We start from the raw sequence: 121086 nt of genomic DNA on the forward strand, positions 1-121086 counted from the left end.
ACAACACTGTCGCGGTATATCAGTCTGGGCTGGCTCCACTTGGATTTCATTTCCCGGGGCACATTTTCTCTTTGACGCAATTGGTCAGAGCTACTGTCAGTCAAAGGTCTCAAGCATTGAACGTCACTGTACCAAAGCCCGCCCATATTGCATACCGTGTCCCGATTGGTCCGACCTGTTCTCGGTTGTAGGAAAGAGGCGTGCTACTGAGCCTCGCCAGACCGTAATCCGCTGGTAGGCAACTTTTTTTTGCCAACGGCTGATTCGGTCTGGTTTATTAACCAGGCTAGTGCCGTATCGCTCTACTACTGCAGCGACTTACATTCCCCCACCCCCCCGAACGCGCGCGCACACACACACACACACACACACACACACACACACACACACACACACACACACACACACACACACACACACACACACACACACACACACACACACACACACACACACACACACACAGTTGTACAGTACCAGAACGGTTGACTCATGGGTACACTGTAGTATGGTTTGGGCTGTAAATCAAAGTAAGTATAACAACCGTCACAGTGACATTCACTCTTGACTTTACAAATGAACTGGAACAGCACCAATAATACACAATACAGTCAAAAATGTATTCTAATCGCCTGCATAAAACAAAAGGTTGTGTAGCCATTTACTAATTATGAAAAAAGTCGAGACGTACAGTAGCCTATTTGGAATTGAATTGTTATATGTTCAAATGGTTTATTGGCGCTTTAACAAAACTACCATACCAAATATATTGAAGGCTACAACTGTAATAAAATACCAATAATGGAAGTCAATAATGAAAGTAGCTATTCTTAATAATAAACTCAATGTGTTAAGTGATATACTGTAGTGTACTGTAGTAGTGACTGAGACAACAGGAAGAAAAGCAAAGCCAAGTGACAGCTGTGTAAGCCAGTGAAGCCCACATTGACCAATGTGAGCCCCACCCCAAAATGAGTTTGACAAGCATGGTTTAAAAAAATTTAAACAATGTTTTGGCTGAGATTATAACAGATTTAAATACTTTGAATGAGGATAGACACATTCATAATTTTGTGCGTAATTTTCAATTTTAATATGTAACTGTTCCTGAAATAATTCACAATCTTTCTGATACTCGATGATGGATTTTTTTACATAATTGAATTAATTAATCCTTACTTACAAAGGTTGAAGTTGTTTACCTAATCTGAGGAACCTTCAGTTTCTCCAGGATCACGTGTGTGTGTGTGTGTGTGTGTGTGTGTGTGTGTGTGTGTGTGTGTGTGTGTGTGTGTGTGTGTGTGTGTGTGTGTGTGTGTGTGTGTGTGTGTGTGTGTGTGTGTGTGTGTGTGTGTGTGTGTGTGTACGCGTGTGAGTGGGTGTGCTTACAAAATGTGTGTGTGTGTGTGTATGTGTGTGCACGCAAAATGCAAAGCCAAAAATGCAAAGCCCCATTTTCAGCAGTTATTTATTTTGTGTCCTAATGATAAACTGCTGATTCAATTCTAATTGGTTATTTCATTGATAAACCATTACCTGAAATCTGAATTACACCCGAATTATTCTGTTCAACAAATAAATGAATTGTCTTTCCTTGGGTTGAAACTAAGTGAGTGTCATTCTTGCTGCACTATTTAACTTCCCTTTTCTACACCCACATTTTAACCCGGTTTCCTGAGCAATTGTGCTGACATTTTTACCATTGAGCTAATAGAGCCAGGCTGCTTGCTCAGGGGATACGTTGAATCTTATGGAGGCATAAAGCTGCCAAAATTCAATTGAAATGGCAAATACAAAAAGTCAATTGAAATAAGAGAAATGCTTTTTCTTTTTCACGTCATTAATGCATTTCTTGGGACAAAAATAAATCTAAAATGCAATAGCATTATTTACATTTAATCTACAGATGTGCTCATTCTATGACACAATTCAAATTATAAATAAAATATCATTTGAATTTAAAAATTGCCAGCAAATTAGTGGGCAATAATTAAAATTAAAATGCAATTTAGACAATTAAAATGAAATAAGATAAATGCTTTTTAACCTTCAGATAATTAACACATTTAAGTGAAAATATAATGCAATAGCATTTACATTTCATCTCCAGGTGTGCTCCAGGGGTGGCGGTGGCTCAGAGGTAGAGTGGCTGGATGGCAACCGCAAGGTTGCCAGTTCGAACCCGGGCTCCCCCAGAGTTAGTGTCGAAGTGTCCTTGAGCAAGACACTGAACCCCTAATTGCTCCTGATGTGCTGGTTGGTGCCTTGCATGGTTTCCGCTGCCATCGGTGTATGAATATGTGTGTGAATGGGTGAATGTAATGCACATCTATGTAAAGCGCCTTGGATAAAGGCCCTATATAAATGCACCATTTACCATTTTTGCTCATTCTATGACAGAATGAAAAAGCAAAAGCAAATAACATTGCATTTTAATTTTCAAATTAAATTAATTAAAAGGGGGGAGGGGCCGCCTCGCGACGCGAGAGAGAAAAGGAGATAGAGAAGAGAGGCAGTCGGCAGAGAGAGAGAGGGGGGCGGGTGGGGAGAGAGAGAGAGAGAGAGAGAGAGAGAGAGGGGGGCGGGTGGGGAGAGAGAGAGAGAGAGAGAGAGAGAGAGGAACAAAAAGATCCACTGTTATCCTACACTAGGAGTGCTGTCATGATTTAATGTTTTTCTTTTCTTTGGGCAAGGCATCATTTCTACAACAGAATAAACATGGGAAGAATTTATATTTTTGTTTAATGTTAAAACATAGCATTCAAAAACTCAACTAGTACAACTGTTAAAGGATTTGTATTTGCACATTTCTCGGTATTGACATTACAAATGGACTGGATGTTATGGCCCAATTTATAATCTGCAAGAGGCACTAATTGCAACTTTTGCACTAATTTGGTTAAATGCTATTATTCCAAAGGTGGATTATCATTCACCATCATACTAGCTACAGTATCATGTTCTCTTGCAGTTTAAGCAAACTATTATAGACAGGTAAAGGTTTGAGAACCACTGGCCTAATGCATTTAAAATAGGGGTGTTTTCCAACCCCCCACACAGAAAGGAAATATATGAACATGCCAATATATTACCGGTATATATGTGCATATAAGTGGATTTATAGGAAATATACTGTGATTCCTGTCCTGCAGCCTTGTTCTGTTGAGAGAATCTTAATACAACTATTTAGTCTATTTAAAAGTAGGAAAGATAGCATAAACCTTTTAGTTGTCAATGTGTGACCACCTTCCTATTTTCCTAGTTTGAGAACCTCTGGCCTACACAAAGTCTTGTTTACATGGTTAAATACTGAGTTTATGGTATTTGCCCAGTGCCACGGACCCCCTTGTGGCTGAACTGTCAAATTGAAAACTATTTAGTGATTTGTCATTTGTTTCCAATGGTTGGGATTATAATTTATAAAACTACAGAAATGAGTGGGGATGAATGTATGTATGTGAATATATATCGATATATAACATATTGAGTAATGCATATATTGGGGGTGTAATGGTTGGGATTAGAATTTAAGCCAGGAAAATGGATTGTAATATAAATAAATAGTGGGTAATAAATATTGTGTGTGTGTCCACCACGGTGACTGTGCCAACCAACTAATGCCCCCCATGCCAACCACAAGGGAGGTGAAGCCATTAGTCTAAATATAAAAAATCGTTAAAACAGGCCAAATCAACGTTAAAAAGGCCACATTTTTGCAGTTTATACCGATGTCTATGTCGCAGCATCGGCCATCTCCCTGGAATGCTATTAGGCTTTTTTTTATGATCTTAGGGTCATCCAAATAACATATTAAAAATCACACCGTGTGAACTGAGTGGTGCAACCCTCTCTCTCTCTGTGTGTCTCTCATTAGCAGGCAACAGTGCAGCACTATCTCTCTCTCTCTCTGTTTCTGGCACAACAGCACCACTTTTGGTACTCATTGGTACTGGTGCTCATAGTCACATAGGTAGGTGAACGGACACATGAACACATAGGTAGGTTAACACGGACATTGCTGTTCCTTGGAGTGGTTGCACCACTCAAAAATGGTGAATTATATAAATTTTGGATCACAGTAAATTCAGGGTTTGAAAGTTGGGTATCATTAACATCCTACATAAGGCGAAAATGTCTAACTTTAATTATGCTTTAAGTTGCATGTAATGTGTCAAACTAGGGGTTATTCATGATTCAGAATCCATTGCAAGCATTAGTTTTCTCCTTGGGCTAAAACGGCCATAGCCATCATCACAAATGTGATGAGGTCAGCACATTTGGGCATATTGGGCACATTAAGGATAAGTGGCTGTGGCCGTTTTTAGCCCAAGGAGTGTTTTTTGTGCAAAACTAATGCTTGTAATGGATTCAGAATCATGAATAACCCCTAGTTTGACACGTTAAATGCTACTTAAAGCTGTTAAAGGACCACTTCACCACTTTTCAACCTATCTTCATATAATAGGTCCTCACTAATAATCATGATAAAATGGCACGATTTTTTTCTACTCAAGTCTGTGTCTCATAGGAGGGCTGTGGGCAGTTTAGAAACCGTCCTCCAGTGATATCATCATTAGGCAGATTTTTTATTTTATTTTTTGAGTGGTGTAAACCACTCCTACAACTGGCTTTTGTGTGCAGAAAAAAATGAGCATGGTTGCTATGTTCAAAATAATTTCTGACGTAATTAAATCACACCCGGGTGAACTGGATGACTGTAGCAACCATGCTCATTTTTTCTGCACAAAAAAAGCCAGTTGCTTGGCGTATATCTAGTGCTCCACCCCACACTGAAGCACCACCCATGGACACTTGGACATGGTTGGGAGTTAGTGGGTGGTCGCTGTTGTCCTGTCCGCCACATGCGGCCTGCTCTCCCAACACACCTACCTGCACCAGGCCCAGTTGAAAAGGACAAGGAAGTTGAGAGTGAGGAGGAGGAGGATGATGCACAGAAGAGGAGGGTGGAGTCATCTGAATCTGATGATTCAGAAACCAGTGACACAAATGCTCTGACACATGTGTTTTGTGTCTGTAAAAAATTCAAACCCCAAATAAATTACTTTCCTATTCAAAAGTTGTACGTCACTTTCAGATGATACGTGGCGTGCCGCCAAGCATAAGCGTTCCACTGGCGCAACAGAAACAGCAACCGGTAATCACAACATGGCACTCGGTGCCGCGCTATGAGCTTGTAGATCTGCTATTTTTCAATAGCTAAAGTATAACATAATTCTTAAAACACCAAAAGGGGTTCCCGCCCGTCACTACACCATTGGTTCTCAAAGTTGGGGTCTCAGCTAGTCCTTAGAAGGGTAGAAACTAAAATCAGCCAGAGAATGTATCATTCATATACTGTACAGTACTATGCTGCGTGAATAAACATACAATTTGATAGCATACAGTAGATCACCCAGGTTTTATGGTTTTTCAATCCCCACACGTGTATGTATAAGTGTTGTAACACTTAAAATGCAGAATATGAAATTGTAACGGTAATATCGTATATCGTATCGATATCGCAATATTTGGCATAAATACAGAGATATGAAATGTTCTGTCTATACTCTATGGCTCTGTTGTAATCCAAACGTACATGCGTGTGGGTATAGGGATAGGGTGGCCTGGCTGGGTGTATGTCTTGACTACCGCGGCCTGAATGATTCAGCCCTGCAGCCCTGGTGTGAGATATGATCTGGACAACAGATGTCAATATGAAGTTGAGGATAACATTGACCACTTCTGTGTCTTAGTCATACTTCTCTCTCCTTTCTTTCGTAATCTTTTTTGTCATCAGACGGACAGCTTGGTCATATACTTCTCTCTTTGTTGACGTTTTGTTAACTCATCCTCCTGCCGTTAACCCAGTGGTGGAAAGTAACTAAGTACATTTACTCAAATACTGTACTTAAGTACAATTTTGAGGTATTTGTACTTTACTTGACTGTATTCCAATTTCCAATACATTTACATCTACTCCACTACATCTCAGAGCCAACATTTGTTCTTTTACTCCACTACAATTATTTGAAAACTTTAGTTACTAGTTAATTTGGAGATTTACATTTTGATTAGAAAAACATACATTACTGTAACCACTTCAACCCTATATACATTTCGACCATTTGAAAATAGCTGATCTACAAGCTCACAATGCGTCGCGATGCGATGCATTGTGTGCGACCTCTCTTTTCTATTCAAATATGAATATAAACTGGAAAGGTTGCAATTTTGAAAAAGTGCAAAGTGTGGTTGCCGCAGTCGCTTACATAGGCCCCTCCCACTAATATTGCCAGCCAATTACAATGTCGCGTCACCCCTGTGATCATGTGTAAGTAATTCGAGGGGATTTATGCCCCCAAAAATCATGTTTTTTGTGACAAACGGTTACAATTTTCGCATTTGTGGCGCCCCCTATCGATGAAAATGGAATTGCTTTTGGCTTTTGGTTGATTAAACCACCCACGACATTTGATTCAAATTTGGAGTTGATTGGACGTTTGGTTCGTGATTTGTGGCATTCTTTGTAAAATAGGCCCCTCCCACTAACTTCGGAAGCCGATTACGGCCGAACGATACGCACTATCAAAATTCCGCCTGTGGTGTTTTCATCGGAACAGTCCAGAGATCATGTGTACCAATTCTTGTGAGATTTGGGCAAAATATGTAGGAGGAGAAGCAAAAAGTGTGTTTTGGAGAAAATTCAAAATGGCGGAAAATCTATCATGACGCAAATGGGTGTGGCCTATATGGTGAGATGCGTCATGACCCAAGAAAGCCAGGGACAAAATAATTTTGATTTTACGACCTACGGTTCAAGAGTTATAAGCCAAAACGTAAAGTGGGCTGTTATAGCGCCACCATGAGGCCGACCGATAACATTATAAGTTGATTAATTTTAGTAATTATTATGAACCTACCCTCCAAGTTTTGTAACTATAGTGATTACAGTCTCTGAGGAAAAAATACTTGAATGTGAGAAAATGCAATCGCATTTTCCCATTCATGTCAATGGGGAAAAAAACATTTATCTTAAACAAATACAAGCACATCCTTCCCGATGAAGCCGGTCAATTTGAGATATGGCTCAAGTGCGTACAGTCAAAACTGTGGGAGGAGTAGCGAATCAAAAAAAAGACTAATCCAGTGGAATAATATGCATGAATAAAGTGTTCCAATTACAATATCCCCTTTGGGCAACCACACTAATTAAGGAATGGCAGCTAGGCCAAATATTATTCATGCATTTTGGCTATGTGCAACAATGCACAATAAAAAAATGCATGCTTTCATTTTTGTAGCTCTACAACAGAGCCATGACAGCAATGGCACAATATATATATAGGAAGTAGCAGGGGGTGCACGGCCAAAAATAAGTTTGGGAACCGTTGCGGTACAGTAAGCGGTTCCCAAACTGCAAAATTAATGACATTGAGTAAATACAAGTTTGAATTTACTGGCATTAATTATACCAGTAAGACGCCTGGCGAGAAGTCGTACGCTACAGTACAGTACAGTACAGTACACTAACTTTAATGACACCACATCGAAAATTACACATTTCCAAATGCTTTTGTGTAAAACGACCTTTATTTGGAAATGTTTTCTTCACATCTTGCCACACTAATTGAAACCCCTGCACCTGTTTGCCTTTGTCTGCCTTCTCCTGCCAAACCACACCGTTTGCACCCATGTCACCATGCACAACACCTACAGCATGCCTGTCCAGACAGAACACACTACCTTGCATCCATGCAACTGTCACATTTACAGTACAATACCCATTTCTATGAAAACCACATTCTTGCACAACACCACCTGCCTGTTTGCTGCGACGTCAAAATCGTCACCACTTTACAGAACGCATCTACACCAGAGCCATAGAGTAAGACAGAGTTATGACAACTCCGTTCACTTTATAGGACCAGTCCAATGGCGGCTCTTCTACATACACTTCTACTGGCAAATACTGACAAAGGCCTGAACCGGAAGTTGGCGGAATGCATTGCAGTCTATGGCCTTTACAGTCACACACGCATGAACATGAATCACGCGACTTCCAACCTCACAATGTCCTAACTCTGTCTTACTCTATGGCTCTGCTCCACACAAGCTCATACCAGCGCATCCAACCTATGCCCCTCCCCCTTCTGGTGGCTGACTGAGCCAGACACTCCACCACTTAGTAACGCAGCGCACATCGACAAACACCACGTAGTGTTGACTACACTAATAAGGACCCATGCCGGCCACTTAACACGCCGCCAATAATTACTCCCTACAACAAACATGACACGAAGAAAACGACCATCACTTTCTAGCAGCCGTGATGCCAAGCTGATATCTGCCCAAATTGTGCTGAGCGCCAGTCGCCTGTCACCAGTCGCCTGTCGCCAGTGTGTGAGGGCCGCACAGCGACCTGAACGTCTAGTCCACATAATTGTGGGTGTCCTTGTTATCAACTGTATGCTAATCATTTTTATTACATGGCATTGGCTTGGTTGAATGCTTGATTCCGATTGGTCAATCGCTGAATTCAGCGGTGAGTTATGTGTTGATGACAGACCTCTGCCTAATCAAGCTCTACCTACACACCCTCCGCCAACCTAGTCCCCATATATGGGGGACATGGGGAGAGCAACAGACTTGAACTCATGCTTCCTTCATGCCTGAGTGTCCAAGTTGCTCCTTTACACCTGACAGGGGGGAGTTTCCCTGGTTGGTTCCAACCAGTTCCTTTCCCCTCCATCAGGCGCCCCGGCTGGCCAGGGGGAGGCTTATGTTAACTATTAACAAATATACTTAAAACTCATGTTGGTAAATGAGGAATAGTTGTAACGTATACCAATTACCTTTTACGGATCGGAAATGGGTGGTACAGAAATTACTTTTGGAAATAATATCACATTTTTGTACCTCAACCTTGTTCCATCCATAGCTTTTCTGGATGCTATATTTTACAAAATAAATACCGCAGATGAAACAGGGAACCTTTTTTTGAATTCAATATATCAATAAAGAAGTGCAAAAGCCCTTGTAGGCTACATAATATGTAATTATGTCTCAGGCATTTCTGATGAGCATTACTTAGCTACACAGAACAGAACACAATGAACAGTAGCATTGTCGCGTGTCCCAGTGTGTTTTTCCCCTTCAGCTCCTCTCCCACCCTGTTTACCTAGAGTGGAATCGCATGCGAGTGCCAGCTGTGCCTGTTTGGCTAGCAAGCTCCAGAGACTTAAAGGACAACTTTAGTTTTTTTCATGTTTTAGGTTGTTATTAGAGAAAGTAAAAGGTGAGTGTATTTTTTTTTAAATTAATTTGCTACTTTCTTTCGTTTTAGGGATTTTAGCTGTTTTTGACAGGGGGGGGGGGGGGGGGGGGGGGGGGGCATTCAAGCATAGGGGTAAATATGTATTTCTTTACTAAATGTTATAGCGATGTATTATTTTATTATTTACTATAGTCCTACTAGACCAAGAAATTACATCTGGCCACAAAAGATGTAGGCGCGTGCGAGTGCACGTGCGTGCAATCACTGGTCACTGAGCATCATGAATGTACTGAAAGACCCACCCACCTCAGACATCAGCAACATTATGATGTCACTGAGCATCAGGAAGGTACTGAAAGACCCGCCCACCTCAGACATCAGTAAGATTATGATGTCACTGAGCATCAGGAAGGTACTGAAAGACCCGCCCACCTCAGACATCAGTAAGATTATGATGTCACTGAGCATCAGGAAGGTACTGAAAGACCCGCCCACCTCAGACATCAGCAACATTATGATGTCACTGATCATCATGAAGGTACTGAAAGACCCGCCCACCTCAGACATCAGTAAGATTATGATGTCACTGAGCATCATGAAGGTACTGAAAGACCCGCCCACCTCAGACAACAGCAACATTATGACACTTTATTGTCTGGGTGAAAAAAAAGTTTTTAGTGTTTTAGGGGTAAAGAAAAAAGAAAAAACATTCCCCAAAAAAGCAAATTTCTTCATGAAAAAAATGAAAAAATAAATAAATTAGAAAACAAATATTTAAGAAGTAGTGAAATTAGCCGATCTACAAGCTCACAACACGGCGCGAAGCACCACGGTGTGAGCTTGCAGATTGATGAAGTATAAGCCGTTAATTTACGAAAACACACGAAAACGAAGGAAATAAAGTTTGAATATTGAGATAAGAGGTTCATGCCAGACAGCAAAAAACTAAATCCTAACAGTTTTTAGAAAAAGCTATGTTGCTAAATCTGAAGCTAAAGTCTAAAATGACACTGATGCTGTCCAGGTCTGAATGGGTTAATGCATGTGATGTCCCATTATGAACAGCAAGGATTGGTCATCCTGCTACAGTCCTGTTGAACTGTAAAATGGACATTCTGCTTACATTTGAATCACGCTCAGATTATCATTTCCTTTTGTATTGGTACTTTTTTCTTTAGTCCGGTTCTTTTATAAGTCAACATTCTGAACTGTAAAATCACAACCGTAATCCCTAACTGTACTCTAAGGACAAACATGTTTGTTTGGAAGGCATTTTCAGCCTCTTTCTGTACACCTGTAATATGTTAAATAAAATCTCCAGCATGCATTTGTGTAGGAAAGTATTTTTATTTCCCACGAGGACAACAGATAATAAATGAATTCGGGCACCCCTTACCCCTTATCCCTACATTTATTTGCCATTTTTTTACTATCACTATTGTTTTAACTAGCCGATCTACATCGACACGTTGTTAGCTTGTTGATCGGCTATTTGTACTATTTGAAAATGTTTGAAAATAGTAACAAATTGTAAATAAGTTTAGGGATAAGGGTGGCGCAAGATATAGGGCCATGTGTGTAAAATGTAGAAGGCTCCAGCAGTAAAAGACTATTCTCTGTTGAAGAGCCAGCCTGATGCAAACAGTTGAACTACATACATACTAGATTCATCTTCTTGTGTATTACTGCCACCCTGTGTTCAAAGGGCATATCACTTTTTTAAATCTTTATTTATGGTTTATTTCACATTATCATGAGAACATCATTTGGCCGTGCTGTCCTCAATCTCAATCTAACTAACCTTGCATCTGCAGGATAGAGGGTTCAGGTTTTGGATTGAGTAAATTGTATAATCTTTGAGATGGTGCCTTTTCTGTGACGGTTCAGAGTGAAACATTCTTCAAACTTTGACTTAGGCGGAAGATGTGGGAACGAAGGGAGTTGTATTGCGAGGCTACAAATTTGGTGAAATTAGAGTTGGGTATTGTAATTATCTGTGAGTGTAGAAAAGGCAGCAAAAGTATTATCCACAAAGAGGTCACCCAGAAAGTTCAGACCATTTCTCCTCCAGAGCTGGAATGCAAAGTCGGACTGTGAAGCAGGGAAGAGATAGTTGGAGACTAATGGAAAGAGATCGCTTATTGGATTGAGGTTCACATGTTTCTTAAATTGAAACCAAACTTTAGCATAAGCTAAAATAGCAGGACCCAACCCACCAAAAGAAAAGACAAAACCTGCGTCTTATAAAAGGAAATAATAATTTATTTAAAAATGTATATTTTTAATTTTCCTGAAAAATGAACTTTTTGGAGTTGGGTGGTTTCTTCCCAACAGCAATGATATTTAACAGCTTCTAAGAGCTTATCGTCCCTGTCGGATGGATGTCTAACTGCTAAGAGCTTATCGTCCCTGTCGGATGGATGTCTAAGAGCTTATCGTCCCTGTCGGATGGATGTCTAACTGCTAAGAGCTTATCGTCCCTGTCGGATGGATGTCTAAGAGCTTATCGTCCCTGTCGGATGGATGTCCTTCTAAGAGCTTATCGTCCCTGTCGGATGGATGTCTAAATGCTAAGAGCTTATCGTCCCTGTCGGATGGATGTCTAAATGCTAAGAGCTTATCGTCCCTGTCGGATGGATGTCTAAATGCTAAGAGCTTATCGTCCCTGTCGGATGGATGTCTAACTGCTAAGAGCTTATCGTCCCTGTCGGATGCATGTCTAACTGCTAAGAGCTTATCGTCCCTGTCGGATGGATGTCCGAAACTGTTCTTTTTCAACGATTCAAATTCCAAAGTAGCAAAAGTAGCAGATCTACAAGCTCGAAACGCATCGCTTTGCACCACATTTCGAGCTTAATTGTAGATGTGCTACTTTTTATGCTTTTGTGTCACTCTGTAGTACAATATGATCAAGTAGGGCGTTAATTCACGGAAAGAAAAAAAGGTTTAAATATGGAGACAAGAGGTTTCTGCCCGACAGAAACGATAACCCAGAGTCAGGCTGTAAAACTTTGAGTCACTAGTGTTCCGGATAGCGTACTGGTGCATGCATGTAAACATAGCCTAGTGACTGACTAGCCACATTTAGCTTCACGGCGAGGGAGAATGTGTAGTATGGAGCTGTGTAGTATTGTCAATGTATGTGTGATCTGTCTATGTATTGTGCATTTATTGTGTTGTGATTTCTTTGTATCCTGAATTCCTGATGGTTGCTTGGTACAAAATGAACGTCCGCAAGCCGGGCAAAGCATCCATCCATCCATCCATCCATCCATCCATCCATCATTGTAACGAGGAAGTAGCTCTGAACATACTACTAGCAATCAGTTCATTCATTGTGCATTAGTATGACTTCTCTCAAAGGCTACAATTAATATATCAAGTTTAACCACATTACACAACTCGTCCAGTCTGTTTAAAACAATGGGGACATTACATTTGTACAGTTTCAACCAGAAGATCAATCAATTCATTATGTTAGGCCCTACTTTTAACATCATGGGACATATGCCTGACTTTACAGTAAGCTTCTAACATCATGATGGGTCATTATAATATTTTTGTAGAAAAAATGCTGCTATTTGTCCCAAGGTGACTGCAAAAGATTGCTGCTTTTTGTTTCAAAAAGGTTTTTATAGCCTGTATAAAATATACAATGTATATATTATATACATTTTACAGGGTATAAAAGCTTTGTTAAACGACACAATGTGACATTTACACAATGCTGTACCCACTCCAACATACCCCATTTTCAACTGTTTTTTATTATATTTTGACACTTGCTTTGGCCATGTAAACGTATGCTTTCTCATGCCAATAATTTAATTGGGCAAAAATAATAATACACGATTTGTATGCTATGAAGCATCTTTCATGACAGCAGCCTAGATTGCATTAAATTGAAAAAGACCAACCACATGATCCTGCAACACTATCTATGTCTTTAGAGAACACTCTGACAACATCCCCTTCCTCAACGCTCCACTAGGAAGCAAAGAACAGTCATCAATGGCAGCAAACATTATGAAATTAATCACTATTCACTGCCCACTTCACTCTCAGAAGGGAGTATCACAACTCTTCAATGTGGTTAGTGAGACCAAACACTTTAGAAACTCATCTCTCGGCCTGGGCCGGCCTAGCGGTCCAGGTCCAGCCTGACAGCGTGTCGCGGGTTCGAGTCCCGATCCTGACGACCTGCTGTGTGTGTCCCCCTCCATCTCTCTCCCAGTTTCCTGTCAACCTACTGTCATATATAGGCAAAAAAAATATATATATATATCTTTAAAAAATTCTCAAGTTGAAAACTATAGAAATGATCCCTGAAAGTATAGTAACATGATTTGTCCCCACAAGTACAGGACTTGTGAACAAGCAGACCCCATCTCTGTTCTGTGCATAACATGTGTAATGTGATGCCTCTTGAACTGTGGCTGGTAGCCTATTCCATCATGCTCTCTGTAAGAGGAGCTGTGTAGTATTGTCAATGCATTGTGTGATCTGTCTATGTATTGTGTTCTGATTTATTTGTATCCTGAAATCTGTCTGTCTGTCTGTCTGTCTGTCTGTCTGTCTGTCTGTCTGTCTGTCTGTCTGTCTGTCTGTCTGTCTGTCTGTCTGTGTTTTGCTGCTACAGCTAGGGGGTGCCAAAGGCTTAAGATTTGAGGTCAGAATCCAAGCAGCTCAAAGAAGTAAATGTTGATATTGAATGGCTCATGTGCCTTTTGAAACGAGATGAGCTGACCAGTGTGAAATCACCAATCCCTGTCTAGCTGCTCCAGATCAGATTTAGAGTCTCCTTTTCTGTGTTAGGTCAGCCAACTCTTATGACCTAATAATAATAACAACAACAACAACAACAACAACAACAACAACATCAATAACAATAACAATAATATAAATGTACTTAGTCTAAGTGTCACGAACCGTCCCACTTGAATACAATTAAACAAATATAATGTTTTTACTACAAAATAATACAAGTCTTAATTATTGATGTATTGACATATTTGTAATGAAATCATGTCAACTGGAGAGGAGGCATATATGAAAAAGCAATACAATCTAACTAATTCAGATGCGTCTCCGCTCGTCTAAACCGCTGGTAATATTGAGAGGCAATGAACAGCATCACAGCAAGGAAAGGACAAGACTCACAAGAGCAGGGACGTGCAGAGTGTTAGAGGGGCAGGGGCTAAAATCCCGTAAGGGGGCACTTTTGGACAACAATAGCGAAAATATTTCCGCTATTGAGAGCTATTGAGAGCTTGTAGATCAGTTATTTTCAGGGCACAACCCAGCTAGTGGAGATGCGGTGTAACGACATGGATTTCAAAAGCAATTCTCCTGAATGCTGCCTTCCGGCATGGCATGGAAAGGAGTGCCATTTGCATTACTTTCACCATAGTAAATGCTGCATTCCTGGCCTGGAAAGGGCACTTGTTTTACAGACGGGTAAAAGGGCAGGGGCTGGAGCCCCCTTTGATGTCTATGTGTGCAGTGCACCTCCCTGCACAAGACTAATATGACCCACAAGCTGAATGGTGTCAATGACAAGCAATCTTCAAAACACAAGGCATCATAATAAGGCGCATAATACACAATATTGGTGAATGTACACAAGAGCCTATAGACTTCAGAGAGCCACTACAAAATGTTCACAACAAGACAGAGTATAAGACGATGCTTTATCACCTCTAGAAAGTGGAAGTGTGACAGCAGCTGCAAGCGCAAATATCTGAGAAGAAGAAACTTAAGACGCTTGTGTGAAATGTATGGCCACTGGGCTTCAACTATCGTTAGGAATAGTGGAGCTGTGCGCCAATGGCTTAGAATAAAGACAAGGAAATAGGGACGTCAACAATTTGAATTTAATTTAATATAATATAATTCTGGTGTGTCAGGCTCAAAATAGAGTTTAGAGAAGTTCCAAAAAACAAACAAGATATGGAATGAATGATGTACTGGCCATATATGGAGCGTGTCTTGAGTGTACAGGGTTTGATGAGGTCAGATCAACATATGGAATGTCAGAACAGGAAGGGTGGGTAGGGAAGGATCAACATATGGTACTGTACTGTATGTCAGAACAGGTCAGCTCCATATATGGAGATCTAAGGGTTTGAGGTTTGAGGTCAGATGTAGAGTTGCTGGCCGGCTCCATATATGCAGATCTAGGTGAAGTCTTCTCCATGTATGGTTATCCAGGGTTAGATGAGGTTGTGATCTTCAGAGATGGCCATATATGGTGGCATGATGTGTCACGAGGCGTGACCATATATGGAGGTGTGATGTCACGAGGCGTGACCATATATGGTGGCATGACGTGTCACGAGGCGTGACCATGTATGGAGGTGTGATGTCACGAGGCGTGACCATGTATGGAGGTGTGATGTAAGGAGGCGTGACCATATATGGAGGCGTGACTAACACACAGAGATGCAGGTTTTCACAGTAAATGTGACCTACGGTCGGGCCGTCCTAGTGTAGTGGTTAGCGTTAGAGCATATCTCTGCTGTCGGGAGGAAACCTCATAACTCCAAAATGTTCATTTCTCAGGAAATGAAAAATATACATTTTTCAGGAAATTAAGAAAACCTTATATTTTTTAAAACAAAGCAATACAGCGTCATCAAGGTTGGTGTTGTAACTTTATATATTGTCAATTACTTCCATGAGAGGTGGTGGAGTTAGTTGCTTTAGCAGACATTTTGAGGGTCCAATGGAGTTAAGATGTTTTGTCCAATGCGTTTTTACTACTTTCCATTGGTTCAATATTTTCGAAACAACACACAGACGTAAAGGGTGTTCAATACCACTGATTTATGGAGAAAAAAAATCTAAAACCTCAAAAAATGGAGTTAGACAGCAGAGATATATGCCTTTCATGCGGAAGGTTATGCATAAACACTGCCCTGTGGTGGACAGCAACGGGTTCCTAACGGCAAAACAAATGACTTCAGATCCACTGTTGATTTCCTCGACTAAAACTTAAGACGAAAAATGTTCGTCGACTAGCTTTTTTCCACTGATGAAAACTAATGAAAACTAAGCTATGATGACTAAAACTAAGACTAAATATACTGACAATTTCGTGAACAAATAAAAACTAGACTAAAATGTGATATAACGGTTGCAACAATCTGAGGGTCCAGGGTTCAGGTCCCTGTTCAGGCTCCAATTCTATAACGGTTGCAACAACAACAATTAAGGAACCAATTATAGCAAAATGAGGGAGGTGGTGGGTCAGTTCAGAATAAGAAATCAGTAAATAAGTTTAACTGTAATTTATTAAATCAAAACAAAATAAAGTTTAATAACAAAATGTTCACTTAATCAAATCAAAATAAAATAAAACTGCCTCAAAGGGTATGGGTGTAAAGTCCAAGTGTCCTGGCACTGTCCAAAACTAAACTTAAATGTCCAAAAAAGAAAATCAAAATGGAACCCAGTCAATGCTGTGTGTAGTGGTAAGTCTCCTCTTACCACCCTGTACACTGTTCCGCAAAGTCCGTCCTTAATCGAATATCCAATATCCAGGGAACTAATCCAAAATGGAAAGAAGGTCTCTAAATCCAATGGTAGAATTCAATATTCAGGAAAGTACTCCAGAAAGGAAATATGGCAAGACTTGGGAAATATTCCTCTTGCTTCTCCAGTAGCCTGTCTGTCTCTCTGTTCACCTCCACTCTGGACTGAGTCAATCTCTCCAGGTGGCCCAAACATTACAAACTAATATAATTTAAAAAAAATTGTGCTGACTAATTACACATGATATAAGAGTACAAAATGTTGCAGTTGATGTTACATTGCTGAACCGATTATGCTAAATAGCACCTTGAAGAGATGTAAACACCGGTGATAAAATGGCCATCCGGTGATAAAATGGCCACCAACGTAATCCAAAAAGTCAACCAAAGAACATCTTTTACAGGATCTCCTCACTGGTCAACAAAAACACCTTGAAGACCTAAACAGGAGCTCTCGTACAAGGTTTCTTTGACTATGCATGCACCTCCTGGTACCACAGCACCTCAAAGGCCCTTAAAACTAGGCTCCAGACTTCCCAAAACAAACTGGTCAGGCTCCTACTTGGCCTCACCCCCCGAACCCACCTCACCCCTGCCCACTTTGACAGGCTGGAATGGCTTAGAGTCGACGAGTACAGCATCTTGCAATGGGTCTGGTCCACAAGATTCGATACACCAAGATACCCATATACTGTACCTGTCTAGATACTTCCTTAAAGTCCACACCCACAACACCAGAGGGAGTGCAACGAACCATGTACAACCCAGATTCGGCACAAACGAGGGACTAAATTATTTTCGCTCCTATGCCACCAAAATGTGGAACGCCCTACCAACAGTCATTAAGACATGCGAATCCCTTGACTCTTTCAAAACCGCTCTGAAAGGGCACCTACGGACGGCTGCAATTCATTATAATGCAACATAACATCAGTAAACAGATTCAGATACAGATCTGTTCATCTTATGAATGAAATAGTAGCTATGTGGCAAAACAGATATTGTTAATGTTAGTCAAACATAGCTAGCCTGTTTGTTAGCTCTGCCTTGGTGTTTACATCTCTTCAAGGTGCTATTTAGCATAATCGTTTCAGCAATGTAACATCAATGCAACTGCAACATTTGGTACTCTTATATCATGTGTAATTAGTCAGCACAATGGATTCATGTTGAAATTAATATGGTGTGTGAAATGTGTGTAAAAGAGTGGACACACTTCATAAAAATGAGTTGACATGCACACATTCTTTTAGGGTTACAGGTTATAGCCAGGGTTAATTCTTTATGTGCGAATTATGTCATACTGTGCAGATTGTAGATTGGCCATTTTTGTTTTTTGCACATTTCTGAATGTACATGTAACAACTGTCCTACCTATTCACATGCAAGGCAAAGTGTCACTCACAAAGCAACCAGGAAAAGCATTGGTGGTAGACTATAGCCAGCTTCTGCTGTATATACAGAGTGCAACTCTCTGCAATGCTAACCTTGCTGTGTCACTTTTGTCCTGATGCATGAAACATCAAATTACATCAAATGTCAAATTCACAATTTCAATAAACTAGAGTGTAAAGACGCTGTGTTGTGATTACAACTGTGATATCGTACAATGTTTATTTTAGGACGGACAACCTACGTGTGTGTGTGTGTGTGTGTGTGTGTGTGTGTGTGTGTGTGTGTGTGTGTGTGTGTGTGTGTGTGTGTGTGTGTGTGTGTGTGTGTGTGTGTGTGTGTGTGTGTGTGTGTGTGTGTGTGTGTGTGTGTGTGTGTGTTCAATAAGTCATGTTGCTTACTTATGCTGCATTTCATACATACAGCACTATCTAGCCTAAACATGTCAGATACTTTAAATTGATTAATTTAGCTATCTTTATATCAAATCTAATGGTAGTGGTGGTGATGATAAAATAGTAAGCATGCTGTAGCTCTAGGTACTCAGAATGAATAACTTTGATAGCTGTGGCCCTTCCTGGCACTTAATAAAACAATAGATGTTGTGTCCTTCTGTACACTTAGGGGTAGACCTTATCTGGATTAATGAGAAGTGATTTACACTGCTAACTATTCATTGTTATTTAGCAATAACAAAATAGCTAACCAGCACCCATTCAATGCCACTGATAAACATTATGGGTTAAAAAGTAATGTTTTCATTCTTGGCTAACCCATGCACATTGGCAGTAGAGCCAAATAACCAGGATGTATACAGCACTGTATACAGTTAATTGATTTAGCGATTATTATTATTATGTTATATTTATTATTATAAACAAGCTCATCTCCTGCACTGACAGGAAACAGTGAATAGCATCATGACAGTATGACAAGTCAAATTATAAAGCATATTCAACTTAAACCTATACCATACAGAACTGTGGGCTAATAACATCACTTGCTTGAATGAGTATAATAATTAATAACTTGTTGAACGAACAATATTAGTGACAAATGCAGTTAATGCACATTGTGTTTTGAAAGCTGCATGGGGTTTCCCCACACTGGCTGTGTCCATATAAGGGCATCTATGTCACTATGACACTCCCTGAATGGGAGACCTTCAAGAACATAGGGCCGCTGGTTCCAATACCGTCTGTCACACGTCCAAAACATCAAAGGTGACCAAATCTGGCACACATCAAACATAAATGACTACAGTAAAGCACCATTTTTCTTCTCTCTCTCTCTCTGTTCCTCTTTTTTCTCTCTTTCTCCTCTTTTTCTCCTCTCTCCTTCTCCCCCTCCTTCTTGCATGAATGGCCAGGATACAATATTTCTAGATCATGTGCAGCAATAACTTATGGGGTAGCCTACTGCTGAATAATGATAATGATGTACGGTGCATGTTCACATCGTCATCATGCATACTTTACATTACTTTATATTACTTTTTGAGGGGCGCCAGCCCCTCCTATATACAGGTTTAATGTTTGTCTTCAGTTAAATGTTTGTTTTGTTTACGTCATAATGTGCCTCATTACGTCATATTGTCTCTTTATTGTTAATGGCGTTTAATGTTTGTTTTATATCACCATTAGTTAGACTTTAATATATTAGCGCCCCTCACTTCACACGGGTGTGATTTATTTTGTAGCCTAGGCTATAACAGTGGTTCCCAAACATGTTCATGTCAAGGACCCCCAAATGGACACTCATTAGCCCACGGACCCCCATTTGAAAATATATGCCAGGGATCCGGACCCCCATAAGAGAAGATGTTCACGGCTCTAGCAGTGATTCTCAACTCGTTTAATTTCAAGGACCCCTTCAAGTTTGACATGCATTAGTCTATACGGACCCCATTTAATGGCATTTCTACCTCTGGGACCCCCAATTTATATTGTAAAATCCATGTTAATGTAACTCAGAGTGTACAAATGCATTTGTACATTTGTACACTCAGAGTTACAGACCCTACTGTCATCTATCAAAGACAAAAATACCCAAAAACATCTTTAAAAAAAAAAGAAACTCATCTCTCAAGTTGAAAACCATAGAAATGATCCCTGAAAGTATAGTCTTGCTGTGAAGGGGGGTGGAAACGACTAGTGATTCATGTGAATGTCACTTTCAATAATGGTTGGTCACTATACTGTCAGTCAGAAATCCTGAAAAAGCATTTGAACATGATTTGTCCCCACAAGTACAGGACTTGTGAACAAGCAGACCCCATCTCTGTTCTGTGCATAACATGTGTAATGTGATGCCTCTTGAACTGTGACTGGTAGCCTATTCCATCATGCTCTCTGTAAGAGGAGCTGTGTAGTATTGTCAATGCATTGTGTGATCTGTCTATGTATTGTGTATTTATTGTGTTCCTATTTCTTTGTAACCTGAATTCCTGATGGCTTCTTAGTACAAAATTAACGTCTGCAAGCCAGGGCAAAGCATCCATCTATCTATCCATCTATCTTTCTATCTAGTACTGTATGTGTTTTGCTGCTACAGCTAGAGGGTGCCAAAGGCTTAGGATTTGAGGCCAGATTCCAAGCAGCTCAAAGGGGTGCAGTACTTAGTTCAGAGTTCAGACTAGTCATTCATGGTCCGACAAACGACAACCTACCTCAAACCCTAAACTAACCATAACCGCAAGCACAGGAGCACCGCATGTCTGACATGGACTAATGTCCACGGAATTACGTGCGGATCCCGCTCAAAGAAGTAAATGTGCCTTTTGAAACGAGATGAGCTGACCAGTGTGAAATCACCAATCCCTGTCTAGCTGCTCCAGATCAGATTTAGAGTCTCCTTTTCTGTGTTAGGTCAGCTAACTCTTATGACCTAATAATAATAATATAAATGTACTTTAAGTGTCACGAACCGTCCCACTTGAATACAATTAAACAAATATAATGTTTTTACTACAAAATAATGCAAGTCTTAATTATTGATGTATTGACATATTTGTAATGAAATCATGTCAACTGGAGAGGATATGACACAGACTAATGCTCAGTCGGAATTACGTGCGGACCCCGCTCAAAGAAGTAAATGTTGATATTGAATGGGTCATGTGCCTTTTGAAACGAGATGAGCTGACCAGTGTGAAATCACCAATCCCTGTCTAGCTGCTCCAGATCAGATTTAGAGTCTGAGCAGAGTGCAGAGTGTTAGAGGGACAGGGGCTAAAATCCCGTAAGAGGGCACTTTTGGACAATAGCGAAAATGTTTTCGCTATCGAGAGCTATTGAGAGCTTGTAGATCAGCTATTTTTGGGGCGCAACCCAGCACTCTTTAGCTAGTGGAGATGCGGTGTAACGACATGGATTTCAAAAGCGATTCTCCCGAATGCTGCCTTCCGGCATGGCATGGAAAGGAGTGCCACATAGTAAATGCTGCATTCGTGGTCTGGAAAGGGTGATTGTTTTACAGACGGGTAAAAGGGCAGGGTCTGAAGCAAGGCATCACAATACTTCCAAGTATGCATAATACACAATATTGGTGAATGTACACAAGAGCCTATAGACTTCAGAGAGCCACTACAAAATGTTCACAACAAGTGCGGTCAACAAGTGTGACCGCAGCTGCAAGCCCAAATATCTGAGAAGAAGAAACTTAAGACGCTTGTGTGAAATGTATGGCCACTGGGCTTCAACTATCGTTAGGAATAGTGGAGCTGTGCGCCAATATGGCTTAGAATAAAGACAAGGAAATAGGGACGTCAACAATCTGAATTTAATTTAATATAATTCTGGTGTGTCAGGCAGACAGTCTGGTTCAAAATAGAGTTTAGAGAAGTTCCAAAAAACAAACAAAAAACCCCACATAGAATGGTTATTGGAAACATGCAGTGAAATATTTATAGCAAAAATAACTTTTCATTGAAAAGGTTACACAGTATGATACAGTACTGTCTGGAAGGAAGAAAGAAAGAAATCTCTTCCATTGAGTAACATGAATAAAATCAATTATCTGCAGCAGACAGCAGTTCGGATTGGACACTTCAACGCAACATATTTTTCACGACTACATTGTATCATAATTAAAAAATACAACATTACATATCAATTGATATGTGATGAGAATATTTGCATAGTAAATACACTCAATTACACTGTTTAATATATACACAGTAAGACGCCCTGAAGGCGAGAAGCGACCTCGCCCTAAAAAAGGCGCTTTGGCATGAGGGGGGGGGGGGGGGGGGGGTCGGATCAAGATATGGAATGAATTATGTACTGGCCATATATGGAGCGTGTCTTGAGTGTACAGGGTTTGATGAGGTCAGATCAACATATGGAATGTCAGAACAGGTCAGCTCCATATATGGAGATCGATGGGTTTGAGGTTTGAGGTCAGATGTAGAGTTGCTGGCCAGCTCCATATGCAGATCTAGGTGAAGTCTTCTCCATGTATGGTTATCCAGGGTTAGATGAGGTTGTGATCTTCAGAGATGGCCATATATGGTGGCATGACATGTCACGAGGCGTGACCATGTATGGAGGTGTGATGTCACGAGGCGTGACCATGTATGGAGGTGTGATGTCACGAGGCGTGACCATGTATGGAGGTGTGATGTCACGAGGCGTGACCATGTATGGAGGTGTGATGTCACGAGGCGTGACCATGTATGGAGGTGTGATGTCACGAGGCGTGACCATGTATGGAGGTGTGATGTAAGGAGGCGTGACCATATATGGAGGCGTGACTAACACACAGAGATGCAGGTTTTCACAGTAAATGTGACCTACGGTCGGGCCGTCCTAGTGTAGTGGTTAGCGTTAGAGCATATCTCTGCTGTCGGGAGGAAACCTCATAACTCCAAAATGTTTATTTTTCAGGAAATGAAAAATATACATTTTTCAGGAAATTAAGAAAACCTTATATTTGAGTGGTGTAAACTTTGTTAGTTTACGTGTCTGTCTGTCTGTCTGTCTGTCTGTTCGTACCAAAAAATGAGCATGGTCGCTACGGTCACCCAGTTCACCCGGGTGTGATTTCATTACGTCAGACATTACGTCAGATCAGAGCTGATCAGGCTATATAATACCTTACACCACTCAGTTCACACGGGTGTGATTTTTTTTTAAACAAAGCAATAAAGCGTCATCAAAGTTGGTGTTGTAACTTTATATATTGTCAATTACTTCCATGAGAGGTGGTGGAGTTAGTTGCTTTAGCAGACATTTTGAGGGTCCAATGCGTTTTTTACTACTTTCCATTGGTTCAATATTTTCGAAACAACACACAGACGTAAAGGGTGTTCAATAGCACTGATTTATGGAGAAAAAAATCAAAAACCTCAAAGATGGAGTTCTGGGGTTTCCTTCAGACAGCAGAGATATATGCCTTTAATGCGGGAGGTTATGCATAAACACTGCCCTGTGGTGGACAGCAACGGGTTCCTAACGCCAAATCAAATGACTTCAGATCCACTGTTGATTTCCTCGACTAAAACTTAAGACGAAAAATGTTCGTCGACTACCTTTTTTCCACTGATGAAAACTAAATGAAAACGAAGCTATGACTAAAACTAAGACTAAATGTACTGACAATTTCGTCGACAAATAAAAACTAGACTAAAATGTGAGGAAGGGACTAGTGGACAAGAGATCCAGTATAAGTCATTTTACACTAGGTTGCATGCTGAAAATAGCAGATCTACAAGCTCACAACGCACCGCGCTGCACGCGACGCGTTGTGAGCTTGTAGATCGGCTATTTTCAGAAAGTGTAAAAATGACGGCATCAAGGCCCGCCAAAATACATTTTAGTTGACTAAATCAACTGTAGATTTAGCCGACTAAAATCTTTTGATATTTAGTCGACTAAAACGAGACTAACACTAAAACATTCCGGGTGACTAAAACTAAAATCAAAAACAACACTGGTCTCCTATGGAGGGGCGTCTGAAGCCTGTCCTGGTCGGGGTATCAGGGTGTAAAAACAAATCCATCCACTGTCTGATAAACTAAAGGACTTTGATGAATCACTATCATCCATTTGTCTGTGTTGAACTGATGGTCTTGCTTCTGATCAGGATCATCTGATCATGCTGGAAGTGTGAATTCAATTAAGGTTGAGTTATAATATTAATAATAATGCATCCTCCTGGGTGACAGCAGACTGCTGGGCGAGAGCTGGCGCTTTGGCATGGTGGGGGTCAGATCAACATATGGAGTGAATTCTGTACTGGCCACATATGGAGCATGTCTTGAGTGTACAGGGTTTGATGAGGTCAGATCACTCTCAGAGTTACAGACCTGTTATGGTCATTCAGGGCTGTGTGTGCTGTGTGTGTGTGCGTGTGTGCATGCGTGTGTGCATGAGTGCATCCAGGTCACATGGTGTTACTGTTCCTCCTAGATCTGGCACAGAGACACTGAGGAACCCGGCCAGCACCAGAACCCAACACAGAGTGGTTCAGTGGAAGTGGTCTGGAAGGTGTGAAGGTGTGTCAGTGTGTTAGAGGACACTTTGTAGAAGGACAGAGTGCCAGCAGAGCAGTCCACGTACACTGCTACTCTGTTGGAGCGACGGAGACCGAGGACAGAGTCAGAGGGACGGACAGAGAGTTTAGTCTCCACCCCATTGTGAACAACGTAACTGTTGTCATTATCATTACATCTCAGACTCCAGGACACGTTGTTGTATCCTAACGTACAGTCAGCACCGTCTCCTCTCCTCTTGATTTCTCTGGTTGTCCCTGATATATCAACCCATCCACTCCACTCTACCTCAGAGTAACACCGTCCAGTCAGAGTCTCTCTACACAGAACCTGTTGCCAGGAGGTAAATCTGTCTGGGTGATCTGGATAGTGCTGATCCTCTCCCACATTTGTCACCTTCCTGTAGTTCTCAGACAGAGAGAGTTCTCCGTGTGCTGTGTTTGGATCCAGTGTGAGTTCACACACATCTGATGAGAGAACAACACACAACACAACACCACTTTAGAATCACATACAACTTCATAATAATATACAACATTGAACTTATTAACCACTATGAGCACTGCTTCAAATAGTATTGAAAATGGCAGATCTACAAGCTCACAATGCATTGCGGTGCGTTGTGAGCTTGTAGATCTGCCATTTTCTGTATGATGTTCAGCTGCTGTATAATTACCTTGAATATATCTGGTTAATAATAACAACAACAACAACAACAACAACAACAATAAGATCTACAAGTTCACAGCACATGGTGATGGATGTACACTCACTATGTACGCACATACAATCATGCATGCACACACACACACACACACACACACACACACACACACACACACACACACACACACACACACACACACACACACACACACACACACACACACAAACACTCATCAATAATAATGAAGGCACTCGATCTACAAGCTCAGATCGCAACACATTGGGGTTCAAATTGTTCAGAAACCACTATTTAAAAAATATCAGATCTATGCAGTGTGAGCTTGTAGATCTGCTATTTTCAGTAAAATGTTCACCTATAATGACGTGTCCAGAATGGAAATATATTAATAATAAATATATTGCATATAATAAATAAGATCTACAAGTTCACAACACATCACCATGCAGCACGCACGCACACACGCAGGCAGGCAGGCAGGCAGGCTGGCAGGCAGGCAGGGACGCGCGCGCGTGTGTGTAATAGGGCATTAACGACTTGAGATTTTTCCAAGTCGACTTGTCAGACAGTAAAGTCGAAGTTGAGTCGATTTATCGTTTTGTATGACGGGGGGGGGGGGGGGGGGGGGGGGGGGTTTAACAGGGGCTGGTGGAGGTGCACGCGCTCAAATACGGAGCATGTCAAACAAAGCACTGCGCACAGCCGCACACACACAGTGGCCTCTCCAATATGGCACAGTGTATGTATCATCTATATGGCAAAGCGCTGATTATCAAAACATAAAACTATAATAGTAAATACTAAACAGTGTGTGCGTCGCGCGTCCCCCGTGGGCCGCGTAGAGGCTCACGGCCCGGTCGCGAACAGTTTGTTGGGCCGCCGGCCACGGGGAAGAGAAAAGGAATAAAAAAGCCTCAAATTGGGCAGGCACTTTAGACCATGCGGCCGCTGACTCGGAGGGGGAAGTGAGGGCTGCCCCAGCCTGTGAGCTCGCAGATCTACGCTTCATGCAACGAATGTACCCGTACGTTTGTTCTATTAAAGGGTAGATCGCTACCGTTTAGGGGCTCAGCAGCCCCCCAAACGGTGGCGGATCTACCCTTTATAGAACGAACGTACCGATATGCTGTGAGCTTAGCCTGTTGCTAACGTGACCCCCCTTCTATCTCTCTCTCTCTCTCTCTCTCTCCTCTCTCTCTCTCTCTCTCTCTCTCTCTCTCTAACGCGACTCTCTCTCTCTCTCTCCCCCGTTGAAGTTGCAATAGTTGGATCATTCAACACAGACCAGAAAAGAGAACACAACATGAGAGGGGGCATCATTGGCACACAGTGCCAGCAGCAGCGCGCAGCACAGCGCAGCGGCCCGAGAACACAATACAAAATATAACATTAACACTAGTGGCAGTCAGCCCGACCTTCAGAACACAATATAGAAGACATAGGTCTATATATTATCATCACAGCAGCCAGCAGCAGTTTGGCACATCATCAGAATACAATCTACATTACCTTCCACGTGAACCTTCTCCTCCTCCAACTCGATAACGTTCTCATGTTAGTTTGTTACTTATTTTCTGAGCCATGTAAATAAACAACAACCCGCACTGACCGGAGACGGAGAGGTTCATATATGTGCCCCACGCGTAAAGCTAAACCAGAAACAGGACAGTCATTGCGTCAGCACGGATGTAGCCTCGGAAAGCCAGACTTTTATTTCCAGCAAGGAGGTGAGGGGGATATCGTTTGGGGATAAAGTTTCCGCGCTTCTATCTGTTACTTCTCTGACACAGCGCAGTTCAAACTTCAAATTCAGCCAGTCAATAGTGGGACACCGCGCACTGAGAGCCACAGATGCAGTTGGTTTTTAATGAAGGGCGCGTTCTGAATGCAATGCAAACTAATAGGCGAGTGCGCTCCGGTCGAGTCCGGTGCATATGCAAAGGGAAATAATGACTTCTGTCCGTGACAATAATCAATGCTACAGTTTGAATTCTGTACACACGCACACATAGCAAACAATATGATATGGGGAAACTTTTTTTTTATATAGGAACATTGCGGTTGCCATCTGGCCACTCTACCCCCACACACACACACACACACACACACAGGGGCAGCAGTGGCTCAGGGGTAGAGTGGCCAGATGGCAACCACAATGTTCCTATAGTTCGAACCCGGGCTCCCCCAGAGTTAGTGTCAAAGTGTCCTTGAGCAAGACTCTGAACCCTAATTGCTCCAGATGTGCAGGTTGGTGCCTTGCATGGTTTCCTAATCCTCAACCATTGGTGTGTGTGTGTGTGTGTGTGTGTGTGTGTGTGTGTGTGTGTGTGTGTGTGTGTGTGTGTGTGTGTGTGTGTGTGTGTGTGTGTGTGTGTGTGTGTGTGTGAATGGGTGAATGTAATGCACAATCCATGTAAAGGTGTGTGGATGTGTGTGTGAATGGGTGAATGTAATGCACAATCTATGTAAAGGTGTGTGAATGTGTGTGTGAATGGGTGAATGTAATGCACAATCCATGTAAAGGTGTGTGGATGTGTGTGTGAATGGGTGAATGTAATGCACAATCTATGTAAAGGTGTGTGAATGGGTGAATGTAATGCACAATATATGTAAAGGTGTGTGAATGTCTGTGTGAATGGGTGAATGTAATGTAATGCACAATCCATGTAAAGGTGTGTGGATGTGTGTGTGAATGGGTGAATGTAATGCACAATCCATGTAAAGGTGTGTGGATGTAATGCACAATCTATGTAAAGGTGTGTGAATGTGTGTGTGAATGGGTGAATGTAATGCACAATCCATGTAAAGGTGTGTGGATGTGTGTGTGAATGGGTGAATGTAATGCACAATCTATGTAAAGGTGTGTGGATGTGTGTGAATGTAATGCACAGTCTAACTATAAATGTGCCGTGTGTATGTATGTGTGTGTGTGTGTGTGTGTGTGTGTGTGTGTGTGTTTGTGCGCGTGTGTGCGTGTGTGCGTGTGTGCGTGTGTGCGTGTGTGCGGTTGTAATGCACGTAACTCGAGAACCGTTTGACCCACCGACTTCAAATTCAACACACACACACACACACACACACACACACACACACACACACACACACACACACACACACACACACACACACACACACACACACACACACACACACACACACACACACACACACACACACACACACACACACACACACACAGGGGCAGCAGTGGCTCAGGGGTAGAGTGGCCGGATGGCAACCGCAATGTTCCTAGTTCGAACCCGGGCTCCCCCAGAGTTAGTGTCAAAGTGTCCTTGAGCAAGACTCTGAACCCTAATTGCTCCAGATGTGCAGGTTGGTGCCTTGCATGGTTTCCTAATCCTCAACTATTGGTGTATGAATGTGTGTGTGAATGGGTGAATGTAATGCACAATCTATGTAAAGGTGTGTGAATGGGTGAATGTAATGCACAATCTATGTAAAGGTGTGTGAATGGGTGAATGTAATGCACAATCCATGTAAAGGTGTGTGAATGGGTGAATGTAATGCACAATCTATGTAAAGGTGTGTGAATGGGTGAATGTAATGCACAATCTATGTAAAGGTGTGTGAATGTGTGTGTGAATGGGTGAATGTAATGCACAATCTATGTAAAGGTATGTGAATGGGTGAATGTAATGCACAATCTATGTAAAGGTGTGTGAATGTAAAATGGTAAATGGTGCATTTACATAGCGCACTCTTCGGGCACAGGCAGACAGACAGAGGCAGACAGACAGATACAGAAATCTCCATATACAGTATGGGCACAAAAGGGACACAGCCAGATAGTTAAAACGGGTGCTATGACAAGTTGACAGCGGGTATTATTAGTAGAGATGTCCCGATACTATATCGGAAAAGTATCGGATCGGCCCTAATTTGGTCATATCGGGTCATATCGGTATCGGCAAATATGCTAGTGTCACCACAGATCCAACACAGGGGTAAGGGTTGACACTATGGCAGGTAAATAAAATGTTGGGGCATGTGGAGTTTGCTTTGGAGTTGCCCAAACTGCAAGTGCAAGTGTTGTGTTTAAACAAACACGAGATACAATAGCTAGATAGCTATAAACACTCAGTTTAAACACTATTCCCAGACGGTGGACTTCAAAACTAAATATTTCAACAAACAGACACGCACTCACGCATGCACGCGCGCGCACATGCACACACCTATTAAATGTGTGACCTATAATAACATGAGGACGCACGCACGCACGCACGCACGCACACACAGAGATACATCTATAAAAACATTTAATAATAGTGAATTTGTAATAGTTTGTCTCTATATTTCTGGGGACTTCTCTGCCTTTATTCGATAGTACAACTGACAGAGACAGGAAACAGGGGGTGAGTTGGGGAGTGACATGCAGTGAAGCCGTCACCAGGATTAGGAATTGAACCCCAGACCGGTCAGGAATCAGAGCCCATGTGGTACGTGTCTTTACCACTCGGCTATCAGTGCCCCGACAGGAAGCTATTGATGGACATTGTCAAAATAAAAGCCTCAGATAGTCTGTGTTTTAACCCATTCAGGACGGGAACCCCTTTTGGTGTTTTATGCATTATGTTATACTTTTTGAAATTATATATCGTGAAAATGTGGTGCAAATCTTTGAATATATATTCTTTCAGAACATTTTTAACTCATATCTTTGCTTCTGGGGGATCCCTGGAACAACATATTTCCAGCTGGGGGTTGGGGGCCAAATACATATATTTCTGGGGGTCCTTGACATGAAGATGTTTGAGAACGACTGACAGAAACATGGGTTTTTCAGAAAACTGTCAGGATTTAGAAGACATTTGTAGAATCATCCTCAGGTCTAAACGGGTTCATGTGGAACTAAGAATGAGGCTGTTTGTTTTAAATCAATAGATGTACCATAATTGAAATTAGTAATTCACTCAGTATTTGATTGCTTATATTATGTTTAGATCTCTTTAAGAGTATTGTACCTCCTAAGGTAAACAAACCAGTGGTTGTACTGATAAACTGTATTTAAAAAAGTCCAAAGACGGTGAAAGTAGCCGATATACAAGCTCTCAACGCGTCATGATGCAACACGTTGCGAGCTTGTAAATTGGCTTTGTGGCTATTTGTCGTAGGTCTTAGGGGTGGCTGTAGCGGAGGCTTTCACCTAGAGCTCCATATATGAGGACGACGGCGTCATCCAGCACTGACATCAGGCTAATGTAGAAACCATCATATATTGGGATACACGTTTGGCATCGTCATCATGACACGCACCCAGTAAGAACCTTATATAAGTAGAATCAGTATAAGTATACATAAGTTTAGGGGAAGTTTAGAAGTTTAGGGGAGCTAGCAGCATTTGCTACGAGAGACTCCGTCACCTTCCGTACGAGACAGGACATCTGGCCTTACATCCCAGATATCCTCAGCGATATCTGGCCTTACAACCCAGATATCCTCACTTATTTCTGGCCTTACAACCCAGATATCCTCAGCGATATCTGGCCTTACAACCCAGATATCCTCTGCGATATCTGGCCTTACAACCAAGATATCCTCACTGATATCTGGCCTTACATCCCAGATATCCTTAGCGATATCTGGCCTTACAACCCAGATATCCTCGGCGATATCTGGCCTTACAACCAAGATATCCTCAGCGATATCTGGCCTTACAACCAAGATATTCTCAGCAATATCTGGCCTTACAACCAAGATATTCTCAGCGATATCTGGCCTTACAACCAAGATATTGTTGTGTTAAAAGTTTCAGCAACCCCGATACGTTCTAATCGGACACCACTGCGGCAGGGCCTAGCCCAGACAACCAGCACTAGTTTGAGCTAATTTTATATGGTCCTCTTAAGTGGTTGAGACTCTTAAATAAATGTCTCACTAATAGTTAATGTTCCTTTAACTATTTAAGCCCACATCAACAGTTGTTTGATTAGAAAGAGGCTGTCTTTAACTAAATCACTTCTGTTTGGTGTGCTCTTACAGGCCAGGGAGTTTACATTCAGAGAGGAAGTGCTGAAAGCTTTGAGACGCACAGTAGGTACTTAGTGTATATTTCTAGAATCCTATGTGGACACCATAGGTAGGCAGAGTTCACCCAAATCTACATTGTGTTTAGTAATAAACCCCAGGAAATATAATGCATGTTTTGGTTAATATAAACACATTACAGTCATGTTAAGTGAAAGTGACATGCTGTATATGAGCTGTTCATACATAGCAGGATGTTGTGCTTCTTTGATTTAATGAATAGAACAGAATAAACACTTACACTTCCTCACACCTGGTCTCAGCCTGCACTCTCCACTGTGGTCACTGTGGGTGAAGGAGAGACAAAGATAAGATAATAGAAACAATAATGATAGATAATTATGCATTTATTAAACATTAAATGCTACTATACAGCACCCTTTTGGTGTTTTAAGCATTATGTTATACATTAGCTGTTGAAAAATAGCAGACAACGAGTGCCGCGCTACGAGCTTGTAGATCTGCTATTTTTGAAAATTGTGAAAATGTGGTGCAAATTTGGAATATATATTGTTTCAGAATGAAAGTTAAAATCTTTGCTTCCGGGGGGGTCCCCTGGAACAACATATTTTCAGATGGGGGTCGGCGGCCAAATACATAACATTTTTGGGGTCCTTGACATGAAATAGTTTGAGAACCAGTGACATAGAAACAGGGTTTTCTGAATACTATGAAAACTAGAATCTAGTGTCAGGTCTAAATGGGTTAAACAACAACTAGGCACATTTACACTGACTGGCATCAAGTCTGTCCATACCTGAGAGTCTTCAGTTGTCCAGCAGAGGGCAGCGTCTCTTGGTCTCCTGGGTGATTGTAGCTCAAGTCCAACACTTTTAGGTGGGAGTTGGATCTCAGAGCTGAGACCAGATAAGAACAACCTTCCTTTGAGACCATGCAGCCTGACAACCTGCACACACGCACACACGCGCACACGCACGCACACACACACACACACACACACACACACACACACACACACACACACACACACACACACACACACACACACACACACACACACACACACACACACACACACACACACACACACATGAATGGTTTGTAGACGAGACTGGATCATAAAGGCCAAGGCCAATTCTCAAGGATGAACTTCCCTCATCTCTCCTCAAGCTCAAATGTGAACGCTTCTGACGGAGGCTAAGTCATTGATTTTTTTTTTTTTATTTTCGTTTTTTCATGTCATATGAAAGCAGGGAATCATAGCTTCAAATTGACAGTTTGACCCACCATTTTGGGAGATATGGCTTAAGTAATGTCTTGCAGAAAACAGCGAAAACAGGCTTGAAAGGTTCACTTCTGTGGTCTCTAACATTACACCTAGCTACATGTTTAAGCATTTATTTCATTTTTACATGTCGATTTCAGCTCTGACATTTATTTGAGACATGCTCTAGTCTAGTATGTGAAGAGTTTGCCTGTGCTATTAACTCATTTTGGATACAAATAAATAAATAAATAAATACATTTCTCATCTCCTAACCCTAACCCTAACCCTAACCCATTGACTGTCTCTGTATCAAAAATAGTCACACATAACCATTCAGGTCCCCAGATTATGATTGTATACCTTAAAATTAGCAATGATTTGTGCTACAATATTACTAGTTTCATATTTATTATAGTAGGTTATTGGGCTCTGTTGGGCCCTCAGGTGACAGAGGGGTACAGTAACTGTTCATATTTATTATAGTAGGTTATTGGGCTCTTTTGGGCCCTCCGGTGACAGAGGGGTACAGTAACTGTTCATATTTATTATAGTAGGTTATTGGGCTCTGTTGGGCCCTCAGGTGACAGAGGGGTACAGTAACTGTTCATATTTATTATAGTAGGTTATTGGGCTCTGTTGGGCCCTCAGGTGACAGAGGGGTACAGTAACTGTTCATATTTATTATAGTAGGTTATTGGGCTCTGTTGGGCCCTCAGGTGACAGAGGGGTACAGTAACTGTTCATATTTATTAAAGTAGGTTATTGGGCTCTGTTGGGCCCTTAGGTGACAGAGGGGTACATTAACTGTTCACCATCACAGAGTCTGGGGTTTGAATCCATTGTGGTTCATACAGCTTACTCAGCATCTACACAAACACAGCTGTGCATGCTTGGGGGAGGGAAGCGGACATTGTCACTGTGCTAGTCACTGGCAGGTAAGGTGACAGCAGTCGTACAAATACAGAAATGTCTGTGGAGGATTAAGTAGCACGAATGCATGACTTGTGAGGGGGAACGCACGCACGCATGCACGCATGCACGCACGTATGTGTGTATGTATGTATGTATGTATGTATGTATGTATGTATAAGCAAGTACCAGGCTCGGTTCTACTTGTTAATCGTTCTACTGCTAAGAAGTAATCATCTTCGCGAAGTATATAAATGAATCAGGGCAAACTCCATGTGTGGTTACACCAGGATAATTGTCAGGCATACAAACCTGAGGGTCTCCAGTTTACAGTGTGGACTCCTCAGTCCAAGACACAGATTTTGTATGCCCAAATCCTGCAGATCGTTGTTGCTCATGTCCAATTCTATTAGACTGCAGTTGGAGCTGAGAATTGATGCCAACTCCACACAGCATCGCTCTGAGAGGTTACAGCCACTCAGCCTGAAGAAAGAGAAGTGATAAAAATCAATGAGACCAGATAAGAACAACCTTCCTTTGAGAGCATGCAGCCTGACAACCTGCACGCACGTGCACGCACACACACACACGCACGCCACAAGTGGCGTGCTACAAGCTTGTAGGTCTGCTATTTTGAAAAATTGAAGAACGACTGACATAGAAACAGCTTTTTCAGAAAACTGTCAGGATGTAGAAGACATTTTTAGAATCTGATCTCAGGTCAAAATGGGTTAAGTAATGTCTTGCAGAAAACAGCGAAAACAGGCTTGAAAGTAACTGTTCATATTTATTATAGTAGGTTATTGGGCTCTGTTGGGCCCTCAGGTGACAGAGGGGTAAAGTAACTGTTCATATTTATTATAGTAGGTTATTGGGCTCTGTTGGGCCCTCAGGTGACAGAGGGGTACAGTAACTGTTCATATTTATTATAGTAGGTTATTGGGCTCTGTTGGGCCCTCAGGTGACAGAGGGGTACAGTAACTGTTCATATTTATTATAGTAGTTTATTGGGCTCTTTTGGGCCCTCAGGTGACAGAGGGGTACAGTAACTGTTTTTATTATAGTAGGTTATTGGGCTCTGTTGGGCCCTCAGGTGACAGAGGGGTACATTAACTGTTCACCATCACAGAGTCTGGGGTTTGAATCCATTGTTGTTCATCCAGCTTACTCAGCATCTACACAAACGCATGCATGTTCTACTTGTTAATCGTTCTACTGCAGTAATCATATTCGTATATAAATGAATCAGGGCAAACTCCATGTGTGGTTACGCCAGGATAATTGTCAGGCATACAAACCTGAGGGTCTCCAGTTTACAGTGTGGACTCCTCAGTCCAAAACATAGATGTGTTATGTCCAAAACCTGCAGATCGTTGTTGCTCATGTCCAATTCTATTAGACTGCAGTTGGAGCTGAGCATTGATGCTAACTCCACACAGCATCGCTCTGAGAGGTTACAGCCACTCAGCCTGAAGAAAGAGCAGTGGTAAAAATCTGTTTGTATTCTCTTTTTTCTTTTCCTGTAAAATCAATATCACATAATATATTAAGGAAGTATAAACAGCATTGAAATGGTGGTTATTTCCTATAGAACTGTGACATATTTTAAGTGTATTCAGTCTTCAGTTAACCTACAGAGCTCTGTTGGAGGCTTTGACCACTGGCAGCAGCCTCAGAAGAGCCTCTTCTGAGGAACCGTATTTCTTCAGGTCAAACACGTCCAGCTCCTTTCCTGATGACAGCAACATGAAGGCCAGAGCTGACCACTGAGCAGGAGAGACAGTGGACAGACTCCCTGAGGTCAGGTACTGTTGGATCTCCTCCTCTAGAGAATGATCACCCAACTCATTCAGACAGTGGAACAGATTGATTGTTCTCTCTGGAGAGAGATTCTCCCTGATTTTCTCCTTGATGTACTGGACAGTTTTCTGATTGGCCTGTGACCTATTTCCTGTATGTTCCAGCAGTCTTTGTAAGAGAGTCTGATTGGTCTCCGATGAGAGGCCCAGCAGGAAACGGAGGAACAAGTCCAGGTGTCCATTTGGACTCTTTAAGGCCTTGTCTACAGCACTCTGGTAGAGGTTGTTTAACTGTGGTCTAAACAGCTTTGGCCACTTGGAGGTTGACAGTACATTGACGCCAGTGTTGGTGAATGTGTGAAAGACGTAAAGAGCAGCCAGAAACTCCTGGACGCTCAGATGGACAAAGCTGAACACCTTGTCCTTGTGCAACCCACCACGCACCTCTTTAAACGTCTGTGTGAACATGCCTGAGCACACTGCTGCATCATTGATATCAATGCCACACTCTTTCAGGTCTGCTTCATTGAAGATCAGGTTGCTTTTCTCCAGATGTTTATAAGCCAGTTTTCCCATTGACAGAATGGCGTGCGTGTTCTTAGCTGGACTCCAGTCATACTTGGTCTCTTTCTGTTTGGACTGAACCAGCATGAAGTGGATGTACATCTCGGGCAGGGTCTTTGGCAGCATTCCTGTCCCTTTTATTAAAATGTCCTTCAGAACTCCAGCAATGATCCAACAGAAGATTGGGATGTGACACATGATGTGGAGGATTCGTGATGTCTTGATGTGTGAGATGATTTTATTTGCCATGTTCTCATCACTAATTCTCTTCTTGAAGTACTCCTCCTTCTGGTCGTCAGTGAACCCTCTCAACTCCGTCACCCTGTCAACATACTTAGCAGGGATCTGATCGGCGGCTGCAGGTCGTGTGGTTATCCAGATGCGAGCTTTGGGAAGCAGGTTTCCCTTGATGAGATTTGTCAGCAGCATGTCCACTGACATTTTCTTTTCTACGTCAGTGCAGATCTCCCTTTTCTCGAATAGATGGCGTAGAGGAGTACAAAACTCATCCAGCCCATCGAGGATGAACATAACGTTAGACCCTTTTCCGCTGCAAATATCTGCCTTGTTGATTTCACCAAAAAAATCACGAAGAAGTTCCATCAAGCTGTATTTCATCTCCTTCTGCTTGACATTCAGCTCTCGGAAAGTGAATGGGAACAGGAAGAGGATATCCTGGTTGGCTATGTCATCTGCCCAGTCCTGAGCATACTTCTGAGTTAAGGCTGTTTTACCAGAGCCAGCCACTCCCTTCATCAGCACTGTTTTGATTTCAGCTTCCCCAGGTAAAGGTTTAGTGATGTCTAGAGACTTGATTGGTGTTTCTGGTCTGGATGTTTTTCTGGACACAGTTTCAATCTGGCTGACCTCATGTTCCTTGTTGACCTCTCCACTAGCTACCACTGTGACATTGACCTCTGTGAAGTCCTGGTTCAGAGGTGTTTCTTCTGGGTTTTCCTCAGGTCGTTTCCACTCAATCAGATACTGTCCCTCCTTCTTCAGAAAATACTTGAGTAGTTGGGGAGTAAGGATTTCTAAATAACCAAAGAACAGAGGACACCAGTAAGTGCATGCTATGATAAATGTGGTCCTCAAATGAGTGGACTTGGTAATTATATTCATGGCTCTGCTGCTGTAGATGCTGAATTATTAGTGTGGTTGCCCTAAAGGGCAACCAGACTATTGTAATTGGAACACTTTATTCACCTGGAGTAACCTTTATTTTGAAATGCTACTCCTCCCACAGTTTTGACTGTACGCACTGGACCCATATGTCAAATTGACCGGCTTCATCGGGAAGGATGTGCTTGTATTTTTTTAAGAGAAATGTGTCATAGTTTAATTGATATGAATTTATTAGTGAATAGAATTTCCCCATTGACATGAATGGGAAAATGCGATTTTTCGCATTTTGTCACATTCAAGTATTTTTTCCTCAGAGACTGTAAGCACTATAGTTACAAAACTTGGAGGGTAGGTTCATAATAATTACTAAAATTAATCAACTTATAATGTTATCGGTCGGCCTCATGGTGGCGCTATAACAGCCCACTTTACATTTTGGCTTATAACTCTTGAACCGTAGGTTGTAAAATCCAAATTATTTTTTCCCTGATTTCCTTGAGTCATGACGCATCTCCTCATATAGGCCACGCCCATTTGCGTCATGATAGATTTTCCGCCATTTAGAATTTTCTCCAAAACACACTTTTTGCTCCTCCTCCTACAGATTTTGTCCAAATCTCACAAAAATTGGTACACATGATCTCTGGACCCATCCGATTAAAACACCAACTAGCAGAATTTTGGTAGTGCATATCGTTCGGCCGTAATCGTCGTCCGAAGTTAGTAGGAGGGGCCTATATCACAAAAAATGCCATAAATCACGAACGAAATGTCCAATCCATCCCCAATTTGAATCACATGTCGCGGGTGGTTCAATCAACCAAGTACCAAAAGCAATTCTATTTTCATCCATAGGGGGCGCCGCAAATGCGAGAAATGTAACCGTTTGTCGCAAAAACATGATTTTTGGGGGGATAAATCCCCTCCGAATTACTTACGCATGATCGCAGGGGTGACGCGACATTGCAATTGGCTGGCAATATCAGTGGGAGGGGCATATGTAAGCCACTGCGGCAACCACAATTTGCAATTTTTTTTAATTGCGACCTTTCTAGTATTAATTTATAAACTTAAAATCTCTATCCTCTCTTCACCTACCTGTTGGTGTGGTTTTAAACCCCTCCACTAGATCAATCCTGTGTATCTTTGTCAGAACATTCAGCATGATCTGAGTTTCTCTACCAGGGTAGCTCTGCACGATCAGGTCCACTGTGTCTGTCCTCTTGGCGTTCTCCAGAACACTCTTTGTGAGCGGCTTGAGACCTTCAACATTTTCAGGCTCTTGTAGATGCCACTTGAACCTGTCAAACTCATCCTGAAGCAGATGATCCAGAGTATCCAACATGCGCTGCTTAAGTGTCCCCATGGTGGATTCTGTTACAAACACACAATGTTAACATGTCAGCTTCATTAGTGTGGTTGCCCAAAGGGCAACCAGACTATTGTAATTGTAACACTTTATTATTATTAGTGTGGTTGCCCTAAAAGGGCAAAAAGGGCAAAGGCCCTAAAAGGGCAACCAGACTCATGTAATTGGAACACTTTATTCCACTGGAGTAACCTTTTGTTTGACGCACTACTCCTCCCACAGTTTTGACTGTACGCACTTGAGCCATATCTCAAATTTACCGGCTTCATCGGGAAGGATGTGCTTGTATTTTTTTAAGAGAAATGTTGTATAGTTTAATTGATATTAATTTATTAGTGAATAAAATTTCCCCATTGACATGAATGGGAAAATGCGATTTTTCGCATTCTCACATTCAAGTATTTTTTCCTCAGAGACTATAAGCACTATAGTTACAAAACTTGGAGGGTAGGTTCATAATAATTACTAAAATTAATCAACTTATAATGTTATCGGTCGGCCTCATGGTGGCGCTATAACAGCCCACTTTACGTTTTGGCTTATAACTCTTGAACCGTAGGTCGTAAAATCAAAATATTATTTTCCCTGACTTCCTTGGGCCATGACGCATCTCCCCATTTGCGTCATGATAGATTTTCCGCCATTTTGAATTTTCTCCAAAACACACTTTTGGCTCCTCCTCCTACAGATTTTGTCCAAATCTCACAAAAATCGGCACACATGCTCTCCGGACCCATCCGATTAAAACACCAACTGCAGTATTTTGGTAGTGCGTATCGTTCGGCCGTAATCGTCGTCCAAAGTTAGTAGGAGAGGCCTATATCACAAAAAATGCCATAAATCACGAACGGAATGTCCAATCCATCCCAAATTTGAATCAGCAATTCCATTTTCATCTATAGGGGGCGCCGCAAATGCGAAAACTTTAACCATTTCTCGCAAAAACATGATTTTTTGGGGATAAATACCCTCCGAATTACTTGCGCATGATCGCAGGGGTGAAGCGACATTGTAATTGGCTGGCAATATCAGTAGGAGGGGCATATGTAAGCCACTGCGGCAACCACACTTTGCAATTTTTTAAAATTGCGACCTTTCTAGTGAATATTGCTGCTGAATCTTCCATGTGACGTCTTATTAATTATTATTTAAACTAGGCATAGAGCTGTCAATGTTTCTTGTAGAATTGATAAAAACAAAATGAGATGGAATTGTATTTCTGTTCTGACACTTTGTTTATTATAGGGGCATAAAACCCTATAGCCTATGTTAGTTTTCCACACCAGGTTAAGAACTACAGGGTAAAAACATGGCAGGCTACAGAAGTATACAGTGATGTAAGCAACACAGCTGCAGCTAATTAAATAAATAGTGCGTGTGTGTTAGATTTTAATTTGTGTGCCAATAATATCTATTGAAATTGCACATTGGCATGCCCTTGGCTATGGACACACCTATGAAAATCTAAGGAAGTATGTGATGTCTTTCTTGCCTATCATTCTGTTACAGGATGTGATACAACTGACTTCAGTTGGAATTGTGCCAGTCTTTTTGCAACAGCTTGAGAACATTATCCTCTTCATGCAGAGAGTCATGTAACCCAGGAAAAGTGGGGAAGACGTGCATGTGGAAACGTGAATAAGAATGTATGAGCAACAGATGGTACATACATCTGGAGAGAATGTCTTCAGCAAGATATTGATTACTCAATGGCTGACAGACCATGGTCTTGTCATAGTTTGCTTCTCCTGTTCACATTTTCCAACAAGCCTGGGCAGAAAAGCTCCCATAGGAAGTCAAAGTGTGGAGAGGAAGCTAATGATGAGAGCTCGGAAAGTCAAGAAAGAAGGACACAAAAGAATGTGGCCATGCCCGGGTGGGGCTTAAACACTCGGCTGATTGCTAATCAGAGCATGGCCACCACAGGTGATGTGTCTTTAGGCTCCATTCATTCTTAACTCTGGGGGAGCCCGGGTTGGAACTGGGAACCTTGTGGTTCCCATCCAGTCAATCTACCCCTGAACCACTGCCGCCCCGTATGGTCAGACTAAGACTGAAGAAGTCAAATAATGTATTAATTATGGCCTTAACAGGGATCTCACAGTTATACAAGGTATACCTCGTGTTTCTGAGTTCAGCAGGGAGACAGCAACAGGAAAGAAGCTGTCCTGAGCCTACTGGTACGGGAGCCATCCGGGCTGGGGTAATGCAAGGGGATCCTAGCCCCCTTTCTCTTCATCATAGTCCTGCACTATGCACTCAAGAAGGCCATCAGTGGACAAGAGCAGGATCTTGGCTTCACTCTAACACCAAGGAGGTCGAGATGACACCCCAAAGTAGTCCTGACAGATCTGGACTATGCAGACAACATCAGCCTGCTCTCTGACAACGTGCAGCAAACACAGGAACTCCTGACCAGAGTGGAGTCCGAGTGTGCCAACGTGGGCCTCAGGTTAAATGCCAAGAAAACTGAGGTTATCACCTATAAGATCTCACTGGATCATCAACCTCTGACAACAGGAGAAACTGTACTGAAGGAGGTCATGGACTTCAAGTACCTGGGCGTTGAGTTGACCAACCGAGCAGGATCTAAAAGTGAGGAAGTCACTTGCATGGAGGGCCCTGAATGGCATGACCAGTGTATGGAACTCCAATGTCCCCCGACAAATCAAACTCTTCTTCTATGCAAGGGTGGAATCTGTTCTCCTATATGGCAGCGAATGCTGGACCCTGAAGCCAACCCTGCAGAAGTCTCTAGACGGGTGCTACACCAGAATGCTGCGTGCAGTACTTAATTAACATCAGCAAGAGCGTGTTACCAACAATACCCTGTATGAGGGAATAATAGGGTGAGCCAGAAAGTAGCAGCCAGGAGAATGAGACTAGCAGGACACTGCCAAAGACATCAAGAGCTGCCAGCCAGCAAAGTAGTGCTGTGGGAACCAACACATGGGCATCGATCAAGGACGTCCAACATTAACATATGTGGATGTACTCAAGAAAGACGCAGGAGCGCAAAGCACCAACGAGCTGGCCAGATGTATGGAGAACCAGGATGACTGGAAGCGACGATGGAGGGCTCGTCTGAGGACGACCTAGAGAGAGTTGTGTGTGAAACACGAACGCAAGGACAACACAAGAGACGGTCGCGGCCACACAGCCAACTCAAGGTATGGCCACTGAGCCGACTTGGGGACCCAATGCAAGGACAACACAAGAGACGGTCACGGCCACACAGCCAACTCAAGGTACGGCCACGGAGCCGACTTGGGGACCCAACACAAGAGACGGTCACGGCCACACAGCCAACTCAAGGTACGGCCACGGAGCCGACTTGGGGACACAACGCAGCTCCTCCAAGGAAAACAAACAAATTAACGGAGCTGAACGTGAATCCCCCCCACCGCCCACCCCTTTTTTTCCCTCACTGTATATGTTTCTTTTCCCTTTTTACCTCCTTTATGATGAATTCCTGTTCTGTCTATATAGAAGTGTCTATTTGTACGTCTATTTGTACGTCTCTAAATGTTTTTGATGATTTGAACATGGTGGACCCTATTGGAAACAAGTGTAATGCTTAATTGGGTCGTCCACTCACAGTTAACAGCCTTTGTATTGAGTTTGTGCTTGAAATGTACTGTAATTCTGCAAACTGTTAATAAATTCTTCAATCAATCAATCAATCAAATAAAAGTGTATCATCCATCCTCTCCATCATTAAGTCACAGTTAAAGCTGTGACTTTCATACTGCTCTCTAGGGTGTTTCATAACTCACCACTGTTAGCTGAGTCTTCTGATGGAAGTACAGCTCCTGCATAAGAAGAGGAGTAATGAAGTGAGCTCAGTGAGTTGACATAACATTCATGTAATTGGATTATTGTCATTATCTATGGGGCAAATACATTCATGTATTGCCAGTGGAACTATCACATGTTCCTGGTAAAAAATAATATTGAATGTGTCAACCTTTTCCCCAGTAAATATATTTCCAAAGATGCTATAATTAACCCATATGAACAAATCACAATATTAAGGTTCATAGGCCAACATAATATTTATGTTGAATGGCACAGAAATGTAGAAAATGCTTACTGAAATTAACCCATTCACTACCACTGGCGTAAATGTACGTCACATCCAATCCAGCGGTTAAGCGCCAATGACCTAAAGCTATGTTGCCTGGTCTGGTCTTTATAGTGGTTTATGATAGATCACACTCATGTGCTATATACTGTAGATTAGCTCTGGGTTATTAGGCTATAGACTCTATAGCACTCTATAGTATAGAGTAAACAGAAAATGAACCGGAAACGAGATGGCCACGCCCGTAAACATCAAGTTGTTTACCTTTTTTCAAATGACTTTATCTCGGATTCCTTTCTCCATCATGTTAAAGCTGTGACTTTCATACTGCTCTCTAGTGTTGTCAGTTAAATCAAATGTTTCATAACTCACCACTGTTAGCTGAGTCTTCTGATGGAAGTACAGCTCCTGCATAAGAAGAGGAGTTGACATAACAGTATGACATTCATGTAATGGATTCTTGTCATAATCTATGAGACAAAGACGTTTTTTAAGGTAGACCACACCAATGCAACTCATACGGCATGTTAAGGGGGCATTTAGGTTTTTGTCACCATAGTAATTTAGTAAATGCTGCATCCATGGTTTGGAGAGGGCACTTTTCACCAACGGCCAAAAGGGCAGGGGCTGAAGCCCCCTTTCATGTCTATGTGTGCAGTGTGCACGTGTGTGATGGCGTATGTATGGGCTTGCAATCAGATGCAGCATTCTGTCGTGACTGTGTGGCCGTACCGTACCATTCGACTGTCAAATACCTAGCCAGACTGTACCAAGTTGTCAAGAAAGAGAGAGGGGTGTGACGTAGAGGTGGGCAAAAAAGATATATCGCAATATATCGCCACAATATTAAAATCAAATCGCAAAGTTATTTATTTATTTATTTAATATTTAATAAAGACTAACCGTTATCTGGCTGCAAAGTAGTTTATTGAACTATATATTTGCTTAGAATTGTTTTCAAATGTTCCAGTATAATAGTCTGTAGGGCTGTAGTCCAATGTAGTCCAGTTCTATAGTATAATAGTCTGTAGGGCTGTAGTCCATTGTAGTCCAGTTCTATAGTATAATAGTCTGTAGGGCTGTAGTCCAATGTAGTCCAGTTCTATAGTATAATAGTCTGTAGGGCTGTAGTCCAATGTAGTCCAGTTCTATAGTATAATAGTCTGTAGGGCTGTAGTCCATTGTAGTCCAGTTCTATAGTATAATAGTCTGTAGGGCTGTAGTCCATTGTAGTCCAGTTCTATAGTATAATAGTCTGTAGGGCTGTAGTCCATTGTAGTCCAGTTCTATAGTATAATAGTCTGTAGGGCTGTAGTCCATTGTAGTCCAGGAAGAACTGACATTCTGTACTGTGATGTGTGTGACAAAACACACTCCAACATCATGTGTATTATGTCCTCGACTTCATTAAAATAGGATCTGGGTGAATAATCTGTAAAGTTGCCTGTAAAGTTTCTTTGAATGTTTTCCTTTCTTGACAATGCATTGCATTACATTATTCTCATTATGAACATCCATGTATATGTATGATTTCATTAAAGATGGAGTGCCACAATTTTTTTTCCCACCCCAAAACATGATCATCAGGTATTATTATAATATAAGGAGGAAGAACTTTTCCCAAAAAGTGTACAGTATTTGTACACTAGTTCATTAAGTATGCCTGGTTTGCCTGGTGGGTGGTGATGGGTGGTGATCCACCTGAACTGAAGCCGCACCCACAGCTGTAGTTGTATGATAAAGGGGGAGGGGTTAGGGGAGGAGCTGATAGTGTGATGTCACTATATTACTGTTTATTTAATTGGCCCATTTGACTGTCAAGGGTTCAGCCTCCAAGAAGAAACCCTAAATACAAAGTTAATACACCATTGCACATAAAAACGACTCCAGGGTGTCTAATGAAGTAGGGGAGAGCCGCCATGGTTGTAACACTTTGCACATTTCACTCTTTTACTCAGAGATCCGTTTATCTACATATGTAATATGTTTAGGCAACGGACCTACACATGTCTGCTAACATAAACCACTTCAAGTTTTTCAATTGATAAAACAGGTCGGGAGTTATTAAACCGAACGTAGACACTGTTCCAGTGTTACATTTGCAGATTAATTGTAACGGCATGCGCGATAAATGTAACAACGCTAAAAAACATCATTAAACATATCGTTTTCAGCTTAAAGCAATTATATTTCATTGAAGCAACTCCTTAACATTGTTTTCATACCATGGATGTGATAAGAAAATGTATCAAACATAAGGGAATTATTAAATAGTACCGTGTGTACCAGTTTGGGCGTTTGAGTCAGTTCAATGGGAAAATACATTGATTACACAACAAAGTTTGATTGATTGAGTTGTACAATGTTATACAACCCTAAACTAATTTAGAATACACTCTGTAATGAAAGACAGCTGACTGAACATAATATTGTGGCCAATATGTCAAATATGTAAATATTACATATAATGGTATGGCGTGTGTTACAATTGACCCACTTTTGCAAGTTGTTCTTTGGCGTTGCTTACAGACCAGAATGAACGTGCATTCCGTATAAACACGATGCAAACTAATGAAGAACATAAGCATGAAGACATCCATGTGGATTTGTATTCACCAACATCAAAGAAAAAAATTGTAGCCCACATATACTCCAGGTGTAACATTTTATGCATTTGGCGGCTCTCCCCTACTGTCACCTCATAGACACATGAAAAACTGGAAAAATACAACAATTGTGGCACTCCATCTTTAAGACATATTGATGCAATATTGTTGAATATGATAATGCATAACCAATTGCTCCTTGTTGATAGCAGGTGGTCCTGATAGTAGCTGAGGAAAGCCATTCTGGCCCAAACGTGTCCACTCTATGGGACTGCTACTATGAATAATATTGAGGTTGTAAAAAATAATAATAATTTAGTTGTACATGTGTTCTTACCAAGGCTCACCAGCAGGTGGGGCACATGTTGTTCAAGGGCACTGTAAAACGCTGCTCTGATACGAGGTCCACCTTTATCTATCCCGCCTGTGTACAGTTCCCTCATTTGGTCCATGGTTGTCTTCTCAGCTTTAATCGTGGCATAGTGCTCAGGATGGACCATTTTTCCTAGACTGTCTACTATAGGCATGACCATGGAAACCTTTTGAATAAACGCTGCCCTGTGCTGGATCACAAAATGGGCTGTGACCCAAGCTATCTGCATTTCTACATCCTCACATGCATAGTGTAACAACTGGTGTATTTGGTATATCTTTATGTATAAAGCTCACCTTTTTCTGCATCCTTTTTGTCTGAAGTCAAGCTGACAACAGCATCCTGTTGTACAAAGTCATGTTATTTCAATCATATCATCCCTGAAGCACTATTAAACAATATCATGTCTTGTATGGTATTCACTACATTAGTGGTTTTACACCTACAACCAACCACCTGCATTTTTGGTGCTATATTTTATATACCTGTAGACTAGTAATATCCCATTTGTTGTTTTTGATTGATTGATTGATTGATTGATTGATTGATTGATTGAAATATGTATTAACAGTTTGCAGAATTACAGTACATTTCAAGCACAACACAATACTGTTAACTCTGAGCGGACGACACCATAAAGCACTACACTTAGGGTATTAGGGCCCAACATTTTCAAAATGGTAAAAAGGGGAAAAAAGGGGGAAAAAACATATACAGTGAGGGGAAACGGGGGTGGGTGGAGGAATCAGATTTTACGGGGTCCAGTTTCTAATTGCAGCCACCCATAGGTGCCTTTTGAGAGCGGTTTTGATGGAGTCAAGGGATTTGCATGTCTTAATGACTGTTGGTAGGGCGTTCCACATGTTGGTGGCATAGGAGCGAAATGAGTCCCTTGTTTGTGCAGAATCTGGGTTGCACATGGTTTGTTGAACTCCCTCTGGTGATGTGGGTGTCGACTATGTTGGCATTAAAGAAGTATTTAGACAGGTGTATCTTGGTGGTGTATCGAAGCTTGTGGACCAGACCCATTGCAATATGCTGTACTATGCTTTTCTATTTTGAATGCAGAAACATTTATGAATATCCAATATAATATCCAAACCTGTATGTGTAAAACACAGACAGTAAAGCTACAGTCATGATGTGTGTGGTCATCTGAAAGCTGTCTGAGGAAAAACATTGAAGATTTTTACCTGCTCTGAGGAAACTGCAGTTTCTCCAGGATTAACTTCATCCACTCTGGACTCCATCTCTTCACACTGCTGTGGAAAGAGGTGTCCATGTCATTACTGAGGAAACTGTGTGTGTGTGTGTGTGTGTGTGTGTGTGTGTGTGTGTGTGTGTGTGTGTGTGTGTGTGTGTGTGTGTGTGTGTGTGTGTGTGTGTGTGTGTGTGTTTGCGTGCGTGCGTGCGTGCGTGCGTGCGTGCGTGCGTGCGTGCGTGCGTGCGTGTGAGCTAGGGCTGGGATTTGTTCGATGTTAACGCTTCCCTTAACGGTTCCTAATATATTTTTCCCCCTATTTCTCTGACATACATTATGCTTATATTATAACTAATAACCTAACCAAGTACATAATAAACACAAATTCAGTTATTGTAATTGCACTTTACAAATTATGAGGTGGCACTATTATTTAAACTTCACCACCACCACCACCAGCAGCTAGCCACCACAACAATATAATTGTTGCAATTTGTACTGTATATTGCAATTTGTACTGTATATTAAATATACAGTACAGATTGCAATAATGATATTGTCATGGTGACAAATGTTGTGTCTTTAATGTTCAGATTAATTAATTCAGATTGTCGGAATCGGGTCTGAAACGGACCCGGTTCCGAATCCCAACCCTGGTGTGAGCGTGCGTGTGAGTGTGCGTGAAAGAGAGACCGACCAATACAGAACAAGCTTATCACTCTCTCCCCATCCATCCAATCCCAGCTAGAGAGGGTGAGATCTGCTGAGCCTTTAGAACGATACCTAACAACTGACCAGGTAGCTGACCAATCAGTGCAAGACAAAATGCCAACAATCACATTATTTTGTCATTTCGAACCCTTAAACTGATGCCGAATATAGCAGATCTACAAGCTTGTAAATCGACTATTTTTGGTGCTCCACTAAGATATATCAGGCATAGGTCTTACTAGATTTAGAGGCCCCAACCTCTATACTATATCTAAATGGGACTGCATTTATATAGCACCTTCCTCCGAAGCACTTTACAATGTACTTCTCATTCACACATCAATGGTGGAGGAAACCATGCAAGGCACCAACCACTAAAGGCACAAGGAATTTGCACACTCACGCACAAACACACACACACAGACAGACTGTGCGGGCACAAATAATTGTCTCTCACGCACGCACGCACACACGCACACACGCACACACACGCACACACACACACACACACACACACACACACACACACTCACACACACACACACACACACACACACACACACACACACACACACACACACACACACACACACACACACACACACACACACACACACACACACACACACCTTTGTACAGTACCAGAACGGTTGACTCATGGGTACACTGTAGTATGGTTTTCACCGGCACAAAAAAACGAGAACATATAACACCAGTTTTAGCTGAACTTCACTGGCTCCCTGTCATTTTTAGAATAGATTTTAAGACTATTTTATTTACTTATAAATCCCTGCACGGCCTAGCCCCCTCTTATTTAACGGAACTTCTCGTCCCTTACACCCCACAAAGGGCACTGAGGTCAACAGACAAGCTGCTCCTGGAAGCTCACAAAACGAACCTCATGGAGTAGGGGCGACCGTGCCTTTGCCTCTGCTGCTCCTAGGCTCTGGAATAGTCTGCCCTTCAATATAAAAAATGCAAACTCTGTTGAGTCTTTTAAATCACTTCTTAAAACACATTTTTATTATTTGGCTTTTAATCGCACCTAATGTTTGTTTTGTTTTATTGCACTTTCGTTATTGTGGCATTAATTACTGATGTTTTTGTTTTTGTTGTTGTGGTATAAATTGTTGATGTTTTTGTCTCACCCTGTACAGCACTTTGGTCAATTTCGATTGTTTTAAATGTGCTTTATAAATAAAGTTTGATTTGATTTGATGGTTTGGGCTGTAGATCAAAGTGAGTATAACAACCGTCACAGTGACATTCACTCTTGACTTTACAAATGAACTGGAACAGCACCAATAATACACAATACAGTCAAAAATGTATTCTAATCGCCTGCATAAAACAAAAGGTTGTGTAGCCATTTACTAATTATGAAAAAAGTCGAGACGTACAGTAGCCTATTTGGAATTGAATTGTTATATGTTCAAATGGTTTATTGGCGCTTTAACAAAACTACCATACCAAATATATTGTAGGCTACAACTGTAATAAAATACCAATAATGGAAGTCAATAATGAAAGTAGCTATTCCTAATAATAAACTCAATGTGTTAAGTGATATACTGTAGTGTACTGTAGTAGTGACTGAGACAACAGGAAGAAAAGCAAAGCCAAGTGACAGCTGTGTAAGCCAGTGAAGCCCACATTGACCAATGTGAGCCCCACCCCAAAATGAGTTTGACAAGCATGGTTTAAAATTAAAACAATGTTTTTGCTGAGATTATAACAGATTTAAATACTTTGAATGAGGATAGACACATTCATCATTTTGTGCGTAATTTTCAATTTTAATATGTAACTGTTCCTCAAATAATTCACAATCTTTCTGATACTCGATGCTGGAATTTTTTACATAATTGAATTAATCCTTACTTATTTCAAACTTCTATTGTTATCTGAACAGGCGTCATATGAGTTTTCAGTTTAGTTTCATGTTACTGTAGGCTATATGTGTAAAACACATGATGTGTGTCATCATCTGAAAGCTGTCTGAGGACAAAGGTTGAAGATGTTTACCTAATCTGAGGAACCTTCAGTTTCTCCAGGATCACGTGTGTATGTGTGTGTGTGTGTGTGTGTGTGTGTGTGTGTGTGCGCGCGTGTGTGTGCTTACAAAATGTGTGTGTGTGTGTGTGTGTGTGTGTGTGTGTGCTTACAAAATGTGTGTGTGTGTGTGTGTGCGCGTGCGTGCGTGCGTGCGTGCGTGCGTGCGTGCGTGCGTGCGTGCGTGCATGCGTGCGGTTAAAATTGGTTATTTCATTGATAAACCATTACCTGAAATCTGAATTACACCCGAATTATTCTGTTCAACAAATAAATGAATTGTCTTTCCTTGGGTTGAAACTAAGTGAGTGTCATTCTTGCTGCACTATTTAACTTCCCTTTTCTACACCCACATTTTAACCCGGTTTCCTGAGCAATTGTGCTGACATTTTTACCATTGAGCTAATAGAGCCAGGCTGCTTGCTCAGGGGATACGTTGAATCTTATGGAGGCATAAAGCTGCCAAAATTCAATTGAAATGGCAAATACAAAAAGTCAATTGAAATAAGAGAAATGCTTTTTCATTTTCACGTCATTAATGCATTTCTTGGGACAAAAATAAATCTAAAATGCAATAGCATTATTTACATTTAATCTACAGATGTGCTCATTCTATGACACAATAGAGAGTATGCGCATGCTTAAAGTGAATGGCACATCGAGTGGCAAATCGAGTGGCAAAGCAACATGCAAAGTGAGTTTAACATTGTTTAATGTTGTTTAATGCAATCTGATATGACGTTTCTGTGTGGATGTCTGGGCTGTCAAGGCCAGAAAGTAGTTTTTTTGCCAGCAAATTAGTGGGCAATAATTAAAATGAAAATGCAATTTAGACAATTCAAATGAAATAAGAGAAATGCTTTTTAACCTTCAGATAATGAACACATTTAAGTGAAAATATAATGCAATAGCATTTACATTTCATCTCCAGGTGTGCTCCAGGGGTGGCGGTGGCTCAGGGGTAGAGTGGCTGGATGGCAACCTTGCGGTTGCCAGTTCGAACCCGAGCTCCCCCAGAGTTAGTGTCGAAGTGTCCTTGAGCAAGACACTGAACCCCTAATTGCTCCTGATGTGCTGGTTGGTGCCTTGCATGGTTTCCGCTGACATCGGTGTATGAATATGTGTGTGAATGGGTGAATGTAATGCACAATCTATGTAAAGCGCCTTGGATAAAGGCCCTATATAAATGCACCATTTACCATTTTTGCTCATTCTATGACAGAATGAAAAAGCAAAAGCTAATAACATTGCATTTTAATTTTCAAATTGGCGTGTGTACTATTTGAAAATGCAAATGCAATGCGATTTACTTTTGCTTTTTCATTTGGTCATAGAGTGAGCACACTTGGAGATGAAGCAAAAGCAACTAAATCACATTGCAATTTCCTTTTCAAATCGTACACACGCCAATTTGAAAATGAAAATGCAATGTGATTTGCTTTTGCTTCATCTCCATCTTCATTCTATGACCGAATGAAAAAGCAAAAGCAAATCACATTGCATTTTCATTTTCAAGTCGTACACACGCCAATTTGAAAATGCAAATTCAATGTAAATTGCTTTGGCTTTTTCATTCTGTCATAGAATGAGCACACCTAGAGATGAAATGTTATTGAAATTTAAGTGAAATTATATTTTCACTTAAATGCGTTCAATATCTGAAGGTTAAAAAGCCTTTCTCTTTCTCTTTCTAAATTGCATTTTCATTGTAATATTGCCCACTAATTCGCTGGGCATTTTTTGAAAATTGAAAATCAAATGATCTTTTAATTGTGTCATAGAATGAGCACATCTAAATGTAAATGCTATTGTATTTTAGATTTATTTTTGTCTCATGAAATGCATTAATGACCTGAAAATGAAAAAGCATTTATCTTATTTCAAATTTACTTTTTGTATTTGCCATTTCATTTGAATTGTGGCAGCTCTTGACCATCAGGTCACAATGTGTGTCAGAGGTGAGACATGACCTTTGACAAAGAATCTGAATGTCTCAAAAGAAGAGCAGGGAGACACAATATACAACCACCTTTGAATTAACACTCTACCAAGAGATAGGGAAAAAAATACATTTTATTTAGCACAAAAAGCTCAATACCGACAGCCTAGTCTAGATAGTGCATTCATGAATGTATATGTATGGCCAATACAAAAAACTATATACCAAAATTTCCAAACCACACCCCTGGCTGCCGGACTATAATTGTCCCTTCGGACGGGTACAGACATGCGGGATGCAATGCATGTCGGGAGCAACGTGTGATTTGTGCATGTCAGACTTTTGGGTGTGTCGGATAAGCGTGTGCACCCCCTTCGGGCTTGGTCCCTTAAAAAAAAGTGGCAAGACGCTGAACCCCTAATTGCATTGCCTTGCATGTTTTTGTCTGCCATCGGTGTATGAATGTGTGTGTGTGAAATTAATGCGTGAATGTAATGCACAATCATTGTAAAGCACCTTGGATAAAGGTGCTATAAATGCTTTTACTAATCAGGGCTGCCAATTCTCATGCATTTCTCTCACGCACCATGACGCACGAGTAGTAGCCTAGTAAACATTGCTTCGAAATATTGGTCATGGAAGAAAATAGCCTCCACAACGTGAAGTGAGTGAGTATCAGTTCATCTCGTGCGTGAGGATTGAGGAACGGTGCGGGGACAAAGTTAACTCCTCCGTGTGTAATACACACATACACACTGTGTATAGGTGTGTGTACATATGTGTGTGTGTGTGTGTGTGTGTGTGTGTGTGTGTGTGTGTGTGTGTGTGTGTGTGTGTGTGTGTGTGTGTGTGTGTGTGTGTGTGTGTGAGTGTGTGTGTGTTGTGAACTTGTGTGTGTGTGTGTGTGTGTGCGAGAGAGAAAAAGAGAGAGAGAGCGGCAGTCGGCAGAGAGAGAGGGGGGCGGGTGGGGGGAGAGAGAGAGAGATAGAGAGAGAGAGATAGAGATAGAGAGAGAGAGGAACAAAACGATCCACTGTTAGCCTACACTAGGAGTGCTGTCATGATAATGTTTTTCTTTTTTTGTGGCAACTAAATATTAAAAATCGTTAAAACAGGCCAAATCAACGTTAAAAAGGCCAAATGTTTGCAGTTTATACTGATGTCTATGTCGCAGCATCGGCCATCTCCCTGGAATGCTACTGTATTAGGCCAGTCAATCTAAGATTTGTCCCAAAAGAAATTGCAATAGTAATTATTCAAGGTTTTTTTATGATCTTAGAGTCATACAAATAACATATTAAAATTGTGAATTATGTACATTTTGGATCACAGTAAATTCAGGGTTTGAAAGTTGGGTATCATTAACATCCTATAAGGCGAAAATGTCTAATTTTAATTATGCTTTAAGTTGCATGTAATGTGTCAAACTAGGGGTTATTCATGATTCAGAATCCATTGCAAGCATTAGTTTTCTCCTTGGGCTAAAAACGGCCATAGCCATCATCACAAATGTGATGAGGTCAGCACATTTGGGCACATTGGGCACATTAAGGCTAAGTGGCTGTGGCCGTTTTTAGCCCAAGGAGTGTTTTTTGTGCATAACTAATGCTTGCAACTGATTCAGAATCATGAATAACCCCTAGTTTGACACGTTAAATGCTACTTAAAGCATAATTTAAATTGGACATTTTTGCCTTAATAGGATGTTAATGATACCAAACCTTCAACCCCTGAATTTACCATGATCCTTTCCAAAATGTATATAATTCACAATTTTTTATATGTTATTTGGATGACCCTAAGGATCATAAAAAACCTTGAATGATTACTATTGCAATTTACTTTTGGGTCATGCTCCTTTTTAGCTTAGATTGATATGCATACTGTAGATATGCATCAAGAGAAACAAAGAGACCTCTGTCGTAGCCTGCTGACAGAAGAGATGGCAGACTGCATTGTGCAGCTACACTGTTTTACAGGCTGTGATGTCAACTCCGGTTTCTATGGCAAAGGGAAATAATCAGTGTATGACAAGGTAGCAAAGAGCTCTGTGGCACGGCAGAAGCTTTCAAGGTGGAGATAGCCTTGACCTTGAGAAGGAGGTAGAACTTCATATAGAACTGCATAAACAAGACAGGTGATCTGCTGCCAAGTGGAAGACAATGACAAAACATAATTTATCCATCTCCCTCCAGATGCAGATAGCCTACTCCAACACTGCCTCCGCACCAACTTGGCGTATATCTATAGTGCTCCACCCCACACTGAAGCACCACCCATGGACACTTGGACATGGTTGGGAGTTAGTGGGTGGTCGCTGTTGTCCTGTCCGCCACATGCGACCTGCACCAGGGCCAGTTGAAGAGTACAAGGAAGTTGAGAGTGAGGAGGAGGAGGATGATGCACAGAAGAGGAGGGTGGAGTCATCTGAATCTGATGATTCAGAAACCAGTGACACAAATGCTCTGACACATGTGTTTTGTGTCTGTAAAAAATTTAAACCCCAAATAAATTACTTTCCTATTCAAAAGTTATATTTTCTCTTTACTGGATGGCGGCCATCTTGAATTTTGGGGCCAAACGAGGTCTTATGATTAAAATGGTGTCAGATTTGGAATCCTCATGGTTGACTTGTATGAAAAAAGTGTCTTCATACATGATTCTACGTCACCTGGATGGAAATCCTTTATAAAGGGTCCTTAGAGGTCAAATCAATCATCAAAACATCCTTCCCAGAGGATGGTCACAGAACATCCGTTTATGACTCTACTACATGCCAGGGCTTGACATTAACGTTTTGAGGCACTTAAGTACATTTCCCATTCACTTGTCCGGGCAAAAAAGTCACTTGTCCGGAGCACAAGCACACATAAATACATTTTAAATCAACTAACTGTAAGTAGGTTTTGGTGAATACATGTTTGAATATTGGATGAATATTCTCAGGTTATAAGTTAATATCCCTAGAATGTCTGTGATCTGTCGGCAAGCCTGATCAATTTGTATGAGTCGGGACTATTCAAAGTACAGGCCTGACTAGGAATTAAGCCTACAGTGGTTTATAAAAGATTAAAAGAGCTTGTGCTTAGTTGTCAGTGAGGGAGAGAAAGGGGAACTGATACTGTAGCAGCAGTGAGAAAGATTCTGAAGACAGGAAACTAGACAGGAAACAAGGGGCTCGTATCTAGGCAGGTTGCTAAGGAAACGTGCAGCAGAGAGCCATAGTAGCTGTTAAAGGCCGTAGGAACTAAACATGTCATTTTAGAAAATAGTATTCATTGATTGCAACAGTAACTTTGAGGTAAAAAGGCAGTAAAGTAAAGTAATGAATTAATGTATGGGAGAATAGTGAGGCCACAGGGGCATGCTAATTAAACTAGTAGCCTCGGAAACCCAGACATTTTGATTTACAGGGAGAAAAAAAAAGTCTGGGTCCGAGTCCACTTCAGCATAGAGTAGCGCAAACGTCGATCACTCTCTGCTGATTTCTGATCGTCTGCACCTTTGTTAAATTGATGCACACACGCACACCCTACACACACACACACACTCCTCTCTCTCTCTGTCGCTCTAATTAATTAGTCTCATGTCCAGCTGCTGCGCACAGTTTCTCCCAGCGGATCCTGCCGGGAGCTGCCTATGCCATAGAAAGCATAGGTGAGTTCCAGGCTATGAAACTAGTGACTACTTTTTTTTCGGCATTGAAACCTTTCTGCCAGAATCTTCGAATGGATATGAATCTAGAGTACAATATATCTGACTCCAAGTCTTACTGTAGGAATTAATTGCTGGGTGAGTACACACACAGTGCTTCAAGTTTAAATGGATATGAATCTAGAGTACAATATATCTGACTCCAAGTCTTACTGTAGGAATTAATTGCTGGGTGAGTACACACACAGTGCTTCAAGTTTAAATGGATATGAATCTAGAGTACAATATATCTGACTCCAAGTCTTACTGTAGGAATTAATTGCTGGGTGAGTACACACACAGTGCTTCAAGTTTAAATGGATATGAATCTAGAGTACAATATATCTGACTCCAAGTCTTACTGTAGGAATTAATTGCTGGGTGAGTACACACACAGTGCTTCAAGTTTAAATGGATATGAATCTAGAGTACAATATATCTGTAGAACGCGGCAGCCCTTTTTTTAATCAACAACCTATACTAAAAAAACATGGACCAGATTGCCAAATACTCCCTACCTAAAAATAGGCCTATGTCGTGTTGCAATGCTTAGTGAGCTTTCAGATCTGCTAGTTTCACAATATCTATCGGTTATTGTGGAACCAGTTAAGTCAAACAAAATCAAATGTCTCATTCCCACAAGTGCTTGTCAGGGTACGGGGTCCGCGGAACAAATTATGTTTATTTTGGGGGTCGTGGCCTGAAAAGTACAATACTGTACACTACAGTGACAGACACAACTCTGACATGGCATCAATCTCTCAGAGACATCACACAACCACAACCTCTAAGTCCTGCAGTCATTTGAAGCAGAGCTTCCTTCCCTGCAGACAATAGTCTACACGACACACCTCCATGTTTTGATAAAAAGCAATACAACTTAACGTTTTCATCCTTAATAGTTCATTCATCGTATTCATTTAAAATGACATTATCTTAGCAGTTCCAGTATTTCATAATTTCATGTCATGTCATATTATACAATGTGACTATACAAAGCATGCCAACATATCATCAAACATGTGTAATATTTCCTGCTAGGATGGTCAATTGACATCCAGATTAAGTTGAGACGATTTACCTTCACAGAGGAGAAGTAGAAAGGCAGTATTCACCAGGGTGTCTGAATTCATCTGAGGGTGCTGCCTGTCACTAACTTCCTCAGAAACAAACTCTGTGACGTCAACGTGGGTTAAACAGTAACTTGGTGTCGGGGAGAGACAAAAGTATTAATTGTATTTATGGTGTTAAGACATTGTTATTATGTACTCTTAGACTAAGGGCTATATCTTGCGCCACGCCTTACCCTAAACTTATTTGCCATTTTTTACTATTTAAAAAAACCCCATTTAAAACAGTTCAAATAGCCGATCTACAAGCTCACAACGTGTCAATGTAGATCGGCTAGTTGAACTATTTTAATTTTTTTTCAAAATAGTAAAAGTTGGAATGGATGGTCCCTGGAACAAACACTGTTTGAGAAGGGGGGGGGGGGGGGGGGGGGGGGGGGGGGGTCGGTGGCCAAATCCCAAATCCTTCTACCCTAATGGACATAGGGTACACAAGCTGCATGGCTGTTTATCCGTTCTCCTTCTCCTACCAAACCACTCTGTTAGCACACATCTCTCCATGCCCCCGAATCCAGATGCACTACATTGCATCCAAGCGACTGTCATATTTACTGTACAAATATTATATATATATAAAGATCAAAACACGATCCAACTGCCCAGCTTGCTGTGACGTCAAAATCGTCACAACTTTCCACAAAGACTCCACCAGCACAGACTAGAGCACAAGCACAGCTATCCGAAGGTTCCTCCCCCTTTCACCCCTCGCACACACACACACACACACACACACACACACACACTGCACTGACTCGACCACTCCACAATTTCCCAAACAAGAAACACACAACAAGAACCCATGTTGCCACCGCCAACAAGTGGACGGCAATACTCCAACATCACCCCCAAAAACACACATCATGCCACGCAGAAAACACGTCACTTTCAGATGATACGTGGCGTGCCGCCAAGCATAAGCGTTCCACTGGCGCAACAGAAACAGCAACCGGTAATCACTACATGTTGCATGCAGCATGCGTGTGCTTCTGAAACCTTTTGTCTACGCCTATGTACATACATTACATCCACATGTGTGTCTCGCCCTCCAGCCGTAATTGCGTGTATGTGCTGGACCCGCAAGAACGCACGCACTATCCATGCACATTATTATGGCGCTAATTTACTACAGTATGTCTACGTAATTCACTGTTGTAAGGACATGTATAGAGCAACGTGGGAGGCTTCCCCATTTTTACTACCCGTTTCGCACCAGTCTCCGTGTGCCGTATCGCTCTACTACTGCAGCGACTTACATTCCCCCACCCCCCCGAACGCGCGCACACACACACACACACACACACACACACACACACACACACACACACACACACACACACAGTTGTACAGTACCAGAACGGTTGACTCATGGGTACACTATAGTATGGTTTGGGCTGTAAATCAAAGTAAGTATAACAACCGTCACAGTGACATTCACTCTTGAGTTTACAAATGAACTGGAACAGCACCAATAATACACAATACAGTCAAAAATGTATTCTAATCGCCTGCATAAAACAAAAGGTTGTGTAGCCATTTACTAATTATGAAAAAAGTCGAGACGTACAGTAGCCTATTTGGAATTTAATTGTTATATGTTCAAATGGTTTATTGGCGCTTTAACAAAACTACCATACCAAATATATTGTAGGCTACAACTGTAATAAAATACCAATAATGGAAGTCAATAAAGAAAGTAGCTATTCCTAATAATAAACTCAATGTGTTAAGTGATATACTGTAGTGTACTGTAGTAGTGACTGAGACAACAGGAAGAAAAGCAAAGCCAAGTGACAGCTGTGTAAGCCAGTGAAGCCCACATTGACCAATGTGAGCCCCACCCCAAAATGAGTTTGACAAGCATGGTTTAAAAAAATTAAAACAATGTTTTGGCTGAGATTATAACAGATTTAAATACTTTGAATGAGGATAGACACATTCATAATTTTGTGCGTAATTTTCAATTTTAATATGTAACTGTTCCTGAAATAATTCACAATCTTTCTGATACTCGATGATGGAATTTTTTACATAATTGAATTAATTAATCCTTACTTACAAAGGTTGAAGTTGTTTACCTAATCTGAGGAAGTTTCTCCAGGATCACATGTGTGTGTGTGTGTGTGTGTGTGTGTGTGTGTGTGTGTGTGTGTGTGTGTGTGTGTGTGTGCGCGCGCGTGCGTGCGTGTGTGTGTGTGTGCCCCTGTCCACTGCATGAATGAATGGTTCCTCATTATAGTGTGTGAGTGCTGATGTTTTATCACCATAAACAGCCCCTAAGCAACTTCCTACCCAACAGGTATTCACATGTATAGCTTGCTTCTCTATTGTGTGTTTGTGTCCTCATGGATATCACAGGCTAGCTCTTGTCTTACGCCAGTGTAGTAAACAATGCTAAGCTAAATTGTGTGTATCGTCAATGCATGTTTGTTAATGCATGACTATGATAACCGCTTAAGCTACATATACTTTGCTCAGTTTGCTGCACAATAAATAGTGACAATATCCAATATACAAGCTCACAATATGTCGCATTTGGAGATGGGGAACTCCAACAAACAAGACATAACTTTATGCGGTGTGGACTGATTTGAAAAGTACAGCTATAAACAGTCCCTGGGGATTTTTAATTAATTAAATTAATGAACGAAAGTCAAACATTCATGTCATGTAACACATCCTCATAATTAATAACATATCCAAACCACCATTCTATTCTGTAGGTTAACCCATTTTGGGCGGGAAGCCGGGAACCCCTTTTGGTGTTTTAAACATTATGTTATAATTTAGTTATTGAAAAATAACAAGCTCAAATAACAAGCTCATAGCGCGCCACCGAGTGGCGCGCTATGAGCTTGTAGATCTGCTATTTTTGAAACATCATGAAAATATTTATTTCAGAAAACTGGAGGATTTAGAAGATTCTTTTTAAATTTTGAGGTCAGGCCTAAATGGATTAAACGAGGACGCACAGGACATGAGACTAATGCAATCAAGGGGTCTGCATTGTTTATGTGGGTTTAATTATCATTTAAACACAAATGACAAGCTTAAGTTGGCCTAGAAAGGAGACACAAGGACTCCCTAACCGCCAGAGTCTTTGTGACGGCCTCACGGTGACGCCAGATGAATGTCACTGATAAGGTTATTCTCAGGAGGAACCCAAAACAAGCCCAAAGCAGCTAATTGAGATAACATGATCTGTGCGGCTGACGTACACTTTGAACCTGTCCTGGCTCTGAGCATTCCTAGACAGTGAATACATCTAATTGGGATTCCAATAGCGATCGCAGACATAGCAATTTGTTTACTTTATACCTGCAGAGACATGACAAAATGTGCTTTCATTTCATTTCAACGGCCACCTGTGTGCCCTCGTCTTAATGAGAACATTTGAAACGGTTCTCTATTTAATTCTGTTCCGTTCTGTTCTTTTCTGGTATGTTCCGTTCTTCTATTTAGTGCCTATCTCCATCTCTGAAAGTCCAGTTAAATTACAAGAGGAATATCTAGACTTGTAACACTGCCCTAATAAAACACACTGCCTCGGGGAAAACGTCTTTTTCCCTCAGTGTGACAAAGCAAAGGCGAGAGATTTATGAGCCAGGCGGATCAAGAAGAAAGTTCCTTATGGCTGCATGTCAGGAAGAAGAACACAGTTCTACAGCACTATGTAATCACGCCGCAAGGCCCCGATAATGCATGTCCATACATGAAGCACACACACACACACACACACACACACACACACACACACACACACACACACACACACACACACACACACACACACACACACACACACACACACACACACACACACACACACACACACACACACACACACACACACACACACACACACACAGACAGAGAGAGAGAGAGAGACATGGCGTAAGTGACCGAGAGACTGAGAGTGATGAGTGAAATCGGTCGGACGGCGTTTTTCTTTTTTTTTTTTACAAAGAGCACATGCATAAGACACAGTCAGGAAGGGGGCCTGGATGGTATGTAATGACATAAGACTGACTGGGGGGGACGATGACAACACAGATGGAGACAACAATAGGACAGGGGGAAAAAACCAGCAGATGATAACAGAAGACTGGAGATGGAATGGACAGGAGAGGACAGGGAACATGTAGGAGGGAAGATTGACGTGGGCAGGTAAGGTCAGCGTTGGAATGACATTCCGTCACTTCCAAAAACACTGCAGTCGACTGCAGTTCAACTATTTCATTGGCATGTTTTATGATTTATTAGTGGAAGCAGCGGCTCAGGAGGTAGAGCGGCCGCTTCTGAACCGGAAGGTTCTCAGTTCTATCGCGGCCCGCGGGCTTCCCCAGAGTTAGCGTTGAAGTGTCCTTGAGCAAGACACTGAGCCAAAGTTGCCTATGAATGAATGTGTGTGTGTGTGTGTGTGTGTGTGTGTGTGTGTGTGTGTGTGAAGCCTCTTCTTCCTCGGCTTCAAAATAGCCGATCTACAAGCTCACAACGCGTCGCAGCGCGACGCGTTGTGAGCTTGTAGATCGGCTATTTTGTAAAAGTGTAAAATCAGTCATTATGACGGCATCAAGGCCCGCCAAAATACTCGACTAAATCAACTGTAGATTTAGTCGACTAAAATCTTATGATATTTAGTCTACTAAAACTAGACTAAACACTAAAACATTCCAGGTGACTAAAATGTGACTGAAACTAAAATTAAAACTATTGAAGAGACTCTAGGGCTCCATTTTCGTCACCGCTAAACCCCTTATCCCAAATCTTCTTTGCCTTTTTTTTTTACTATTTTGCAAAACATTTTTGAATAGTTAAAATGGTCAGTCTACAAGCTCACAACATGTCAATGTAGATTGGCTAGTTGAACTATTCAAAAATGTTTTTCAAAATAGTAAAACAAGGTAAGGAAGTTTAGGGAGAAGGGGTTTAGCGGTGACAAAAATGGAGCCCTAGGACTAAAAAATAAAATCAAAATGTGACGCCAGAAACAAACACTGGTACCTTTGGCCCCCTGGTGCAGCAGCGCGGACACGCTGAAGATGAAGTTGCGGCAGATGTCGGTCATGGGGGTTTTGACCACGCTCATGCTGTCCTCCAGACAGCGGTAGCGCTGGAACGTTTCCCAGGCGTTGCTGGAGCCTGATCCTTCCTCGGAGCCCGAGAAGATGTCCAGGTTCCTGCAGTGAGGCATCAGGACGATCTGGGGGACACAACGGGGGGCAGAGGACGTTGTTGAGCGACGCTACACAGTCGACAGGCTCGTGAGACTAAATATACACAAGCTTAATCCATTTAGACCTGAGGACGATTCTACAAATGCCTTCTAAATCCTGACAGTTTTCTGTAATGCTTAAGACCGGGAATGTGTCTGTGCCTTTAACCATTTGAACAATTATTTTAAGCTTCAGTTGTTGAAAAAAAGCAGATCTACATAGCTCTGCTATTTTAGAAAAATCGTGAAAGATGTGTGCAAATGTTATATATTCTTTCACAGCGAATGTTTTAACTCAAATATAAATATCTGGTTTTAGGGGGTCCCTGGAACAACATATTTTCAGGAGGGTGTCCGCGGCCAAATACAGACAATTCTACGGGATGAACGAGCTTCGACAGTTAAGACATTTTAACGGCGTGTGTGTGTGTGTGCGCGCGCGCGTGTGTGTATGTGTGTGTGTGACTGTGTGTGTGTGAGTACTCACGGAGTCAATCAGTGTGTACGGCGACTGCACGTCACTGCCAGCGGAGTAGAGAGGAAGGCTGAGACGGAGGGTGTAGTTGAGACCCGTCTCGAAACACACCGGTCTAGGAAGAGCCACATAGCTGTGGAGAGAGAGAGACGCAGACATCCATGATGCACTGTTTATATACGCTAGGGCTGTGTTTATGCAGTCTAAACACAGGTGGACGCAAAGAGCCACTGTGTAGACTCATCATCATCATCATCACAGTCAAATATTGACAAATATCTACTTGGCATGAGCTTGTTAAGGGAGATGCCTATAGCGTGTACGTGCAAGTGGCCCCAAATGGAACCTGCGATGCTGGTTTAGCAGAGTGGCTCTCGGCCTCTTCCTGATGGCCTCAAAAGTCTAATATCTCCCCTGACGGCCAAGCTACACCAGGCACGTTTTTTAAAATAGGACTGGACCTAAATTCAACGCACGTGTTTAGGGTAAACGGGCGCGTTTTGTGCGCGAAAATCCTGGTGTAGCTTGGCCGTGAGTCATAGCAATGTCCCTATGGATTAGTGGTTAAGATGTTGGCTTTCCACGTGGGGAAACCCAGGTTCGATTCCCGGGCATTACACAAATATAGCCAAATGTATGCTTAAAAAAAAAGAGTACAAATGTAACCAAATGGACCGATAAGGGCAGAGTTGGTTACATTTGTACACTCTCGGCAGCGGTAAATTAACCCATTCTGGACGGGAACCTGTTTTGGTGTTTTAACTAAGCGTTATTTAGCTATTGAAAAATAGCAGATCTACAAGCTCGTAGCGCGCCACCGAGTGGCGCGCTACGAGCTTGTAGGTCTGCTATTTTTGAAAAGTCGTGAAAATGTGGCACAAATCTTTGAATATATATTCTTTCAGAAGACTTTTTATTTATCCCGTTTTGGGCGGGAACCCCTTTTGGTGTTTTAAACATTATGTTATAATTTAGCTATTGAAAAATAGCAGATCTACAAGCTCATAGCGCGCCACCGAGTGGCGCGCTACGAGCTTGTAGGTCTGCTATTTTTGAAAAATCGTGAAAATATTTATTTCAGAAAACTGGAGGATTTAGAAGATTTTTTTTTTAATTTTGAGGTCAGGCCTAAATGGGTTAATTCGACGTCAGTGCCTAAATAGGTTAACACTGGAGACGGTGTGAGAGAAAGTTAGCCTGGCTAATAAGCCAAAAATTGCCTGCCGGCGGATTACGGTCTGGAGAGGCTCAATTGTACGCCCATTTCCTACACCAGAGAACTGGTGTGGCCAATCGGGACACGGTATGCAATATGGGCGGGCTTTGGTACAGTGACGTTCAATGCTTGAGACCTTTGACTGACAGTAGCTCTAACCAATTGCGTCAAAGAGAAAATGTTTGAACCCGCCCCCCGGGAAACAAGATCCATACACAGCATCTCCAGACTCAAATACCACACGACAGTGTGATTTGAGTCTGGCTTATTAGCCAGGCTAAGAGAGAGTGGCCCTGGTCCTCTCGTACCGTGAGCCGGGGTGGAGGGAGGTCGACTGGTTGTCGTCGTCTGGCATGGTGTTGACACAGCGGCTGTCTGCCGTGATGGACCCCGGACGCATCACTGTCATCAAGACCTCCTCCCACTGCTCTGGCAGCTGTGCAGACATCACACAAACAACAGGTTTTAGGTGGTAAATTAACTCTTGAGTGTACAGATACGGCATGAACAAACCCTTCACATCTGTACATTTCCTGCTACAAATTTTTGACCTGAGATCAGATTCTAAAAATGTCTTCTACATCCTGACAGTTTTCTGAAAAAGCTGTTTCTATGTCAGTCGTTCTTCGATTTTTCAAAAATAGCAGACCTACAAGCTCGTAGCGCGCCACTCGGCGGCGCGCTATGAGCTTGTAGATCTGCTATTTTTCAATAGCTAAAGCATAGCATAATGCTAACACCAAAAGGGGTTCCCGCCCAAAATGGGTTAAAGCAATAAACCGCGAGAGTTTACAGCAGCTATATGAGCACGCAGCGAAGTGCGATGTGTAGCCTTTCACGGTAACTGCGGCCTCACGTGGCTTATTGCTTTTTACATTTATTTGTAATAACAATTACACAAGAATAAATTCCCCTGCGACTAATTTCCCCAGCCCTATTTTTGATTAAGGGGCCCTATTTTTGATTTTAAAAAAAGCAAAGAAGTTTAGGGATAAGGGCTAAGGCACCGACAAAAAAATAAGGCCCTTAAGACCCTGCAACCTTAAACATATACAATTTACAATTACAATGTAGGCATTTAGCAGACGCTCTTAATCCAGAGCGATTTACAGTAAGCAAGAACAACACATAAAAATCATAAGGAAGCTAAGAACCTAGCATCTGTCTAACAGTAGAAAAACTGTACAGAAAAAGCTATGAGTATACACTATAGAGTGCCATGTCTACATAACATGCTATCAAGATTACATAAACTGAGCCTTTGCATCCGCCTGTAAGGTCGTCGAGGCTAGTGCTACCTCAAGAGCTAGTGCTACCTCAAGAGCTAGTGCTACCTCAAGAGCTAGTGCTACCTCAAGAGCTAGTGCTACCTCAAGAGCTAGTGCTACCTCAAGAGCTGCGGGGCTAAGATGGAGTCTGAAGTTGTGAGTGTTCAGACTATTTGCTGGAGCGTAAATATTACAGAAGAGGCTTCATTCACACCTGTGGCTCGTAACGGATGATGATGTCGTACTCCATGGAGTGGGGGAGGTTGTCGATGGAGAACTCCAGGTAGGCGCCCTCTGGGACGTTGACCAATCCTGTGCCAGTCCAGGTGGGGTTACGGTCCTGTGGGTGTGGCCTCGGTACCAGCGTCACTCCCTGAAGGAAGAAGAGGAGGAGTCAATGGCAAGCCACCAGTGCAGCTCTCCAACGTTGAAGCACTGGGCCCTAGTGGTAAGAGGTGGGATTGCAGGCGGACCCGTGGAGTTATGACTAGGAAACCCCGCGCAGCTGGGCTTTAACATTGAGCGCCCGTTTGCACTTCCGCATTTTGGACACCAAATTTGGTGTCCAAATCGGGGAAAAAACGCGGAAGTAGACGGTTCTTCCGGGTGCTTCAAAACGCCACTGAGCAACTTCCACTGAAATTAATGGGGGGTGGGGCTGTCGCTCCGGTTCAGTCTCTATCCTTTTAATACTCTATGGTCAATGGGCAATATGCACACACTCCATTTTGGAAAGAACTTGGGCCACTTCCCTACTTCCTTCACAGGTGTTACAGATGATACTAATGAAGGTGCTGTTCCATTCTGGTAAAACAGAGTCAGGGTGTCCTTGAGACAGTGTGTCACACACGCACACGCACACACACACACACACACACACACACACACACACACACACACACACACACACACACACACACACATCGCAGTGACCCTGACAACAAAAGCCAACTCTGGACTTTAGGAACAGCCCGAGGAACTCTTGCACTCTGACTCGCATGTAATTAAAAACTCTATAGCTGGGGGCCAAAACCAGTTTACCAGTGACACCGGTCGTAAGCACTAGAAACAAGATGAAGGTTGAGGCTTTGGTCATGAGAAGAAAAAGAAAAGTTAAAATTTGTATTTAGGGAAATAAAAGCACTGCATGGGGAAGTTCAAAAACGGTTGAAATGAAACTCACGGGTCCAAAGTGGGCGAACTCTCCCTCGTAGGTGTAATGGTCCAGAGCAATGAAGTAGAAGCCAGACTGGACCTGGTCGCAGCGCCGGCCAAACATGTGGTCCCTGCACACACACTGACCCGTCTCCTGGGAACAGCTGGGAAGACAGAGAGAGAGAGATTAGATTTCTTCTAAAGCAAATCAATGGGTGACATTGTTTTTAAGTAACTATAAGGGCCTTCCTTATCCCATTTTGACCTGAGATCAAGATTCTAAACATGTCTTCTACATCCTGACAGTTTTCTGAAAAAGCTGTTTCTGTGTCAGTCGTTCTTCGATTTTTCAAAAATAGCAGACCTACAAGCTCGTAGTGGCGCGCTACGAGCTTGTAGATCTGCTATTTTTCAATCGCTAAAGCATAACATAATGCTAACACCAAAAGGGGTTCCCGCCCAAAATGGGTTATAGGCAGTAATCTTTCAATCTATCATGTATAGTATGATTATTTTAACATTTCCATACAAGTGACCCCCCCCCCCACACCCTATTTCACTGGGATGAGATCTAAGACAATTGGCTCAGAAGATGAAAACGTTGAAACAGTTGAAGTATGAACTCACTCATTGTTGACCGCTCCTCCCGCATCACAGTCACATGGTCTGCAGCCGTCCATGTCGTTACTCAGACCCCAGTGCTGAGGCTGTAGAACACACACACGCACGCAGACACACGCAGACACACGCAGACACACACACACACACACACACAAACACACAAACACGTATCGTTTAAAAAAAAGAACAAGGCCTTCAATGATGGCGTTATTGCCGGCCTCCCACCATGTTCCACTTTAAAAAAAACAGTGTTAAGGATGTTCTTTAAGGTTGGGATGGTTGAATGGGGTGGTGTGGGGTGGAGTGGAGGGGTTTCATGACCAGAGATTTACAGCTGCAGCAGGGGGCGGGACGCTAAGCAAGGACAGCCAGCAAACCACTTAGCGGTTACACCAAGCTGAGGTAAAGCCACAAACCAGGAAAGATGTATTGTGGTGTGTGTCTGTGTCTGTGTGTGTCTGTGTGTGTCTGTGTGTGTGTGTGCGTGCGTGCGTGCGTGCGTGCGTGCGTGCGTGCGTGCGTGCGTGCGTGCGTGCGTGCGTGCGTGCGTGCGTGCGTGCGTGCGTGAGTATGTGTAGGCTACACATAGACCCAGGACAAATCGTATTAGGAAATTATTCAAGGGGAGAACCCATGTCGATATACAAGACCGGCCAACATCAGTGGCATAATAGTACAGATAACTTCTCTATAACCATGGCCAACATGCAACAGGTCATATCACACCGCTGGGGGACGGACGCTAAAACCGCCTTGTCCCGTCTCGACCCTTTGGTGTGGTTTGGGCTTCATACACTCACCAGACATTGGTCACAGTCTCTGCCGGTCACCAGAGCTTTACAGTAACAGTCTCCCGTGTCTGAGTCGCAGGGACTTCCACCCCCTCTGGTTCCCAAAGGGTTGCAGGTGCAGGCTGGATTGAAACAAGGTCACCATTTAGTTTCCAGTAAATTGCAAGGTCATGCAAGTCATACAGACAATATTACAATGAGTTCCCCTTGCATACTTTGGCATGAAGCACAAAAGAAAATATGTGACATTACATATCAATAATACATGAAGATTCCAAGCACATAGGAATATTTGTGATTATCTGATCTGTTTCTTTAAGGGATCTGTAGTCTTGTTGGTACACAGTTTTACTCACGTTCAAAATTAAATTAACCATTGGATTTTGCTTAAAGGGGCATTCCAAAAAAAAAATGTCCCCCCATTCTGTGTTTCCTAGAACTGGAGGTCTGAAAAAATCATTAACATGGTGAATCACATCTTGATGACACATCTTGATGACATCATCAAGATGTGATTCACCATGTTAATGATTTTCTTCATACTTTCAGTTCTAGGAAACACAGAATGAGGGGACTTTTTTATTATTTCCACACAACAGCTCTAAGGTATATTAATGACATAGTAAAATGTTGAAAATGAGTGGAATGCCCCTTTAAGTTCATTCATGCTAGTCAGTCATCTTACCCTGGCAGCCCAGCGGGTGGTCACTCAGACCGTAGAAGGCTGCTTTGCATTGGTCACAGCGCTCGCCCTCCACGTTGGCCTTGCAGCGACACTGGCCAGCGATCAGCCCCGTGTGCACGTCCGTCATCCTGTCACACACGCCGCCGTTCTGAGAGCCCGTCGGGTCACAGTCGCACGCTGCACACAGACAAGACACACGGATTGACAAAGGTTAGAGCTTTTAACACGGACAGGTGTCAATTATTGTAGTATATGCTGTGCTATACTCACTGGGGATTCATTCAAAACCTACTTTCCTAAATTTTTAGACTAGTCGTGCAGTCTTGTCTGTTAAAATAATACTGACATTTTGTAGCTTGCAGCCCTTCGACTTTTTGCTGAGTGGCCCCTGAGCCCTCCTAAAGTTGAGTAGCCCTATGATCTATTCAATGAGGTAGGACTAAAATCAACGAGTCACTCAATCAGTTAAGGCTCATTCATAGTCTGGATTTTCGGTGGTGAGGTGACCACCAGAGCTGAAATAACGTTGAGCGGTGGTGAGTAAAAACAGAGAGAAGGGCTGGGGCGGTGGCGGTGGTTTGCTCTTCACGGCGGCACGTGACGTCATGTTGTAGTTCGGTGGTCACCTAACCACCGAAAATCCAGACTATGAATGAATGAGCCTTTAGAATCCAAGAGTATATGGCAGGATTCAGATGTTCATGGAGTGACAGAAAATAGATTGATGAGACAAGAAAAGCCAGGTCTTTATAGCCACAATAAACAATACCTAACAAAAGAGACTCTGCTCTTGGTGTAGTTGAAAACAAAGGAAAGGAAATATCCAGGGCCCCTACAGAACGTACGTCGCATCTGAACCCAGAAGCAGGAAACACTGTGTGCTCCTTTTTAACAGACCTAAATATATATTTCTCAAGGCAATCCTGAACGTCACAGGAAAATGTCAAGCATTCGTGTTTCGCTACTTCACACGCAATAGACACAGGGTAGCGAATGCAAGTGAGAGCCGTAGCGAATCACAGAGTCGAATGCTACGGGAGGCCAAAGCATGACCTGATAAGGAAAGCAGAGAGAGAGGAATGTTTGGAATAAAACTTAATTTAGTTTTATAGTCATCTGAAATGTTTTAGTGTTGGTCTAGTTTTAGAGGACTAAATATCACTCGCACGCGCGCACGCGCGCACGCCCGCCCGCCCGCCCGCCCGCCCGCCCACACACACACACACACACACACACACACACACACACACACACACACACACACACACACACACACACACACACACACACACACACACACACACACACACACACACACACACACACACACACACACACACACTTCCAATGTTTGGGACATACAAGGATTCCACTCGACAGCGACCATAGGAGCCCTCAGCGCAACCGCTAACTGCGCCTCTCAAAACCCAAAACACAGCGGCTAGCGGCGCCGACACACACACACACACACACACACACACACACACACATGCTCCCCTCACCACACATTTGACTGGGGCGGCGGGGGGTGCCCCTCAAGGCCTCATTAAGCCCCCTTGTGTTTCAACCGCCCGCCAGGGGGACATGAGATGATATATGAGCTGAGGTTAGGTGTCGGTCAGGATTCACATGGAGAAAAAGAAGCCGATAACGCTTCAAAGCCCAGGTGTTCTCTTTCAACTCCTGACCACAGAGGTCTCATCAAAGAGAGGAAAAGAAAATATATGAGATAAGTGTGCTAAAAAATAAAAGGGTTGTCAGTTGTGGAAAGATGAGAGGGTGTTTGTTTTTGTGTGTGAAAGAGGGAACACACAGCGATTCCAGACTCTTGCTTACTGTAAATCGCTCTGGATTAAGTTGCTAAATTACCGACTTCGGCTTGAAACGCTGAATATTTTGACTGTGTAGGTTTTCCCTGGCATCATCAAAACGTTTGAGGAACATTTAAAAAACAAGAATGACTCTATCAAAACTGCTAGGTGCAACAAGCTCTTTATAGTGAACGATTTCGTTCGTTTCCGATGTTCTGTTGTTGGTTCACTCGCTGTGTTTTGTTATGGCTTTCCTCTAGCTTCAGTCAGCCTCATAACATTAGCTTCTGCTGCCACTCGCTCTGCATTGCGGCGTTCAGGAGTACAGGTTTTTATGCCGTTCAGACTATGGGTTTTATGGGGTAAGTCCCCCATTGGCTTAGAGGCAGCGTAGAGGCAGCCAATCATGAAAAAGTGTCCAGTACGGTCGTCTTTAACCCATTTTGGGGCGGAATCCCCTTTTGGTGTTTTAAGCATTAGGCCTATGTTATACTTTAGCTATTGAAAAATAGCAGATCTACAAGCTCATAGCGCGGCACCGAGTGCCGCACTATGAACTTGTAGGTCTGCTATTTTTTTTAAATTGTGAAAATGTGCCTCAGATCTGCCCCTCAAGGCCTCATTAAGCCCCCTTGTGTTTCAACCGCCCGCCAGGGGGACATGAGATGATATATGAGCTGAGGTTAGGTGTCGGTCAGGATTCACATGGAGAAAAAGAAGCCGATAACGCTTCAAAGCCCAGGTGTTCTCTTTCAACTCCTGACCACAGAGGTCTCATCAAAGAGAGGAAAAGAAAATATATGAGATAAGTGTGCTAAAAAATAAAAGGGTTGTCAGTTGTGGAAAGATGAGAGGGTGTTTGTTTTTGTGTGTGAAAGAGGGAACACACAGCGATTCCAGACTCTTGCTTACTGTAAATCGCTCTGGATTAAGTTGCTAAATTACCGACTTCGGCTTGAAACGCTGAATATTTTGACTGTGTAGGTTTTCCCTGGCATCATCAAAACGTTTGAGGAACATTTAAAAAACAAGAATGACTCTATCAAAACTGCTAGGTGCAACAAGCTCTTTATAGTGAACGATTTCGTTCGTTTCCGATGTTCTGTTGTTGGTTCACTCGCTGTGTTTTGTTATGGCTTTCCTCTAGCTTCAGTCAGCCTCATAACATTAGCTTCTGCTGCCACTCGCTCTGCATTGCGGCGTTCAGGAGTACAGGTTTTTATGCCGTTCAGACTATGGGTTTTATGGGGTAAGTCCCCCATTGGCTTAGAGGCAGCGTAGAGGCAGCCAATCATGAAAAAGTGTCCAGTACGGTCGTCTTTAACCCATTTTGGGGCGGAATCCCCTTTTGGTGTTTTAAGCATTAGGCCTATGTTATACTTTAGCTATTGAAAAATAGCAGATCTACAAGCTCATAGCGCGGCACCGAGTGCCGCACTATGAACTTGTAGGTCTGCTATTTTTTTTAAATTGTGAAAATGTGCCTCAGATCTTTAGATATTCTTTCAGAGTTTCCGTTTTTAACTCAAATCCCAACATATTTTCAGATGGTGGTCGGCGGCATATTACATATAATCGTTGGGGGTCCTTGACATGAAATATTGAGAACCACTGATATAGAAACATGAGGTTTTTCAGAAAAAAAGACATTTTAAAAAGACATTTTTAACATTTCGACGTCAGGCCTAAATGGGTTAAGGTCGTTAGTAGTGGTGCGTGCAAAATGTAGTCCAGGCGCTGCGCATTTCAAGCACCAGGCAAAAAACTATAAACATCAGGCAAGAGCTTTGCACTGGGGGGGGGGGGGGGGGGGGGCACTCACGTTCACAGACGTTGGGGTCCCGGATGTCCCTCTCGGGGTGCTGGTAGAAGAAAGGCTTGCACTGTTCACAGTTGTGGCCCATGGTGTTGTGCAGGCAGTCGTCACAGACCCCACCGCTGACGTTGGCCGAAGTCAAGTACACCGCCATGTCGAAGTGGCAGGAGTCGGAGTGATGGTTACAGTTGCACTCTAAGGGGGGACGAGAGTAGAAGAAAGCGTGAGAGAGGGCAGTGGTCAGGTGTACATTTACTTAAGTACTGTACTTACGTACAATTTTGAGGCATTTGTACTTTACTTGAATCATTTCCATTTGCCGGTACCTTGACTTCTACTCGACTACATCTTGGAGGCAAATATTGTGTACTTTTTTACTAAACTACATTTATTTGAAAACTTTAGTTACTAGTTACTTTGTAGATTTTGATTGTTATTACAAAACATACATTAACCACTTCAGCCCTATATATATATATACACATTTCGACCATTTGAAAATAGCCCATCCACAAGCTCACATTGCGTCGCGATGTGAGCTTGTGGATCTGCTATTTTCAAAATGAAATGAGACTATTTTCAAAATTAAATGAGACATTCTGCATGGTGAGTACTTTCACTTTTGGTACATTCTGATACTGATACTTTTGTACTTTTGTACTCAAGTACTCAAGAGCATTTCTATATCGCAGTATTGATACTTTAACTTAAGTCAAACAGTTGAGTGCATTTTCCACCATTGACAGAGGGTGGGCGTGGCCTGTGGACAGAACAACAAAACCCCTCATTCATTGTTTACAGCAGCCAGATGTTGTGCTGTAAAGTGTAAACAATGGTCTAACAGGCGACGCAATTACTCTTGTTTGCTGAACAAACACACAAATCCCGGCGAGCTGAAACGATTATCTGCAGACAATGACACAAGAATCTCGCCTGCAGTGATGGCTCTTCATGGATTTTAAAACGTAAACAACATCTAATCTGTCAAATCATTGACTTGGATCTATGGAAGACCCTTAATTAACCTTAACACTTTGACTATTGAACACGAGTGAATTGACTGTAGAACACTTTCCCTCCCGTTCGCGAGTTACCCGAACTTTTATAACTCAAATATTTGCTTCTGGGAGGTCCCCGGAACAAATATATTTTGAGATAGTGGTCGGCGGGTCGTTGAGATTAAATAGTTTGAGAACCACTGACATAGAGACATAGAGAAAACAGTTTTTCTGTATTTGACGTAGACAACAACGTACTATGGGTGATGTGACGTTTTTTCTTCTAAATAACGGGTACTGACTTTTGCAGGCGTTGGTGTTGCGTCCCTCGGCGGGTCTCCAGGGCAGGTCGTGGTAGAAGTCCTGGCACTTCTCACAGTTCAGCCCCATGGTGTTGTGGTTGCACATACAGTGACCGTGGACCTGAGAGAACACACACACACACACACACACACACACACACACACACACACACACACACACACACACACACACACACACACACACACACACACACACACACACACACACACACACACACACAGGTCAGAATCATCTGTATTGTCACATCGTTTTTGTGCATAGTTCCCATCGTGTTATTTTATTATTTTTCCCAAGAAACAAAGAATGGGAACAAGAGGTAAAAATGTAAGCTCGTTCCACGCACGCACGCACGCACGCACGCACGCACGCACGCACGCAAAAGCAGAAAGAATAATCATAATCATATCCCTGATTTAAAAAAATCAGACCTGTACTGTACTGTACTGTACTGTACTGTACTGTACTGTACTGTACTGTACTGTACTGTACTGTACTGTACTGTACTGTACTGTACTGTACTGTACTGTACAAGCCCTCCTCCCTGCCCTGTGTGTGTCTGTGTCTGTGTTAAGGCTGTGCAGCCGTGACACCTGGTGGTGAACAAACGCTAATAACGCTATTTTCGTGCTCGGACACAGCCAGGGACAGACCCAGCAGCCACACACATAGCTGCCTATAGGAGTGGTTGCACCACTCGAAAAAAGCATGGCGGGAGGGAGAGCCCAGAAGAACAATATGAGAGATATTTTCATTCCAGCCTCGTCTAACCCCTCTGAAAGGGAGCAGGAAATGTTTACATGTTTGGTCAATCACATCACATCCTCATCACATCTGGTCTGTGTTAGTTAGTCTGTGAGGAGGACAATGCAGACATACTGGCCCAATGACTCAGAGAATAATGACCACATGGAGCTTCCTTGGACAATGAATGGGTAATAAAAGAGACACTCTAGGGCTCCATTTTCGTCACCGCTAAACCCCTTATCCCTAAACTTCTTTGCCTTTTTTTGAACTATTCAAAAATGTTTTTCAAAATAGTAAAAAAAAGAAGTTTAGGGATAAGGGGTTTAGCGGTGACGAAAATGGAGCCCCTAGGGGCCCTATTTTCGTCCATGCTAAACCCCTTATCCCTAAACTTCACAACTAGGTGAAGAATTTTTATGTTTTTTAAAATAGTAAAAAAAAATATAATAATGAAAAAAGGCAAAGAGGTTTAGGGATAAAGGGTTTAGCACCTGATGAAAATAGGGCCCTAGCAGCCTGTTTTCCAAAATGTATTTGGAAAACACAAAAATCATGGAAACAGAACAGTAAAACAGGTCAGTAAAAACAGAACTGTGTGTGTGTGTGCGTGCGTGCATGCGTGCGTGCGTGTGTGCGTGCGTGCGTGTCATGATTCTGAGACCTATTTACTGTAGGCTTTGTACAGAGTAGACCTCCCTCATTTCATACCGAGCTTTACGGTCCGGTGGGAAAAAGGACACTGTATGAACCAAACAGGGGATAACACAGACTAAACAGGAACCACTTTGTTTGCTCTTCTCTTCCTTTGTCTAATACTCTCTCACACATAAGTATGAATAAACAGAAACACACTTCCAGCTGTCTACAGCCCAGCTAGGCTCATCACAAATAAACACAATCTTGGATGATGACTAAGAGACTATGGTGACATTCACACCAGAAAGCTTTGCTGCGATTAAAACGAATCATGCTGCGCATTGTCAGAAAGTGCACTTTGTTTGGCAGGTGTGAAGGCTCATCCAGTCCCAGACGGCACGACACATGCACGTTATGAGTATAATTTTATCACCATAGATTTCACTGAAGGTGCGTGAAGGCAAACCGCAGCAAATTATATATGCAAGAATCCCAACTTCTCCGCCCATTCGCATCGAGTCTACCGAAGTATTAGGTGGGAATGTGACCTAAGTAACACCAACCATATTTAGTTGCACGCACGCAGACACGCACGTGCACGCGCGTGCACGTGCGTGCACGTGCACACACACACACACACACACCTAAAGGCCCCCTGACACACCAAGCTCAAAAGTGTCGCGTGAGGAAGTATAAATTAAACGTTAATCTCTATGCCGCCGATACTGTGTAGCCCTTTGCTTTGTTATAACTGCACCGTCATGACCATGAAACGGTAGGAAAAACAAGCTTCCACGAGACAGAAGAAAAGGACTCACCATGCCCTCCACTGCCAGCGCCCCGTCGACGGGGGCACACTTGGAGGCGTGCCCGTAGCAGAAGCAGTTCCCTCGGACCACCATGTCATAGATGGAGTAGTAGTACTTCTCCTTGATCTCCACCCGAGAGTCCAGGAGGTTGTCGCCCAGCGTGTGGAGCCTGGTGAACTTCACCCGGAGGTTGGTGATCTTAAGCATGTCTGGAGAGATAGATGTGGTTTAGTTGTTGATCGGTGGAGCTTTCAACCTGTATATATGGTCCCAGTCGGGGGCGAGAAGAAACGCTGGATCTCCAAATGTCTACTTTCTTGTGTTTTGTTTTTGACCTGTGCCACCTTAGCTTTGAACCACTTTTAACCCATTTTGAGCGGGAACCCCTTTTGGTGGTTACATACATTATGTTATCATTTAGCTATTGAAAAATAACAGATCTACAAGCTCATAGCGCGCCACCGAGTGGCGCGCTATGAACTTGTAGATCTGCTATTTTTGAAAAATCGTTAAAATGTGCCTCAAATCTTTCCGATAATTGGCATGATTTAGAAAACACTTTTTTAAATTTCGGCGTCAGGCCTGAATGGGTTAAACATTATTTAAAACACACACACTCACTCACACACTCACACACACACACACACACACACACACACACACACACACACACACACACACACACACACACACACACACAAGGTAGTCGACGAATTGCTTTTTGTCATTAGTATTCAGTCGACGAAATCAACACTAGAAGTCACCGGGACATACTTTGGATTCTGGGGCTGTACGGGTCGTCGATGTAGAACACCGGGTCCAAAACACGGAAAATGACCTGAAACAAGAACACCATGTCAAGTCAGCATACTGACACCTGCATACTCATCCACGTATCCTAAAAAAAGTTACATGAAACTACAATTCGGTAATGACTCCAGGTAACGTTCGCTAAACGTCGAAAACTAACGTATACCATGTCACTGCTCTACTCAGCATACTGACACCTGCATACTCATCCACGTATCCTAAAAAAAGTTACATGAAACTACAATTCGGTAATGACTCCAGGTATAACGTTCGCTAAAACGTTGAAAACGAACGTATATACCTCTCCTTCGGTGGACGGCTCGATGTCGGAGTAGTGCGAATCGCAGATGACGTCGTCCACTTTCTGCATGGGACCCTGGGACACCGAGCGGAAGGCCGACTCGCAGTCGTAGGCCAGGTAACGGTACACCTGCCAGGTCTTCCCGAAGTCAGACGAGCGCTCAATCGCCATGGCAGCTGGTCGGAAGGTCTGACGGGGGGGGGGGGGGGGGAGACAAAACAATACTTCAGTCAGCATCTGTTACCCCATTTTGACCTGAGATCAGATTCTACAAATGTCTTCTACATCCTGACAGTTTTCTGAAAAACCTATGTATCTATGTCCGTCGTTCTTCGATTTTTTGAAAATAGCAGATCTACAAGCTCGTGGCGCGCCACTCGGTGGCGCGCTATGAGCTTGTAGATCTGCTATTTTTCAATAGCTAAAGCATAGCATAATGCTAACACCAAAAGGGGTTCCCGCCCAAAATGAGTTAACTCTTACGGTCCGTTTTCAAATGAACACTAATTTTTGCACCCGAAGAAAATTGCTTTTAGTTACTCCACTGCACCCTCTACCGATATTGCCAAGAGAAACCCCCCATAGACAAGATTTTCCCTTCTCTGGACAAAGAGAAAACTGCAGTAGTCTTTCTAATGACCAAAACCGTCTTTGTATTGGTGAGTAGCGAAAATGTTCTTTTTATTTTAGCAGAAGTATAATAAATATTGTGAAAATAGCCGATCTACAAGCTCACAAGCTTGTAGATCGGCTATTTAAAGAAAAACTAAATGCCTCTTTCATATATTAGACATTTGTGTCAATCTTTGAACAGGTGCTATAGTATAGTGCAATAGGAAATGAATGGTTTGACACAGTGCTGCTGACAGTGCTGCAAGCACAGCCGTTAGTAAGCTAATATAAATGTGTTTGTTTGAGTAAACACAGGTGTTCGTTGACTTCAGTGCCAACTCTGAAGTGTGTGGCACTGCCCCATCATTGCTTATATAATCTATTATAACACAAAATTAGGAGTTTGAGTCAACACAGGTGTTGTTGACATCCACACACACACACTCCCCACTGGCATTTGTCCAGGTGGTACAGCGCAGATGTGGTCTGTCTTGGGGGTTTAAATATCGCTGATCGTCTCGGGAAGACATAAAACATCCATTTGGCCAATACCGTAATTAAACGTGTGCCAGTCAACATGTAGCCTGGAACTCACCTATGCACAGCTGCTAGACATGAGACTAATTAATTAGAGCGACAGAGAGAGAGAGGAGTGTGTGCGTGTATATGTGTGCGTGTGTGTCAATTTAACAAAGGTGCAGACGATCAGAAATCAGCAGAGAGTGAGTCATGTTTGCGCTACTCTATGCTGAATTGAAGTGGACTCGGACGAGTCGGACCCAGACTTTTTTTTTCTCCCTGCAGGAAATAAAAACGTCTGGGTTTCCGAGGCTAGTCAACGTTTGCCCGTGCAGTGTGCACACAGTAAAATACTCACTGTTCATTTATCAATTTGTAACTCAGCGAGTTACAAATGTAGACCCGCTGAGTTTAAAGCTAGTGTAAGTGATTTTCTTTGGTTACAATAAGTGTTTAAAAGTTCTAAATAGTAATAGTACTCATTGCTATAGAGTGTTTGTGCAGTAACAGGAGTCTCCATGTCTCTCCAGCTTTTTATTAAACAGAAAATGCATTTTCAGAACACTGAAAATGAAACTGGGATACCGATTTCATCCAATCAGGATAGAGAACTCTATAATCTAGAAGATGTGTAAGTAATGACACAAAGAAATGAGCAGAACATTTTGAAACTGGAGCACTATAAAAATTAAGCTCATAATTAGCTACTCTCCCCTGATTGGCTGACATTTTCTCACCTATACCTGAAAATGTATTTTCTGCAGCACAGAGTGCTTGTAGAGCTTGTAGATCTGCTATTTTTGAAAAATCTGGTGCGAATATATATTCTTTCAGAGCGAACGTTTTTAACTCAAATCTTTGCTTCTGGGGGGGTCCCTGGAACTACATATTTTGATATGGGGGTCGGAGGCCAATTACATATAATTTGTGGGGGTCCTTGACATGAAAATGTTTGAGAACGACTGAGTATAGAAACATGGGTTTTTCTGTAAAAAGTCAGGATTTAGAAGACATTTCTAGAATCGTCCTCCTCAGCCTCCATCTCCCTTCCACAACTAAAAGCGGTGCTGCTGACACAGATAACAGGTCTGCCAGTACAGTATGTCTGTCTGACTGTCTTGTCTTTGTGGTTCGGTCTTCCCTGCACAGCAGCAGCACATACTGTACTGTACAGTATTTATTGTGTGAATGGATGTTGCACAGCTGTTACACTTCAACGTGAACCTGATGACTTCACTACAGAGTTGAGCCTAGCTGGCGGGATATTCTGTCTGTATACGTGACTTTGTACATTAAATAAATCCTCTGGCAGCTCATACCTCTTGCTGAGTAAAACGATACGACCCAGACGTACAGAGATCATAGCCTAAGACCCGTTTTTTTATTCTCCCCCCCTCCACATTCCACAAACTCACCCACAGCTGTATGTGTGCGTTGTGATTGTGTGTGTGGGAGTAGAGAGAAACAGATAGACAGAGAGTTAGAGAAAGAGACACAAAGTGAGAGAGAGAGAGAGAGACACAAAGTGAGAGAGAGAGAGAGACACAAAGTGAGAGAGAGAAAGAGACACAAAGTGAGAGAGAGAGAGAGACACAAAGTGAGAGAGAGAAAGAGACACAAAGTGAGAGAGAGAGAGAGAGACACAAAGTGAGAGAGAGAAATAGACACAAAGTGAGAGAGAGAGAGAGAGAGACACAAAGTGAGAGAGAGAGAGAGAGAGACACAAAGTGCGAAGCCAGAGAAAGAAAGAGAGTGAGAAAGAATAGACCTCCCAGGGAGAACCGGTCTAATCTGAAGTTGGACCCGGCATCCTCTTACCCCCCACCCCCCCCCTGCTGTGGGCCCTCAGGCCCCCCCCCCAACCGAGGCTGGACTACTCCAGACTGCTTCAAGTTCTCATTGGTTGGCCCTTACCTTAAAGGTCATGATAAGGTGGGTGAAATTAAACTCTGCCTCCAGGTCCAACTGAATGGTCACATTCTCCTTGCCTGGAAATGAAAGGGAGGCAGGAAGTAGAGAGAGGGTTTAGAGTGTGGGCTTTGTAACAACATGGGACACGTAACGTGTTGTATTCTCATTTTTGCTTTGTTTGTGCAGTTAACTTTCTGTTTGCCGCAACTTGTTGCTGCTGCACACCTTTTACGTTTTAACCGATTTTGGGGCGGGAACCCCTTTTGGTGTTAGCATTATGTTATGCTTTAGCTATTGAAAAATAGCAGATCTACAAGCTCATAGCGCGCCACCGAGTGGCGCGCTAGATCTTGTAGGTCTGCTATTTTTGAAAATTCGTAAAAATGCGGCACAAATCTTTGAATATATATTCTTTCAGGCGACTTTTCTTTTTTTTTTTCTTTTTTTTACGTCATGTCAAAATGGGTTAACTCTTTTACTTTGTTACTCTAAATCAGATGCATTGCCTAAAATGATAACTTTAACAATATTCCAATAGTTAAATGAACACTACAGATTTAACGGTGCAGGACAACATGAGGAAAGAGGGCAAACAGAAAGAAACAAGAGAGATGAAAGACAAGTATAGAACATAATTATGGGAGAGAGAGATGGAGAGATGGAGAGAGAGATAGAGAGAGAGAGAGAGAGAGAGAGAGAGAGAGAGAGAGAGAGACATTTCAAGAGATAATGTGCTCTTAAAAAGTGGGACATGGTCAAAAGGGAGAGGAAGAGAAGAGGGAGAAACGAAAACATCAACAGCGAGCTGGATTTTCACCAGGCCAAGAAAAACAAGCGAGATACATCAGTTATCCTCCACTCCTGACCGCTTCACTATCCCTGCTGCAATGTAAACTGAAATTATCAAGGACTAAGTCATTATTTAAAATAAAATAATAATAAAAATGTATTGGATAGATAGATAGATAGAATAGATAGATAGATAGATAGATAGATAGATAGATAGATAGATAGATAGATAGATAGATGGATAGATGGATAGATGGATAGATAGATAGATAGATAGATAGATAGATAGATAGATAGATAGATAGATGGATGGATGATAGATTTCTCAGCTTGACTCTTTCTGCTCCTATGTTCCAGATTGCAATGCATGTTGGTTGGCAGGGCTTTTACGCAGCTGTTAACAAATGAGCCATCAAATCTCTTCGGAAGTCTCAATGCTCATTTCAAACATCGTTAAGTTTCCGCGTCGAAAGAAAGGCTAATTACGACAAAAGAGCCCGCTGTGCGCGCGCAGGGCTAATGTTCCATGGTGGGATTATATTGGTGTTATATATCCTTGAATGAACTTTTAATTCCCACAGTAGTGAGGAAGACGTTCAGTCTGTCGGAGTTATACGTTCCACATGAAAAACCTCAATTTCCAGTTGCCTTTGAAGCCCCAACCCACACCAAAGGGTCGGGTCGGGACAAAACGGTTGTAAGGTAAACCACACCACTGCAAATCCTTGCAACTCAATGAGTTGCATTGGTGTGGTTTACCTGAAAAAAACGTTTCGTCCCAACCCGACCCTTTGGTGTGGTTTGGGCTTTGACTGTACAGAATTGGTGTATCTACTACTAGGTCAGAGTTGGAAACGGTTCTACTGCAATAGTATTAAGCTCTCCGTGAATGAATGAAACATTCCTCTCCTCTATTCCTCATGTCTGTCTGGCAGCTAGTCCACTGAGAATTAACATCGCTCCCGTTCTTCCGGAGGAATCTCCCCAGGCAGCGCTCTTTCCTACCCCCCCACCCATCCCCCAAAATAATAAAGACCTCTCGAATGAATTACTGGAAGGCAAGTCACCCTGGATTAATGTTTTTTGGGTTAGAAAAACAAAACAACTTCAAATTCATGTCTCTCTCTCTCTCTCTCTCTCTCAGTATGGCTCATATATTTGATTCCAATGTCTTTATTGGATTCAGTGTATCCGGTTTGATCCAGAAACAGAAACGTTATTGTATACACATAAAACATACATGTAAAATTAAACATTCATGTCTTTGAAGTAAGTATGTGACATGTATTTCCAAACCAGCATGACACTGCGAAATCCACGAGCATTCATAAATACTCTTGAGAGACCCTGACACCAAACTGCATTAATAATGTTAATAATAGTGTTTTCCAGGGGTTTTACAAGCCCAGCTACATCCTGACATCATAAAGGTAATCATTCCCAAAGGGTCAGCCCCTATAATTCCAGCGTTCACAGCCAGGTCACGGTGTCTAGCTGGTCAACCATTGCTGGGCGTTCCCTTTGATGTTATCTGTCCTCCTATTAGGATCTTTGGTTACGGGCCAAGCAATAGGAGAAGCGAGAGAGAGAGAGAACATGAAGAGGAGTGACATTTGATGGACCCGGCCTGGGAACGCAAACTGTGTCACCTTAAGAGCTTTGAACCACTTTTAACCATTATTTAAAACTTTAGCTGTTGAAAAATAGCAGATCCACAAGCTCATAGCGCGGCACTCGGTGCCGTGCTACGAGCTTGTGAAAAATCGTGAGACTGTGGCGCAAATCTTTCAATATATATTCTTTCACAGCAATCGTTTTTTAACTCATATATTTGTTTCGGGGGGTGGGGGGGGGGGGGGGGGGGGGCTGGAACAACATATTTTCAGATGGGGGGGTCCACGGCTATAAATACAGATAGTTCTAGGGGTCCTTGACATGGAAAAAGTGTGAGAATCACTGACATAGAAACATACGGTTTTTCAGAAAACTGTCATGATCGATTTAGATTAGAAGAACATTTTGTCAAGGACCCCCAAAAATATATGTAATTGGCCGCCGACCCCCATCTGAAAACATGTTGTTCCAGGGATCCCTCCAGAAGCAAAGATTTGAGTTAAAAAAGTTGGCTCTGAAAGAATATATAAGATTTGCTCCACATTTTCAAGATAAAGCATAACATAATGAAAGGGGTTCCCGCCCAGAATGGGTTAATGGGTGAAATCTAGATGGTCGTTTTCTTTGCGTTCCCTTCCCGCCACGCCGCCACCACAACCAGGACGTTTCCTACCGTTCTCTGACTGCCACCAGGTCTTCAGGCGGTTGGGGCCATAGATGGTGACCACGTTCTCGATCCGGTGGCCACTGCTTTCGTCCAGGCGCTCGCCACGGTTTTCCCGGGAGTCACACATGAAGCATTTCTTCTCCTCCTGCAGGGTTAGGGTGAACGGGGGGGAGGGGGGCAGAGACAGGGAGAGAGGACGGGGAAAGAGAAGGGACTATTGTCAAGAGAAATTCCTCTGATGCCGTGCTGATTTCTTCCAGTGAATGGAAGACGAGGAGAGGAGATAAGGATTGGACTTTGAGGAGCTCATTCATGCATGGATGGGAGTCTCTTCTTGACTTTGACAGTAACTCTTAAATGAATCACATTGTATTCTTCCCCTAGACTATATACACAGAACAACATAGGCCTATATTTAACGTGTGTGTGTGTGTGTGTGTGTGTGTGTGTGTGTGTGTGTGTGTACGCGTGTGAGTGGGTGTGCTTACAAAATGTGTGTGTGTGTGTATGTGTGTGTGTGTGTGCGTGCGCACACACACGCACACAAAATGCAAAGCCAAAAATGCAAAGCCCCATTTTCAGCAGTTATTTATTTTGTGTCCTAATGATAAACTGCTGATTCAATTCTAATTGGTTATTTCATTGATAAACCATTACCTGAAATCTGAATTACACCCGAATTATTCTGTTCAACAAATAAATGAATTGTCTTTCCTTGGGTTGAAACTAAGTGAGTGTCATTCTTGCTGCACTATTTAACTTCCCTTTTCTACACCCACATTTTAACCCGGTTTCCTGAGCAATTGTGCTGACATTTTTACCATTGAGCTAATAGAGCCAGGCTGCTTGCTCAGGGGATACGTTGAATCTTATGGAGGCATAAAGCTGCCAAAATTCAATTGAAATGGCAAATACAAAAAGTCAATTGAAATAAGATAAATGCTTTTTCATTTTCACGTCATTAATGCATTTCTTGGGACAAAAATAAATCTAAAATGCAATAGCATTATTTACATTTAATCTACAGATGTGCTCATTCTATGACACAATTCAAATTATAAATAAAATATCATTTGAATTTAAAATTAAAAAAAAATGCCAGCAAATTAGTGGGCAATAATTAAAATTAAAATGCAATTTAGACAATTCAAATGAAATAAGATAAATGCTTTTTAACCTTCAGATAATGAACACATTTAAGTGAAAATATAATGCAATAGCATTTACATTTCATCTCCAGGTGTGCTCCAGGGGTGGCGGTGGCTCAGGGGTAGAGTGGCTGCCAGTTCGAACCCGGGCTCCCCCAGAGTTAGTGTCGAAGTGTCCTTGAGCAAGACACTGAACCCCTAATTGCTCCTGATGTGCTGGTTGGTGCCTTGCATGGTTTCCGCTGCCATCGGTGTATGAATATGTGTGTGTGAATGGGTGAATGTAATGCACATCTATGTAAAGCGCCTTGGATAAAGGCCCTATATAAATGCACCATTTACCATTTTTGCTCATTCTATGACAGAATGAAAAAGCAAAAGCAAATAACATTGCATTTTAATTTTCAAATTAAATTAATTAAAAGGGGGGAGGGGCCGCCTCGCGACGCGAGAGAGAAAAGGAGATAGAGAAGAGAGGCAGTCGGCAGAGAGAGAGAGGGGGGCGGGTGGGGAGAGAGAGAGAGAGAGAGAGAGAGAGAGAGAGAGAGAGAGGAACAAAAAGATCCACTGTTATCCTACACTAGGAGTGCTGTCATGATTTAATGTTTTTCTTTTCTTTGGGCAAGGCATCATTTCTACAACAGAATAAACATGGGAAGAATTTATATTTTATGTTTAATCTTAAAACATAGCATTCAAAAACTCAACTAGTACAACTGTTAAAGGATTTGTATTTGCACATTTCTCGGTATTGACATTACAAATGGACTGGATGTTATGGCCCAATTTATAATCTGCAAGAGGCACTAATTGCAATTTTTGCACTAATTTGGTTAAATGGTATTATTCCAAAGGTGGATTATCATTCACCATCATACTAGCTACAGTATCATGTTCTCTTGCAGTTTAAGCAAACTATTATAGACAGGTAAAGGTTTGAGAACCACTGGCCTAATGCATTTAAAATAGGGGTGTTTTCCAACCCCCCACACAGAAAGGAAATATATGAACATACGGTATATATGTGCATATAAGTGGATTTATAGGACATATACTGTGATTCCTTGTTCTGTTGAGAGAATCTTAATACAACTATTTAGTCTATTTAAAAGTAGGAAAGATAGCATAAACCTTTTAGTTGTCAATGTGTGACCACCTTCCTATTTTCCTAGTTTGAGAACCTCTGGCCTACACAAAGTCTTGTTTACATGGTTAAATACTGAGTTTATGGTATTTGCCCAGTGCCACGGACCCCCTTGTGGCTGAACTGTCAAATTGAAAACTATTTAGTGATTTGTCATTTGTTTCCAATGGTTGGGATTATAATTTATAAAACTACAGAAATGAGTGGGGATGAATGTATGTATGTGAATATATATCGATATATAACATATTGAGTAATGCATATATTGGGGGTGTAATGGTTGGGATTAGAATTTAAGCCAGGAAAATGGATTGTAATATAAATAAATAGTGGGTAATAAATATTGTGTGTGTGTCCACCACGGTGACTGTGCCAACCAACTAATGCCCCCCATGCCAACCACAAGGGAGGTGAAGCCATTAGTCTAAATATAAAAAATCGTTAAAACAGGCCAAATCAACGTTAAAAAGGCCACATTTTTGCAGTTTATACCGATGTCTATGTCGCAGCATCGGCCATCTCCCTGGAATGCTATTAGGCTTTTTTTTATGATCTTAGGGTCATCCAAATAACATATTAAAAATCACACCCGTGTGAACTGAGTGGTGCAACCCTCTCTCTCTCTGTGTGTCTCTCATTAGCAGGCAACAGTGCAGCACTATCTCTCTCTCTCTCTGTTTCTGGCACAACAGCACCACTTTTGGTACTCATTGGTACTGGTGCTCATAGTCACATAGGTAGGTGAACGGACACATGAACACATAGGTAGGTTAACACGGACATTGCTGTTCCTTGGAGTGGTTGCACCACTCAAAAATGGTGAATTATATAAATTTTGGATCACAGTAAATTCAGGGTTTGAAAGTTGGGTATCATTAACATCCTACATAAGGCGAAAATGTCTAACTTTAATTATGCTTTAAGTTGCATGTAATGTGTCAAACTAGGGGTTATTCATGATTCAGAATCCATTGCAAGCATTAGTTTTCTCCTTGGGCTAAAACGGCCATAGCCATCATCACAAATGTGATGAGGTCAGCACATTTGGGCATATTGGGCACATTAAGGATAAGTGGCTGTGGCCGTTTTTAGCCCAAGGAGTGTTTTTTGTGCAAAACTAATGCTTGTAATGGATTCAGAATCATGAATAACCCCTAGTTTGACACGTTAAATGCTACTTAAAGCTGTTAAAGGACCACTTCACCACTTTTCAACCTATCTTCATATAATAGGTCCTCACTAATAATCATGATAAAATGGCACGATTTTTTTCTACTCAAGTCTGTGTCTCATAGGAGGGCTGTGGGCAGTTTAGAAACCGTCCTCCAGTGATATCATCATTAGGCAGATTTTTTATTTAATTTGTTTCATTATCGTGAGAACGATGGCTTCCATTTTCGCATTGCAACTCTTCAGGACTAGAAAGCCTGCAGTTTCTATTAGCTTGTATTCCCCATCGATGATGTCACTGGAGGACGGTTTCTGAACTGCCCACAGACGTCCTATAGAGACATGCAGACTGAGTAGAAATAAATTGCGCCATTTTTTCATGATCATTAGTGAGGACCTATTATATTAAGATAGGTTGAAAAGTGGTGAAGTGGTCCTTTAATGATACCCAACCTTCAACCCCTGAAATTACCATGATCCTTTCCAAAATGTATATAATTCACAATTTTTGAGTGGTGTAAACCACTCCTACAACTGGCTTTTTTGAGTGGTGTAAACCACTCCTACAACTGGCTTTGTTAGTTTATGTGTCTGTCTGTTCGTACCAAAAAATGAGCATGGTTGCTATGGTCACCCAGTTCACACAGGTCTTCATTGTCTACGTGTCTGTTCGTACCAAAAAATGAGCATGGTTGATGCTGATTGGTTGATACTGATTTCATTACGTCAGACATTACCTCAGACCACAGCTGATCAGGCTATATAATACACCACTCAGTTCACACGGGTGTGATTTTTAATATGTTATTTGGATGACCCTAAGGATTATAAAAAACGCTTTTTAGCTTAGATTGATATGCATCTAGATATGCATCAAGAGAAAAAAAGAGACCTCTGTCGTACCCTGCTGACAGAAGAGATGGCAGACTGCATTGTGCAGCTACACTGTTTTACAGGCTGTGATGCCAACTCTGGTTTCTATGGCAAAGGGAAATCATCAGTGTATGACAAGGTAGCAAAGAGCACTGTGGCACGGCAGAAGCTTTCAAGGTGTGGAGATAGCCTTGACCTTGAGAAGGAGGTAGAACTTCATATAGAACTGCATAAACAAGACAGGTGACCTATGGAGACAAGAAGCCCGTGCTGCCAAGTGGAAGACAATGACAAAAAAGAATGTATCTATCTCCCTCCAGATGCAGATAGCCTACGCCAACACTGCATCCGCACCAACTGCTTGGCGTATATCTAGTGCTCCACCCCACAATGAAGCACCACCCATGGACACTTGGACATGGTTGGGAGTTAGTGGGTGGTCGCTGTTGTCCTGTCCGCCACATGCGGCCTGCTCTCCCAACACACCTACCTGCACCAGGCCCAGTTGAAAAGGACAAGGAAGTTGAGAGTGAGGAGGAGGAGGATGATGCACAGAAGAGGAGGGTGGAGTCATCTGAATCTGATGATTCAGAAACCAGTGACACAAATGCTCTGACACATGTGTTTTGTGTCTGTAAAAAATTCAAACCCCAAATAAATTACTTTCCTATTCAAAAGTTGTACGTCACTTTCAGATGATACGTGGCGTGCCGCCAAGCATAAGCGTTCCACTGGCGCAACAGAAACAGCAACCGGTAATCACAACATGGCACTCGGTGCCGCGCTATGAGCTTGTAGATCTGCTATTTTTCAATAGCTAAAGTATAACATAATTCTTAAAACACCAAAAGGGGTTCCCGCCCGTCACTACACCATTGGTTCTCAAAGTTGGGGTCTCAGCTAGTCCTTAGAAGGGTAGAAACTAAAATCAGCCAGAGAATGTATCATTCATATACTGTACAGTACTATGCTGCGTGAATAAACATACAATTTGATAGCATACAGTAGATCACCCAGGTTTTATGGTTTTTCAATCCCCACACGTGTATGTATAAGTGTTGTAACACTTAAAATGCAGAATATGAAATTGTAACGGTAATATCGTATATCGTATCGATATCGCAATATTTGGCATAAATACAGAGATATGAAATTTTCTGTCTATACTCTATGGCTCTGTTGTAATCCAAACGTACATGCGTGTGGGTATAGGGATAGGGTGGCCTGGCTGGGTGTATGTCTTGACTACCGCGGCCTGAATGATTCAGCCCTGCAGCCCTGGTGTGAGATATGATCTGGACAACAGATGTCAATATGAAGTTGAGGATAACATTGACCACTTCTGTGTCTTAGTCATACTTCTCTCTCCTTTCTTTCGTAATCTTTTTTGTCATCAGACGGACAGCTTGGTCATATACTTCTCTCTTTGTTGACGTTTTGTTAACTCATCCTCCTGCCGTTAACCCAGTGGTGGAAAGTAACTAAGTACATTTACTCAAATACTGTACTTAAGTACAATTTTGAGGTATTTGTACTTTACTTGACTGTATTCCAATTTCCAATACATTTACATCTACTCCACTACATCTCAGAGCCAACATTTGTTCTTTTACTCCACTACAATTATTTGAAAACTTTAGTTACTAGTTAATTTGGAGATTTACATTTTGATTAGAAAAACATACATTACTGTAACCACTTCAACCCTATATACATTTCGACCATTTGAAAATAGCTGATCTACAAGCTCACAATGCGTCGCGATGCGATGCATTGTGTGCGACCTCTCTTTTCTATTCAAATATGAATATAAACTGGAAAGGTTGCAATTTTGAAAAAGTGCAAAGTGTGGTTGCCGCAGTCGCTTACATAGGCCCCTCCCACTAATATTGCCAGCCAATTACAATGTCGCGTCACCCCTGTGATCATGTGTAAGTAATTCGAGGGGATTTATGCCCCCAAAAATCATGTTTTTTGTGACAAACGGTTACAATTTTCGCATTTGTGGCGCCCCCTATCGATGAAAATGGAATTGCTTTTGGCTTTTGGTTGATTAAACCACCCACGACATTTGATTCAAATTTGGAGTTGATTGGACGTTTGGTTCGTGATTTGTGGCATTCTTTGTAAAATAGGCCCCTCCCACTAACTTCGGAAGCCGATTACGGCCGAACGATACGCCTGTGGTGTTTTCATCGGAACAGTCCAGAGATCATGTGTACCAATTCTTGTGAGATTTGGGCAAAATATGTAGGAGGAGAAGCAAAAAGTGTGTTTTGGAGAAAATTCAAAATGGCGGAAAATCTATCATGACGCAAATGGGTGTGGCCTATATGGTGAGATGCGTCATGACCCAAGAAAGCCAGGGACAAAATAATTTTGATTTTACGACCTACGGTTCAAGAGTTATAAGCCAAAACGTAAAGTGGGCTGTTATAGCGCCACCATGAGGCCGACCGATAACATTATAAGTTGATTAATTTTAGTAATTATTATGAACCTACCCTCCAAGTTTTGTAACTATAGTGATTACAGTCTCTGAGGAAAAAATACTTGAATGTGAGAAAATGCAATCGCATTTTCCCATTCATGTCAATGGGGAAAAAAACATTTCTCTTAAACAAATACAAGCACATCCTTCCCGATGAAGCCGGTCAATTTGAGATATGGCTCAAGTGCGTACAGTCAAAACTGTGGGAGGAGTAGCGAATCAAAAAAAAGACTAATCCAGTGGAATAATATGCATGAATAAAGTGTTCCAATTACAATATCCCCTTTGGGCAACCACACTAATTAAGGAATGGCAGCTAGGCCAAATATTATTCATGCATTTTGGCTATGTGCAACAATGCACAATAAAAAAATGCATGCTTTCATTTTTGTAGCTCTACAACAGAGCCATGACAGCAATGGCACAATATATATATAGGAAGTAGCAGGGGGTGCACGGCCAAAAATAAGTTTGGGAACCGTTGCGGTACAGTAAGCGGTTCCCAAACTGCAAAATTAATGACATTGAGTAAATACAAGTTTGAATTTACTGGCATTAATTATACCAGTAAGACGCCTGGCGAGAAGTCGTACGCTACAGTACAGTACAGTACAGTACACTAACTTTAATGACACCACATCGAAAATTACACATTTCCAAATGCTTTTGTGTAAAACGACCTTTATTTGGAAATGTTTTCTTCACATCTTGCCACACTAATTGAAACCCCTGCACCTGTTTGCCTTTGTCTGCCTTCTCCTGCCAAACCACACCGTTTGCACCCATGTCACCATGCACAACACCTACAGCATGCCTGTCCAGACAGAACACACTACCTTGCATCCATGCAACTGTCACATTTACAGTACAATACCCATTTCTATGAAAACCACATTCTTGCACAACACCACCTGCCTGTTTGCTGCGACGTCAAAATCGTCACCACTTTACAGAACGCATCTACACCAGAGCCATAGAGTAAGACAGAGTTATGACAACTCCGTTCACTTTATAGGACCAGTCCAATGGCGGCTCTTCTACATACACTTCTACTGGCAAATACTGACAAAGGCCTGAACCGGAAGTTGGCGGAATGCATTGCAGTCTATGGCCTTTACAGTCACACACGCATGAACATGAATCACGCGACTTCCAACCTCACAATGTCCTAACTCTGTCTTACTCTATGGCTCTGCTCCACACAAGCTCATACCAGCGCATCCAACCTATGCCCCTCCCCCTTCTGGTGGCTGACTGAGCCAGACACTCCACCACTTAGTAACGCAGCGCACATCGACAAACACCACGTAGTGTTGACTACACTAATAAGGACCCATGCCGGCCACTTAACACGCCGCCAATAATTACTCCCTACAACAAACATGACACGAAGAAAACGACCATCACTTTCTAGCAGCCGTGATGCCAAGCTGATATCTGCCCAAATTGTGCTGAGCGCCAGTCGCCTGTCACCAGTCGCCTGTCGCCAGTGTGTGAGGGCCGCACAGCGACCTGAACGTCTAGTCCACATAATTGTGGGTGTCCTTGTTATCAACTGTATGCTAATCATTTTTATTACATGGCATTGGCTTGGTTGAATGCTTGATTCCGATTGGTCAATCGCTGAATTCAGCGGTGAGTTATGTGTTGATGACAGACCTCTGCCTAATCAAGCTCTACCTACACACCCTCCGCCAACCTAGTCCCCATATATGGGGGACATGGGGAGAGCAACAGACTTGAACTCATGCTTCCTTCATGCCTGAGTGTCCAAGTTGCTCCTTTACACCTGACAGGGGGGAGTTTCCCTGGTTGGTTCCAACCAGTTCCTTTCCCCTCCATCAGGCGCCCCGGCTGGCCAGGGGGAGGCTTATGTTAACTATTAACAAATATACTTAAAACTCATGTTGGTAAATGAGGAATAGTTGTAACGTATACCAATTACCTTTTACGGATCGGAAATGGGTGGTACAGAAATTACTTTTGGAAATAATATCACATTTTTGTACCTCAACCTTGTTCCATCCATAGCTTTTCTGGATGCTATATTTTACAAAATAAATACCGCAGATGAAACAGGGAACCTTTTTTTGAATTCAATATATCAATAAAGAAGTGCAAAAGCCCTTGTAGGCTACATAATATGTAATTATGTCTCAGGCATTTCTGATGAGCATTACTTACATTACATTACTACACAGAACAGAACACAATGAACAGTAGCATTGTCGCGTGTCCCAGTGTGTTTTTCCCCTTCAGCTCCTCTCCCACCCTGTTTACCTAGAGTGGAATCGCATGCGAGTGCCAGCTGTGCCTGTTTGGCTAGCAAGCTCCAGAGACTTAAAGGACAACTTTAGTTTTTTTCATGTTTTAGGTTGTTATTAGAGAAAGTAAAAGGTGAGTGTATTTTTTTTTAATTAATTTGCTACTTTCTTTCGTTTTAGGGATTTTAGCTGTTTTTGACAGGGGGGGGGGGGGGGGGGGGGGGAGGGGGGGGGGGGGGGGGGGGGGGGGGGGGGGGGGGGGGGGGGGGGGGCATTCAAGCATAGGGGTAAATATGTATTTCTTTACTAAATGTTATAGCGATGTATTATTTTATTATTTACTATAGTCCTACTAGACCAAGAAATTACATCTGGCCACAAAAGATGTAGGCGCGTGCGAGTGCACGTGCGTGCAATCACTGGTCACTGAGCATCATGAATGTACTGAAAGACCCACCCACCTCAGACATCAGCAACATTATGATGTCACTGAGCATCAGGAAGGTACTGAAAGACCCGCCCACCTCAGACATCAGTAAGATTATGATGTCACTGAGCATCAGGAAGGTACTGAAAGACCCGCCCACCTCAGACATCAGTAAGATTATGATGTCACTGAGCATCAGGAAGGTACTGAAAGACCCGCCCACCTCAGACATCAGTAAGATTATGATGTCACTGAGCATCATGAAGGTACTGAAAGACCCGCCCACCTCAGACAACAGCAACATTATGACACTTTATTGTCTGGGTGAAAAAAAAGTTTTTAGTGTTTTAGGGGTAAAGAAAAAAGAAAAAACATTCCCCAAAAAAGCAAATTTCTTCATGAAAAAAATGAAAAAAGAAATAAATTAGAAAACAAATATTTAAGAAGTAGTGAAATTAGCCGATCTACAAGCTCACAACACGGCGCGAAGCACCACGGTGTGAGCTTGCAGATTGATGAAGTATAAGCCGTTAATTTACGAAAACACACGAAAACGAAGGAAATAAAGTTTGAATATTGAGATAAGAGGTTCATGCCAGACAGCAAAAAACTAAATCCTAACAGTTTTTAGAAAAAGCTATGTTGCTAAATCTGAAGCTAAAGTCTAAAATGACACTGATGCTGTCCAGGTCTGAATGGGTTAATGCATGTGATGTCCCATTATGAACAGCAAGGATTGGTCATCCTGCTACAGTCCTGTTGAACTGTAAAATGGACATTCTGCTTACATTTGAATCACGCTCAGATTATCATTTCCTTTTGTATTGGTACTTTTTTCTTTAGTCCGGTTCTTTTATAAGTCAACATTCTGAACTGTAAAATCAACCGTAATCCCTAACTGTACTCTAAGGACAAACATGTTTGTTTGTACACCTGTAATATGTTAAATAAAATCTCCAGCATGCATCTGTGTAGGAAAGTATTTTTATTTCCCACGAGGACAACAGATAATAAATGAATTCGGGCACCCCTTACCCCTTATCCCTACATTTATTTGCCATATTTTATTACTATCACTATTTTTTTAACTACCCAATCTACATCGACACGTTGTTAGCTTGTTGATCGGCTATTTGTACTATTTGAAAATGTTTGAAAATAGTAACAAATTGTAAATAAGTTTAGGGATAAGGGTGGCGCAAGATATAGGGCCATGTGTGTAAAATGTAGAAGGCTCCAGCAGTAAAAGACTATTCTCTGTTGAAGAGCCAGCCTGATGCAAACAGTTGAACTACATACATACTAGATTCATCTTCTTGTGTATTACTGCCACCCTGTGTTCAAAGGGCATATCACTTTTTTAAATCTTTATTTATGGTTTTTTTCACATTATCATGAGAACATCATTTGGCCGTGCTGTCCTCAATCTCAATCTAACTAACCTTGCATCTGCAGGATAGAGGGTTCAGGTTTTGGATTGAGTAAATTGTATAATCTTGAGATGGTGCCTTTTCTGTGACGGTTCAGAGTGAAACATTCTTCAAACTTTGACTTAGGCGGAAGATGTGGGAACGAAGGGAGTTGTATTGCGAGGCTACAAATTTGGTGAAATTAGAGTTGGGTATTGTAATTATCTGTGAGTGTAGAAAAGGCAGCAAAAGTATTATCCACAAAGAGGTCACCCAGAAAGTTCAGACCATTTCTCCTCCAGAGCTGGAATGCAAAGTCGGACTGTGAAGCAGGGAAGAGATAGTTGGAGACTAATGGAAAGAGATCGCTTATTGGATTGAGGTTCACATGTTTCTTAAATTGAAACCAAACTTTAGCATAAGCTAAAATAGCAGGACCCAACCCACCAAAAGAAAAGACAAAACCTGCGTCTTATAAAAGGAAATAATAATTTATTTAAAAATGTATATTTTTAATTTCCTGAAAAATGAACTTTTTGGAGTTGGGTGGTTTCTTCCCAACAGCAATGATATTTAACAGCTTCTAAGAGCTTATCGTCCCTGTCGGATGGATGTCTAACTGCTAAGAGCTTATCGTCCCTGTCGGATGGATGTCTAAGAGTTTATCGTCCCTGTCGGATGGATGTCTAACTGCTAAGAGCTTATCGTCCCTGTCGGATGGATGTCTAAGAGCTTATCGTCCCTGTCGGTTGGATGTCTAACTGCTAAGAGCTTATCGTCCCTGTCGGATGGATGTCTAAGAGCTTATCGTCCCTGTCGGATGGATGTCTAAGAGCTTATCGTCCCTGTCGGATGGATGTCTAACTGCTAAGAGCTTATCGTCCCTGTCGGATGGATGTCTAAGAGCTTATCGTCCCTGTCGGATGGATGTCTAACTGCTAAGAGCTTATCGTCCCTGTCGGATGGATGTCTAAGAGCTTATCGTCCCTGTCGGATGGATGTCCTTCTAAGAGCTTATCGTCCCTGTCGGATGGATGTCTAAATGCTAAGAGCTTATCGTCCCTGTCGGATGGATGTCTAACTGCTAAGAGCTTATCGTCCCTGTCGGATGGATGTCTAACTGCTAAGAGCTTATCGTCCCTGTCGGATGGATGTCCTTCTAAGAGCTTATCGTCCCTGTCGGATGGATGTCTAACTGCTAAGAGCTTATCGTCCCTGTCGGATGGATGTCTAACTGCTAAGAGCTTATCGTCCCTGTCGGATGGATGTCCGAAACTGTTCTTTTTCAACGATTCAAATTCCAAAGTAGCAAAAGTAGCAGATCTACAAGCTCGAAACGCATCGCTTTGCACCACATTTCGAGCTTAATTGTAGATGTGCTACTTTTTATGCTTTTGTGTCACTCTGTAGTACAATATGATCAAGTAGGGCGTTAATTCACGGAAAGAAAAATAGGTTTAAATATGGAGACAAGAGGTTTCTGCCCGACAGAAACGATAACCCAGAGTCAGGCTGTAAAACTTTGAGTCACTAGTGTTCCGGATAGCGTACTGGTGCATGCATGTAAACATAGCCTAGTGACTGACTAGACACATTTAGCTTCACGGCGAGGGAGAATGTGTAGTATGGAGCTGTGTAGTATTGTCAATGTATTGTGTGATCTGTCTATGTATTGTGCATTTATTGTGTTGTGATTTCTTTGTATCCTGAATTCCTGATGGTTGCTTGGTACAAAATGAACGTCCGCAAGCCGGGCAAAAAAAGCATCCATCCATCCATCCATCCATCCATCCATCATTGTAACGAGGAAGTAGCTCTGAACATACTACTAGCAATCAGTTCATTCATTGTGCATTAGTATGACTTCTCTCAAAGGCTACAATTAATATATCAAGTTTAACCACATTACACAACTCGTCCAGTCTGTTTAAAACAATGGGGACATTACATTTGTACAGTTTCAACCAGAAGATCAATCAATTCATTATGTTAGGCCCTACTTTTAACATCATGGGACATATGCCTGACTTTACAGTAAGCTTCTAACATCATGATGGGTCATTATAATATTTTTGTAGAAAAAATGCTGCTATTTGTCCCAAGGTGACTGCAAAAGATTGCTGCTTTTTGTTTCAAAAAGGTTTTTATAGCCTGTATAAAATATACAATGTATATATTATATACATTTTACAGGGTATATACATTTTACGACACAATGTGACATTTACACAATGCTGTACCCACTCCAACATACCCCATTTTCAACTGTTTTTTATTATATTTTGACACTTGCTTTGGCCATGTAAACGTATGCTTTCTCATGCCAATAAATCTCATTTGAATTTAATTGGGCAAAAATAATAATACACGATTTGTATGCTATGAAGCATCTTTCATGACAGCAGCCTAGATTGCATTAAATTGAAAAAGACCAACCACATGATCCTGCAACACTATCTATGTCTTTAGAGAACACTCTGACAACATCCCCTTCCTCAACGCTCCACTAGGAAGCAAAGAACAGTCATCAATGGCAGCAAACATTATGAAATGAATCACTATTCATTGCCCACTTCACTCTCAGAAGGGAGTATCACAACTCTTCAATGTGGTTAGTGAGACCAAACACTTTAGAAACTCATCTCTCGGCCTGGGCCGGCCTAGCGGTCCAGGTCCAGCCTGACAGCGTGTCGCGGGTTCGAGTCCCGATCCTGACGACCTGCTGTGTGTGTCCCCCTCCATCTCTCTCCCAGTTTCATGTCAACCTACTGTCATCTATAGGCAAAATATATATATATATATATCTTAAAAAAATTCTCAAGTTGAAAACTATAGAAATGATCCCTGAAAGTATAGTAACATGATTTGTCCCCACAAGTACAGGACTTGTGAACAAGCAGACCCCATCTCTGTTCTGTGCATAACATGTGTAATGTGATGCCTCTTGAACTGTGACTGGTAGCCTATTCCATCATGCTCTCTGTAAGAGGAGCTGTGTAGTATTGTCAATGCATTGTGTGATCTGTCTATGTATTGTGTATTTATTGTGTTCCTATTTCTTTGTAACCTGAATTCCTGATGGCTTCTTAGTACAAAATGAACGTCTGTAAGCCAGGGCAAAGCATCCATCTATCTATCCATCTATCTTTCTATCTAGTACTGTATGTGTTTTGCTGCTACAGCTAGAGGGTGCCAAAGGCTTAGGATTTGAGGCCAGATTCCAAGCAGCTCAAAGGGGTGCAGTACTTAGTTCAGAGTTCAGACTAGTCATTCATGGTCCGACAAACGACAACCTACCTCAAACCCTAAACTAACCATAACCGCAAGCACAGGAGCAGCGCATGTCTGACATGGACTAATGTCCACGGAATTACGTGCGGATCCCGCTCAAAGAAGTAAATGTGCCTTTTGAAACGAGATGAGCTAACCAGTGTGAAATCACCAATCCCTGTCTAGCTGCTCCAGATCAGATTTAGAGTCTCCTTTTCTGTGTTAGGTCAGCTAACTCTTATGACCTAATAATAATAATATAAATGTACTCTAAGTGTCACGAACCGTCCCACTTGAATACAATTAAACAAATATAATGTTTTTACTACAAAATAATGCAAGTCTTAATTATTGATGTATTGACATATTTGTAATGAAATCATGTCAACTGGAGAGGATATGACACAGACTAATGCTCAGTCGGAATTACGTGCGGACCCCACTCAAAGAAGTAAATGTTGATATTGAATGGGTCATGTGCCTTTTGAAACGAGATGAGCTGACCAGTGTGAAATCACCAATCCCTGTCTAGCTGCTCCAGATCAGATTTAGAGTCTGAGCAGAGTGCAGAGTGTTAGAGGGACAGGGGCTAAAATCCCGTAAGAGGGCACTTTTGGACAACAATAGCGAAAATATTTTCGCTATCGAGAGCTATTGAGAGCTTGTAGATCAGCTATTTTTGGGGCGCAACCCAGCACTCTTTAGCTAGTGGAGATGCGGTGTAACGACATGGATTTCAAAAGCAATTCTCCTGAATGCTGCCTTCCGGCATGGCATGGAAAGGAGTGCCACATAGTAAATGCTGCATTCGTGGTCTGGAAAGGGTGATTGTTTTACAGACGGGTAAAAGGGCAGGGTCTGAAGCAAGGCATCACAATACTTCCAAGTATGCATAATACACAATATTGGTGAATGTACACAAGAGCCTATAGACTTCAGAGAGCCACTACAAAATGTTCACAACAAGTGCGGTCAACAAGTGTGACCGCAGCTGCAAGCCCAAATATCTGAGAAGAAGAAACTTAAGACGCTTGTGTGAAATGTATGGCCACTGGGCTTCAACTATCGTTAGGAATAGTGGAGCTGTGCGCCAATGGCTTAGAATAAAGACAAGGAAATAGGGACGTCAACAATCTGAATTTAATGTAATATAATTCTGGTGTGTCAGGCAGACAGTCTGGTTCAAAATAGAGTTTAGAGAAGTTCCAAAAAACAAACAAAAACCCCCCACATAGAATGGTTATTGGAAACATGCAGTGAAATATTTATAGCAAAAATAACTTTTCATTGAAAAGGTTACACAGTATGATACAGTACTGTCTGGAAGGAAGAAAGAAAGAAATCTCTTCCATTGAGTAACATGAATAAAATCAATTATCTGCAGCAGACAGCAGTTCGGATTGGACACTTCAACGCAACATATATTTCACGACTACATTGTATCATAATTAAAAAATACAACATTACATATCAATTGATATGTGATGATAATATTTGCATAGTAAATATACTCAATTACACTGTTTAATATATACACAGTAAGACGCCCTGAGGGCGAGAAGCGACCTCGCCCTAAAAAAAGGCGCTTTGGCATGGGGGGGGGGGGGGGGGGGGGTCGGATCAAGATATGGAATTAATTATGTACTGGCCATATATGGAGCGTGTCTTGAGTGTACAGGGTTTGATGAGGTCAGATCAACATATGGAATGTCAGAACAGGTCAGCTCCATATATGGAGATCGATGGGTTTGAGGTTTGAGGTCAGATGTAGAGTTGCTGGCCGGCTCCATATATGCAGATCTAGGTGAAGTCTTCTCCATGTATGGTTATCCAGGGTTAGATGAGGTTGTGATCTTCAGAGATGGCCATATATGGTGGCATGACATGTCACGAGGCGTGACCATGTATGGAGGTGTGATGTCACGAGGCATGACCATGTATGGAGGTGTGATGTCACGAGGCGTGACCATGTATGGAGGTGTGATGTCACGAGGCATGACCATGTATGGAGGTGTGATGTCACGAGGCGTGACCATGTATGAAGGCGTGATGTCACGAGGCGTGACCATGTATGGAGGTGTGATGTAAGGAGGCGTGACCATATATGGAGGCGTGACTAACACACAGAGATGCAGGTTTTCACAGTAAATGTGACCTACGGTCGGGCCGTCCTAGTGTAGTGGTTAGCGTTAGAGCATATCTCTGCTGTCGGGAGGAAACCTCATAACTCCAAAATGTTCATTTTTCAGGAAATGAAAAATATACATTTTTCAGGAAATTAAGAAAACCTTATATTTGAGTGGTGTAAACTTTGTTAGTTTACGTGTCTGTCTGTCTGTCTGTCTGTCTGTCTGTCTGTCTGTCTGTCGTCAGACATTACGTCAGATCAGAGCTGATCAGGCTATATAATACCTTACACCACTCAGTTCACACGGGTGTGATTTTTTTAAAAACAAAGCAATAAAGCGTCATCAAAGTTGGTGTTATATATTGTCAATTACTTCCATGAGAGGTGGTGGAGTTAGTTGCTTTAGCAGACATTTTGAGGGTCCAATGCGTTTTTTACTACTTTCCATTGGTTCAATATTTTCGAAACAACACACAGACGTAAAGGGTGTTCAATAGCACTGATTTATGGAGAAAAAAAATCAAAAACCTCAAAGATGTAGTTCTGGGGTTTCCTTCAGACAGCAGAGATATATGCCTTTAATGCGGGAGGTTATGCATAAACACTGCCCTGTGGTGGACAGCAACGGGTTCCTAACGCCAAATCAAATGACTTCAGATCCACTGTTGATTTCCTCGACTAAAACTTAAGACGAAAAATGTTCGTCGACTACCTTTTTTCCACTGATGAAAACTAAATGAAAACGAAGCTATAATGACTAAAACTAAGACTAAATGTACTGACAATTTCGTCGACAAATAAAAACTAGACTAAAATGTGAGGAAGGGACTAGTGGACAAGAGATCCAGTATAAGTCATTTTACACTAGGTTGCATGCTGAAAATAGCAGATCTACAAGCTCACGCGTTGTGAGCTTGTAGATCGGCTATTTTCAGAAAGTGTAAAAATGACGGCATCAAGGCCCGCCAAAATACATTTTAGTTGACTAAATCAACTGTAGATTTAGCCGACTAAAATCTTATGATATTTAGTCGACTAAAACTAGACTAACACTAAAACATTCCGGGTGACTAAAACTAAAATCAAAAACAACACTGGTCTCCTATGGAGGGGCGTCTGAAGCCTGTCCTGGTCGGGGTATCAGGGTGTAAAAACAAATCCATCCACTGTCTGATAAACTAAAGGACTTTGATGAATCACTATCATCCATTTGTCTGTGTTGAACTGATGGTCTTGCTTCTGATCAGGATCATCTGATCATGCTGGAAGTGTGAATTCAATTAAGGTTGAGTTATAATATTAATAATAATGCATCCTCCTGGGTGACAGCAGACTGCTGGGCGAGAGCTGGCGCTTTGGCATGGTGGGGGTCAGATCAACATATGGAGTGAATTCTGTACTGGCCACATATGGAGCGTGTCTTGAGTGTACAGGGTTTGATGAGGTCAGATCACTCTCAGAGTTACAGACCTGTTATGGTCATTCAGGGCTGTGTGTGCTGTGTGTGTGTGCGTGTGTGCATGAGTGCATCAAGGTCACATGGTGTTACTGTTCCTCCTAGATCTGACACAGAGACACTGAGGAACCATACCAGCACCTGAACCCAACACAGAGTGGTTCAGTGGAAGTGGTCTGGAAGGTGTGAAGGTGTGTCAGTGTGTTAGAGGACACTGTGTAGAAGGACAGAGTGCCAGCAGAGCAGTCCACGTACACTGCTACTCTGTTGGAGCGACGGAGACCGAGGACAGAGTCAGAGGGACGGACAGAGAGTTTAGTCCCCCCCCCCCCATTGTGAACGACATAGTAACTGTTGTCATTATCATTACATTCCAGACTCCAGGACACGTTGTTGGCTCCTAACCTACAGTCATCACCGTATCCTCTCCTCTTGATTTCTCTGGTTGTCCCTGATATATCAACCACTCCACTCCACTCTACCTCAGAGTAACACCGTCCAGTCAGAGTCTCTCTACACAGAACCTGTTCCCAGGAGGTAAATCTGTCTGGGTGATCTGGATAGTGCTGATCCACCCACACCTGTGTCACCTTCCTGTAGTTCTCAGACAGAGAGAGTTGTCTGTGTGCTGTGTTTGGATCCAGTGTGAGTTCACACACATCTGATGAGAGAACAACACACAACACAACACCACTTTAGAATCACATACAACTTCATAATAATATACAACATTGAACTTATTAACCACTATGAGCACTGCTTCAAATAGTATTGAAAATGGCAGATCTACAAGCTCACAATGCATTGCGGTGCATTGTGAGCTTGTAGATCTGCCATTTTCTGTATGATGTTCAGCTGCTGTATAATTACCTTGAATATATCTGGTTAATAATAACAACAACAACAACAACAACAATAAGATCTACAAGTTCACAGCACATGGTGATGGATGTACACTCACTATGTACGCACATACAATCATGCACACACACACACACACACACACACACACACACACACACACACACACACACACACACACACACACACACACACACACACACACACACACACACACACACACACACACACATCAATAATAATGAAGGCACTCGATCTACAAGCTCAGATCGCAACACATTGGGGTTCAAATTGTTCAGAAACCACTATTTAAAAAATATCAGATCTATGCAGTGTGAGCTTGTAGATCTGCTATTTTCAGTAAAATGTTCACCTATAATGACGTGTCCAGAATGGAAATATATTAATAATAAATATATTGCATATAATAAATAAGATCTACAAGTTCACAACACATCACCATGCAGCACGCACGCACGCACGCACGCACGCACGCAGGCAGGCAGGCAGGCAGGCAGGCTGGCAGGCAGGCAGGCAGGCAGGCAGGCAGGCAGGCAGGCAGGCAGGCAGGCAGGCAGGCAGGCAGGCAGGCAGGCACGCGCGCGCGTGTGTGTAATAGGGCATTAACGACTTGAGATTTTTCCAAGTCGACTTGTCAGACAGTAAAGTCGAAGTTGAGTCGATTTATCATTTTGTATGACGGGGGGGGGGGGGGGGGGGGGGGGTTAACAGGGGCTGGTGGAGGTGCACGCGCTCAAATACGGAGCATGTCAAACAAAGCACTGCGCACAGCCGCACACACACAGTGGCCTCTCCAATATGGCACAGTGTATGTATCATCTATATGGCAAAGCGCTGATTATCAAAACATAAAACTATAATAGTAAATACTAAACAGTGTGTGCGTCGCGCGTCCCCCGTGGGCCGCGTAGAGGCTCACGGCCCGGTCGCGAACAGTTTGTTGGGCCGCCGGCCACGGGGAAGAGAAAAGGAATAAAAAAGCCTCAAATTGGGCAGGCACTTTAGACAATGCGGCCGCTGACTCGGAGGGGGAAGTGAGGGCTGCCCCAGCCTGTGAGCTCGCAGATCTACGCTTCATGCAACGAATGTACCCGTACGTTTGTTCTATTAAAGGGTAGATCGCTACCGTTTAGGGGCTCAGCAGCCCCCCAAACGGTGGCGGATCTACCCTTTATAGAACGAACGTACCGATATGCTGTGAGCTTAGCCTGTTGCTAACCTGACCCCCCTCTCTCTCTCTCTCTCTCTCTCTCTCCTCTCTCTCTCTCTCTCTCTCTCTCTCTCTAACGCGACTCTCTCTCTCTCTCTCCCCCGTTGAAGTTGCAATAGTTGGATCACTCAACACAGACCAGAAAAGAGAACACAACATGAGAGGGGGCATCATTGGCACACAGTGCCAGCAGCAGCGCGCAGCACAGCGCAGCGGCCCGAGAACGCAATACAAAATATAACATTAACACTAGTGGCAGTCAGCCCGACCTTCAGAACACAATATAGAAGACATAGGTCTATATATTATCATCACAGCAGCCAGCAGCAGTTTGGCACATCATCAGAATACAATCTACATTACCTTCCACGTGAACCTTCTCCTCCTCCAACTCGATAACGTTCTCATGTTAGTTTGTTACCTATTTTCTGAGCCATGTAAATAAACAACAACCCGCACTGACCGGAGACGGAGAGGTTCATATGATGTGCCCCACGCATAAAGCTAAACCAGAAACAGGACAGTCATTGCGTCAGCACGGATGTAGCCTCGGAAAGCCAGACGTTTTATTTCCAGCAAGGAGGTGAGGGGGATATCGTTTGGGGATAAAGTTTCCGCGCTTCTATCTGTTACTTCTCTGACACAGCGCAGTTCAAACTTCAAATTCAGCCAGTCAATAGTGGGACACCGCGCGCTGAGAGCCACAGATGCAGTTGGTTTTTAATGAAGGGCGCGTTCTGAATGCAATGCAAACTAATAGGCGAGTGCGCTCCGGTCGAGTCCGGTGCATATGCAAAGGGAAATAATGACTTCTGTCCGTGACAATAATCAATGCTACAGTTTTAATTCTGTACACACGCACACATAGCAAAAAATATGATATGGGGAAACTTTTTTTTTATATAGGAACATTGCGGTTGCCATCTGGCCACTCTACCCCCACACACACACACACACACACACACACACACACACACACACACACACACACACACAGGGGCAGCAGTGGCTCAGGGGTAGAGTGGCCAGATGGCAACCACAATGTTCCTATAGTTCGAACCCGGGCTCCCCCAGAGTTAGTGTCAAAGTGTCCTTGAGCAAGACTCTGAACCCTAATTTGCATGCTCCAGATGTGCAGGTTGGTGCCTTGCATGGTTTCCTAATCCTCAACCATTGGTGTATGTGTGTGTGTGTGTGTGTGTGTGTGTGTGTGTGTGTGTGTGTGTGTGTGTGTGTGTGAATGGGTGAATGTAATGCACAATCCATGTAAAGGTGTGTGGATGTGTGTGTGAATGGGTGAATGTAATGCACAATCTATGTAAAGGTGTGTGAATGGGTGAATGTAATGCACAATATATGTAAAGGTGTGTGGATGTGTGTGTGAATGGGTGAATGTAATGCACAATCTATGTAAAGGTGTGTGAATGGGTGAATGTAATGCACAATCCATGTAAAGGTGTGTGGATGTGTGTGTGAATGGGTGAATGTAATGCACAATCTATGTAAAGGTGTGTGAATGGGTGAATGTAATGCACAATATATGTAAAGGTGTGTGAATGTCTGTGTGAATGGGTGAATGTAATGTAATGCACAATCCATGTAAAGGTGTGTGGATGTGTGTGTGAATGGGTGAATGTAATGCACAATCCATGTAAAGGTGTGTGGATGTAATGCACAATCTATGTAAAGGTGTGTGAATGTATGTGTGAATGGGTGAATGTAATGCACAATCCATGTAAAGGTGTGTGGATGTGTGTGTGAATGGGTGAATGTAATGCACAATCTATGTAAAGGTGTGTGGATGTGTGTGAATGTAATGCACAGTCTAACTATAAATGTGCCGTGTGTATGTATGTGTGTGTGTGTGTGTGTGTGTGTGTGTGTGTGTTTGTGCGCGTGTGTGCATGTGTGCGTGTGTGCGTGTGTGCGTGTGTGCGGTTGTAATGCACGTAACTCGAGAACCGTTTGACCCACCGACTTCAAATTCAACACACACACACACACACACACACACACACACACACACACACACACACACACACACACACACACACACACACACACACACACACACACACACACACACACACACACACACACACACACACAGGGGCAGCAGTGGCTCAGGGGTAGAGTGGCCGGATGGCAACCGCAATGTTCCTAGTTCGAACCCTGGCTCCCCCAGAGTTAGTGTCAAAGTGTCCTTGAGCAAGACTCTGAACCCTAATTGCTCCAGATGTGCAGGTTGGTGCCTTGCATGGTTTCCTAATCCTCAACTATTGGTGTATGAATGTGTGTGTGAATGGGTGAATGTAATGCACAATCTATGTAAAGGTGTGTGAATGGGTGAATGTAATGCACAATCTATGTAAAGGTGTGTGAATGGGTGAATGTAATGCACAATCTATGTAAAGGTGTGTGAATGGGTGAATGTAATGCACAATCTATGTAAAGGTGTGTGAATGGGTGAATGTAATGCACAATCTATGTAAAGGTGTGTGAATGTGTGTGTGAATGGGTGAATGTAATGCACAATCTATGCAAAGGTATGTGAATGGGTGAATGTAATGCACAATCTATGTAAAGGTGTGTGAATGTAAAATGGTAAATGGTGCATTTATATAGCGCCTTTATCCAAGGCGCTTTACATTCACCCATTCACACACATACACCGATTGCGGCGGAAGCCATGCAAGGTACAAACTAGCACATCGGGAGCAATTTGGGGTTCAGTGTCTTGTCCAAGGACACGTCGACATGTAGACAGGAGGAGCCGGGATTCGAACCGCCGACCCATGGATCATTGGACGACCTGCTCTACCTCTTGAGCCACAGTCGCTGTGTGTGAATGGGTGAATGTAATGCACACTCTATGTAAAGGTGTGTGAATGTCTGTGTGAATGTAATGCACAATCTATGTAAAGGTGTATGAATGTGTGTGAATGTAATGCACAATCTAACTATAAATGTGCCACTTCTTTGTCTGTGTGCGTGTGCGTGTGCGTGTGCGTGTGCGTGTGTGTGCGCGTGCGTGCGTGCGTGCGTGCGTGCGTGCGTGCGTGCGTGCGTGCGTGTGTGTGCTCTTGTAATGCAGTCTGTGAGACACACCGTTGTCCAGAAACACCACAAAAGGCTCTGGTCAGGCTCTCCCCTCACCTGTGCAATTTCCAGCCTCTGCCTCAACCAATTGATTGCCATGGCAACCCCACACCTGACAATTGATTGTCAGGTTGACTTAACCAGTCCACTTTTCACAGTCAGTTTGCACTCTTCGGGCACAGGCAGACAGACAGAGGCAGACAGACAGATACAGAAATCTCCATATACAGTATGGGCACAAAAGGGACACAGCCAGATAGTTAAAACGGGTGCTATGACAAGTTGACAGCGGGTATTATTAGTAGAGATGTCCCGATACTATATCGGAAAAGTATCGGATCGGCCCTAATTTGGTCATATCGGGTCATATCGGTATCGGCAAATATGCTAGTGTCACCACAGATCCAACACAGGGGTAAGGGTTGACACTATGGCAGGTAAATAAAATGTTGGGGCATGTGGAGTTTGCTTTGGAGTTGCCCAAACTGCAAGTGCAAGTGTTGTGTTTAAACAAACACGAGATACAATAGCTAGATAGCTATAAACACTCAGTTTAAACACTATTCCCAGACGGTGGACTTCAAAACTAAATATTTCAACAAACAGACACGCACTCACGCATGCACGCGCACGCACATGCACACACCTATTAAATGTGTGACCTATAATAACATGAGGACGCACGCACGCACGCACGCACGCACGCACGCACACACAGAGATACATCTATAAAAACATTTAATAATAGTGAATTTGTAATAGTTTGTCTCTATATTTCTGGGGACTTCTCTGCCTTTATTCGATAGTACAACTGACAGAGACAGGAAACAGGGGGTGAGTTGGGGAGTGACATGCAGTGAAGCCGTCACCAGGATTAGGAATTGAACCCTAGACCGGTCAGGAATCAGAGCCCATGTGGTACGTGTCTTTACCACTCGGCTATCAGTGCCCCGACAGGAAGCTATTGATGGACATTGTCAAAATAAAAGCCTCAGATAGTCTGTGTTTTAACCCATTCAGGACAGGAACCCCTTTTGGTGTTTTATGCATTATGTTATACTTTTTGAAATTATATATCGTGAAAATGTGGTGCAAATCTTTGAATATATATTCTTTCAGAACATTTTTAACTCATATCTTTGCTACTGGGGGATCCCTGGAACAACATATTTCCAGCTGGGGGTTGGGGGCCAAATACATATATTTCTGGGGGTCCTTGACATGAAGATGTTTGAGAACGACTGACAGAAACATGGGTTTTTCAGAAAACTGTCAGGATTTAGAAGACATTTGTAGAATCATCCTCAGGTCTAAACGGGTTCATGTGGAACTAAGAATGAGGCTGTTTGTTTTAAATCAATAGATGTACCATAATTGAAATTAGTAATTCACTCAGTATTTGATTGCTTATATTATGTTTAGATCTCTTTAAGAGTATTGTACCTCCTAAGGTAAACAAACCAGTGGTTGTACTGATAAACTGTATTTAAAAAAGTCCAAAGACGGTGAAAGTAGCCGATATACAAGCTCTCAACGCGTCATGATGCAACACGTTGCGAGCTTGTAAATTGGCTTTGTGGCTATTCGTCGTAGGTCTTAGGGGTGGCTGTAGCGGAGGCTTTCACCTAGAGCTCCATATATGAGGACGACGGCGACATCCAGCACTGACATCAGGCTAATGTAGAAACCATCATATATGGGGATACACGTTTTGGCATCGTCATCATGACACGCACCCAGTAAGAACCTTATATAAGTAGAATCAGTATACATAAGTTTAGGGGAAGTTTAGAAGTTTAGGGGAGCTAGCAGCATTTGCTACGAGAGACTCCGTCACCTTCCGTACGAGACAGTACATCTGGCCTTACATCCCAGATATCCTCAGCGATATCTGGCCTTACAACCCAGATATCCTCACTTATTTCTGGCCTTACAACCCAGATATCCTCAGCGATATCTGGCCTTACAACCCAGATATCCTCTGCGATATCTGGCCTTACAACCAAGATATCCTCACTGATATCTGGCCTTACATCCCAGATATCCTTAGCGATATCTGGCCTTACAACCCAGATATCCTCGGCGATATCTGGCCTTACAACCAAGATATCCTCAGCGATATCTGGCCTTACAACCAAGATATTCTCAGCGATATCTGGCCTTACAACCAAGATATTCTCAGCGATATCTGGCCTTACAACCAAGATATTGTTGTGTTAAAAGTTTCAGCAACCCCGATACGTTCTAATCGGACACCACTGCGGCAGGGCCTAGCCCAGACAACCAGCACTAGTTTGAGCTAATTTTATATGGTCCTCTTAAGTGGTTGAGACTCTTAAATAAATGTCTCACTAATAGTTAATGTTCCTTTAACTATTTAAGCCCACATCAACAGTTGTTTGATTAGAAAGAGGCTGTCTTTAACTAAATCACTTCTGTTTGGTGTGCTCTTACAGGCCAGAGAGTTTACATTCAGAGAGGAAGTGCTGAAAGCTTTGAGACGCACAGTAGGTAGTGTATATTTCTAGAATCCTATATGTGGACACCATAGGTAGGCAGAGTTCACCCAAATCTACATTGTGTTTAGTAATAAACCCCAGGAAATATAATGCATGTTTTGGTTAATATAAACACATTACAGTTATGTTAAGTGAAAGTGACATGCTGTATATGAGCTGTTCATACATAGCAGGATGTTGTGCTTCTTTGATTTAATGAATAGAACAGAATAAACACTTACACTTCCTCACACCTGGTCTCAGCCTGCACTCTCCACTGTGGTCACTGTGGGTGAAGGAGAGACAAAGATAAGATAATAGAAACAATAATGATAGATAATGCATTATGTCATTAAACATTAAATGCTACTATACAGCACCCTTTTGGTGTTTTAAGCATTATGTTATACATTAGCTGTTGAAAAATAGCAGACAACGAGTGCCGCGCTACGAGCTTGTAGATCTGCTATTTTTGAAAATTGTGAAAATGTGGTGCAAATTTGGAATATAGCCTATATTGTTTCAGAACGAAAGTTCAAATCTTTGCTTCTGGGGGCGTCCCCTGGAACAACATATTTCAGATGGGGGTCGGTGGCCAAATACATATCATTTTTGGGGTCCTTGACATGAAAGTTTGAAAACCACTGACATAGGAACAGGGTTTTCTGAATACTATGAAAACTAGAATCTAGTGTCACGTCTAAATGGGTTAAACAACATCTAGGCACATTTACACTGACTGGCATCAAGTCTGTCCATACCTGAGAGTCTGCAGTTGTCCAGCAGAGGGCAGCGTCTCTTGGTCTCCTGGGTGATTGTAGCTCAAGTCCAACACTTTTAGGTGGGAGTTGGATCTCAGAGCTGAGACCAGATAAGAACAACCTTCCTTTGAGACCATGCAGCCTGACAACCTACACGCACACACGCGCACACATGCACGCACACGCACACATGCACGCACACACACAGGGGCCCAGGATTAAAGGGATATTTCATCTTCAGTCATTTTAACATAATGAGGAAAGCACCTCAATCAGCGTCAGCAGGCGACGCATTCAAGTGCACTCACTGCCAGAGAGACTGTCACTCACAAATTGGACTGCACAGCCACACAAAGCACTGCTCCCTCAGCACCACCTGATCTAATGCAAGTGCACTTGTGTCATGGTCTCTCAAGACTGACGACCGCTACTATATATATATATATTAGTGATTGTCCCGCAGGTTTTCAGCACAATTATCGCGTGGTGGGCGGGGCATGTGGAGACAGAAAATATGTCATGTCACGTATGTGTATAAGTTTTATATGTTCATTCAAATAATTTGCTACGACTCACGCAGGAACGAGGGACCATGACCTCTCTCTCTCTCTCTCTCTCTACCCTAGGCAATCAAGCAAATGTGACTATGCCATACTTAGGCTAATATTAATAACAGTAAAGCATGCAAATGCTCATTTTACTTTGATAACCAGTAATTTGGGCTGCAGGGCAGACTGGTTGGGTCATTTCCTAGTGTTTCAAATTAGATATTCCTCTAAATCTGGGTAGAAATGAAAATGAAAAATAAAGGTGCCTTTTCAAATTCCAGATCCTGCACTACAAATTCCCTCTGCACGTCCTTGCCCCCTCCCCTCTCTCTCTCTCTCTCTCTCGAAAGCAATTGAAATTGAATGGACTGAACTTGCTGGGTGTTGAAAAGCCAGTCGTTAGGCTACTTTTTGTTTTTGCAGGCCGCGGGGCGGGCGGGTCATTGATTAATATATTTTTGCGGGGCAGGTTGGTGCGGGCTGGCTCCTGTGGCGGGACGGGACAGGAGGAAAACCCCTGCATAACCCCTGAATCTAGCTAGGGGATACATTCATTCACAGCAGGTGAAGATACAGTATGGTTATGTTTTTAAATGTTGAGACAGAGCTGTCAACTCTCATGCAATAAGCATGAGACAAAAAAAAACATTGAATATTTAATTATATGTTGTACTACATTTAATTAATACCCTTTGTTTAGCGGTTTTCTTTTTTTCTTTTTACAGAATCAATGGTTTTATGGGCATGACTCGCCAGGATTCTGGGTGGCTTGATTATAGGCTTAAAATAATTGATATAAATATTGTTTTTGTAAATCTCTATGGGAAAAATGAATGTGGAACCAGAACGCCCACTGCTATGCCCTATAGGCTGCTATAGTAGGCTATGATATCCTCCACATCATCAACAACATATTATAGATTTAAGATTAATTCATGTTCTTTGTTCTACACATCCAAAAAGTTGGCTTCCGGGTCACTGCATTGCTTATTTCTAACCTATCATGTTATCATATACAAATAATAAGGGAAAATTAGCGAAATGTGTGGCAAATCTGCTTACCACTAGCTTTCTTCACATTTGTGTTCATGAAGGTGTCTACAATCACAAATACATTTGTTCCAATCCAACTCCCTTTGGAAACTTTGTGACTGCTGCTGACAGTTGGGGTACCATTAACAACCAATATAAGGCAACCATTTCCTAATTTCATTATACTTTAAGTAGCATGTGACAGGTTTTCATGATTCTGAATCCATTGCAAGCATTAGTTTTGCACAGAAAACATCACAAATGTGATGAGGTCAGCGGCACATTTGGGCAAGTGGCTATGGCCGAATTTAGGAGTGTTTTCGTGCAAAACTAATGGTTGGAATGGATTCAGCATCATGAAAACCCCCTAGTTTGAACATGTCACATGCTACTTAAAGCATAATGAAATTTTGCCTTATATTGGTTGTTAATGGTACCCCAACTTTCTGCAGCTGTCACAAAGTTTCCCAAGGGAGTTGCGTTGGAATAAATGTATAGGTTATAGTCAACCTTATAGTAGACACCTTTATGAACACATTTGTGAAGAAAGCTAGTGGTAAGCATTTTTGTGCAGATTTGCCACACATTTCACTACTTTTCTCTAACTAAAAGGAGTAGCTCTGTAATTCAAATTAGGTGTGGTTGGAGGAACATGCAGCTATGAGAATCACACAGGTGAATGAATTCAAGAATGATATATATCAAGTACAAGGAAGTACGTTTGCATTTGACAGGAAGTAATCAAAATATGCCTATTAGGGAATTATGGATACATGTAATTTACATAAAAGGTTAAGGAATACTAACCTGAGTGTCTCCAGTGTACAGTTTGGACTCGCCAGTCCAACACAAAGCTTCTTTATTCCTAAATCCTGCAAATCGTTATTACTCAAGTCCAATTCTAGAAGACTAGAGCTGGAGGTGAGAACCGACGATAAATCCTCACAGCATCTCTCGGAGAGGTTGCAGCCACTCAGCCTAAAGAAAACAAATAGTGCTAAAATTAGATTTTATTTTTATTTAATTTCGTATAAAATAATTTAATAAAGATTATATATATATATATCGCGTGGTGGGCGGGGCATGTCGAGACAGATAATATGTCATGTCACGTATGTGTATAAGTTTTATATGTTCATTCAAATAATTTGCTATGACTCACGCAGGAACGAGGGACCATGACCTCTCTCTCTCTCTCTCTCTCTCTACCCTAGGCAATCAAGCAAATGTGATTATGCCATACTTAGGCTAATATTAATAACAGTAAAGCATGCAAATGCTCATTTTACTTTGATAACCAGTAATTTGGGCTGCAGGGCAGACTGGTTGGGTCATTTCCTAGTGTTTCAAATTAGATATTCCTCTAAATCTGGGTAGAAATGAAAATTAAAAATAAAGGTGCCTTTTCAAATTCCAGATCCTGCACTACAAATTCCCTCTGCACGTCCTTGCCCCCTCCCCTCTCTGAACTTGCTGGGTGTTGAAAAGCCAGTCGTTTTTGTTTTTGCAGGCCGCGGGGCGGGCGGGTCGTTGATTAATATATTTTTGCGGGGCAGGTTGGTGCGGGCTGGCTCCTGTGGCGGGACGGGACAGGAGGAAAATGCATAACCCCTGAATCTAGCTAGGGGATACATTCATTCACAGCAGGTGAAGATTACAGTATGGTTATGTTTTTAAATGTTGAGACAGAGCTGTCAACTCTCATGCAATAAGCATGAGACAAAAAAAAACATTGAATATTGAATTATATGTTGTACTACATTTAATTAATACCCTTTGTTTAGCGGTTTTCTTTTTTTCTTTTTACAGAATCAATGGTTTTATGGGCATGACTCCCCAGGATTCTGGGTGGCTTGATTATAGGCTTAAAATAATTGATATAAATATTGTTTTGTAAATCTCTATGGGAAAAATGAATGTGGAACCAGAACGCCCACTGCTATGCCCTATAGGCTGCTATAGTAGGCTATGATATCCTCCACATCATCAACAACATATTATAGATTTAAGATTAATTCATGTTCTTTGTTCTACACATCCAAAAAGTTGGCTTCCGGGTTAATTCGACCTTAGGACTTTTTGAAACATGTTTGTGTCACTGCATTGCTTATTTCTAACCTATCATGTTATCATATACAAATAATAAGGGAAAATTAGCGAAATGTGTGGCAAATCTGCTTACCACTAGCTTTCTTCACATTTGTGTTCATGAAGGTGTCTACAATCACAAATACATTTGTTCCAATCCAACTCCCTTTGGAAACTTTGTGACGGCTGCTGACAGTTGGGGTACCATTAACAACCAATATAAGGCAACCATTTCCTAATTTCATTATACTTTAAGTAGCATGTGACAGGTTTTCATGATTCTGAATCCATTGCAAGCATTAGTTTTGCACAGAAAACATCACAAATGTGATGAGGTCAGCGGCACATTTGGGCAAGTGGCTATGGCCGAATTTAGGAGTGTTTTCGTGCAAAACTAATGGTTGGAATGGATTCAGCATCATGAAAACCCCCTAGTTTGAACATGTCACATGCTACTTAAAGCATAATGAAATTTTGGGAATTTTGCCTTATATTGGTTGTTAATGGTACCCCAACTTTCTGCAGCTGTCACAAAGTTTCCCAAGGGAGTTGCGTTGGAATAAATGTATAGGTTATAGTCAACCTTATAGTAGACACCTTTATGAACACATTTGTGAAGAAAGCTAGTGGTAAGCATTTTTGTGCAGATTTGCCACACATTTCACTACTTTTCTCTAACTAAAAGGAGTAGCTCTGTAATTCAAATTAGGTGTGGTTGGAGGAACATGCAGCTATGAGAATCACACAGGTGAATGAATTCAAGAATGATATATATCAAGTACAAGGAAGTATGTTTGCATTTGACAGGAAGTAATCAAAATATGCCTATTAGGGAATTATGGATACATGTAATTTACATAAAAGGTTAAGGAATACTAACCTGAGTGTCTCCAGTGTACAGTTTGGACTCGCCAGTCCAACACAAAGCTTCTTTATTCCTAAATCCTGCAAATCGTTATTACTCAAGTCCAATTCTAGAAGACTAGAGCTGGAGGTGAGAACCGACGATAAATCCTCACAGCATCTCTTGGAGAGGTTGCAGCCACTCAGCCTAAAGAAAACAAATAGTGCTAAAATTAGATTTTATTTTTATTTAATTTCGTATAAAATAATTTAAGAAAGATTATATATATATATATATATATATATATATATATATATATATATTGTTGTTAGTTCACCTACAGAACTCTTTTGGAGGCTTTGACCACTGGCAGCAGTCTTAGAAGAGCCTCTTCTGAAGCACCGTATTTCTTCAGGTCAAACACGTCCAGCTCCTTTCCTGATGACAGCAACATGAAGGCCAAAGCTGACCACTGAGCAGGAGATAGTTTGTTTGCAGAAAGACTTCCCGTGGTCAGGTACTGTTGGATTTCTTCCTCTAGAGAATGATCATTCAGCTCATTCAGACAGTGGAGCAGATTGATTTTTCTCTCTTGAGAGATATTCTTCCTGATCTTGGTCTTTATGTACTTGACTGTTTCATGGCTGGTATGTGAACTATTTTCTGGCTGTTTGAACAGAATGTTTAAGAGGGTTTGATTGGTTTCCAATGAGAGGCCCAGCAGGAAACGTAGGAACAAGTCCAGATGTCCATTTGGACTCTTTAAGGCCTCATCTACTGCACTCTGGTAGAGGTTCTTCTTAGATTTGGTTCCAAATAGCTTAGAAAATGTGGAGGTTTTTGGTTGTGACATTAGGTTGAGACCATCATTCTTGAATGAGAGAAAGACATAAAGAGCTGCCAGAAACTCCTGAACACTCAGATGAACAAAGCTGAACACCTTGACTTTGTGCAACCCAGACTCCACTTTAAACATCTGTGTGAACAGACCTGAGTACACTGAGGCGGCTCTCATATTAATGCCACACTCTTTCAGGTCGGATTCATAGAAGATGAACTTGCCTTTTTTCAGCTGTTCAAAAGCCAGTTTCCCCAGAGACAGAATAACCTGAATATTCTCTGGATTCAAGTCTGAATTTCTCTCATCTCCGTCCATCTTGACATTCTGATGTATGAATTGAACCACTACAAAGTGGATGTACATCACAGTCATGGTCTTCGGCAGTGCAAAAGTCTTGCCCATTCTCAAGATATGTTCAAGAACTGTAGCAGCGATCCAACAGAAGACTGGAAGGTAACACATGATGTGGAGGCTTTGTGATTGTTTGATGTGTGAGGAGATTGTTCTGGCCTTGTGCTCATCATCAATAAATCTCTTTTGGAAGTACTCTTCCTTCTGGGGGTCAGTGAATCCTGTCAGCTCTGTCATCCTGTGAACATACTTATTAGGGATCAGATTGGCGGCTGCAGGTCGCGTGGTTATCCAGATGCGGGCAGAGGGAAGCAGGTTCCCCTTGATGAGGTTTGTCAGTAGGACATCCAATGAGGTTCGCTTTGTGACACTTTTCAAGATGGCATTCTTCAAGAAATGTAACGGAAACCTACACTCATCTAGACCATCAAAGATGAACACAGTTTGGGTCTCTTTGTTGCAGATTCTTGCTGTGTTGATTTCACCAAAAAAATGTTGAAGAAGTTCCATCAAACTGTAGTTTTCGTCCTTCACCAAATTCAAGCATCGGAAAGTGAATGGAAACACAAAGTCGATATTCTGGTTGGTTTTATCTTCTGCCCAGTCCAGAGCATACTTCTGAGCTGAGACTGTTTTACCAGTGCCAGCCACTCCCTTCATCATCACTGTTCTGATTGGATCTTCTCCCGGTAAAGCTTCAAGAATGTCTTCAAATGGGATTCGTGCTTCTGGTCTGAATGCTTCCCTAAACGCTGTTTCAATCTGACTGACCTCATGTTCATTACTGGCCTTTCCACTGTCTACCTTTGTGATGTAGACCTCTCTTAAGACCTGATTAAGAGGCTTGTTTGGAGTTTGACCGATGTCTGTCCACTCTTCCAAACACTTCAACTCCTCCTTAAGATAAGACTTGAGTTGTTGAGTTTCTAAATGACAAAGAAAATAAAAAAATAAAAGATAAAACAGACAGCATCATTAACTCATTTATTGCGGCTAGCTGTTAGCATAAATCCCAGTTCCAGGTGCCACCATACGCGTTCACTTTAAAAGTCGGAGTTTGCCCACCCCGCCACCCCCCACACACACACTCGCTACACACACTCGAATATCATTAGCACAAGCACTCACTGTTTACCTTTCGTTAGAAGCTTTTACATGGCGGGAGCGTCGCGGTAAAAAGGCAAAAATTTAATCCGAAATTTGGATGGCAGAAGATCCACCAAGTACATATATGGAGTGAGAACAGTATCAAAAGTGTCACGGTAAATCTTACATATTTGTAACTCACAAGTTCAGATTTGCAACTCACGTGAGTGAACTCACAGGTTCACATTTGTGTTTTGTATCCACAAGTTCAGATTTGTGTTTTGTATCTGTATTTCGCATCTGTGTTTTGTATCCGTGTTTCGCATCTGTGTTTTGTATTTGTGTTTTGTATTTGTGTTTTGTATCTGTAATTTGCATCTGTGTTTTGTATTTGTGTTTTGTATTTGTGTTTTGTATCTGTAATTTGCATCTGTGTTTTGTATCCGTGTTTCGCATCTGTGTTTGAAACACAAATACAAAACACAGTTGTGAAACACAGATACAAAACACAGATGCAAATTACAGATACAAAACACAAATACAAAACACAAATACAAAACACAGATGCGAAACACGGATACAAAACACAAAACACAAATCTGAATTTGTGGATACAAAACACAAATGTGAACCTGTGAGTTCACTCACGTGAGTTGCAAATCTGAACTTGTGAGTTACAAATCTGTGAGATCTTTGAGACTGTGCTAAAACTCTGCTGCTCTACTATTGAGACTCTTCTGACATTGGGCGTTAACGAACGTCATCATTGGCTGAGGGAATCTGTCAATCATTCTGATTGACAGATTCCTCGGCCAATCAGATCGGTCCGCCTTCAGCCAATCCTATGGCTCTAATGCCCTGGGGGCACACTGGTCCAAAGCTCTAATGCCCTATGGTGGGGGCACGCTGGTCCATAGCCCTAACGCCCTATGGTGGGGGGCACGCTGGTCCATAGCTCTAATGCCCTATGGTGGGGGGCACGCTGGTCCATAGCTCTAATGCCCTATGGCTGGGGGCACGCTGGTCCATAGCTCTAACGCCCTATGGTGGGGGGCACGCTGGTCCATAGCTCTAATGCCCTATGGTGGGGGGCACGCTGGTCCATAGCTCTAATGCCCTATGGTGGGGGCACGCTGGTCCATAGCCCTAACGCCCTATGGTGGGGGCACGCTGGTCCATAGCCCTAACGCCCTATGGTGGGGGCACGCTGGTCCATAGCCCTAACGCCCTATGGTGGGGGCACGCTGGTCCATAGCCCTAACGCCCTATGGTGGGGGCACGCTGGTCCATAGCCCTAACGCCCTATGGTGGGGGCACGCTGGTCCATAGCCCTAACGCCCTATGGTGGGGGCACGCTGGTCCATAGCCCTAACGCCCTATGGTGGGGGCACGCTGGTCCATAGCCCTAACGCCCTATGGCGGGGGGCACGCTGGTCCATAGCCCTAACGCCCTATGGTGGGGGCACGCTGGTCCATAGCCCTAACGCCCTATGGTGGGGGCACGCTGGTCCATAGCCCTAACGCCCTATGGTGGGGGCACGCTGGTCCATAGCCCTAACGCCCTATGGTGGGGGCACGCTGGTCCATAGCCCTAACGCCCTATGGTGGGGGCACGCTGGTCCATAGCCCTAACGCCCTATGGCGGGGGGCACGCTGGTCCATAGCCCTAACGCCCTATGGTGGGGGCACGCTGGTCCATAGCCCTAACGCCCTATGGTGGGGGCACGCTGGTCCATAGCCCTAACGCCCTATGGTGGGGGCACGCTGGTCCATAGCCCTAACGCCCTATGGTGGGGGCACGCTGGTCCATAGCCCTAACGCCCTATGGTGGGGGCACGCTGGTCCATAGCCCTAACGCCCTATGGCGGGGGGCACGCTGGTCCATAGCCCTAACGCCCTATGGTGGGGGCACGCTGGTCCATAGCCCTAATGCCCTATGGTGGGGGCACGCTGGTCCATAGCCCTAACGCCCTATGGCGGGGGGCACGCTGGTCCATAGCCCTAACGCCCTATGGTGGGGGCACGCTGGTCCATAGCCCTAATGCCCTATGGTGGGGGCACGCTGGTCCATAGCCCTAACGCCCTATGGTGGGGGCACGCTGGTCCATAGCCCTAACGCCCTATGGCGGGGGGCACGCTGGTCCATAGCCCTAATGCCCTATGGTGGGGGCACGCTGGTCCATAGCCCTAACGCCCTATGGCGGGGGGCAAGCTGGTCCATAGCCCTAACGCCCTATGGCGGGGGGCACGCTGGTCCATAGCCCTAATGCCCTATGGTGGGGGCACGCTGGTCCATAGCCCTAACGCCCTATGGCGGGGGGCACGCTGGTCCATAGCCCTAACGCCCTATGGCGGGGGGCACGCTGGTCCATAGCCCTAACGCCCTATGGCGGGGGGCACGCTGGTCCATAGCCCTAACGCCCTATGGCGGGGGGCACGCTGGTCCATAGCCCTAACGCCCTATGGCGGGGGGCACGCTGGTCCATAGCCCTAACGCCCTATGGCGGGGGGCACGCTGGTCCATAGCCCTAACGCCCTATGGTGGGGGGCATGCTGGTCCATAGCCCTAACGCCCTATGGCGGGGGGCACGCTGGTCCATAGCCCTAACGCCCTATGGCGGGGGGCACGCTGGTCCATAGCTCTAACGCCCTATGGCTGGTCCATTAGATTGCAGGGCATTAAGTGTCCTCCAATGACACAACTGTGAACCTGTGAGTTCACTCACGTGAGTTGCAAATCTGAACTTGTGAGTTACAAATATGTAAGATTTACCGTGACACTTTTGATACTGTTCTCACTCAATAAGTACAGCTCTCCTGGATTCCGATTTATGGACATTTGAAAATCATCCTTTCAACTGCTTTACACGGTTGATTATATTTTCAATCCCATAGCTGGAGCGGTGGGGCGTTGCCATAGCAACCGGATCAATGTTAAAAGCTGCCGTGGGACATTGGGGTCCGTATATATATACAGACCTGGGATATGATGTCCCCTATCGACGGGGTCCGTATATATATACAGACCTGGGATATGACGTCCCCTAGCATCGGGGTCCGTATATATATACAGACCTGGGATATGACGTCCCCTAGCGTCGGGGTCCGTATATATATACAGACCTGGGATATGACGTCCCCTAGCGTCGGGGTCCGTATATATATACAGACCTGGGATATGACGTCCCCTATCGTCGGGGTCCGTATATATATACGGACCTGGGATATGACGTCCCCTAGCGTCGGGGTCCGTATATATATACAGACCTGGGATATGACGTCCCCTAGCGCCGGGGTCTGTATATATATATACAGACCTGGGATATGACGTCCCCTAGCGCCGGGGTCTGTATATATATATACAGACCTGGGATATGACGTCCCCTAGCGCCGGGGTCTGTATATATATATACAGACCTGGGATATGATGTCCCCTATCGACGGGGTCTGTATATATATATATACAGACCTGGGATATGACGTCCCCTAGCGTCGGGGTCCGTATATATATACAGACCTGGGATATGACGCCCCCTAGCGTCGGGGTCCGTATATATACGGACATGGGAAAGAAATAATTAAGTGTCCTCCAATGACAGGACTCGTTAAATCTGAAGTTAAAAGTGCAATTGTTTGTCTGCTGTTGTAGCCATTTAACTGTGGTAACATGTTCCATTCTTTCACTTGAGAACAGATTCATTATTGACCATATTTGTGTCAGGTGTAATATAGGGCCACAGAACACTACCTGTCACACCTGTTCCCCTCCCCTTTTCCCTCTACAACAAATCTCTTTTCTGAAACTAGCCAATGAAAAAGCTTGCAAGTTACAAGGCATTGTGACATAATGTATTGTGAGCTTGTAAAAGTAATTTTAGCTGGTTCATGTGGTTAATGAAAAAGTGGCTTTTCAAATATTTCTAAAATAAGGACTAGTGCAAGTGAAGTAATGTACACACCTTTCATGCTGTATTGAGGCATTTTATGTTTACATGTATTAACCCATTTAGAGTTTAAGACCGTAGGTTGTGTACACACGTCCTAGCGCATTTTCATTGATATCAAACGAGAGAAAAATATTCTGATATATATATATTTTTTGTGGGGGGTTGGCCCATATCTGCGCGGCACCCCGAGCTGCTATTTTGAAAGAAATCCCGGCTGATTGTGTTAAGGGGCAGAACGGCTTATGGTCCCTCATTGTCTTCTTCTTCTTCTTCTTCTTCCACCAAAAATTGTAGTTCTGGATTAACTGTGCAGTCGGTTTGGAAAAAAGCTTAAACCTGATTTTCTGCCAAGGATTTTTTAGCAATGTGTGTGAAACTCTCTACACACAATCTAATTGATCTGGGCATTCTTCTTTTCCTTTGGGCTTTTCCCTTCGGGGGTCGCCACAGCGAATCATCTGCCTCCATCTCACCCCGTCCTCTGCCTCCTCTTCTCTCACACCAACTAACTTCATGCCCTCTTTCACTACATCCATAAATTGTCTCTTTGGTCTTCCTCTAGGACTCCTGCCTGGCAGTTCCAACCTCAACATAATATCCTTCTACCAATATACTCACTATCTCTCCTCTGATCCTATCCATCCTTATTATAGTAGAGTCACAAACTAATGTTCTGTGACCATCCTCTGGGAACAATGTTGTGATGATTGATGACCTCTGTGGACCCTTTATAAAAGATTTACCCCCAGGTCCCTCGCAAAAAGAGGGCCAAATTCAAAATGGCGCCCAGCGCCATAGCCAAACATGAACTTTTGATCCAGATGACCTAGAATCATGTATGAAGACGCTTTTTCATACAAGTCAACCATGAGGATTCCAAATCTTTAAGATTTTAATCATAAAACCTCGTTTTGGCCCTGAACTTCAAGATGGCCGCCATCCAACAGTGAAAACTTTTGAATATGAAAGTAATTTATTTGGGGTTTGTAATTCACTGGTTTCTGAATCAGCAGATTCAGATGACTCCACCCTCCTCCTCTGTGCAGCATCATCATCCTCCTCCTCATCCTCCTCACTCTCAACTTATTCGTCCTCTTCAACTGGCCCTGGTGCAGGTAGGTGTGTTGGGAGAGAAGGACGACAGCGACCACCCACCAACTCCCAACCATGTCCGAGGGGCGAGGGGTGGTGCTTCAGTGTGGGGTGGAGCACTAGATATGACAAGTAGTTGGCACAGGCTATCTGCATCTGAAGGGAGATGGATACATTATTTTGTCTTCATTGTCTTCCACTTGGCAGCACAGGCTTCAGCCATGGTGCTACTCTTCTTGTCTAGATGACCTGTCTCATGAATGCAAAGAGCTCTTGTTCTACCTCCTTCTCAAGGTCAAGGCTACAGTAAAACCTGAGTTGGCATCACAGCCTGTAAAACAGTGTAGCTGCACAATGCAGTCTGCCATCTCTTTTGTCAGCAGGCCACAACAGAGGACTGTCTCTTTGTTTCTCTTGATGCATGCCAGGGAGCTGCCATGAGATGACCAATGCTGCAACATAGACATTGGTATTAGCTGTATCAATAGCAATAGGGCCACTATAGCCTGACTGCCGCAGACCTGCATAAACAGTGAAGAGGATGGTGTCAGCTTCAGACTGCTCAATGCTGCAGTCTTCCATCGGTTGTTGTGTTGACAAGTTGATGCAATGTGGGCCAACAGAGTAGACAATCTCTGGATTCACATTCTGTGCCAGGTCTGTGAGGTACAGTAGCTGCATATTATTATTATTTTTAGCAACTGCTCCACACTACACAGTAGTGTTTTGAATGCCTTGGCAGAGGGGAAGGGGTGATTCAATGTCATATACGTGTTGGGTACATGTGCCTTCATCTCGCCCATCATCTTTGAGTATGCTGCATCGTATAGGGTCATTCACACAGATGATACGGTGAGCATCACAAAGGCAGGCAAGGATGATGGATGACAACTTGTGGACATAGGCTTATAGACTTATATGGGCTGCCTTCTTGTGTCTGCCGATCTTCCGCTGATGGAGTTTCCATCCTCCAAATCATGCCCATGTCGATGAGAGTGACATAGGGTTCTTTGATATATAATTTGGAGAGATAGCT

General features: G+C 42.6%; 3 protein-coding genes across 3 annotated transcripts; all 3 read right to left on the reverse strand.

Annotated features, from left to right (window-relative positions):
• Positions 1–24604: 24604 nt before the first annotated feature.
• On the reverse strand, positions 24605–45608 carry LOC306917636 (NLR family CARD domain-containing protein 3-like; the record flags this gene model as incomplete). Its single annotated transcript, XM_079495933.1, has 7 exons — positions 24605–25158; positions 31666–31709; positions 32182–32331; positions 33874–34044; positions 35197–36958; positions 38148–38423; positions 45446–45608. The coding sequence occupies 7 exons, from the start codon at positions 45606–45608 to the stop codon at positions 24605–24607; spliced, it is 3120 nt and encodes a 1039-aa protein (XP_079352059.1).
• Positions 45609–59511: 13903 nt separating this feature from the next.
• LOC306917637 (laminin subunit beta-1-like) lies at positions 59512–89603 on the reverse strand (the record flags this gene model as incomplete). Its single annotated transcript, XM_079495934.1, has 17 exons — positions 59512–59522; positions 61209–61407; positions 61907–62027; positions 63419–63546; positions 64593–64751; positions 65562–65697; positions 66161–66240; positions 66955–67067; positions 67631–67807; positions 71264–71452; positions 72558–72678; positions 74778–74977; positions 75543–75606; positions 75880–76068; positions 78925–78998; positions 81998–82136; positions 89553–89603. 17 exons carry the CDS (start codon positions 89601–89603, stop codon positions 59512–59514), a joined length of 2151 nt encoding a protein of 716 aa, XP_079352060.1.
• A 10269-nt stretch (positions 89604–99872) lies between these two features.
• LOC306917638 (NACHT, LRR and PYD domains-containing protein 3-like) lies at positions 99873–114652 on the reverse strand (the record flags this gene model as incomplete). The annotated part of the gene is made up of 6 exons (XM_079495935.1): positions 113075–114652; positions 112770–112940; positions 110609–110779; positions 108222–108371; positions 107703–107746; positions 99873–100432 (listed from the first exon to the last, which is right to left on the reverse strand). The coding sequence occupies exons 1-6, from the start codon at positions 114586–114588 to the stop codon at positions 99873–99875; spliced, it is 2610 nt and encodes an 869-aa protein (XP_079352061.1). The 5' UTR covers positions 114589–114652.
• Between the last annotated feature and the right edge of the window lie 6434 nt (positions 114653–121086).

This window comes from Electrona antarctica (genome assembly GCF_951216825.1).
Source record: "Electrona antarctica genome assembly, chromosome: 24".
NCBI lineage: Eukaryota > Metazoa > Chordata > Actinopteri > Myctophiformes > Myctophidae > Electrona > Electrona antarctica.